The 142,756-nt window shown below is 43.9% G+C and overlaps 4 protein-coding genes across 19 annotated transcripts in view; 3 read left to right on the top strand and 1 right to left on the bottom strand.

Moving 5' to 3' along the window:
• The first annotated feature begins 27,186 nt into the window (after window positions 1-27,186).
• On the top strand, window positions 27,187-29,727 carry HSD17B10 (hydroxysteroid 17-beta dehydrogenase 10). Of its 2 annotated transcripts, XM_058714148.1 has the most exons (6): window positions 27,187-27,305; window positions 27,626-27,790; window positions 28,386-28,550; window positions 28,663-28,791; window positions 28,873-28,981; window positions 29,394-29,727. In XM_058714148.1, exons 1-6 carry the CDS (start codon window positions 27,279-27,281, stop codon window positions 29,582-29,584), a joined length of 786 nt encoding a protein of 261 aa, XP_058570131.1. In that variant the 5' UTR covers window positions 27,187-27,278; the 3' UTR covers window positions 29,585-29,727. The 2 variants fall into 2 exon arrangements, with proteins under 2 accessions (XP_058570131.1, XP_058570132.1); XM_058714149.1 differs by lacking the exon at window positions 27,626-27,790 and having other exon boundaries at window positions 27,264-27,305.
• A 141-nt stretch (window positions 29,728-29,868) lies between these two features.
• RIBC1 (RIB43A domain with coiled-coils 1) lies at window positions 29,869-44,801 on the bottom strand. 5 transcript variants are annotated; one of them, XM_058714143.1, is made up of 8 exons: window positions 44,703-44,789; window positions 43,123-43,228; window positions 36,959-37,072; window positions 35,541-35,622; window positions 34,993-35,337; window positions 31,040-31,158; window positions 30,197-30,591; window positions 29,869-30,095 (listed from the first exon to the last, which is right to left on the bottom strand). In XM_058714143.1, exons 2-8 carry the CDS (start codon window positions 43,132-43,134, stop codon window positions 30,014-30,016), a joined length of 1,149 nt encoding a protein of 382 aa, XP_058570126.1. In that variant the 5' UTR covers window positions 43,135-43,228; window positions 44,703-44,789; the 3' UTR covers window positions 29,869-30,013. The 5 variants fall into 5 exon arrangements, with proteins under 5 accessions (XP_058570126.1, XP_058570127.1, XP_058570130.1 ...); XM_058714144.1 differs by lacking the exon at window positions 43,123-43,228 and having other exon boundaries at window positions 44,703-44,801; XM_058714147.1 differs by lacking the exon at window positions 30,197-30,591.
• Window positions 44,802-45,015: 214 nt separating this feature from the next.
• Window positions 45,016-91,888, top strand: SMC1A (structural maintenance of chromosomes 1A). Of its 9 annotated transcripts, none has more exons than XR_009257251.1 (27): window positions 45,017-45,220; window positions 49,308-49,496; window positions 49,607-49,719; window positions 50,700-50,903; window positions 50,997-51,235; window positions 51,894-52,152; window positions 52,235-52,375; window positions 53,064-53,146; window positions 53,302-53,509; window positions 54,570-54,755; window positions 54,848-55,027; window positions 55,125-55,271; window positions 55,371-55,508; window positions 56,314-56,430; window positions 56,537-56,643; window positions 59,594-59,735; window positions 61,756-61,901; window positions 61,990-62,143; window positions 63,187-63,297; window positions 72,590-72,746; window positions 73,402-73,556; window positions 73,684-73,835; window positions 74,964-75,033; window positions 75,317-75,427; window positions 87,672-87,879; window positions 89,487-89,583; window positions 91,677-91,888. XR_009257251.1 is itself a non-coding variant. In XM_058714139.1 (25 exons), the coding sequence occupies exons 1-25, from the start codon at window positions 45,112-45,114 to the stop codon at window positions 87,352-87,354; spliced, it is 3,678 nt and encodes a 1,225-aa protein (XP_058570122.1). In that variant the 5' UTR covers window positions 45,018-45,111; the 3' UTR covers window positions 87,355-87,812. The 9 variants fall into 9 exon arrangements, 5 of the variants coding, with proteins under 5 accessions (XP_058570122.1, XP_058570121.1, XP_058570123.1 ...); XR_009257252.1 differs by having other exon boundaries at window positions 45,018-45,220; window positions 56,314-56,434; window positions 56,541-56,643; XM_058714139.1 differs by lacking the exons at window positions 89,487-89,583; window positions 91,677-91,888 and having other exon boundaries at window positions 45,018-45,220; window positions 56,314-56,434; window positions 56,541-56,643; window positions 87,295-87,812.
• Window positions 91,889-131,135: 39,247 nt separating this feature from the next.
• The window catches only part of IQSEC2 (IQ motif and Sec7 domain ArfGEF 2), a 77,473-nt gene continuing 65,852 nt past the window's right edge, over window positions 131,136-142,756 (top strand). For 2 of the 3 annotated variants that reach the window (XM_058712297.1, XM_058712296.1), the window contains exon 1: window positions 131,137-132,089. In XM_058712297.1, the coding sequence (XP_058568280.1) occupies window positions 131,383-132,089 (707 nt within the window). In that variant the 5' untranslated portion in view covers window positions 131,137-131,382. Of the gene's footprint in view, window positions 132,090-142,756 lie in introns of all 3 variants that reach the window. The other variant, XM_058712301.1, reaches the window with a different exon arrangement.

The raw sequence follows: 142,756 nt of genomic DNA, 5'->3' as shown, positions 1-142,756 counted from the left end.
TCAAATTTTCTATGATGTCTTTGTGGAGATGGTCCATGTAATGATGATCTTTGAGCTGATTTAAAGTTTCTTGTTCTAGGATCTGATGTTTGCATTCTTTCAGGGTTTTTGTATCCCAAGGTGTATAGCCTCAAATTTGTTTGGAATTCTGTGTCCATGGCATGAGATGTATAGGCTTTGGGGGTCTGTGCCCACCATATGTGGTTTATGAGTTTTTGGGGGGTCTGTGTTTCAGGGTGTGTAGTTTTCAAGGTACTTGGGACCTGGTGTGTGGTGCCTCTGAGCTCTCTGAGTATTTGTGTCTGGTGTGTGAGGTGTCTAAGGAGACTGGGGAAACCATTTCTAGGTTTTGGGCTCTCTGAGGTTTGGACAAGTTTGTGTCAGGGTTTGAGGTCTCAGAACTTTTAGGTGGTATGTATCTAATGTCTGAAGTATCTAAGTAGTTTGCAGATATGTTACAGAGGATGAGATCTGTGCTACTGTGGGGTCTGTGTCCTAGGTTGTGAAATCCCTGTACTTTTTTGTGGGGGGGGGGTTGGTATGTGTCCCAGGGTAGTGAAGTCTCTGGTCTTTTTGGAGATTTGTGTCCAGTCTGAGACATACTTGAGTTTTGGTAGTTCTGTCCATGGTGGGAGGTTTCTGAGATTTTCACATATCTGTGTTAGAATTTGAAGTCAGAACGATTTAGGGTGATGTTTCCATGGCAAGTTGTCTCTCATATGCCTAGGTATCTGTGCCATGTGTGTGAAGTCTCTAGGATATTTCAATGTCTGTTTCTTAGGGTGTGCTAATTATTATAGTTGGGGCACCAGAGAGAATGAGCTGAAATAACAGGAAGAATTTGTTTAAGAATGGGATGCATAAACTTAATATTATACTTGTTCCAGTTTGGGTGATGATGTCAAGGTTATTTCTGTGGATGTGAGTGGCTGCGGAGACCACTGTAGGAAAGGAGGTCAAGAAAGTGAAAGGCCAGGTCTGTATGTGAAGATGGAAGGGTCATTTAAAGAGAAATGAAATCACCAAGGTTCAAAGGAGAGGTGGTATTAGAGACAGTGATAGTAATCTAGGAGCTAAAATTCTAGAGAAATTAGCATTGGTAGATGACTTTGATACTCAGGACCCTCATAACACGTGCATTAAAACTGAGGGGTTTTGTGAGAGCTTATCCCCTAAGGTCAGGAACAAGACAAGGATGTCCATTCTCTTCACTTCTATTCAGCATAGTACTGGAAGTCCTAACCACAACAATCAAACAAGAATAAGGAATAAAACACATCCAAATTGTAAGGAAGAACTAAAACTTACACTATATGCAAATGACATGATACTATATAGAGAAAACCCTAAAGACTCCACCAAAAAAACTGCTAGAACTGATAAATGAATTCAGTAAAGTCACAGGATACAAAATCAATGCACAGATATCTGTTGCATTTCTTTTTTTTAATTTTTTTTACTTTATTTATGTTTTTTTTTAATATAATTCATTGCCAAGTTAACTAACATACATTGTATACAGTGTGCTCTTGGTTTCAGGGGTAGATTCCCATGATTCATCGCTTACACACAACACCCAGTGCTCATCCCAACAAGTGCCCTCCTCAGTGCCCATCACCCATTTTCCCCTCCCACCACCACCACCCCCCATTAACCCTCAGTTTGTTCTCTGTATTTAAGAGTCTCTTATGGGTTTCCCTCCCTCTCTGTTTGACACTATTTTTTCCCCTTCCCTTCCCCGCTGGTCTTCTTTTAAGTTTTTCAAGCTCCACAGATGAGTGAAAACATATGATACCTGTCTTTGACTGACTTATTTCACTTAGCATAATACCCTCCAGTTCTACCCACATTGTTGCAAATGACAGGATTTCATTCTTTCTCATTGCTGAGTAGTATTCCTTGTATATATAAACCACATCTTTATCCATTCATCAGTTGATGGACATTTGGGCTCTTTCCATGATTTGGTTATTGTTGAAAGCACTGCTAGAAACATTGGGATACATGTGCCCCTATGAATCAGCACTCCTGAATCCTTTGGATGAATTCTTCGTAATGCTGTTGCTGGGTCATAGGGTAGTTCTAGTTTTAATTTTTTGAGAAAACTCCACAGTGTTTTCCAGAGTGGCTGCACCAGTTTGCATTCCCACCAACAGTGCAAGAGGTTTCCCGTTTCTCCACTTCCTCACCAACATCTGTTGTTTCCTGAGTTGTTAATTCTATCCACTCTGACCAGAGTGAGGTGGTATTTCAGTGTGGTTTTGATTTGTATTTCCCTGATGATGAGTGATGTTGAACATCTTTTCATGTGTCTGTAAGCCATCTGGATGTCTTCTTTGGAAAAACATCTGTTCATATCTTCTGCCCATTTGTCACTGGATTATTTGTTTTTCAGGTGTTGAATTTGGCAAGTCCTTTATAAGTTTTGGATACTAACCCTTTATCCAATATGTCATTTGCAAATATCTTCTCCTATTCCATCGGTTGCTTGTTAGTTTTGTTGATTGTTTCCTTTGCAGTGCAGAAGCTTTTTATCTTTATGAGGTCCCAAGAGTTCATTCTTGCTTTTATTTCCTTTGCCTTCAGAGACGTGTTGAGTAAGAAGTTGCTGTGGCTGAGGTCAAAGAGGTTGTCGCCTGTTTTCTCCTCTAGAGTTTTGATGGTCTCCTGTCTCACATTTAGGTCTTTCATCCATTCTGAGTTTATTTTTGTATATGGTGTAAAAAAGTGGTCCAGTTCCATTCTTCTGCGTGTTGCTATCCAGTTCTTCCAGCACCATTTGCTGAAGAGACTGTCTTTTTTTTCCATTGGGTACTCTTTTCCTGCTTTGTCAAAGATTAGTTGGCTATACATTTGGGGTCCAATTCTGAGTTCTGTATCCTTTTCCATTGGTCTATGATCTGTTTTTGTGCCAGGTATCTGTTGTATTTCTACATATTAATAATGAAGCAGCAGAAAAAAAAATTAAGGAGCTCTTACATGGCTCAGTCAGTAGAGCATGTGACTCTTGATTTAAGGATTGTGAGTCTGAGCCTCATGTTGGGTGTAGAAATTGCTTTAAAATAAAAAATCACAGGATGCCTGGGTGGCTCAGTTGGTTGAGCGTCCAACTTCAACTCAGGTCATGATCTCGCTGTCCATGAGCTCAAGCCCCATGTTGGGCTCTGTGCTGACAACTTAGAGCCTGGAGCCTGTTTCAGATTCTGTGTCTCCCTCTCTCTCTGCCCTTCCCTCACTCATGCTCTGTCTCTCTCTGTGTGTCAAAAATAAATAGACATTAAAAAATTTTTTAAATAAAAAAAATCTTAAAAAGAGAAATTAAGAAAAAATCCCACTGGCAATTACACCAAAAATAATAAAACACTTCGGAATAAACTTAACCAAAGAGGTGAAAGACCTGTATTCTGAAAACTATAAAATGTTGATGAAGGAAACTGAAGGCAACACAAAGAAATGGAAAGACATTCCATGCCCATGGCTTGGAAGACCAAACATTGTTAAAATGCCCATACTATCCAAAGCAATCTACAGATTTAATGCAATCCCTATCAAAATACCAACAGCATTTTTTTTTTACAGAACCAAAACAAATAATCCTAAAATTTGTATGGAAACTCAAAAGACACCCCCCCCCAATAGCCAAAGCCATCTTGAAAAAGCAAAGCAAAGCTGGAGGCATCACGATTGCAGACTTCAAGTTATATACAAAGCTGTAGAAATCAAAACAGCATGGTACTGGCACAAAAACAGACACAAAGATCAATAGAACAGAATTGAAAACCCATAAATAAACCTACAATTATTTGGTCCATTAATCTTTGACACAGGAGGCAAGAATATGCAATGGGAAAAAGATGGTCTCTTCAATAAATGGTGTTGGGAAAACTGGGCAACTACATGCAAAAGAATGAAACTGGACCACTTTCTTACACCATACACAAAAATAAATTCAAAATGTGTTAAAGACCTAAACGGGAGACCTGAAATCATAAAAATCCTAGAGGAGAACACAGGCAGTAACCTCTTTGACATTGAGCATAGAAACTTCTTACTAGACATGTCTCCTGAGGCAAGGGAAATAAAAACAAAAATAAACTATTGTGATTACATCAAAATGAAAAACTTCTGCACAACAAAGGAAACAATCAACAAAATAAAAGACAACCTACTGAATGGGAGAAGATATTTGCAAATGACAAGTCCAATAAAGGGTTAGTATCCAAAAAATATGGAAAACTTATACAACTCAACACCAAAAAAACCCACAAACAATCCAACTAAGAAATGGGCACAGGACATGAACAGACGTTTCCCCAAAGAAGACATCCAGCTGGCCAACAGACATACGAAAAGATGCTCAACATCACTCATCATCAGGGAAATGCAAATCAAAACTACAAAGAGCTATCACCTCACAGCTGTCAGAATGGCTAAAATCAAAACCACAAGAAACAACAGGTATTGGCAAGGATGCAGAGAACAAGGAACCCCTATGCATTGTTGGTGGAAATGCAAACCCAAAGAATACAAAAACACTAATTCAAAGGGATACATGTACTTCTATGTTTATAGCAGCATTATTTACAATGGCCAAATATGGAAGCAGCCCCAGTGTCCATCGATAGATGAATGGATAAAGAAGTGGTATGCATATACAATGGAACATATTATTCAGCCATAAAAAAGAATGAAATCTTGCCATTTGCAATAACATGGATGGATCCAGAGGGTATAATACTAAGTGAAATAAGTCAGGAAGAAATACCACATGATTTCACTCATATGTGGAATTTAAGAAACAAAAGAGCAAAGGAAAAAAGAGAGAGAGAGAGAGAGAGAGAGAGAGAGAAACCAAGAAACAGACTCTTAACTATAGAGAACAAACTGCTGGTTACCAGAGGGGAGGTGAGAGGGGTTGGGTGAAATGAGTGATGAGGATTAATGAGTAACTTACCTTGATGATCGCTGAGTAACGTATAGAATTCTGGAATCACTATATTGTACACCTGAAACTAATATAACACTGTATGTTGACTATACTGGAATTAAAATTAAAAACTTAATAAAAAAAAAGAAAAAGAAAGGGGGGGTGATCTACTGGCTCACACAACTAGTGTATTGATCAGCCATTTCTGTGTAAATCTCAAAAAAAAAAATATTGATGACTGGGCCCCACCCCCAGACTATGTAAATCAGAATCTCTGGGGAAAGGGGTAGTGGAGCCCAGGCATGGATATTTTTAAAAAGTGCCCCAGATGTTTTGATCATTCCTATCAGACTACTGGTCCCCTTGCTGCACTAACATACATCAGGCTCATTCCTGCCTCCACACTTCCCCCTACCCCTGCTTGGGAAGCCTTCTTCTCCATCCCACATCCCTGCCTCTTGAGTTTCTACTCATTTCTAAGCCCTAATTTAGATGCTCTCTCCTTCATAAGGACCTTGCTGCTCTCCCCCCACACCCTTTGATAACTCCCTGATGCCTGCAGGGTAAAACTGGAACAGGCCCACCTTTCCAGCCTCATCACCTGCTTCTGTTCCACCACATATTTCTTCCCTGTGCTTCTCCCATACCAATTTGCCCTTCTGCAGCCGCACTTATGCCTGAGCCGTGCACATGCTCTTCCCAGCCCCCGGCCTCAACAGTGCCCTTAACTAACTCCTACTCATCCTTCAAGACTCAGCTCAGGCAGCACTCAAGTGAAGCCGACTCTGAGCCCCTCTGCCGGTCTCCCGAGACTCCTCTCTCTGCCCTCTATCCCCTAACACTTTTGATTTATCACTGGCATTCAGCACATTGTGTTGTCTTGTATTTGTCTGGGTTGCAGTTAGTCTGAACTTCTTGAGAGCAAGGATTGTAATGTTTCCATCTCTCTCACTTTCCTGCAGCACAAACCTTGCATAAAGGAAGTATTTAGAGAACGTTTGCTGAGTTTTATAACTCTGCGGGGGTCCACTGGTATTCATTGTGAAAATTGCTGCTCTCTCCTGCAAGTTAAAGCCTGGTAACCGAACACAGTAGTCTAAAACTAGTATGAACAGCACTGAGGAAACTGGATTATCACCTCTTTCATTTTAGTCCATTTCTGTCCTTAGAATCTAGGGCTAAGATCTCAATAATTTATCTACATTGCATTATCAAGCCAGGCTTTGAGGTGTAAGATCTTATTAATGTTAATAAGCAAGTCTTTGAGTACCACCCCCTCAATCAATTCACCGCCTGATAAATTGCTTTGCTTAGTCAATGGTTCGCAGCCTCGGCTATACATTCAAAACCAGCTGGGCAGCTTTTCATCAACCTACTGCTCAGGCCACCCTGCAGGCCAATTACATTAGAATTTCTGGGGGTGGGTCCCAGCCATCGGTGTCTTTTGAGGCTCCCAGCCGATCCCAAAGTGTAGCCAACTTTGAGAATCTCTGGTGCTCCCTCCGTTGGTTCTGCCCTTTTATTTTTTCCTCCCTTGTCTACCCTTCCTTCCTACCCTCATCTCCACACTCCTCTCCTCCCTCTCCCTCCCACTTTGCCTGCTCTCAGGTCGCTCATGCTTATCTTGATGACACAACTCACCTTATGTCCCAGATGTCAACTGAGTAGTGGAAACTGCACTGAGCTAGGAGTTAGTAAGCCTGGGCCTCTGCCCTGTTGTGGTCCTGGGGCAAGTCCCTTCACTCTCTGTATCTTCGTTTCTTCTTGGGTCAAATGGGGATCATAGCACTTGTTCTGCCTCCTTAGGAGGCCTATGTGAGAATCACTGGAAATAATGGACCCTAAAGTCCTTTGGGTGCTGAAGAGCACCATGTAAATATACAGAATTCTAGAGCTTCGCTTACCAACACAGGGGCCATATAGTGTTAACATCGCTTGCGCAAAATAAGACTATATCATGTTTACAAAATACTACAAAACATTTATGGATGCATTCATATAAAGTTGGAGAACAAACCATGCATGGTCATGATGAACTCCAAATTCAGGACAATGGTAACTGGGGGAGGAAATGGGATGCCCCTGAGGGAACAGCTGAGGGGGATTCAACTGCTTTGTTAATGCTCCCTTTTTAAAAAATCAAATCTGAAGGGGCGTCTGGGTGGCTCAGTCGGTTAAGCATCCGACTTCGGTTCAGGTCATGAACTTGTGGTTCATGAGTTAGAGCCCCACGTTGGGCTCTGTGCTGACAGCTCAGAGCCCAGAACCTGCTTCGGATTCTATGCCCCTCCCCTGCTCACGCTCTGTCTCTCTCTCTGTCTCTTTCATAAATAAATAAACATTAAAAAATAAAAAATAAATAAAAATAAAATAAAGCAAAATAAATAAAAGCAGTTCTTATCATCATCTCACCCTAGGTTCGTTCTATTGTCCACCTTAGTATAATGGCAGGAAAAGATAAATCTGGGACTTGACAGCCGCTTCAAATCCTTCACATAAGATAGAAATGTATAAATCAATAACTTCATAAATTTAGAAAAAATGGGTCTGTTTCCTCTACCTGATTTTGAAGACATCAAGTGAGGACATTTTTGTATGCACTGTACCAAGTAATGAATGCTCAGTTCTGCTGAAATAAACAAATGGAATGGGAAGGAGAGACCCAGAAAGAGCCTGAAGGGGGAGAGGAAAAGGGGATGCAGGAAGAGGGGGCAAGAGGGGTTCAGTCACCTGGATGAAGTCACGCTCAAGTATTAGTGAGTACCCCGATGTATCATACTCTCCTCGGTTCAGTCCTCACTGCAGTTTCTCCATGGAGGGGTTGAACACGCCCACTGCACTACCGCTATGGGCCCTGTAATAAGGTAATGTACATTCATTGTTCATGGCACTGGTTTTTGTTTTTTTTTTTCTTTTTAAGGCAGCGGCTAAGCCGTTTCAGCTTTTTCAGTAACCTCATAACTGGTCTGCTGCCCTGGCAACTACTAGCTCAGCGCCTGGCACACAAGCCACAGCTTGCCTGTCTAGCACCTTCATTCTGTTTGGACAAAGCTGCCCTTCTGGGAAGACAGCTCCTCCTGCTCACCGTGTGGCTGGCTTGTGGTTATTAGTAAAAGGAACCCCTCTCTCCTGCCCATGCAGCCCTGCACAGCTCGGTGACCGTAGGAAAGGTTAATTTTTAGATCCCTGTCGTCACTCCCTCAGCACAAGGTGTCCTGTATGGTAAATACTTGGGCGACCTCACTGGGTGGTCCTGCTGGCACCTAAGTACCAGTGATTTGCCCCTTGACTGTCCCCAAGTCCTCAGACTTTAATTGTCCAACTCTCCCCAGCTCTGCTCTCATTCACTGCTTTCACTGTGTGTTACCTGCACTCCAGTAATACTGGCCCTCACATCTGCCTCAAATCTTTTCACTTGCTCTTCCCTCCAGATTGCTTTCCTTCCTAGACCTTTGCATATCTGGGTTCTCAGTTATCAATACAGAAAATCCCGTCTCCAATATCATCACTACCTGAAAATCTTATGAATGTTTATTATTGGTTCCATCTCCCTTGAGAACTGTAAAAAGTCTCCACACAAACACTTCATTCAAACACCCCCACTCCGCCCACCCACCCACCTCCTGCACTAAAATATTTGATCAAACTTTGGCTTGGCTTCTAGAAGCCTAAGACTGCAAGCAGAGACGACCCAGTCCTCTTTTGAGTTTGTGTCTGAAAAAGCTCAGGACTGTTAAAAGATTTTATCATTTGTTCTAGCCAGCACTGGATGGTAATCCCATGACCTCCTTTTCTTAGAGCATTTACTAAAAAGGGCTTTCAACTGTGAATTGTTCCTGTCTTTTTGAGATGTATATGTATCTCCTACACTTCAGAAAGTTATTTCTTAAGCACCTGAGAGCCATTCCTTTAAAATGTAGGCATAAGAAATGCTAGGGCCTCTACCTCCCAGTCTCTGTGGGGGGAATAGCATCCTAAGTGCCAGCTAGCACACACAGCAGGCCTAATTTGTAATTTTTCACTTCCTTGACTCTACCTGAGCCCCTGCTCCCTCTTTCTCCCTCCTCCCTCCTCCTCCCTTTAAAATAGTCACTTCTGCACAAATTGGAACGGAGCTCAGCTCTTTTCCTTACTGACAGTAGTTACTGAATAAAATCTGTTTTCACTGCTTTAACTATGTCAGTTTTGTTTATCTTTGCCACCCTCCACCTTTGCCCTCCCTCAGAGACTAGAGGGCAGGGACCATGTCTGTTTTGGTCACAGGTGAATCCTTAGTGCCTGCAAGAACGCCCGGCACAACAAACATTTGCTAAGCGAACAAATAAATGTTTGTTAGAATGCACTTAGTAAAAAGGCCCCAAGGTTGGAAGATAGAACTAGATTTTAGTCTCATCATTTGTCTTGTTAACTAATCTGTTACCTGAGTCAAGTTGCTTCATCAACTTGGTCCAACTACTATCTGTATGACCTGGGCAAGATACGGAACCTCTTTCAGTTTCTTCAACTAGCAATTCCTTCCTTAGAAAGTTGTTGGGAAGATTGAAATAATGTGAGAGAAACACAATACTGTGAGAGTAGGTGCTCAGAAAACGAGTTCCAGTCTTGACCTTCTCCTGGGTTTCTCTTGTCTGGTCTCTTACCCAGACCAATATAATCTTGTGCTCCTAAGAGTGCAGACTCTGGAGCCAGACTGCAGGACTGTGAAGTCTTGCTTTGCTCCTTACTAGTTATGTGACTTTGCAAAGTACTTAACTTTCCAGGACTCACTTTCTTCATCTTAAGCCAGGAATGATTGTAATGCCTACCTCATAGGGTTGCTGTGAGGATTAATAGAGTAAATACACTCGCAACAGAGCCTGACCCATCACATATAAGCCTTAGATAGTATGACTGGGCCTTGGGATCCTCATTTATAAGAAGCATTAGGCCTTAAGGTCCCTGAAGCTTCTGCGACTTAGCACCTGCAGCTGGAGATGCCAATGGCTCCTACCCTTTTGGTACAGGGGTCTGAGGTCAGAGTCATTAATTTAGTCTCACACTGGGCTTATGAGCACCTCCTCAGGCTTCACTTCCGGATCAGTGGTCTGAAGTCACTCTTCTGGGAGCTGCCGGGCCGGTCTGGTGTCTTCCATCAGCGCAGTGCCTGATTTGGAAGTGGTTCTTCCCAGACCACAGAGGCTCCACCGCAGGTCTTCCAACCCTGCCCCGCCCTCACAGGACCCCCTTTTTGACTTAGAGTCGCCCAGAGTGTGGCCTCTGGGACTGACTGGAAGACTGGGGGTGGGGTACGGCGCGGTCACTGTCCAAATTTAGACTTTCTTCCAAAGAGGATGACCTGGGGGCGACTAGACGTCAGACTGAGTCCCTTCTAGGGCATGGAGTTGTAACGACGGGATCGAAAGATGTTTCCTCCAGGTCTAACACACCCACTCCTTTCTGTCCTCTGGTTTCCCGTCTCCCCCAGGGGGCTGCAAATTGTAGTCCGGGTGAAAAGAGCAATCCCAACTGTCCTTCTACCACTGAGGACTCTGCCCTGGCCTAAACCTCTCTTGGTGGCCGCACTTATCCTCTTCCTTCCACTGTGATCTGTCACTATCACACACAGCTTCGTCCTAATCCCCTAATAGCCACCCACTGTGGACCGGGCCGCGGTCCTCCCACTCATTCCCACCGCCAGCTCCACAGGAGACGACTGCAACTCCACGGGGAGCTTGATGAGAGCTGGACACGCATGCGCGAGTACAGCCCATGCCCTCCAGAAGGCCTGGTCGGTGCGGAGAGCGCTTGCGCGGAGGCGAGGTAGGCAAGATGCTGCAAATGCCTGGTGGCGTCAAGCTGGCCGGGTGCGTTTCCGAGACCCCTGCTGTGGTCCTTCCTCTCCCTGGGTCTCCCCTTCCCACACCAAGTCAGGACCGTAGGACAGCCCCGTATTGGAGTCCTAGTGTGAATCCTTCTGTTTAGCTAGCTGTCCCTCTAGTAGAGAAAATGAATAAGTGACAACCATAGTGAATCTAAGGTGACTTTGCTTAGAGAGGGTGCAGCCTGTACATCGCCACCCAGTCCTTGGTCCCAGAGCGGGCGTCTTTTCTTCTCCACCTGGAAGTCGCACAAATAAAAAAGGGATTTGCCGCCTGCCCGAGCCCCTTCACCAGACCTTTTGGGTTCCCTCAGACCCCCACCATTAGGACAGTCTCGCATGACGCAAGTGGACTAAGGTAGAGGGCATAGCACTAAGATTGATCATTACTACTCACTTACCGCTTTTTTGTGGCAGACATAGTATGCTCTCATAAAGGGAGTGAGTAGTCGTATTCCCACTTCACAAAGGAGGAAATTGAGGCTGGGAGACGAAGACGACTTGACCCATGTCCCACGAGTGCCCCTTCAGTGGGTGCATGGTCAAGACTTATTACAGACACTTCCTCAAAAGCCTCACACCCAGAATGGGCACTCCCACACCATGAGCCCCCAACTTCTGGGTGCTGCTGCCCCACCTGGGTTGATTCATCTCCCCCATAGTCATTTATTCTATTCCAAGTCTTTCCTAACTGGACCCCGGGTTCAGAGAGGAGGGGATTATCAGAATCTTTCCCTGGTCCACATGATGTGGAGGCTGGGGGAGTTGGAGAAACTAGGTAAACTCCCAGGCTGGAGAGCTAGGAGGCCTAGAGAGGGCCAAGCCCCCTGTGTCTGACTCTGACCATGAACAGGGTGGGGGTCTTCTGCTTTGCCTTCATTAGGAGGAGAGGTGGTGTTGATGTGGGAAACAAAGGCAAAAGAAAAAAATTAAATTTCCTTACTACCTACAGCCCATTGACAAGTCCCATTGACAGGCAGAGTGACCTTCCTCTGGGAGCTCAGCTGCCACAATGTTGACGCTTTGCTAAGGGCAAAAGGCAATCTTAGCTTAACATTATCCTGATGCCCCCAGGATCCTGTGAGTCTACTTTAACATATAGAAATTCCTTTGGAAACTTCCTTTATATCTAGCCCCACCCAAGATATATGTTAGCAATCATCCTCCAAGCTGATGGCCCACTGATATACAGCTGAGGGGGTCTCATGACTGAGAGTTTACTAAACACTAATAAATGACATTTTCCTAACAATAGCTAGCCCCCTCAGGGTCCTGGAAACCTTGTTTCCAAAATTCCTTGGAGGCTTGTGCTGTGCCTAACCTTCTCCCAACTTGAAAGTATATAATCAGTCACCCCTCACAGCCCTTGTGCAGCTCTTTCTGCCCAGGGGTCCTGTCCCCGTGCTTTAACAAAACCACCTTTTTTTTTTTTTTTTTTGCACCAAAGATGTCTCAAGAATTCTTTCTTGACTGTTTGCTCCCAAACCCAACATTTCCACATCAGTGTGGCATCCTGGAGGGAGAATAATGGTTCCATCCACATTGCCAGAGCCTCCCTCCTCTGGCTGCTGGCTCCTGCCCCCTGCCACCTGGCTGTACTCCTCCTCTGGTGCCAGGCGGCCCCTTGTTTCTAGCCTTTGTTCCTACCTGCTTGCTTTTCTGCCTTTCCTTCAGGCTGTCCACATCATCTTTCCTTCCTCCCCCATTTCCTCCCTTGCTCTGGTCCTCTTTGCCTTCCTCGACCTCCATATAGCCAGAATACCAGCTGTCTTCCTCCCATTCCTTTTCTCCCTCCAAAAAGAGCCCCAAACTGGTCCTATAATGAATGGCTTCTCTAAGCCTTCAGATGACTTCCAGGTTTCTAGCTTGTCCGTTGGGTGCATGTGTAAACCATGAGGTAATTCTTCCAAAGCTGTGAAGGGAAGGTGGATGGATATAAGTGGAACTGACACTGTGTGATGATCACAGCACTTATTAATTTTGTAAAAATTAATGAAAGAAAACCCCATTTAGAATGGAATTCGGAGGCTGCCAAGGGGAGCTCTCACCCCTAGTACTAGTTATCATTGAAGACCCAAAAAGAAGAAACTGACTTTGCAAGTCCATACTACCTTACTAACCCAGTGGAAGGTTTCTTCCTACTCTGCCAACAGCCCCGCCAATGAGAAGCCACTATACTTCCAACCCCCCAGTTTACTTCAATAGATTAAAAAGATTTTTTTTAATGTTTATTTTTGAGAGAGAAAGAGAGCGCAAGCAAGGTGAGGGGCAGAGAGAAAAGGAGACACAGGATCTGAAGCAGGCTCCAGGCTCTGAGCTGTCAGCTCAGAGTCCAACGTGGGGCTTGAACCCATGAACCGTGAGATCATGACCTGAGTTGAAGTCGGATGCTTAACCAACTGAGCCACCCAGGTGCCCCGCCAATAGATTTTTTTTAAGTTTATGTATTTATTGTAGAGAGAGAGCATGCTCTGGGAGGGGCAGAGAGAGAGAGAGAGAGAGGGAGAGAGAGAGAGAGGGAGAGAGAGAGAGAGAGAGAGAGAATCCCAAGCAGGCTCTGCACCGTCAGTGCAGAGCGCAACTCCATGGGGCTTGAACTCACAAACCATGAGCTCATGACCTGAGCCAAAAAGTCATAGGCTTAACTGACTGAGCCATCCAGGTGCCTCTACTCCAATAGACTTTTAATTTATAATAGCTCCTCCCAACTGTCCCCTGAACACACATACTTTTCCTCTATAAAAGAGAGTTCCTCTCCTTTGTTCTCTGGACTTGCCTATGGTTTTATCATACCTTGCTTGTCTTGAATTGTAATTCTCAGCTATTCCTGAATAAATCCATTTTTTTGCTGGTAAAGTAACAGTTTTATTTTTAAGTTTAACATTACTTGGTGGCCCAAAAGGGTATCCAGACAAGACCCCCCTCCCCCAAAACTCCAAGGCTGGTGAACAAACAGGTGTTTACATGCACAGGGCCCATTGGGCTCACTGCTTTCTTGCCGACTCTGGGGTTTTGAGAATAAGTTTTCTTCTGGTTTTTTTATGCTGAATGCTTTGTGTTTGAGCTCCCCAGAATTTATTCAGGATCTATTTTTATTTTTATTTTTATTTTTATTTTTTTTTTTTTTTCAACGTTTTTTATTTATTTTTGGGACAGAGAGAGACAGAGCATGAACGGGGGAGGGGCAGAGAGAGAGGGAGACACAGAATCGGAAACTGGCTCCAGGCTCCGAGCCATCAGCCCAGAGCCTGACGCGGGGCTCGAACTCACGGACCGCGAGATCGTGACCTGGCTGAAGTCGGACGCTTAACCGACTGCGCCACCCAGGCGCCCCAAGGATCTATTTTTAAAGCTTTGCTTGTTTGTTTTTTTTTAAAATCTCTTGACAGTACTCATTTGGCCTTTGGGCTGACTCCTTTTTGCAATCAGACCATTCCTGATAGAACTGTGCTGGCCTTCAGTCTGAATCCTGTTTGGAACCAGACTGTTCCTGTTGGAACTTGTGCCAGTTTGAATTGTGTAGGACTCTGAGCCAACTCCTTTTTGGGATGGGACCATTCTAGTTGAGCTGTTCTCATTAGAACTGTGCTGGCCTTTGGTCTGATTCCTCTGGAACCAGGCTGTACCTCTTGAAACTGTTCTGTTGAGGAATTTTCTCTTTGCTCTAGAGAAAAACCTGTAAGAAATGGGATTCCAGTCATCAAAATGCTTTGAGGGCACTCCTCTCTACTGGGACGCTGGCCAGTTTTATGTTTAAAAACTATGGTTCCTCCACATGCACAGTCATAAGTCAGTGGACTGACTTAACCAAAGAAATTTAAAGCTTTAATGGACATGATCTTGAACTTTTGATCTCCCCAAAGTTGTTTGCTCAAGATTAAATTAGAAAGCTGCAGCTCCTAAAAGTAAATACATACATACATACAAATTTTTAAAGGGTAAAAAAGGGAGAAAAGAAAAAAAAAGAAAATTAATGGAATGTCTATTTTATTTAAAAAATTTTTTTGAACATTTATTTTCAAGAGACAGAGAGAGACAGAGTGTGAGTGGGGGAGGGGCAGAGAGAGAGAGAGAGAGACACACACAGAATCAGAAGCAAGCTCCGGTCTCTGAGCTATCAGCCTAGAGCCTGATGCTGGGCTCGAACCCACCAACCATGAGATCATGACCTGAGCTGAAGTCAGATGTTTAACCTACTGAGCCACCCAGGCACCCCTGGAATGTCTATTTTAAATGGTACCTGAGGCTTCCAAATGTTTTCAGGATTCTAAGTGTGTCTCTTTGCAGAAACACTATTTCTAAATTAACTGAGGAAAACAATTGAAAGAAGCCAAAATGGCTTCTGAGGCCTCTTTTTTGCCTCCCCCATTTTCTTTGTCTGCAGACCCATGGTGGCCACCTTGTCCTCAGGCTCTGCGGTGGCTGGCTGGTGCCTTTGTCCTCTATTCTGTCTGCGGGGCTTAACTTTCCTCTGAATCTCTCCCCTCTCGCTCCTCTCTTGCTGCCGTTTCAAATTCTTCTGAGGATCCAAATAAACTTCAAATTATGTTGCCTGGATTAAGGCCAAATTATGAGTCATAATTAAAGAGTTTCCTAAAGTGACTGAGGACCCCCATAAGATTTCCAAATAATTTAACATAGTTATTCAAATTTACCAACCTGGTTTTTCAGATTTCTATCAATAATCCACATGCTTGTTGGCTAGGACCAGGCCAAGCATTGGATGAAACTAGCTAGAATGGATCATCCCAAAGGGGATTTAGAGAAACAAACCCCTAACTTTTGGCAAGATGCTAGAGCACTCACTGGAAATCTCCACCGAGCAATCACAGTAGCTTTTCCCAAGACTGCTGATTGGAGCAAAATTCAGGCCTGTACACAAAAGCTTGATGAGCCTGTTCATGACTATTCCAAATTGTTTTTTTAGAGTATTCTGGTCTTCCTTTAGATGTTGAATCCACTGGGTAGCATTTAACTCTATCTTTTTTTTTTTTTTTACATTTATTTATTTTTGAGAGAGAGACAGAGACAGAGAATGAACAGGGGAGGGACAGAGAGGGAGACACAGAATCCAAAGCAGGCTCCAGGCTCTGAGCTGTCAGCACAGAGCCTGATGCAGGGCTTGAATCCACAAACCACGAGATCACGACCTGAGCTGAAGTCAGACACTCAACCGACTGAGCCACCCAGGTGCCCCTAACTCTATGTTTACTAACAAGCTGAACTGGGATCTTTCTCTTTTAGTTAAAAGGACCAGGATGGGGGCGCCTGGGTGGCTCAGTCGGTTGAGCGTCTGGCTCTTGATTTCAGGTCAGGTCATGATCTCACAGTTCCTGAGATTGAGCCCCACTTCAGGCTCTGGGCTGACAGTGTGGAGCCTGCTTGGGATTCTCTCTCTCCTTCTCTGTCTCTCTGCTCCTCCCCAACACGTGCACATCCTTCCTCTCTCTCTCTCTCTCCCTCCCTCTCTCTCTCTCAAAAATAAATAAAGATTTAAAAATTTTTAAAAATTGGGGCATCTGGGTGGCTCAGTTGGTAAGCATCTGATTCTTGATTTCGGCTCAGGTCATGATCTCGCAATTCATGAGTTTGAGTCCCACATTGGGCTCTGTGCTGACAGTGCAGAGCCTGCTTGGAATTCTCTCCCTCTGCCCCTCCCAGCCTTTGCTTGTTTTCTCTCTCTCTCTCTCTGTCTCTCAAAATAAATAAATAAACTTAAAAAAATAAATAAAAATTAAAAAAAATTTAAAAGGACTAGGGTGGAATGGGAAACTGCCTACTCCAGATTTAGTTAAAATGACAAACCAGCTTGCTTGCATCCTAGGTGAGTCATCTAAAAGAAAGACTGCTTTGATTCTCAATTTTCAACTCTGGCAAATGAAATCCACTAAACAAAACCAAAAACTTTCAAGTTTCTGCTATTATTGCAAAGAGCCAAGGCATTAAAAAAAAGAGTTTTACAAATTTAAGTACTCCAGGCACCTTCAGCCCTCTAGTCAGTCTTTCTAATGTCCTCCTAATTCCCAGTGACTGGGACTCTGAGGAACTACAAGGGCTCATCCCAATCCTCCCTCTTAACTGGCCCAGAGAAACCATTCTTCAGATTGGGAATGAATCTCTGTCCTTATTGACACCAGAGCTATATTCTCGGTGCTTAACCCCCCTTCTATAAAGCAGTTCCTGCCTTGGAGTCCTAAAACAGTTCAAATAATGGAGATCTCTAATACACTTCAACAGGTTCCTGTCTCTGAACCTATTCCCTTTTGTCTAGGCTCTTGGAAAGCTACTCAACCTTTTTCTCTTTAGTTACGCTGCCCCTATTCATTTATTGGGTTGATATTTCTTAGAAAAGTATCATGCCAGAATTTCTCCCAAAGCAGGGAAATAATTCTAGAATTTGACAGAAGCAATAAAAATAGCCAACTCGGGGAATTAAATGACTGTTTTGACCTCTTTTATTTGTTCTGTCTCTTATGGCACTGTAGTTGAGCCCAGGGACACTGAGCATTTGTTCCTATTGGATCAGCTACCATTCTCTTTATTGTCAAAATTCTCAACTGCTGTTGACTGAATCCACACTGCACCTCCAATCAAGATTCAAATAGATCCCTCAAAAACTCTTCCCATAAATAATGCCCTATAAATAAAGGAGCCCTTCATGGCATCAAGCCCATAATAGAAGATTGCAAGGCTCAGGGCCTCATTATCCTGTGCACTAGTTCCTGTGACAGCCCTGTTTTACCTGTGAGAAAACCCAATGGCCAAGGATGGAGGTTTATTCATAACCTCTGAGCAATAAATAATACTGCTATTCCTTGGCACCCTGTTCTTCCTAACCCCCATGTGCTGCTAACATCCATCCCCACTGAAAGCAAATTTTCCACTGTAACTAATCTATGCAGTGCATTTTTAGTATTCCAGTTGACAAAGATAGCCAATATCTTTTTGCTTTCACTTGAGAAGAATGGCAATACACCCTGACAGTAATGTCCCAGGATTTCACAGAGAGTTCTTACTTTTCACAAGCCTTAAAAGCTCATTTGGATGATACAAAGTTTTCATCAGGCTTTACCTTGTTATAATACATAGATGATTTGCTTCTCTGCTCCCTTTCCCAAACCTCTTCACAGGAGACAGCATCCACCTGTTAAAACTTTTGGCTTTGGACCCTGCTGGAGCCACTTCTGTCAGCAACATGTGCAAGGTAATTTAGAGGTCTGTGGGGCCAGCCAGCCTGGGTCTGCTCACCTTCAAAGTCTATACATCACCTGAAAAGGACTCATCTCAAAAAACTTTTCCACGAAGGTTGAGCTTTCACTCTACTTCATTCCTGAGGCTCAGTCTAAATTTGTGGAGGAGCCAAGGACCCAACTTGAAGAAAATTTCTCACATCTCTGACATTATTGCAAGCCATATGCAAGTCAGTGTCAGGAAATATACTCCCAAACTAAGCCCAAGATGCACAGCTTGGTTCAGTAAGGGTTAGACAGCTTTGACTATCTCCAAAATGCACCTCCTGGATTTTTTCCCAAGACTTGGTGTTATTGGTTTTGCTGGCATTGTTGGACTTCCTTTGTATGTCCCAAATATTGCATGGGAGATACTTAAACTGAAAATTATTTATTGTTCATCTGAATTCAAATTTAATTACTGAGCACCCTGTATCTGATCTGGCAGCACTACTGTGAGAGGTATCACGTAATGCATTGCTGCTGGAAAGTACAGTGTTTTACACAGACTGAAGTCAGGCAGCAGGCAGCAGATTATGCAGAGCACTGAAAGTGAGCAGGAACCACTTAAAGGGTTTAAAGAAACGAGGACAACATAATAAAATTTGAGTTTTAGGAAGAGGCTTCTGCTGGCTTCTTGAAGGATCCTTTTAAGAGGGATAACTGGGATCTGACCAGTTGCAATAGTACAGACAAGAGATTTGGGGTGGTGATAATTGGAAGAGAGGAAAGAGGAGGTGCCAGATTCAAGAAATATGTAGGAGTTAAATCAACAGGATCTGGCAATTGATTTGAAGCAGTGAAGAGGCGGGGGCACCTGGATGGCCCAGTCAGTTAAGGGTCTGACTCTTGATCTCAGCTCAGGTTTGTTTGTTTGTTTGTTTGTTTGTTTTTGTCAGCTCAGGTCTTGATCTCACAGTCATGAGTTCAAGCCCCATGTTAGACTCTGCACTGGGTGTGAGGCCTACTTATAAGAAAAAAAGGAGTGAAGAGGGCATCGGTCCCAAGATCCAGCTTGAGTGTCTGGGAATATGGTATTACTACCAAGATAGAGAAGGTTTAAGGGGCAATGATTCAGTTTTGTTTATGCCATGTGTTGTAGGTGCCCAAGAGACATCTGGTGTAGGGGACTAGCATATGATTGGCTATCTCATTCTGAAGTTCAGTGGAGAAGGTGAGCTGGAGGTAGAGATTGGGAAGTCCTCAGTAGAGAGGCAGTATTGAAACTAAGAGATGGTTGAGCTCCCCAGAGACAAGGGGTGCAGAAGAAAAGGAACCCAGGAAGAAGACCAAGAAGGAACAGTCAGGGAAGTAGGAGGAACCAGGAGAGTTAGGTGTCACAGAAGCCAAGGGAGGGTTTCTAGGAGGAATAAGTGATCAAACATGTCAAATGCAGCCAGAAAGTTTTGATTATACAAAGGCTAAACAATGGAGGCACCTGGGTGGCTCAGTTGGTTAAGTGCCTGACTCTTGATTTCGGCTCACGTCATGATCTCATGGTTCATGGGATTGAGCTTCACTACCAGCGAGGAGCCTGCTTGAGATTTTCTCTCTCTCCCTCACTCTCTCTGCCCCTCCCCTGCTCACATGCGCTCTCTCTCTCTCTCAAAATAAATAAATAAACTTTAAAAAAGGCTAAACAATGGCCATTGATTTGAGTGATGGTAAAGTCATGATGAACTTAGGCTGGCATCACACAGATTCATTCAGACATCAGTGCTATTTATTCAAATGGTAAACACTCAGCCAGCATGAATCCTCAGCATGGTCTCAGATGCTGGCCACATTCCCATGTTGCACACATGCTTTCAGAATTTAAGCCATTCATTCAAATTGTGCCCCAACTTACTCAGGAGTTACAGGCACACATTTGGATGCTCCCCACGCTCATCATTTGGGGTCCTTTATATTTGTCAATGCTAGCTCAGAGCCAGCTGGAGCCAATGCAGCTCTGTCATTGCCGGGGTAATGGAAAGCACCTGAAAGGCTTAAACAGGTTATTTTGTGGTTTTTATCTCCCAGGAGTGAAGATTGTCTTTGTTTTTCTCTCATCTCCTGGTATGGCTAATACCCCCTGGGGATTGTAAGGTAATGCTGGATGTTGCTGGTTCTGGTGTCCCTGACATGCCCTTCCCTCACTTCTCAACCTCGTACAGCCAAACTCATGATTATCTGTTGTGTGCAAAAATCAAGTTTGCTCAGTTCCCTGTTTTCTAATGACCTTGAGACAGAGGTGTGAACAATAGAGAATGCTCAATGGCACAAATTCCTGAGCCCAGTGGGAAGGGCAAGCCCCAAACAGGACCTCTCTTCTCTGAGATCCAAGGAAAGGATAGTGTGGGTAGAGACAATGTTGGAGATGACAAGAGAGGAAATGTTCACTTAATGGCCTCCATTTGCTCCAAAAAGAGGAGTTCTTAATCCAGGGTCCACAGCCCCTTTGGAGACTATAGGGAGAACTCAAGCAGCCCATGGACTTGGATAGGGGGGAAATTGCATCTTTATTTTCACTATTACCAACACAAGTTAGCATGTCCTTCTAGGGGATGTGGATAACAAACTACAGTAGTATTAGCAGTACCCGTGGCTCTGTTACTAATAGAAATCAGATTTTCATAGCATATCAGGGTTGTTACAGATCTCTCAAAATAACATCACTATTTTGAAACCATGGTAGTCATAAGACCTGTTGATAGAGCTTGGGATTTAATGTATAAAGAAGCACATATATTACCACACTACAGATATATTTCTTATTATTTTGGTAATTGTATTTCTTTTGTAATCCTATTTATATCCTATCTAATACATTCATTATCTGAGAAGGGATTCCTTAGATTTCACCAGACTGCCAGAAGTTTTCACAGCATAAAAAACGCTAAGAGACACTGCTCTGAAGAGTAACAATAGCTAACATTTACATAGCTCTTGCTAAAGGCCGGGTACTGAGTACTTTTTTTTCTTATATAATAGTTCACTCATTTACTCCTAACAACCCTACAAGGTAGGTGCTTTGATTATACCCATTTTTTGATGTTTTTTAAATTTATTTTTGAGAGAGAGAGAGAGTGTGTGAGCAGAGGAAGGGCAGAGAGAATGGGAAGCAGAGGATATGAAGTGGGCTCCTCGCTTACAGCAGAGAGCCTGATGTGGGACTCGAACTCACAAACCATGAGATCATGACCTGAGCCGAAATCAAGAGTTGGACGCTTGACCGATTGGGCCACCCAGGCACCCCTGATTATACCCATTTTATGGAAGAGGAGACTGAGGCACAACAGTTAAGTAACTTGCTCAAGGTCATTCAGCTATTAAGGATGGAATTGAGATTCAAACCCAGGCCTTCTGGCTTCAGAGTCTGTGCTGAAAAGTCAAGAAGTTGAATTAGTAGAATGCCAAGGGGCAAATGGGTTGAGGGTGCCAGCAAGACTGTTTAAAGAGAGAAGAGGAGGGGTGCCTGGGTGACTCAGTTAAGCGTCTGTGTTCGGCACAGGTCATGATCTCAAGGTTAGTGGGTTTGAGCCCACATCAGGCTCTGCTGACAGCTTGGAGTCTGGAGCCTGCTTCAGATTCTCTGTCTCCCTCTCTCTCTGCCCTGACCTGCTTATGCTCTCTGTTTTTCTCTAAAAAATGAAGAACCATTTTAAAAAATTTTTAAAAAGAGGAGGAATGAGTGAGGGTCTACGCTGGCCAGAAGAAAAGTAGGAAGAGGCTACTAGGCTGGAAGGAAATGGGGAGGCCCACAGAATAACAGGGTTCAAGGAGATAAAAGAAGTGGTGGAAGGAGAGTCAACATGACCGGGAGAACATGGTCAGAGTGAGAGATGGTGGTGTGTAGATGCTGGGGAAGTGGGAGAGTCATTCCAGGGCTTGGCAAGGTTAATAATGTGACCTAGGCAGAAGTGGTTAAAGTCAAGAGGTGAAGGTCCTTGCAGTTGAGCAGACGAAGGAATCATGAAACTGGGCCCCCAAATTCTCCCAAGATTGATTGATTGATTGACCAACTGATTCATTCATTCATTCATTCATTCATTTTTATCGTGTGTCTAGTACATGCCGGCAGTTTTCTTGGGATTGGGTAGCCAAGAAGTGAACCAGCAGGACAAAATCCTGCGGCCATGGGGCTTACCTTCCAGCAGGGAGAGAACCACACCACACACACACACACACACACATGCGCGCACACACACACACATGCGTGCGCACGCACACACACACACACACACTCTCATACATAAATTAGACAAAGCTCAGGGCACCTGGGTGGTTCAGTTGGTTAAGTGGCTAACTTTGGCTTAGGTCATGATCTCGCAGTTCGTGGGTTCGAGCCCCACGTCAGGCTCTGTGCTGACAGCTCAGAGCCTGGAGCCTGCTTTGGATTCTGGGTCTCCCTCTCTCTCTGCCTCTTCCCAACTCATGCTCTCTCTGTCTCTCCCTCTCAAAATTAAATAAACATTTAAAAATTTTTGAAAATTAGACAAGGCTCAAGTGCCTTTAGGCACAATTCCATAACCCCAAAAGTTCTGAAAAGCACAAGGTTTTTTTTCATACTTTGGAGCTCAAACCCATCAGGTGACAAAACCTGACCTGAAGTAATATGAAGCTATCTATAGTCTTGATTCACACTTAGTGTTCTTGTTCATACTTTTCACTCTAGAAATATTAAATTTTAATTATGTGATGCCCTAGACCTTTCTCAGTAGTTATATAGAATAGACTATATGCAGTATACAGAATTATGTTATATAAAATATGTCTTATTTTCTAAAATTGAAAAAATATGAATTCCAAAACACATCTGGTCCCAAGATTAGAAAAAAGATTACAGACCTGTAAGGGCTATGCAGATAATTCAAATATGCAATGTGTTGGTTCACAAAATGGTCCCTGTACGAAAAGGGCATGGAGAGACCAAAGAAAGAGGCAAACCACTCCAGATTGGTAGATGGCAGATTTAATAAGCAAGGGAACTTACATACAAGGCTTGTCTTAGCTGAAAGACAAGTAGATATCTGCATCCACCCACCAGAATCTTAAAAATGTATAGAGAGGCTTTAACTAGGTTCAACCATGTATTCAGTGTAGATAGTCTCAACAATACCTTATTCTCTCAAGGCTATGTCCCTGAAATGGCTTCAGCCATGGGAACATTGGGCAGAGTATACATTCCAAAGACAAGGGAAGGGGTGAAAAGATACCCATTGCCTGGCTCCAACTCTCAGGTCAACCAGTGGTCACATCCTCAATGACTTTCTCTTCTCCAACACGATGGGATAGTAACTAGGTGTCCACAGCTTGAATGATCAGGGGGAGGAGGTGACATTTAAGCTTAGTTCTACATGATGAAAAAAGAAGAAGAAAAAGGCAGTCATGCAAATTTCACGGAGAGAGAATTCCAGACAGAGGGAACAGCTAATGCAAAGATGAACACAAAGAGGCCACTGTGGCTGGAGCATATTGGACCCCGTGAAGAGTGCTATAAATTGCTGGGCGGACTTCATGTAGTCATCTGGTACTAAATCCTTTGATGAATATGGTGTAGTGTCCATGAGTGTGGTGATTGTCAACAACTAGGAGGCCTAGAGGGAAGTCTTCCTGGGTGGGAAAGCATGTGGGGAGATACTTTAGGTAGAGGAAACAAAGCCAAATGGGATTGAAAATGTAGACTAGGATTTATGGCCTGAAGACCTTGGTTTGGGGAGAAGTATGAAAGGAAGTCAGATTAGGTAGATTAGGTGGTTTCAAGATTTGAATTGGGATGCTGGTTGAAAGATGTTCTAGGATGACCAAAGACCTGGTCTAAAATGACAGTGTCTGGGCCACCTGGGTGGCTCAGTCAGTTAGGCATCCGACATCGGCTCAGGTCATGATCTTGCGGTTCGTGGGTTTGAGCCCTGCGTCAGGCTCTGTGTTGACAGCTCAGAGCCTGGAGCCTGCTTCGGATTCTGCGTCTCCCTCTCTGCCCCTCCCCCGCTTGCACTCTGTCTCTGTCTGCCTCTCAAAAATAAATAAATGTAATAAAAAAAATTTTTAATGGCAGTGTCTGGTTGAGTTCCAGTCAGCAATGTGTGATCTGGGCTTTTGGATTTAAAATAGGTTTGACACAGCTAGAGGACAGTAGCCAAGGCTGAACTGATGAAAGATGTTTTTGCTTCTGTTTATGCCTCTCAGAGTTTCTGCTTTTCAACAACTGTCTCAGAATGTCTGTCTCCCAGCTTCCCTGTCTCTTATTTTTCTTTTAATTTAAATTCAAGTTAGTTAACATACAGTATAGTCTTGGCTTCAGGAGTAGATCCCAGTGATTCACCTCTTACATATGACACCCAGTGCTTATCCCAACAAGTGCCCTCCTTAATGCCCATCACCCATTTAACCCATCCCTCCCCCACCTCCCCTACAAGCAGCTCTCAGTTTTTTCTCTGTATTTAAGAGTCTCTTATGGTTTTCCTCTCTCTGTGTTTTTATCCTATTTTTCCTTCCCTTCCCCTATGTTCATCTGTTGGGTTTCTCAAATTCCATATATGAGTGAAATCATATGACATGTCTTTCTCTGACTGACTTATTTCGCTTAGCATAATACCCTCTAGTTAGTTCCATCCATGTTGTAGCAAATGGCGAGATTTCATTTTTTTTCATCACCGAGTAGAATTCCATTGTATATATATATACACATCATATCTTCTTTATCCATTCATCAGTTGATGGACATTTGGACTCCTTCCATGACTTGGCTATTATTGATAGTGCTGCTATAAACATTGGGGTGCATGGGCTCCTTTGAATCAGCACTTTTGTATCCTTTGGATAAATACTGAATAGTGCAGTTCTTGGGTCATAGGGTGGTTCTATATTTAATTTTTTGAGGAACCTCCATACTGTTTTCCAGAGTGGTTGCACCATTTTGCATTCCCATCAACAGGGCAAAAGTGTTCCCCTTTCTCTGTATCCTCACCAACACCTATTGTTTCTTGAATTGTTAATTTCAGCCATTCTGACAGGTGTGATTTTGTGGTTTTGATTTGTATTCCCCTGATGATGAATGATGCTGAGTGTAGAGAGACAGGGCCTAAAGGTGCGGTGATGAGAGAATTACAAAGCAGGGGGCTAAGACTCTCCAGGAGCCAAAGAATCGCTCACTTGGCTCAAGCCTCTTTTATTTTTGCAAATTGTATGTGCAAGCACATACAACATAGTATTTGGCATCTTGACAGGTCATGCACCTGCAGTGTATTGCATACTGGGTCATGAGTACATCTGGCACCAGACAAAACATTCTTATCCCTAGGCCTGGTGCCTGTATGATGTCCTTCTGGAGAGAACGTGCAGTCCCGGTGGCTTTCCATCCTGGGAATGAAACTGCTTTCAGTTCCTTGCTGCTCTGTCCCTTTCCTTCAGGACATTCTTATGGTGCCTCTGGCTTCTTGTTCTCCAACAGTTGAGCATCTTTTCATGTGTCTGTAAGTTATCTGGATGTCTTTGTAGAAGTGTCTATTCATGTCTTCTGCCCATTTCTTTACCAGATTATTTGTTGGTAGGGTGTTGAATTTGGTAAGTTCTTTATAGATTTTGGATATTAACCCTTTATCAGATATGTCATTTAAAAATATCTTCTCTCATTCTGTCAGTTGCCTTTAGTTTTGTTGATTGTTTCCTTTGCTGTGCAGAAGCTTTTTATCTTGATGAGGTCCCAGTAGTTCATTTTGCTTTTATTTCCCTTGCCTCTGGAGACATGTCTAATAAGAAGTTGCTGTGGCCAAGGTCGAAGAGATTTCTGCCTGTTTTCTCCTGTAAGATTTTGATGGTTTCCTGTCTCACATTTGGGTCTTTCAACCACTTTGAATTTGTTTTTGTGTATGGTGTAAGAAAGTGGTCCAGTTTCATTCTTCTGCATTTCGCTGTCCAGTTTTCCCAGCATCATTTGCCAAAGAGACTGTCTTTTTTCCATTAGATATTCTTTCCTGCTTTGTTGAAGATTAGTTGGCCATATATCTGTGGGTCCATTTATGGATTCTCTGTTCTATTCCATTAATCTTTGTGTCTGTTTTTTTGTGCCAATACCATACTGTCTTGATGATTACAGCTTTGTAATCTTAAAGTCCAGAATTGGGATGCCTCCAGCTTTGGTTTTCTTTTTTCAACATTACTTCGGCTATTTGGGATCTCTTATGGTTCCATACAAATTTTAGGATTGTTTGTTCTAGCTCTGTGAAGAATGCTGGTGTTATTTTGATAGGGATTGCATTGAATGTGTAGATCGCTTTGGGTAGTATCAACATTTTAACAATATTTGTTCTTCCGATCCATGAGCATGGAATGTTTTTCCATTTCATTGTGTCTTCTTCGATTTCTTTCATAAGTTTTCTATAGTTTTCAGCATACATATCTTTTACCTCTTTGGTTAGGTTTATTTTTAGGTATCTTATGGGTTCTGGTGCAGTTGTAAATGGGATTGATTCCTTGATATCTCTTTCTAATGCTTCATTATTATTGTATACAAATACACTCGATTTCTGTACATTGATTTTTATATCCTGCGACTTTGCTGAATTCGTGTATCAGTTCTAGCAGTTTTTTGGTGGAGTCTTTCAGGTTTTCCATGTAGAGTATCATGTCATCTACGAAAAGTGAGTTTGACTTCCCTCTCTTAGTGGCTCTTTACATCCATATCTTTGTGATCCAATCTGGCATCTCTGTTCTTCTCAGTCTCTTAACATATTTCTCTCTGGTGGTTCTCAGAATCTACATCTTTGCATATCCATGTTTATGTCTCAGAACTTTGTTCTCTGTCCCTTTGTCTGTGTCTGTACTGTAATTATCTTTCCCGAACTGAACTGTGTCCTTCTGGAAGGCATGAACCTTTTAATATTCCTTTGGGTATCCCCAGTGACCCGCACAGAGCCTGGCATATGAGAAACTCTCATATGTGTATGCTTGAATGAAGGCTTTTTCTGAGTAAGCAATACTCTCAATCTCCTGTCCGCCTACTCCCCGCGGAGCTGGCCGCCTGCTCAAAGACTAGCTAGGGAGTAAGTAGTGCGGCAGGTGTGATGGTATTGTGCTGCTGCTATTGGGTTCTTTATCTAGGTGGAAAAACTCCGGAGGCACCTGGCCTTGGCTTCGCGCTGTGCGCAGGGACAAAAACAGCCGACACCACGCCCCGGAGTCTTGCGCATTGGCCCGTCCCTTCGCCGGCCCCGCCCCATCCCTCCGCCTCGGCCAATCAGGGTCTGCCTCATGGCCAGGCTCGTGGAGAGGCCAGGGCAAGATGGCTGCGGCATGTCGGACTGTGAAGGTAGTGGTGCGTTCGCTCCTGCTGGCTGTCCCGCTGCGCCAGCTGGGACCGCGCGGTCGTGGAACTAGGGGGTAGAGATTGGTGCTGGGAGAAAGGGTCACCCTTATCTAGGCCTGGTAATGCGGCAGTTGGGCTTGGGAGGTGAAGGTCAACTCTCCGCTGCATGTGTGTGGGCTGTCTGGGGATGAGACACCACCAAAAGGTCCCATCAGTAAGGAGAGGAAACACACCTGGGTTACACCGCAGGCGTGACCAGGAGTCTCCCTTGCAGGAGTGGGGGTGGTCTGCACAGCATAGCCATTTGACCATATCCTTCACAGGGCCTAGTTGCTCTAATAACCGGAGGAGCCTCTGGTCTGGGTCTGGCCACGGCGGAGCGACTGGTGGGGCAAGGGGCCGCTGCTGTGCTTCTGGACCTGCCTAACTCCGATGGGGAGGTCCAAGCCAAGAAGTTAGGGAAGAGTTGCGTCTTTGCCCCAGCTGACGTAAGTGTGTACATGAGGTCACTGAAATAGGCCTGGGAACTGGTGGGGTCCCCTTCCATAAGGGTGCTATCGATGTGGACAGTGGACCCATCTCCTTGCCCCTTTTGGCCTAAGCTCTCTGTCAAGCACTGTGGGAGCATTTGCAATAAGGAATGTACAAAGCCCGGATCCACGGCAGTGGGGATGGAGATTGGACATATCAGAATCTCCTGGAGTTGGTATGTACAGTTTGAAAATGCGTATTGTGCTCTGTAGTTTTATATTTACAAAGTTGAAAAACTTTTAGTGAAACTACAGAAAGTGAAGCTAGTTATCTTCATATCACTAATTCTCAAAGCTGCTCTGATCCACAGAAATCTCCAGGGGTATGTGAATTTATCAAAAGAGGGTATAGATTTGAAAAATGTTTTGAACACTGCTCTATACTACCTAACATTTTCACCTTTGTCCCACTCTTGAGTTTTCTTTTGGCCTCTCCCTTGATTACAGAATCCTGTTGTCACTCAAAGACTGGACCTGCTCCCTCCTCCTCCAGGTTTAGTGGTGAGTGTGTGTGCTGGGAGATGTTTACTTTTCTCCACTTCTCCCTTTGAAGGTGACCTCAGAGAAGGACGTGCAAGCAGCCCTGACTCTAGCAAGAGAAAAGTTTGGCCGTGTGGATGTGGCAGTCAACTGTGCAGGCATTGCAGTGGCTATGAAGACATACAACTTAAAGAAGAATCAGGCCCATACTTTGGAGGACTTCCAGCGAGTTCTTAATGTAAGGCCTTGGAGGTTCTCCAGGGGTACAAGTAAGAGATATTTGACTGTGGGTGCCCCCACAGCTTTTAGGGGACAAAAGGTCCTACACCATGTTTCTACTGGTCTTCCAGGTGAATCTCATGGGCACCTTCAATGTGATCCGCCTGGTGGCTGGTGAGATGGGCCAGAATGAACCAGATCAGGGAGGCCAACGCGGGGTCATCATCAACACTGCCAGCGTGGCTGCCTTTGAGGGCCAGGTGTGTGGGCAGGGACAAGGCTTGTGTGTCCTTGGTGACTTGTTAGGGCTCTTCCACCTATGACCTCTACTCCTTCTCCAGGTTGGACAAGCTGCATACTCTGCTTCCAAGGGGGGCATAGTGGGCATGACACTGCCCATTGCTCGGGATCTGGCTCCCATGGGCATCCGAGTGATGACCATTGCTCCAGGTAGATATATTCCCTCCCTGCCACACCTGGGATTGGGTAGGATTCATGGGCAGTTGAGAGGGGAAAGTGTCTACCAGCTAAGCAGCAATAGTCTTCCATTTCTGGGCATGATAAGTACATAGTTGGGGCTAAGGTGAGGAGGGAATGAGTAAATATGAAAGGAAGGGCAAAGGCGCCTGGGTGCTCAGTTGGTTAAGCATTCGACTTTTGATTTTGGCTCAGGTTGGTGAGATCGAGCCCCGCATTAGACTCTGTGCTGACAGCACAGAACCTGCTTAGGATTCTCTCTCTCTCTCTTCTTCTCTCTTTCCCCCTCCCCAACTTGAGCATGTGCTCTCTGTCTCTCTCTCAAATAAATAAACATTGAAAAAAAAAGGAAGGGTAGGACTCTGACTCTGACTGTCTTGTCTAGGCCTATTTGGTACCCCACTGCTGACCAGCCTCCCAGAAAAAGTGCGCAACTTCTTGGGCAGCCAGGTGCCCTTCCCCAGCCGCCTGGGTGAGCCTGCTGAGTATGCTCATCTGGTACAAGCCATCATTGAAAACCCATTCATCAACGGAGAGGTCATCCGGCTAGATGGGGCCATCCGCATGCAGCCTTGAAAGGAGAGAGCACAGAAAACACCTGTTCTTCTGCCCCTCCTTCCCCTGGAGTACTGTACTGCAGCTTGAGAGGGGGTCCAGTAGCCATCTTGTAACTGCCCAGCAGTCACACTCTGTGCCTAATAAAGCCTCTGTTTCTCACAGGGAGTGGGTAACGCTGTGTGCTGGGTAAACTGGCATGGGGAAGAAGGGTGAATTAGTGACAGGGTCAGATCCTCCAAGCCCAGGGGTGGGTGGGAAAGGCAGTACCTCATACCTTTTGTGTCCTGTTACAACACATGGCCTTGATTTTAGTGAATAACTTTATTAACTAGGGTCAAAGGTAGGGATATTGGGGGGATGGATTGGTGGAGGAGGCCTTCAGCATTTTCATCTCTGACTCCAAGCTTTTGTGAGCTTGATGAGGGAGAAGAGATGACCATCCTGAGCTCAGCGGCTGCTGGTATTGAACTGCAGGTGATATTGGGCTGTAGGTTGATTGGTGTAGATTATCGAATTCAGATAATTCTGCCTGTGAAGGAAGTGCAGAGGCCTCAGCTGATGAGCTTCCCTCTCTCCCTGACCCTTCCCATCCCTCCTTTGGCATTCATGTTGCCACCCCCTAGAACTCACTGAGCTTTTTGCTCCGTAGCCAGCTGCTGATTGAAGGAGCCCAGCCCCCTTTGAAATACAGCACAGAGTTCCCTCTCTTGCTCTTCTAGCTGCAGTGCTGCCTGGGCCAAGCTCAAGGTCTGACTTTCCCTTTTGGCATCCAGTGCTCGTTCAGCCCGGCGCTGTGCCTCCTTTTCATGGTGTTGCACCTTTTGGGCTTTCTTGATGGCAGCACACTGCTCTGGAGTCATGCCCTTCCAACAGTGGGGTGGGACCCGGTGGGGAGCCACAGGGTTTTGGGTAGTCTGGGGGTTCTCAGTCAGTAGGTTACTCGTGACCTGTTTCTGGATCTCCTTGAGGTTAGCCTGCTGTTCATGGCGTTGCTCATGGCGCTGCCGCCGAGCCATCTCAGCTGCCTGGTGGGGCCCCAAAATATGAGCATTTGGGTACCCAACATCGGGGAACCCTCAGTCACAGGGGAGGGGAAGACATGACCCTACTCTCCTCTATCTCTGGGAGAAAAGGAACAGATACTGCCTGACCTTTGACCTAATATGGGCGGGGGGGGGGGGGGCGGCGGCGGTGGGATGACAGGGAACTTCCGTGTTCTCTGGAAACCTTTAGACTGAGAGGCTGGGGAAGGGAGGGTGGTGTTCCATTTTCAGGTCATCCTGAGTCTGGATGTGGGGAAGAGCATCTTCTGCCCTAAGAGGGCCCTTAGGTGAAAGGGGACATCCTCAGCTAGATGAGAGGGCTGGTGTTGATTCAAGAAAGTTTATGTGGGCAAAGATACGGCTAAGGTTCTCCAGGACTTTGTTCAAGGGGTTTGGGAGAGCCCAGTACACTGAATGGCTCAGGCCGTACCTGGGCTTTGTTGGCGTTGGCCATGGCAGTCATCATGGCCACGCGACAGGACTCCTCCAGCTTGGCCAGCTGGGCGGCCCGTGTATCCATGGCTAGGCGCAGCTGGTCATCGAGCAGATCTACACAGATAAATATGGCCAGGGCACTATACTGGTCTGCCCCATTGCTGGTTCACTCATTCAGCTATTTGTTCAACAAGCTCGGTGGATATGTGTATATGTATGTTTGGGAGGGGAATGTCCTAATTGTAGGGATGTGGAGGAGTTACTCTTTGGGGCTAGGGATAGTCAAAATAGCAGCAACGAAGGATTTCTCAAGTGCCTACTTGAAAGATACAGGGAGATGGATCAAACATAGATCATCATACCGCATTTTGATAAGGGCAATGATAGAAATGTATACAGGGCATCATGAGAGCTTTGGGTGGTGGGTGAGAGGAAGGCTTCCAGGAGGAGGTGATCTTTGAAATGTGCATTGCATATAGAAAGAGCAAAGGACATTCCAGGCCGTGTTTTAGTCCAGTCACACCAGCCTCATTGCTGTTTCTAGAACATGCCAGGCACTACTGCCCCAGGGATTTGCAATAGATGTTACTCTTGGCTCATGTTCTGCTGCTCACCCCAGGTCTTTGCTCAAATATTGCCACCTCAGTGAGGCCTTCCCTGTCTCTCCTACCTAAAATTGCAACCTTCCTGTCCCCAACATTTATCCCCCTTCCCCGATTTATTCTCCCTACCATTTGCCACCATTCAATATACTCTACATTTAACTTATTTTGTTTATTGCCTATCTCTCTCCTCACTAGGAAGTAACCTTTGTGAGGGCAGAGATTTTGTCTGTTTTATTCACTACCATGCCCAGCACCTAGATCAGAGCCTGGCACATAGTAGGTGCTCAATAAATATTTGTCAAATGAATGAAGGAAACCAAGAAAAAGTATGTTCTCTATCTTAAACTTAAACACACAAATAGTGTGCTCTTGCTGGAGCATAAAATGCAAGTGGCTAGAGAGCTTTGCAGGGGCCAGACTAAGAGCCAAAAACTTGCCCTGAAGGTAGTGGGGAACATGGAAGGATTTTAAGCAAGGGGTTGGGGCGGGGGACACAGTTAGCTGTGTATTTTAGAAAGCTCCTTCCAGGCTGGTATAGAATATAGTCAGGCTGGTGGGAGACAATAGAGGTAGAGAAGCCATCTTGGAGGGCTCAAGCCAGGCCAAATATATAGGAGGCTACATTAGCAGTACACGATTGATTGCATGAGAGAGTAAGGGAGGGGAAAGATTTGGATGCTTCCCAGGGTCCTGGCTTGGATGACTGGACATATGGTGTGGCCACCACTGGAAATAAAAGAGAATGAAGAGCAGACTAGGGAATTCTGTTTAGGAAGCTAAGTTGAAGGTGGTCAACAGGCATCTGCAGATCTGATTCTGCAGGTAGAGAGTCCACAGCACAGAGGTGGTGACATGGTAGCTCAAACCAGAATGAGGGCCGAGGGCACCTGAGGTAAGTATGCAGGGTAGGGAAAGTAGTGTGCCAGAGACCAAGCCTCAACAAGGAAGGAGTAAAGGAAGAGGAGCTCACAAAAGGCAGATACTGAAGAAATGGTCAGAGACCTAAGAGCAGAATGTACTATTACAGAAGCCAAGGAAAAGAGCCTCAAGAAGCATGTGATTAGAATCAAGTGTAGCAAGAAAGGTCCAAAGAGGAAAGACTAAACAGAACCTCTTGTACTTAATAACACAAACACATTGGGGATTTAGCAAGAGCAGGGTCAGTGCATTTGTGTGGGGGAGAAAGGAGATCTTGGGGTTGAGGTGTGACTGGAAAGGAAGAAAAAACAGCAAGCAGAAGCAGATTTTTCAAAAAGTACGGCTGTAAAGAACAACAGCTAGCTCACAACATCTAGAGGAATCACAGGGTGGAGGGAGGCTTTTTTAAGATGGGTTAGACATAAGCATGTTTACAGCAGGCACAGGAGGGACCAGTGAAAGGGGAAATGTTGAAAACACAGTGCAGGGGATATCTGAGAGACCACAGCCTGGGGGCAGGTAGAGGGAGGCACTGGGATAATGGGGTCCAGAACATAGGCTTAAGGCTTGGCTTTGAAGAGGCACAGGGACACAGACTTCAGATGCTGGAGGATGGCAAGGGTGGAGTGGGGAGGATGGATAGAGGTACATGGTTTCATTTCACTCTTCACAACAACCCAGAGAGGAAAGGATCAGCACCATTTTTCAGGTGAGGACACTAAGGTCCAGAGGTGAAGCAAAATGCCCAAGGTTGCACAGCAAGTAGTCGGTCAGGATTTGAATCCAAGTCTCTCAAGGAATCAGCCCATGCTCCTTCCATTACACTGTGTGGACTCTCCCTTGGTATTCTGCTGTCCCTGTTGCCTAGCTCTGCCTTCTCATACACTTGCCTGCTGCCACAGGGTAGCTGGGCCCCATGGCACCACTGCAGCACTCTGACAAAAATCACCAAATACTCCCAATTTCCAAATACAGTAGACAGGTTTCTGTTCCTATCTGAACTTCTCCAGGGCCTTTGACATTATTGATGACTCCCTCTCTGAAACTCCTCCCTTGACCTCTGAGTCCCTACTTCTCATGGCAACTGAGAGAAGGCAAGCATGGTGTCATGGTCAAGACATGGTTGGGCTCTGGAGCCAGCTTGCCCAAGTTTACTTCCTGCGTCCATCACCATTAGCTGTATGACTTTGGGCAAGTTATTTAACATCTCTGTTCTTCAGTTTCCTCCACTGAAAATGGGGATAATACTAGGACTTGCCTCGTGGACTGGTCGTCAGGATTACCTGAGTTAATATATGGTAGCAAACTTAGAGTGGTATACAGTAAGTGCTCAATACAGGTTAGCTCTTTTTATTATTTGATGTATCTTTTACCCTACCTCCCTGATCCCTTTGTTATGGGCTCCTTCATTCACTCAAGATACATTTACTGAGCATCTACCATGTACCAGGTAGTGTAGTGTGTAAGTCACTGGGGTTGTAGTGGTTAATAAGACAGCTCTGACCTTTGTCCTCACAGAGTGTACCATTTGCTCACCCTTTCCCAGGCCCCATTCAGGCTTAGCATCCTGCTCATCTGCACAGCTTTCCCCACCTTGGACCTCCAGATCTCTCCCTGCACCCCAGGCTGGCTGGCTATATGCCACCTCAGAATCATATAGCTACATGGCTGCCTGTTGGCCACCTCCTCTTGGCTGCAAAGCATTCTAGCTAATCTCCTTGCCTCTAGTCTTTCCCTCTAACCTAGTCTCCACAATGGCTGGCAAAATTTTACGGCTAAAATACAAATCACGTGACTCCAATGCACAAAACCCTCCCATGGCTCCTACCTCACTCAGTAAAAGCCAAAGTCCCCACCATGCCCCATAAGGCCCTCTGGATCTGGACCCTTCCATCTCTCTGAACTTGTTTTCTATCACATTTCCCCTCAATGGGTCTACTTCAGCTACTCTGGCCCCACTGCCATTCTTCAAACATTCCAGACACCCTCTCTCCTGCCTCGGGGCCTTTGTACTATTTCTTCTACCTGGACAGCTCTTCCCTCAGATGTTTGCATTTCTCACTTCCTCATCTTCAGATCTGTATTCAAACATTACCTCAGTGAGGTTTTCCTTACTTAAAATTGCAACTGTGCACCCCTCTCCCAAAGTCCTCATATCCCCCTTTTGTGCTTTATTTTTCTCCCTAGCAACTATCTTAACCACATTATAGAGTTGACCCTTGAACAACGCAGGGCTTAGGTGCACCAATGCCCCCCACAGTCAAAAATCCACATATAACTTTTGACTCCCCCAAAACTTAACTACTAATAGCCTACTGCTGCTGTTGACCTTACCAATAACATAACGTTGATGAACACATGTTTTGTATGTTATATGTTATATATTGTATCCCTACAATAAAGCTGGAGAGCTCCGGCTGCCTACCTGAATACTTCTTATCAACCCTGACTTGTTGTCGCTCCTTCAGCTGCTTCTCCAGGCTTTGCCTGAACTGCTCCTGCTGCATTTTCAGGCATGTGGCCTTCTCCAGGTCCTCCCTTGCAAAGTACTGCAGGCTGGATGGACCATAGCAGGATTCGCTGTCCCTGAGATAGGCTGGATACTCCATCCACTGTCGGCTAGGATCCCAAAAGTCAATTTCCTGCTTGTTCTTGACCTGCTGCTTTTGCTCTCGAAATTCCTGGACTTTCTTGGCCAGCCGACGTGTCCGTTCTGCCTCTTCCTTCTCTAGCATCTGGGCTACCATATCATACTGCTTCTGGTAAGTAGCTGGGAGTGGTGGGAAGGAACATGGAAAAGCCCCAAGGCAGAGACAGAGCCTGCTCAGCATGGCCTCTGCTCCCAAGGCCCATCGGGTTTGTCACACCACACCCCAGGCCTCAGGCCCCACCCCAAGGCAGTACGGCCCTACCTCAGCCCACTCAAGCCCTTATACTAGCCTTCTTGGCTTGCCCTTTGCCTTGAGTTTTTACCATAAGCTGCCTCCTTGCTCTGCTCTGTTGCCTCTCGAAGCTTTCGCTCTTCCACCTGGCTGTCGAGGGCTTTGGCATCCACCTGATCCCAAGAAAAGAGGTAGATCAGGGTAGGGGAACAGCAGCGGGCCTTGGATGCTCTAACACAAACTGCTGAGAATTTACCTGCTTCAGAATCCTCCAATAGACTCCCAATACCTACTGGATAATATTCTATTATCTGAGCATGGCTTGTAAGCCCCTCAGTGGTCTAGCTTCTGCCTCCTTCTCCAGCCTTATCTCAGTACCTTTTTCACCCACCCCACCCTCAAGATCTCTGTGCTTATGTTTCCCTGTACATCTTAGGTTGTTCTGAACAAATAGCCTTTGCTCCAGCCGCTCCCTCCACTTGGAACTCTTTCTTCCTCTTTTTACCCAAACTCCTATTCATCCTTCAAGATCAGCCCAGGCTTCACCTTCCTAATTCCTTAGGCATTCCTTACTACCATAGAATCTAGGACCCATTGTCCACATTATATTGAAGTTTGCCTCTCTTGATGATCTCCTCCACCAGACTGTGAGCCCATTTGGGGTGGAGATCGGGCCTTAGTCAGTTTTGTACCCTTCTGCCCAACCCAGCGCTTGGCACGGAGCAGACCCTGAGGAAAAGCTTGCCAACTGGATCTCAATCACACCACACATCTCTCAGCCAACTACTTACTTATGTCAGGCACTATACCTCTGGTTTCCAGAGCCATCACCATATGTTAATATTCACTTTCACACTTCCTTTATTTAGCTTCATTTTACCAAGGAGCCTGGAGCTCAGAGAAGATAGGCGACTCATTTAAAGCCATGCATCTAGTAAACAGCAGACCTGGCCTTGAGCATAGGTATAAGGTCTTTTCCAGAATACCATGCTGCATCCCCCCATCTATCCACCTACTTAGCAATTTATTTTTTCTTAAACTGTCAATATTTTCTCTTTATTTTGATTATAATTCATTTAGAACATTTCAAGATAGTACAAAAGGGAATATAGTTTAGTGAAGAGTAAGTCCCTCCCATCTCTCTCAGCCCAGTTAACAGTTTCTTACGTGGCCTTCCAGACAGCATTTAGGCATATACAATACCAAATATTCTTTAGACTTCTTTTGGCTCCATGTTGCCTGTCTCTCCAGAACCAGGCCACTCAGCCCAGAGCTGACTGGAGGAGAGTCAGCTGTCACTGGCTCCTCTTCCCCCAGTCTCTTCCCCTGTACCCCCAGCCCTCTTCCTTCCCACACCTGGGAGGGGATGCCTTCTCTCCATTCTCCTTCCTTTCCAACCCGAGGGCCTGCTCAAATCAAGGAGGGCTGTAACAGACACTGCTACGTTCCGCTCCGGCTGCAGGAGTGATGTTACTCCTGGTCCCAAGAAAGTCCCCATTTCCCACTCACCCCCATGACCCGGGTCCGCACATTGACGAATCGGCTCTGTCGCTGTTTTTCTTGATTTTTTCTAGCCTCAATGGCTGCCACCTCCTTCGGATCTGGCAGGTTTATCTTATTCATCTGGAGCAAGGGTGGGGTGGAATGGCTAATCAGTGCTAACCATCGCCCTTGACTACACCCCTACCCCCCATTCCTTTCTCCCTACAGTGTCTGACCACTTATTGATTCCTACTGATTTTACCTACTGGTATACTTCATATATGTGTCCTACATCTCTGTTGTCACCACCCTAACTCATGCCTCACAATTGGGTGCCAGACAATATTCCCAGGAGCCTCAGTGGTCTCCCTTGCTCCAGTGTTACCCTCTCTACTTCTCTGTCTCCGCTAGTTACCAGAGCGACCTTTCTGAAAGCAAATATGACCATTGCACCTCAGCTTAAATCCTTTAAAAGCCAAGGGAAACCAAAGCAAAAATGAACTATTGGGACCTCATCAAATTAAAAAGCTTCTGCACAGCAAAGGAAACAATCAGCAAAACGAAAAGGCAACCAAAAGAATGGGAGAAGATATTTGCAAACTACATATCAGATAAAGGGTTAGTATCCAAAATTTATAGAGAACTTACCAAACTCAACATCCAAAACACAAATAATCCAATGAAGAAATGGGCAAAAGACATGAATAGACACTTCTCCAAAGAAGACATCCAGATAGCTAACCGACACATGAAAAAATGCTCAACATCACTCATCATCTGGGAAATACAAATCAAAATCACACTGAGATACCACCTCATGGCCGTCAGACAGGGTAACATTAACTCAGGCAACAACAGATGTTGGTGAGGATGCACTGCTGGTGGGAATGCAAACTGGTGCAGCCACTCTGGAAAACAATATGGAGGTTCCTCAAAAAATTAAAAATAGAACTACCCTACGACCCAGCAATTGCACTACTAGGTATTTATCTAAGGGATGCAGGTATGCTGTTTTGAAGGGACACATGCACCCCAATGTTTATAGCAGCACTATCAACAATATCCAAAGTATGGAAAGAGCTCAAATGTCCATCGATGGATGAATGAATAAAGGAGATGTGGTATACATATACAATGGAGTATTACTCAGCAATCAGAAAGAATGAAATATTGCCATTTGCAACTACATGGATGGAGCTAGAGGGTATTATACTAAGTGAAATTAGTCAGAGAAAGACAAATATCATATGACTTCACTCATATGAGGACTTTAAGATACAAAACATGAACATAAGGGAAGGGAAGCAAAAATAACATAAAAACAGGGAGGGGGACAAAACATAAGAGACTCTTAAATATAGAGAACATAGGGTTGCTGGAGGGGTTGTGGGAGGGGGAATGGGCTAAATGGGTAAGGGGCTTAAGGAATCTACTCTTGAAATCTTTGTTGTACCATGTGCCAACTAACTTGGATGTAAATTATAAAAAATAAATGATAGAAAGTAAAAAAAAACCCAAAAACCTTTAAAAGCAATAGAGTGCCTGGCTGACTCAGTCAGTGGAACATGTGAATCTTGATCTCAGGGTTGTAAGTTCAAGCCTCATGTTGGGTGTAGAGATCACTCAAAAATAAAAGATCTTAAAAAACAACAACTTTAAAAGCAGCTTTAAAGCAAATGGCTCCCCAGTGTTTACAAGATAAAATGTAACCCTCTTCGCCAGATTTATAAGTCTTCATGATCTGACCCCTGCTCACCTTTCCAATTCTCAAACTCATTTACAAGTCTCCTCTATTTGTATTATGCTCTATTCAGTTTTCCCTATTTCAGTAAATGGCACCACTTTTTCCTCTTTATTTGCTACTTATTCTCTAGTCAAGTGACAGGCTAGAAGGCTTAAATTCACCTGTGTTCTTTCATATTTTGGGAAGCTCACTTTTGGCATTGTGAGCTGGCCAAAACCACAGCCAAATACACTTTTGCAAACATGAATCTGATCATGTCTCTCACCTGCTTACAATCCAATGGCTTCCCACTGCACTTAGCATCAGATCCAAATGCCTAACCACGAGTTTCAAGATCCGGCTCCTGCACACCTCTCCAATTCATCCCACGTCACAGCCTCCCTCACTTACAGTCTTCCAGGCACACTGGCCTCCTATCAAGTCCTCCAACGCAACAACCATTCCCACCTCAAGGCCTTTGTACATGGTGTTTCTTTGTTTAGAATACCATTCCTCAACTCCTCCTAGAGCTAGTTCTGGTCTTTTTTTTTTTTTTTTAAACATTTTGTGGTTGAAACATTTGACACATACAGGAGAATATATATATAACCCATTTACAAGTTAGGAGGCATGACAAAAGAGACCCATGAACCAACACCCCAACTTAAGAAATAGAACATGATTAGGGCACCTGGGTAGCTCAGTCGGTTAAGTGTCCAACTTCAGCCTAGGTCATGATCTCGCCGTTCCCAAGTTCGAGCCCCGCATTGGGCTCTGTGCTGATAGCTCAGAGCCTGGAGCCAGTTTCAGATCCTGTGTCTCCCTCTCTCTGCCCCTTCCCCACTCACACTCTGTCTCTCTCAAAAATAAACATTAAAAAGTTAAAAAAAAAAAAGAAATAGAACATGATCAATACTATTGAAGTATCTTATGTCTCTTCTCCCTCATCCTTGCCCTAAGAGGTAACTACTGTGCAAATGTTGACATTCACTTACTAATGGGCATTAATATACTGTGTGTGTATACGACTCCCTGGACAATATTTTGAAATATTCTCATTTAAGAACTTTATAACGTATCAGGCAGTGTGCATTCTTCATCTTCCTGTGTTCACTCACGTTCATTCTATCATTTGACAAATCTTTGGGGAGTGCCTACTGTCAAGACACTCCTGTAAGCATTTGGGAGACATCAAGGAACAAAACTGACAAGAATCTGAGTCTTTGTGGAGGTTGCTTTTGGGGGGGCACAGACAATCAACAGCACATTAAATAGTTTGTAAGATGATAAGTCCTCTGGGAAAAAATATAGAGCAGAATAAAGGGAACTGGAAGTGCCAAGGAAATGGGGAGTGTTACAATTTTAAATGTTGAAGCCAGGGGAGGCATAATTGAACAGGTAATATTTGAGCAAATACTTGAAGGTGAGGGAGTCACCTATGCTGATATCTAGGAGAAGAGCACTTAGGCAGAGGGAACAAGTGCAAAGCCCTTAAGGAGGATGCAAAAGGCACACATTCAGGGGAACAGCAGGGAGGCAAGTGGGTGGAGGAGACGTAGGTAGGAAATGCTATTAGATAATGTGGGGTGTGTGCAGAGCCTGTAGGACTTTGCAGAACATTGTTAAACGCTGTGGCTTTTACTCTTAGAGAAATGGGCAGCCATTGGAGGATTTTGAGCAGTGGGAATGATGTGTTCAGCCTCTGCTTTTTAAAGGTTCACTTCTGGATGTTGTGTGAACACACTAAGGGGACCAGAGGCAAGGCTAGAAGCAGGGAGGCCAGACAGAAGGCTATTGCAGCCATCCAGGCAAAAGATGATGGTGAATCACATCAGGTCAGGAGCAGCAAGGATAGTGAGAAGTGGTCAGATTCTGAATATATGCATGTATTTTAAAAGTGTTTTTATTTATTTTTGAGAGAGAGAAAGAGAAGGAATATGAGTGGGGGAAGGGCAGAGACAGAGGGGGACAGAGGACCCAAGTGGACTCTGTGCTGACAGCAGCAAGCCCAATGTGGGGCTTGAACTCACAAGCTGTGAGATCATGACCTGAGTCGAAGTCAGATGTTCAACTGACTGAGCCACCCAGGCACCCCAGATTCTAGATAGATTTTGAAGGCAGAGCCAACAGGACTTCTGATAGATTAGATGTGCAGTATGAGAGCAGTATCAAGAATGATTTCAAGGATTTGAGCTAAGGCAATCAGAGGGATAGAGTTATCAACTGAATAGTCTGTGTGGGAGAACAGTGGAATGGGGAGGAGGATCAAGAGATCATGTTTGGAAGTGTTGAGTTTGAGAAGTCTATTAGATATCCATTGATAGTGTACAGATGGTATGGTGGATTTCATTATTGTTCTAAAAGATCTGGTGCTTCTCCCTACAGAAGGCTTATACATCTCATTGCCCTCAAGGTTAGCCATGTGATTGGCTTTGCCCTTTGCAATGGGAGAATTGGCGTGTGTTATTTCCAAATAGAACTAAGAGCTATTATGTGATTGCCACATTTTCCTCTTCAGTCTCTGCTAGGAGTCTGGCAATGTCCCGGGTAAGAGCTGCTCCTTCAGCATTGGTCCTGGAATGATGACACAGAGCAGAGATGTAGCCAACTCAAATCAGACAAGATGCATGAGTGAGAAATCCTTGTTATTTTAAGCTGCTGAGATTTTGGGGTTGTTTGTAACCTCAGCAAAAGTTAGCATATCCTAATACAAAGGAATTTCATGTTTATTTACTTTTAAGAGAGAGAGAGAGTGAACAGGGAGGGGCATAGAGAGGGGGACAGAGAATCCAAAGTGGGCTTTATGCTGAGAGTAGAGAGCACAATGTGGGGCTTGAACTCACGAACGCACGAACTGGGAGATCATGACCTGAGCTGAGCCACCCAGGCACCCCAGGAATTTAAAGCTATGAGGCTATAAGAGATCTTACTCTAGGGCAGTAAGTTTAGATGCCCCAGGGGAGATGGGGAGTGGAGGAGTCAGCACTTGAGGCTGAGGAGGAGTGTCTGGTGAGGTGGGAGGAAAACTAGAAGTGTGGTATCTGAGAAGACTTCAGGAAAGAGTGAGCAACTGATGTTATGTTAAGATGAAGACTGAGAACTGACAGGTTTAATAACACGAGGATTGTTGATGACCTTAACAAAAACATTTTTGGTGGGGTTGTGGGAATGAAGACCTGACTGAAGTGAGTTTAGGAGAGACTAGGACTCTGCAGCACAAACAACCCAGTTTATTTATTTTTAATTGCAAAAGAAAAAAAAGGAGGAGGAATCTGTAGATTAAAAGAAACCTATATACAGGTGGAAAAATTTCTCTAGCATATACCTCAGAGTGCAAGGGCTGATCATAGGGCATAAATGTATTTAACTTTACAAGTTGTTTTCCAAGGAGACTGTACCAATTTACGCTTTCACTATAGTGTATAAAAACTCTAGTCACCCCACATCCTCAGGAATACTTGGTATTGCAGACTTTTTAATTTTTGCCAATTTGTTAACATAAAATTATAATTATCAATTTTTATTGATATTATCATTATTGCTAACGAGGTTGCACATCTTTTCATGTATTTTGGCCATTTTTGAATACTCCTCTGTGAAGTGCTCACTTTTGTTCATTTAAAAAAAAATCAAGTTGCTTGTCCTTTTCTTATTAATTTTAGGAGTTATGTATTCTACACACTAATCATTTATTAGCCTAAATGTGACAAACACCTCCAATCTGTGGCTTGTTTTTTCACTTTATTATTTTTTATTATTTTATTTTTTTCATTTTAGAGAGAGAGAGAGAGCACAAGCAGGAGGGAGGGGCAGAGGGAGAGAGAGAGAGACAGAGAATCTTAAGCAGGCTCCACACTCAGTGCAGATCCCAACGTGGTGGGCTCAAACCCACACCCCTGGGATCATGATCTGAGCTAAAATCAAAAGTTGGATGTTCAACTGATTGAGCCACCCAGGCGCCCCAGATTTTTTAAAATAATATTTATTTTTAGGGGCAGCTGGATGGCTTAGTTGGTTAAGTGTCTGACTTTGGCTCAGGTCATGATCTCACAGTTTGTGAATTAGAGCCCCATGTCAGGCTCTGTGCAGACAGCTCAGGACAGCCTGGAGCCTGCTTTGGATTCTGTGTCCTCCTCTCTCTCTGCCCTCCCCTGCTCACGCTCTCTCTCAAAAATAAATAAACATTAAAAAACTAATAATATTTATTTTTTAAAAAGCTCTATGCCCAATGTGTGGCCTGAACTCATGACCCAGAGATCAAGAGTCACATGCTCTGCTAACAGAGTCAGCCAGGTTGCTCCCTCACTTTACTATTATTTTATGGTAACAATTGATACGTACAAAGGAATCTGGTTAACATACATGTAAGTTATGAAGCACAACAACAAAATGAATACCTGTGGATCCCCTGCAGAAGCCAGAAAATAAAACATAATCAATACCCCAGAAGCTTTCTGTGTGCACTTACCCATTTTTTCATTTTCTTTATGTTGTAATTTGGATGAATTTAAATGTAGTCCAATTCACAAATCTTTTCCTTTAAACTTAGAAGTTTTCATCATTCAAGAAATCCTCTGAGGTCATAAAGATATCCTGTTATATGTTCTAAAATGTCTAGAATTTTGCCTTTCTCATTTAAGTTTTTAATCCATTTGGAATTGCACTTTATATATGGTGTGAGAGGTAGGGATCCAATTAGATTTTTTTCCAAGTTCCATCTCATCTTTTTAAAATGGAACATTAGTTCCTGTCAATTATATGAGATTGCTGTCCTTTGGTCATTCTGTCCCCTCAGCCTGATTGTGATTGTTTCTCCCAGTTGAATTCATTTACGATTACTCTACTAGATTCCATAAACCAAGCTTTCTCACTTTCCTGGACTTGTCCTAGAACTTTTAGACTCTTCCCAGCCTCCAGACATCATTTTTAAAATGGTTTCAGGAATGGCTATGGCAACAACCAGACCTTTTCCATGTCTAAGCCTAAGCACCAACCCCAGCCTATTCATTCCATCTGTCACCACAATGTAAGGTCATTAAACGGGAAGATTTGGTAGATATTTTAAGCTTCTTGGACTGCTAAGGCCATGACCTTGTTTTTTTTTGTTTGTTTGTTTTGTTTTTTGAGAGAGAGAGTGTGTGAGTGGGGGAGGGAGAGAGAGAGAGGGAGAGAGAGAGAATCCCAAGTAGGCTCCACATGCCAGGCTCGATCCCACCAATCGTGAGATCATGACTCCAGCCAAAATCAAAAGTCACACGCTTAACCCACTGAGCCACTTCGTTGTCCCAGCCATGATCTTGTAATGAGCAAGTATAAGGTGATAGGGGGATGAAAGTATGAAGAAGGATAGAAAATATGGGGAACGGAGGGGGAGGGAGAAAGGGAAAGGGGAAGAAAGGCAACCTATTACTAATAGGAATGGAGGACAGAGAGCAAGAGAAGGAAAAGGAGGAAAGCGAGGGAGGGGGCAGAGGAGGATGGAGAGGAGGAAATGGGATGGGGATGAAGCATGAAGAGAGATAGATAAAATGGGGGGAAAGGAAGAGAATAGAGATGGAGAGCACTGGCTCAGGAACCCTGACTCCAGGGAGTTCACATAAAATACTTTTCTTAGCAAGGAGTGTCAATTTTGAAGCTCCCAGGTTGGATCTGTGTTCAAGTAGCCAATAAGTGGCTCGGGTCCAAGACTATTCTTGGGTTACAGCATCAGTCTCTGAATTCTGCTTGGAAGAACAGGTGGGAGGCGGGAGACAGAGGCAGTACCTGTGGCCGTAGCTTTCCTTAGCCCATAGCCTGCCGCTCCAGAGTACCCTCGTCTCCCTTCACACTCCCTCCCCCTCCCATCCCAACCCATTCCTACCCTTATTCCTAGTGGAACTTCCAACTCTACTTCACCATCAGCATGGTCTGAGTTCACCTAACACCGAATCATCCCACTGGCCCCTCCTTCCCATACAGCCCTCGCTCCTCGAGGTCCTTCCAATTCCCGACCCTGTTCTTGTTTGAGCCTTCCAGCCGGCCAGGCTAAAGCCACTGCCAAGCTCCCACCTTCCTCTTGCCCTGGAGGGCATAACCCTGCTGTGACTTCTGGTCTCAGTAAGCTTGGGCTCTGGTCCTGCCTGCTTCCTCGGATCCTAAAAGCCGCAGAGTCCTGCGTAACCGCCTCCTCTGCGGTTTGGTAGGCTGTGTCAGTGGTTGGCGTTGCCACGCCACAAGAAAGGGGGGCGGGACCCAAACGTCCGTGGTAAGCTCGCGCCCTGGCAACGGATCAACAAAACTTCCACACCACGCCCCTGGTTCCGCTTGCACCGGAAGCCGGAAATCCCGTTAGGCCTGGACTTATTCTCGCGAGGTTTGTCTTCCGCCCGGCCTGCACTGCGGTGTTTCCCGCGCGGGCTACCCCAGTTCCCGGGCGTACGGCGCGGCCTTTTGTACAGCTGCCGGCGCCGCCGCTGTCATGGGTTTCCTGAAACTGATTGAGATCGAGAACTTTAAGTCGTACAAGGGTCGGCAGATTATCGGACCGTTTCAGAGGTTCACCGCCATCATTGGACCCAATGGCTCTGGTGAGATAAACCTGGCTGCGGCCCTCCGCACGTCCCAGCCTGGACCCCCTATCCGGCAGCAGAGTAGTCCAACCCAGCCCGTGTGACCTGAAATGTCGGGAACCCTCACAGGTTCCTCTCCCTCCTGAGCGGGCTCAACTCGAACCCGCTTTGCCCGCTCGAGTGCTCTAACTCAAACCTCTTCCCCAGGTGTCACTTGCCCGCTCTCTGTGCGGCCCCCTCCCCGGAGCAAGTGGTACGGGCCGATCTGTACGTTACCCCGCCCACTGCCCCCTCCCGCCAAAAGTGGCGCGCCCGGAGCCGACTGCCAGCGGCGGGACGTGCAGTCCTCCGCCGGACCTGCTGCTTCCGGCTACTTCCCCTTGCCTTGTTTGAACCCTCCGGAGGGTGTGGGACCGCTGGTAGCCCTCCCTTGGCCCCCGGTCTCCAGCGGTACACTTCTGCCTCAGCCCAGCGCCCCCTCCCGCTTCGCTCTGGTATGCTCCAATTCGTCCTTTTTTTTACTCTCCTCTGGAGGCGGCAGTTTTGAATTTCTGATCCCGCGCTCGCCTCTCCAGCTGGAGTGCTTGGGGTCTCCACCCTCCACCCCCATCTCAGAGATGGGGGTGCCTCGGAATCCCCCCTTTAATTTACCACTGAAGCCGTTAAAAGAACTCTTCCGCTCGCCAAATTTATTGAATGTTTACTGTTTTGTAAGGAGTTATTCGAGGTGCTGTGGAAACAGTGAAGAATAGAGTAAGCCTTACTCTCGGGACTTGCATTCCAGAGGGGAAAGACAATAATAAAGAAGGAGAAAATAAGACTATTCGGCTGTGATACATGCTATGCAGGAAATTAGGTTGATGGGATACAGTGACTTGGGTGGTGTCTTTGGAAAGAGTGGTCAGTAAATACTGTATTGTGTATTTGAAAGTTGCTGAGGGAATAGATCTTAAAAGTTCTCATCACAAGAAAAAAAATCGTTTATGTGAGGTGATGGATGTTAACTAACTAAACTTATTGTGGTAATCATTTCTCGATATAGACAGCTATGGAATCATGTTGTACACCTGAAACTAACACAATGCTATATGTCAGTTATATCTCAACAAAACTGGGGAGTGGCAAAGAGTGGCTAGGTAACACCTTTATTTCATATCTTAACTCCTCATTTCTAAATGATACACCATGGATTCCTTCCATCTACCCCCATAGGCAGTCTGTTTGGAATCCCACTGTGTTCCTCCACCCCAGAGATGTTCTAGCTAAATCATTTCCTAGTATGAGGGGCTTTCCCTGCAGACGTAGCTCAAATTTGTGACCTTCCCTGGGGTTTTGCTTGTGTTTGGTGCTCTTTGTAGAGCAGGGTTTCTCAACAGTGGCATTGTTGACATTTCTAGCAAGATAATTCTTTGCTGTGAGGTAGGTCCTGTGCATTGTAGGATGTTTAGCAGCATCCTTGCCTTTTTCCCACTAGATGATAGCACCCCTACCCTCCAGATGTGACAACCAAAAATGTTTCCAGATATTGTCTGTGTCCCCCTGAGAGGTGGGGCAGATCACTCCCTGCCTTCCCCATCCTCACTTGAGGACCACTGGCTTAGAGGACTAATGCTTGGGGTTTCACTCCAGTTTCTTAGGATTTTGGAGTGGTGGCCCCTGTGGAAAGAGCCAGGATGCACCTCTTGGCATTCACTCCCCTCAGCGTGGGTAGATTTGTATACCCAGCTGTTCCCAAAAGACCCCCTTGGTCTGGACCCTGTCCCCTCCCCCAATTCTTCAATACCCACCTCCACAACCCATTCCTTGGCAGAGAAGAAGAGTGAATTGCGTTTCTTCTGTGGCACACAGTAGACACTTGGCACATGTTAATGTTTACTTCTGTCTTGTATTTATGGTATATGTTTTTGTGTTTTCATTACTGGTTTATGAGTGCCCCAAAGAAGACATTCCTTAAAACGTTTTATCAGTGTTCAGCTCATAATGCATGTTATAAAAATGTTTACAATATCGAATGATTGCTAATAGGGAAGGCTTTGATTGTGAGACGTTCTAACCATCTCTGGAGAGCATGGGAGAAGCCTAAAGGTTGGAAGTGGGTGCCTAAAAGTCTGACTCCTGGTCAGCATGGTGTGCTAGTCCTGCTCTGATAAGGGAGACAGAGCTGAGTTCAGACCTGTGTTAAGATAGGAGTGCCATTTGTTGACAACCAGTGTGTGTCAGGTACTTTATTTATTGGGACCTTTTACATTTAAATTCTCAAAATGACCCTATCAGGGAGGCACCATTATCTTTGTTTCATAGGTGGAAGAGTGAGGCACAAACAGTTGTGATCACTTGCACACTAATTGATTCTCAGAGCCAGGGTCAGAAATTGTGCCTGTCATACTTCAAAGCCTTGTGCTCCTGCCACTCCCAACAGAGAACTGTGTGCTAAGCATTATTTTAGAGGCTTTACCTATCAGTTGTGGTTTTTTAGATTTTCGAAGTGAGGGAATGGAAGGTCAGCTAAGAATTGGTGAAACTAAGAACCTGGTCTGTTGGACTAGAACCCGAGCTCTTAATCACGGTGTTGTACTGCTTTGGAAGGAACTGGGCTGTTATTTTTATACCTGAGTAGAAAGGTGTGGGAAATCAGGTCTTCCGTTCAAGGTCATATAACATGCTGGGGTATAATCCTGAGGTAGCATTTATAGAGATTAAAGTGTTCTCCCACCCCCCCACCCCCAGTCTAAGTTGAAAAAAAATTTTTTTCCTGAGTCTAAAATGAAGAAAGTAACAATTGTGACTCCACTATTGAAAAGATAACCACTCTTAATGTTAAAAAAATCTTAATTATTTGAATAGCTGATATATGCACACAGTATAAAATTTAAAAAATCCCAAAGGATAGACAGTAAAAAGATACCCTTCCCTGACCTGTTAACCTATTTTCCTTCTGGGAAGTGACCACTGGTTACACTCTTCACATTTTCATGTATTTTTTTTCTATGCCTTTGCCTCTCCCCAAGTTTTTATTATGAAAATATTCAAACCTACTTGTGTGTTTTGCTTAATCATTGGAAAGTAAGCTGTGGACTTCATGACATTTCACCTCTAGGGATTCAGCATTCGACTCCTAAAATCATCATTCTCTTGTGTCACCAGTAGACTGTGATCACACCTGGGAAAATTAATTTCCTTGTTGTCATCAGTTATCTAGTTCATATTCAAGCTTCCCTAATTGTTCCCCAGAATGTCGTTTTGGTTTTGGCTTTGGCTTTGGCTTTGGCTTTGGTTTTGGTTTTGGTTTTGGTTTTGGTTTTAAAGGGAAACTCGAATCCAATCAAAGTTCGTGCACTGCCTTTGCTTATTTCTCAGTAATCGCTTGTGTTCTGGAGTGGTTCTCCACATGTTTCTTTTTAGACATTCACTTTTTGAAAAAATCAGGCCAGTTGTCTTGGAGAGTATTCCACATTCTGTGTTTGTCTTAAGGTTTCTTCATAGTGTCACTTACTATGTTCCTCTAACTATTATATTTCCTGTAAACTGGAAGGTAGGTCTAAAGGCTTGTTCAGATTCAGGTTAAATATTTTGGCAAGATACTTCATAGATGATGCTGTATGCGTCATATTGTATCACAATAGGAATATGACTTTTAAAAAATATAGTAAAATACACATAGCAAAATTTGTCATCTTAACGATTTTTTAAGTGTACAGTTCAGCCATGTTAAGTATCTTCACATTGTACAACTGATCTCCTGAACTTTTTCATCTTGCAAAATTGAAAGTGTACACAGGAAATAGCAACTCCCCATTATCACCTTCCCTTAGCTCTTTTTTTTTTTTTTAACTTTTAAACTTGGTTGAGATCAAACTATATTTTTTGTTATAGTTATATTATCTGCTTATTTCTTCTATTATGGGCATTTCACCGTGTCGTTAATGGTTGTAGAACAATCCATTATGTGAATATGCTGTTTCCTTAGATGGGATTCTAGTCTTTAACTGCTGTAGGTAATAGCTGCAAAGGGACTGTTTTTCTCAGCCCTTGAACCAGGGCTCCGGTGGGGGCAGAGCAGTGTTCCCTGACTTCCCCTCCTCTGCTTTGTCCCCTACTCCCTTAGGTAAGTCAAATCTCATGGATGCGATCAGCTTTGTATTGGGTGAGAAAACCAGCAACCTGCGAGTAAAGACCCTGAGGGACCTGATCCATGGAGCTCCTGTGGGCAAGCCAGCTGCCAATCGGGCCTTTGTCAGCATGGTCTACTCTGAGGAGGGTGCTGAGGACCGCACCTTTGCCCGTGTCATTGTTGGTGGGTGAGGCTGGCCAGAAGGCTCCCCTTGGGTCCCGGGAGGTGACTAGACTAGTTGACTGGGATAGGTGGATGTCTGACCTTCAGCTAACTCATGCACTGTCTTGTAGGGGGTTCTTCTGAGTACAAGATCAACAACAAAGTGGTTCAGCTACATGAGTACAGTGAGGAATTAGAGAAGTTGGGCATTCTCATCAAAGCTCGTAACTTCCTCGTCTTCCAGGTGAGCATTTTTAACAATTATTGGCTGTCTGCTCTTTGCTGATCCTTGTCCCATCCTCACTGGGCCTGCTTCATCTTGAGCTTCATCTCTCCCCTGGATTAATGTAGCAGCTTCTTCACTGGGCTTACAAGACTCCAGTCTGTCCCCTTCCAGTTCATCCCTTAGGCTAGGTTCATCTTACAAAGACACAAATCTTTTTCTTTCCTTTTCCTCCTTAAAGCATTTCAGTGATTGCTCATTGTCTTATGATGGTGGTTCTCAAATTATCATCTCTGGATCAGCATCAACTTGGGGACATGCTAGAAATGCACCTTCTCTGGTCCCATCCCAGATCTATAGACATAGAGACTATGGGATGGGGCCCAGCACTGAGTGTTTTACCAAGCTCTCCAGGTTATTATGCATGCTAAATCATTGCTTTAGCATAAACTCCAAACTCCTGGCATTCAGGAAACATCATCCTTTGGTTCTTGCCCACCTTACTAGCCCCTCACCTGTCAGTATTTTTCCCTTCCAACCCTGCATTCCAGCTCAGTTAAACTTTATAGTTCCCCAAATTCACTTGCTTTCTTTGGCCTGCAGGCCTTTGCATATTAATTGTCCTTTACATGAAATGACCTTCTCTCTTAACTTTCTTGGTTAGTTCTTCCCCATCTTTCAAACTCAACTTAGATGTCACCTTTGGGAAGCTTTCCTGGATAGACACTCCTACCAGTCTCCTACCCCCAAGCTTCACTTAGTGCTTTTTCTGTGTTGCTTCTGTCACTGCACATAACACATGGTGTTGTCTTTGCTTTTGTCTCTTTTGCTCTGTGTGCACCTCAAGAGGCAGGGAACGTATCCTCAAGGCCCAGTGTGAAATGTGGCACCTAGTGCGGGGAGAGGGTCAGAGACCTTTTTCTGAATAACTGAGTAGAAATGGGTAGAAGGAACTGGGTTGGATAGGCTCTAAATGGGGAGAGTGTTTTGATCTTTACTAGGGTGCTGTGGAATCTATTGCCATGAAGAATCCCAAAGAGAGGACAGCTCTGTTTGAAGAGATAAGTCGCTCTGGGGAGCTGGCCCAGGAGTATGACAAGCGAAAGAAGGAAATGGTGAAGGCTGAAGAGGACACACAGTTTAATTACCATCGCAAAAAAAACATTGCGGCCGAACGCAAGGAAGCCAAACAGGAGAAAGAAGAGGTAGGTGGCTAGGCTACCTCTGGGCTCTAAGGGGCCAGGGTCGAGCCAGTGCCTTACTGATGCACACCTGCCTCCGTGCTCCTGTTTGCGCAGGCTGACCGCTACCAGCGCCTGAAGGATGAGGTGGTGCGAGCTCAGGTGCAGCTGCAGCTCTTTAAGCTTTATCACAATGAAGTGGAGATTGAGAAGCTCAATAAGGAACTGGCCTCTAAGAACAAGGAGATCGAGAAGGACAAGAAGCGTATGGACAAGGTAGAGGATGAGCTGAAGGAGAAGAAGAAGGAGCTGGGCAAAATGATGCGGGAGCAGCAGCAGATTGAGAAGGAGATCAAGTAAGAGGCAGGCCTGGGCCTGCAACCTATGGGAAACCAAGAGGCTGTGCTGTTTCCTAGGGCTCCTCTGAGCCTAGAGTCCGGTGCTCGTCCTAGTTTGTCTTCCTCTTGACTTGCTTTGGCCAGAACCAAACACATTTCTTGACTTGCATTTTAGACAAAGCATTTGAGTACTCAGACTCTGGGTAGATGGCTACTCATGAAAGAGAGAACTTGAAAGGGGTGGGGACCTTGCCAAGTGAGAGGAAGCAATGGGAGGCCTGGCTACTAGAGTGGCTGAGAATGCCTTCCTGGAAGAGGAAAACTGGCGCTAGAAGTTTAAAGGACATGAAAAAGTTAGATCAGATGGGGGACAACTCCATGAACATAGGGCATTCTTGGGAGCTGTTACTGAGGGTCCTGGCCTGGCTAGGGCTGAGGCAGGAGTGGCAGCTTTACCTTACGGAGTGGCCGGAATGCCAGGCTGAAGCCATCAGTTCCAGGGAGTAGTCAGACTGCCCCTTTTCTGAGGATCTGTGGGGCATCAGGCCCTCGTTCTTTAAGCAATTCCCTGAGACTGGCTGGGACATCAGGCCCCCCCTTTGGGTAAAAAGCCTGGGAACCCTCCCTTCTGCCACAGTGCTAACTGATTTACCCACCACCCCCCCTCCGGCAAAAGGGAGAAGGACTCAGAGCTGAACCAGAAGCGGCCTCAGTACATCAAAGCCAAGGAGAATACCTCCCACAAAATCAAGAAGCTGGAAGCAGCCAAGAAGTCCCTACAGAATGCTCAGAAGCATTACAAGAAGCGTAAAGGTGACATGGATGAGCTGGAAAAGGAGATGCTGTCAGTAGAGAAAGCTCGGCAGGAGTTTGAGGAACGGATGGAAGAGGAGAGTCAGAGTCAGGGCAGAGACTTAACCTTGGAGGAGAATCAGGTAAGCTCTGGGAGGTTGGGGGTGGGGTGGGGGATTGCTGTGCTTCTACAGAGACTGATTTGGTTACCTGTTCCTAATACAGGTGAAGAAATACCACCGGTTGAAAGAAGAAGCCAGCAAGAGAGCGGCTACATTGGCCCAGGAGCTGGAGAAGTTCAATCGAGATCAGAAAGCCGACCAGGACCGGCTGGATCTGGAAGAGCGGAAGAAAGTAGAGACAGAGGTGGGCATGTGTTACAAGATTAGGGATGATGGTCCAGAGAAAAAAGAAGTGATGAAAGTCTTTTTTTTTTTTTCTTTTTAATGTTTATTTTTGAGAGGGAGAGAGCATGAGCAGGGGAGGGGGCACAGAGAGAGGGGAACAGAGGATCCAAAGCAGGCTCTGTGCTGACAGCAGAGAACCTGATGCGGGGCTCAAACCCACGAACCTCAAGATCATGACCTGAGCCGAAGTCAGACACTTAACTGACTGAGTTACCCAGGTGCCCCTTAACAGTAATGACAATAGCTAACAACTAGTAAGCATTTACTGTTTGCTAGGCACTATATTTTACATGTATTTGCTCATTTAATTCCTCATTTTCCAAATGAGGAAACTATAGTGCAGAGGTGAAGTAATTTGCCTCAGGTCACATCATTATGAAGTGGCAGAACCAGGATATGTTCTACCCAGGCTAGGTAGAACGTCATGAGAAGGTCTCAGGGCTCTGGGAGGGGCATCAATTAGCAGAGCCACACTGAACACTGTTGTGTGTCTGCTTTTTAGTAGGTCTCCCCCATTAGTGACAGACTGTCCTGGACTGTTGGGCTTTTTGATCAGTGGGCACATAGCAGGTATAAGCCAGGGCCCCATGGTCTTAGAGTTAACTTGCTCAGCCCCTGGTGATGGTGTATATTTGTCTTTCTTCCAGGCCAAGATCAAGCAAAAGCTGCGGGAGATTGAAGAGAATCAGAAACGGATTGAGAAACTAGAGGAATACATTACCACTAGCAAGTATGTGGCTCTGCAGCCTTTCCTCTTATTTCCAGGGCTGTTGTTGTGAACCCTATCTGTCCTGCCCCTCCTCAGGCAGGATCCCCAGAGTCCCTTTCAGCCAGGAATATTTTCTCACTAGCCAGGGTAACCCCTTGTGATCCCTCACTTTGTAGGCAGTCCCTAGAGGAGCAGAAGAAGTTAGAGGGGGAGCTGACAGAGGAGGTGGAGATGGCTAAACGGCGTATTGATGAGATCAATAAGGAGCTGAACCAGGTGATGGAGCAGCTAGGTGATGCCCGTATTGACCGCCAGGAGAGCAGCCGCCAACAGCGAAAGGCAGAGATTATGGAAAGCATCAAGCGCTTGTACCCTGGCTCTGTGGTAAGAATGGAAAGGGAACTCCTTTCCTGAGCACCTACTCTCCCACTGGCTGTCAGCGGCCCTGTGAAGACAAGATTGCTGATCCCTTTTTTACAGCTGGGGGAACAGGCTCAGAGAGATGAAATGACTTAACCCAAAACAGCACAGTTTAAAAGAATTGTAATCCAAACCCAACTTATGTCTGACTTGGAACCTCCTGTTCTTTCTATCACACCAGTTGCAACTTCTTGAAGGTTTTGTCTTGCTGCTTCCACTCCTCTGTGGGATGCTGGGAAACTGGAGAGGCCTTTGGAAGTGGGAGGAGCCACAGGATATGATTTAGTCTCATAGGAAGTAACTCTGCAGGCTTTGATATGAGCTCACATGGCCTGTACCAAGTGGTTTATTTGCTTGTAGGGATATCCTAGGCTTTATCAGAGCTCTTGGCCTCTTGAACCAAATCTTGAGTTCCCTGAGTATTCTCTCTCTATTGCTATCCATCCCTGGGTTCAACTTAATTTGGTCCCATAGATATTTCCTGATCTGTCCTCTAAACACTTCTGGGGGAGTTTATAAGGATCTCTATTGCTATAATTCCATCCCTGGGTTTAACTTAATTTGGTTCCATAGATATTTCCTGATCTGTCCTCTAGACACTCCTGAGGAGTTTATAAGGATGATTTAGGCTCATTTCCTGCCCTTGAAGATCTTACCCATTATCTGATAGTTCTTAGGGAACCATGATTAGCTTAGGGGGCATGGGGGACATGAACTAGAAAAAGATTTATTTTGCTGGGTGCTTGTGAGAATTTGAGGTAATGTATGTAAGGGGTATCTGACATAGTGCCTGGGGCAGTAGTGGTCTGTGAAATGATAAAACTGAGGTTTAGAAAGATGATTTTGGATTCAGGCATGACTGGAGTGATTGTTGCTTTGGGGACAGAGTAGGCTTTTCCTCCATAGCATGGAAGCTACGTTCCTCATGCAGGTTTTGGTCTGCCACTTCTGAACTGGGAATTGGGGTTCCTGAGTCAGTCCCCAAAAGCCTCATGCTTCAGTTTTCTCTTCTGACTTTCCTCAGTATGGACGCCTCATTGACCTCTGTCAGCCCACACAAAAGAAGTACCAGATTGCCGTGACCAAGGTTTTGGGCAAGAACATGGATGCCATTATCGTGGACTCTGAGAAGACAGGCCGGGACTGTATTCAGTATATCAAGGAACAGCGTGGGGAGCCTGAGACCTTCTTGCCTCTTGACTACCTGGAGGTGAGGTTGGTGGGGATGGGGTAAGGGCAGTGTGAGAGGGCCCCTTCTCCTAGCCCTCCATGTTCTCCCACTTACTGAGCTTCTTCCCATAGGTGAAACCTACAGATGAGAAGCTTCGGGAACTGAAGGGGGCCAAGCTGGTGATTGACGTAATTCGCTATGAGCCACCCCACATCAAAAAGGCCCTGCAATATGCTTGTGGCAATGCCCTTGTGTGTGACAATGTGGAGGATGCCCGCCGCATTGCCTTTGGCGGCCACCAGCGTCACAAGGTATGGATTCCCTTGTGCACATTGGAGCTGGACAGGCTTAGTATTGGAGACTCTTCATCTTCTCTCCCTCCTTCTCTCTTTTCCCTACTGTGTGTAGACGGTGGCACTGGATGGGACCCTGTTCCAGAAGTCAGGGGTGATCTCTGGTGGAGCCAGTGACTTGAAAGCCAAGGCTCGGCGCTGGGATGAGAAAGCGGTAGATAAGTTGAAAGAGAAGAAGGAGCGGTTGACAGAGGAGCTGAAAGTAAGTCATGGGCATTACTGTCCCCAGGGTTTGGAGTCCTAAGCCCCGGCTGGCCACTCCTGTTCTTATCACCTAGCTGTTCTGTCATGTCCACTTCAGGAGCAGATGAAGGCAAAGCGGAAAGAGGCAGAGCTACGTCAGGTGCAGTCTCAGGCCCATGGACTACAGATGCGGCTCAAGTACTCGCAGAGTGACCTGGAACAGACTAAGACAAGACATCTAGCCCTGAATCTGCAGGTGGGGCTTAGTCTTCAGCCCTGTCCTCCAAAGGCCACCCTCACATTCCTGGTCAGAGTTTCTCTGAGAGTGGAAATGTATCCCATTTCCCTCTCTCCTCCCAGCCTGCTTCAGGGAACCAAGCATAGCAGTCCGGGCTTCAGGTCTCGTCTTTATGGTGGGAGGCAGCTTACTTAATGTGTCGTCATCAGTTTTTCATCTATTTGTAAAATGGGAGTTAGAATACCACCTGCTTTATAGCCTTCTTGCAAAGATTGAATGATTACATGCCTGTAAAGTACTTAGACTGATTCCTTGTGCCCGGTAAGTGCTCAGTAAATGTTAGATGCTATTATTAGCATTATTCGTTCAACAAATATCTGAGCTGCTTCTGAAAGTAAATTGAAAGTGAACGCTGGCATTTCAGTCCCTCTCGATGGGGGTGCTCTTCTAGGTATATTAATGTGTTTGATCATAGGGTGCTTCCCAAGACCACCTGGAGGCATTATTTAAAGTGTAGTATGAATATCCCTTTACCTTCTTCTAAAATCAAAAAGTCTGAATTCCAAGGGTTATAGATGAGGAAATGTGGACCTGAAACTGATGATGTTTACCATGTGGATTAAAGCTAGCCGAATAGAGCCCGGGGAGGAAGCTGTGTGATGGTTCAAGTGGGAGATGATGGAACCTTGACTGGGGAATTGTGAGCCATGTTCTCTCAGCATGTGGAGAGCTAACCCTTCTTTTGCAGGGGCCGGTGAGCTCAGGGTGGCTCCGTTCCTCCAAAGAGCCTGGTCTCTTTTTCCCTCAACCCTGTTTCCTGCAGGAAAAGTCCAAGCTGGAGAGTGAGCTAGCCAACTTTGGGCCTCGCATTAATGATATCAAGAGGATCATCCAGAGCCGAGAGAGGGAAATGAAAGACTTGAAGGAGAAGATGAACCAGGTTGGTAAGGGATGAACCATGCCAGTGTGTGCAGTGGGGTGGGACTGGGACTGGCAGCAGCACTCTGATCCAGAGGGCCTTTGCTGTCCCTCGCTTCTCCCCTCAGGTAGAGGATGAGGTGTTTGAAGAGTTTTGTCGCGAGATTGGTGTGCGCAACATCCGAGAGTTTGAGGAAGAGAAGGTGAAGCGGCAGAACGAAATTGCCAAGAAGCGGTAAGTGGAAGTGTGGGGTACAAGAATACACACTGGGGTGCCCTTGAGCCCCTAGCCTGATATCCTGGGAAGTCACATGCCATCATAAGACAAGGAGCAGCTCTTAGAACGATGGGTGTAGTAGGTCGGCTTTAAAGAACAGGAGCATCAGGGAGGCAGTGTGGCATGGTCTCATGCTTAAGAGTGCCAGCTTTAAATGTGATTTACCTGGGTTAGAATCCTAGCTCCATAACTCATTATCTTGGGCAGTGACTTGACCTCTCTGAGGCCCAGTTTCCTTATCTGTAAAGTGGGATAATAAGGATGCCTGTCTCATGGCATTTAGGCAGATCAAATGAACTCGTCCTTGTAAAGTATTTAGGATAATACTTAGCACCTACCAAGAGTAGTAGATGCTAGCTTTTATTATTGTCATTATCCTGATGGGCATTGCAGAGGGGTGGGGATGGAATGAAGTTGGAAGAATAGTAAGAACAACACAACAGTTCCTCTTCTCTTCCCCCTCTTTACTATATTTGTTAATTTAATAGACTTTTCTTGAGTCCCTATGTTGTACGAAGTTGTCCTGTGCTAGGTATTGGTGGGGAGATTGGGGTGACACAGACGAACGTGACAATCTTTAAAAGAGGTTGCCTCCTGGACCCTGGGTCTCAGTCTGCAGTTTATGTAGCTCATGGCCCATATAGTAAATATTCATTGCTCTCCTACCCATAAGCCAGGCTCAAGGGATATAGAATTGAATCAGAGACTGTCCTTGTCCTCAGGGGGTTGTGGAAGTGGGGGAGACAAACAAGTAGATCAACAATTTCAGAATAGTGTCATTGATGCTGTACTTGAGGTACATAGAAAATACAGAGGAAATGTTCAAAGAACTGCAAATCAAGAAGAAAGATAAAAACGAGAGACCCAATAGAGAAATGGACAGAGAGTGCAGTTAGCATTTCATGGAAAAAGAAGCACAAATGGCTGATAACTACAGATTGATGTTCAGTCTTGTTTCTAATCAGAGAAATGCAAATTAAAACAGTCTTAGCAGTATTTGGTGAAAATAAGTCTGCATAAGCTCTATGACTTAGCAAAGCCACTTCTGGGTATATAGCTCAGAGAGAGTGTTGCCACAGGGCAACAAAGAGACACATTTGGGGTTGTGTCTTGGCATAATTTGTAGTAGTTGGATGTTGGTGGCCATGTAAATGGCCATCACTTGGAGGAAAATACAAGTCGAATGTGATGAATATATAGACTATGCAATACTGTGTAGCAGTTCAAAGCAAGAACTAGATTTACAGGCTGTAACATAGATACATTTAAAATTGTATTTGTGTACATTTAAAAACAAGTATATTTTACAAGGGTATGTATTTTTAAGGCTATATACGTATGTATGTATGTACGTATGTATGTCACTTTGGAGTGTGTGCTCCCTGTAGGGAGAGTAATGGGAGTGGAAATCAGGTATTGAGCCAAAGGAGACCATGGTCTTGCACAGACAGTGAACATAAGCGTGTTATGAACTGTGGGATATAATTAACTGCACCAAAAAGGGAGGAAACCCAGAAACATGTAATAAAAGCGGAGAACTGTCAGGAAACTGTCAGGAAAGCTTTTCCAGAACAAGAAGCGATGAACTGGATGCCTGTAGAGTGAGTAGGACTTGGCCAGCTGGGCAGCAGACAGAAGGGAGTTCCAGGCAGTGAGAACAGCATGCTCGGAGGTGTGAGAGAGTGTGCCTTGTACTGGAAACTAAGTAGTTTTGAATGTCTGGAGCATAAAAATGGGGTCAGGAGGAAGGCGGGGGTGGTGGACAGGTCAGCAGGGGCCAGATTGCAGAGGGCTTTATGAGTCATGCTTGGGAGATTGGACTTAAAATTGCATAGCTCAAAATTATAGAGTTAATTACATTCCATTTGCATTATAGTGACTAATAGGGTTAAGCTGCTAGCATGACATCTGGCAGCATCTGTCACACCATATTGCGGGGGTGGGGAGGCAGTTGGAAATTAGCCCTGTCTGGCCTGCTAGTATCTGGATGCTGGTTACATACTCTTTGAGTTTCTGAAGAGATGGGGAGCAGGGCAATAGCAGAAATCTAGTGTTTTCTCTATGTTTTGTTTTTACTACCTAAGCTCTGCTCCTTGAAGGTTGTGGGATGGGGGAGGGTGGGTGGGCTCATTGGAAAGAGTCAAAGCCCATGAGCAAGTATGAGCTGAATGCAAACAGTATACTGTCAATAATGATGGTAACTAAAATTTATTAAGTATTTAACTGTGTGTCTGGTATGCTTCTAAGGACTGGATGCATATTAACTTGTTAAAAAATTCTCCCAATAACTATGAGGTAAGCACTACTGTTATTTCCATCTTATAGATGAGGAAACAGAAGCATAGAATGTATAATTACCTTGGCCAAGATTACACTACTAGTGAATGGCAGAGTTTGGATACCAGACCTCTTATTCTGCCACATTACATTGCGATGGTGCCATAGGAGAAACAGCCTGGGTTTTGGTGTTAGACCTGGATTCCTGTGTGACCTTGGGCAAGGTCTTTTACCTCTTGGCCCGTGTTCCCTCATTTGTAAAATTAGGATAATCATGCTTACTTGTGGAGCTATTAATTAGAGGATTAGAGGTAATTTTGTAAAGTACACAGAAACTTAATAAGTAGGAATTATCATGGCTGGTGGGTTCAGGTGGACCTTTTTGTGCCTCCTAGGAACTTGGGAGGGTTCTGGAATCTTCCAATGTATAAAGGGGGAGTAGTGGAGTTTGGCCTGATCTCCCCTGCCTTGTGCCATATCCACAAGGCAAGGCTGAGGAGCTTAGTTCTCCAGCGTCAGTTGGAGTTGGAATAGTTTTATGTGGATATGGAGGGATGAGCTGAGTGGTGACTGAAATCTAGTAGTACCTGAGTCCCTGCATCCTGGGCCTAGTTCTCTTTTCTCCCCACAGTTTGGAGTTTGAGAATCAGAAGACTCGCTTGGGCATCCAGTTGGATTTTGAAAAGAACCAACTGAAAGAGGACCAGGATAAAGTGCACATGTGGGAGCAGACAGTGAAAAAGGATGAAAATGAGATAGAAAAGCTCAAGAAGGTAAGGAAGGAGAGCATGAAAAGACATACTAAAAACTGGGAGGAAAAATTGGAAGAGATATGACAGAAGGATAATATCCATTATTTATAAAGCCCTGTTGAAATAAGAAAACACCAAGACCTAAATAGGAAAAATGAAATGAGTAAGAGGCACAAACAGTTTAAGAAGGCTCAAATATCCCATAAACACATACACATAATTTAGCCTTATTAGAAATCAAAGAGATGCAAATTAAAGCAACAATCAGAGGTAATTTGTTTCCTATCACATCCAAGATTAAAAAAAATGATTAACACTGGCCACGGTGCCCAAGACCAGCATTCTTTTATGCCATATGGCACCATCCATCAAGATTCTTCAGAATGTATTTATCCCCTCTTACTCAGTAATACCTGAGGAAATCCAGAATGCTGGCACAGCTTTGTGCACGGAGGTTGATGTTTATTACAAACATTTATAGTTCTATATTGGAAACTCTCCAATGTCCTCTGGGAATTAGGAGTTTAGTAAATTACACTACATTCATATATGTGTGTAGTTAAATGGTCTTCAAATTTTAGTAATATACAGAACCCGTTTAAAGACCTAAGATCTTTAGTGTTGGCTTAAAAAAATCCTTACTGTTAAATATATACAAACATCCATACTTAGAGCACTTAACCAGAAAGCCAGGATAAACTTACAAATTAATTTTTATAATTAACCACATTAATTCAGTGCAACAGATGATGGTGTTTTGCTGAAACTGAGTCCCTTTTCACAGTGCGCCTGTGCTGCTGACTGCCACGGCTCAGTTTGAGTCAAGCATGCCTGTGTCACTGGGTATTGTCTAACAACTCCCTTTTCCCACATTCTTTCTCTTTAAATTCCTGTCAAACCTTTGTTCTTCTCACAGCATCCCGTCCTGAGGTGATTTGATCCTCTTCACTTGGTTTAAACCATTTGACTTTTATGTCTGCCTGTGTTTGGTGGTGGTGGTGGTGGTGGTGGTGGTGGTGGTGGTGGTGGTGGTGGTGTGTGTGTGTGTTTTCATTAAACCCAGATAATTAAAGTAGTTCTCTTTGGTGTCACCAGAATCTTAAATGCAAATGAAGATCAGGCAGGCATACACGGACATCTAGATGATCCAGAGTCATGTTTCTATGACTTTTTATTTTGAAATCATTTGAAAATGAGTATTACAAAGAACTCCCCCCTACCTGTCACCAAGATTCATCAGTCACTGACATGCCATATTTGTTTCTGCATTGTCTGTGTATGCATATTGTTTTTATGAGCCATTTGGGAGGAAGTTGCAGATATGTCTCCTTTATGTGACTTTAAGATCAAAATGAAAACCAAACATTCTTCCTTTAAGAAATCTGATCTATTAAGTAAGACTCCGATCCCTTGACTGACCATGCTCAATGCCACTCCCTTTCCTCTTCCTGGGGCTAATCCCATGTAGTGTGTATTCTTCCAGAGCTTGTAGGCATTTACTTAAATACTTGTATATTCATATAGGTACACTCATAGAAAATATGCAGTATTGTTTGTGTGGGTTTTTAAAAAATTGATGTTATATTGCTCATGATGGCAATTTTGATGTGGAAAAGATGCTTAAATATAATACTAAGTCAGAATATAGAGTTTTAATTCTAATCTAGTCTCAAGTCTGTAGGGCTATCTAGAAGTGATATGAGGAGGAAATAGACTAAGATGTTAACTGGTTATCTGTGGCTGGTGGGATTACGAGTGACTTTTTCTCCTCCTACTTGATACTGTTTCAGTACTTCAACTTTTCTACATCAAGCAACTTGTATTATGGGTTATGTAGGGGAGGGCAACCAAATTTGAAAAAAGATAAAAAGAAGCCCAGAGGGTGATGGTGGTATGTGAAAGTAGAGCTTACTGAAGAGAGGTTCTGACACACCCAGAGGCTCCTTCTGCCTGGTGGAAAGGGTGGGGGCAAGGGGAGAAGATCCCAAGGTGAGATGAGGAAAACCTTCACTTCTTGTCCTGTTCCCCCTGCTGGGACCAGGAGGAGCAAAGACACATGAAGATCATAGATGAGACCATGGCCCAGCTACAAGACCTGAAGAATCAGCACCTGGCCAAGAAGTCGGAGGTGAATGATAAGAATCATGAGATGGAGGAGATTCGTAAGAAACTGGGGGGCGCCAACAAGTGAGTGGGTTCAGGCCTGGGGTGGGGGAACTAGGTAGAGCAGGCAGCCTGCTGGATTTGGATCTCACCTCTCCCTGGACCTTCTTAGGGAAATGACCCACTTACAGAAGGAGGTAACAGCCATTGAGACCAAGCTTGAACAGAAACGCAGTGACCGCCACAACCTGCTACAGGCCTGCAAGATGCAGGACATCAAGTTGCCACTGTCTAAAGGCACTATGGACGACATTAGTCAGGAAGAGGTGTGTGTCATGGCTGGTGGTGGGAGTGGGCAATGAATAACATTGACCAGAGATGGGGGGTGAGAGTGACCAGGGAGAGAGAGAAAAGGATGGTGGGTGGAGGTGGTGGGGAACATAAGGAAGGATGAAGGGGAGATGAGGCAGGGTGAGGCTGTGAAGGCAGGTGAAGTGAAAGGCAATAGCCTTGGTGTGAGAGGGAAGTTGAATTGAGGGGTAGTGCTGTCAGTGGGTGGTGAGGGAGCGAGGCCAGGAGAAGATGAAATCATTCTGTATGTAACCTTAGGGACTTGAGGAAAAAGTTAGCTCCTGCAGGTGATGACTATTGGGAAGAGTGCAAGTTGAGGGACATTAGCCAAGAGCAAAGGAAGACAGAAGCTGAGGGACCTGAGAAATGATGGCCTAGCTGCAGTGAAAGAGGTTGGCCAGGAGAGGGTTGGGTAAGGGACATCAGCAATGCAGAGGTGACATAGGAAAGGGATGGACACTAGCCAGTAGAGGAGCCAAGGCATTTTATGTCCTGGAATTGACAATTGGTAGCAAGGGGTGGGAACATTAACTGAGAGGAGGTTTGCATATATCTGTCTTAGACCTGGGCACGGATCTCAGGCCCACATGTCTTTCCCTCCCTCCTCCCAAATAGCATTTCAATTTAATTCAGCAAAATATTTTGAACACCAGAAATGTGCCAGGCGCCATGGTAATGGGTGACATAATTACTCCTAATCCAAAACATAATCCTGCCAGGCAGGCGTTGTCCCGTGTTACAGTTGAGGGTTTGTGTGTTTAAATCAGGATTCAGGTGTCAGGATCTGACAGCATGACTTGCCCAGGATCCCACCGTTAGTGGTAGAGCCCAAATTTGAACTCAGGTCTCTGTGCCTTCAGAGCTGGTGTCCTTCTGCCACAGGTGCTCTCTAACAAGGTGCTTCTCAAAGACTTTGAAGGCTGCATAGGAGCGCCCTCCCCTCCCTCCCCCCGCACCCTCTAGAGGGGCATTCTCATGGCCAGTGTGCTCCATTGGACTCTCCCTCTCACCATTGCAGGGTAGCTCCCAGGGGGAGGATTCAGTGAGTGGTTCTCAGCGAACTTCCAGTATCTATGCACGAGAGGCCCTCATCGAGATTGACTACGGTGACCTGTGTGAGGATCTGAAGGTGAGGATCAGCCACAGGGGTGGGGACATCTTCCTAGCTGTTCAGAGGGAAGAGAGTCAGCCCACCTGGGGGCCCCATGGAGACCATGGCTGGAAAGAGGGGTAAGCTGGCAAAGGAGGGAGAGAGTTGTGACTTAGGGTCTCCCCCAGCTATGCACACACAGACACAGGCACATCTTCCACCACCACCCCCAGTTGTCCTCATCCCTGCCTGCTGCCAGTCTTCCCCTTCCACGCATATACATGTCTCAGCCCAGATGCACACACAGAGAACATGCTCCTTTACAGTGAAAGATGGGCCTTGGGTGTTCCTCAGTACTCTGTCCCAGGCACTCTTCCTTCTCACTTGGCATCTCTCATCCTGGGTATCTCTTTTACTCCCCTGGCTTCAGCTGCCATGTATGCTGTGCTCCACAGGTACCTCAAACCCCAGCCTTCCTCCCCAAGTCTTCCCCTTCTCAGTGCCAGCCACAGGTTTGAACCAGAAATCTGAGCCTCATTCTTGACTGCCTCTCTCATTTTGCATACTCATTGAATTACCAAGCCCTATCCATTCTACCTCCTTAGATATCTAGTGAATTCTACTTTTTTCTGTTTCTGTGGTCTTTCTAGTACAGGCCATTTCACCTCTCTCGTGGACTACTGTAGGAGCCTCCTAAACAGGTCCTGATGCTTTCCAATCCATCATTATAGCCAGGGGTACTTGATTTTTTAAAGAAACCTTTATTGCGGAAAACTTCAAATATACACAGAAGTAGAGAGAAGAATATAATGAACCCCAGGTACCCATCACCCAGCTTCAGCAATTAGCAACATGTGGTCAGTCTTGTTTTTTATACCCTTCCCTCCCCATTGGCATATTTTAAATAAAATTCCAGATAATATTCATGATTACCTCAATATACATCTCTAGAAAGAAGGACATTTTAAAAGACGTACCATAGTGTCCTACCAAAAAAATTTTAAGAGTAGCTGCAATGTCATCTAATATTCAGTAAATCTTTAGATTTGCACAAATATCCCATAAATACCTTTTTTAAAAACACAGTTTGTGTGTTTTTAAGTTTATTTTATCTTGAGAGAGAGTGCACATGCGCACACACAAGCAGGGGAGAGGCAGAGAGAGAATCCTCAGTTGGTGCACACTGTTAGCGCAGAGCCTGATGCAGGGCTTGAAGTCAGGAACTGAGATCAGGACCTGAGCTGAGATCAAGAGTCGGATGCTTAGCCAACTAAGCCACTCAGGTGCCCCACAGTTTGTGTATTTAAATCAGGATTCAAGTGAGGTTCATAATGTTAAAAGTGGTCTCTTCTAGTCTGTAACATTTTCTTATCCCTTTTTATTTTTTTCTACCTGTATATGGAAGAAACTAGGTTATTGGCCCTGTACAATTTTCTACATTTCGAATTTGGCTGCTTATGTCCTATAATGTTATTTAACGTGTTCTCCCATCCCCTGTACTTCCTGTAAACTGGTACTTAAATCTGGGGTTTGATTGGATTCAGTTCATTTTTTATTTTTGGCAGGAATATATCATAGGTGGTGCTGTCTGCTTGTGAACTTTCTTTTGCATCACATCAGTTGACATTGAATGTCATTTCTCTCTATCTTTGTAATAAGTTTGAGCAGGAGTCAACGTTACCTGTGAATATTCTTGTCAGCAACTCAAATAAGGATCTGATTAAGCCTTATATACACCGATTACATGAAACACCGGTGCCAGAGCAACATGTTAAATAAAAACACAGGGATGCAGTTAGCTAAATCCAGGCTGTGAGAAACTCTATAGACCTGGTGTCTTCCGTAGAGAAATGAGAAGAAAAAGGGAAAATTTTTATTGGCTACAAGAGACAAATCAACCAGTTGGAACATGTGGCACTCCCTTAAATCCATTACGAAGAGAGGAAGGGGAATTTATAGACGAGACATAAGAGACAAATCAGCCAGTTGCAGTGTGTGTACCTTATTTGAAACCTGCTTTGAAAACCCTGTAAAAAAAATTTTTTTTTAATAAAACAATCAGGACAATTTGAACACTGACCGGATAATTTATGATGTTCAGAAATTGCTATTAATATTTTTAGGTGAGATGATAGTATTGTGGCTTTTTTAAATGTCCTTATCTTTTATAGCAGTGGTTCTCAATGGTGCATGGATTTTGCCTCCCAGGGGACATTTGGTAATGTCTGGAGATAGTTGTGACACCCACTTGTCATAATTGGTTGTTGACAGTATTGAGTAGGTAGATACAAGGGATGCTGCTAAACATCTTAACAGTGCACAAAGGACAGCCCTTACAACAGTGAATCATCTGGTCCAAAGTGTCAGTAGTGCTGAGATTCAGAACCATTTTAGAGACACATACTGCAGTATTTATGGATGAAATGGTATGCTTGAGATTTGCTTTAAAATAATTGAGGGACACCTGGGTGGCTCACCTGGCTCACCTTGGTTGAGCGTCTGACTTCGGCTCAGGTCACGATCTTGCTGTCCATGAGTTCAGGCCCCGCGTCGAGCTATGTGCTGACAGCTCGGAGCGTGGAGCCTGTTTCAGATTCTGTGTCTCCTTCTCTCTTTGCCCTTTCCCCACTCATGCTCTGTCTCTCTCTCTCTGTCAAAAATAAACATTAAAAAAAATTAAAAATAATTGAAGATAGAAAGGAATTAAGGTGGCAGAATACTGGCCCTGAGTTGATAATTATAGCTGGATAATAGGTACACGGGGGTGCTTTGTATTATTCTCTGCATTTTTGTGTATGTTGAAAATTTACATAATATAAAGAGAAAAATAATTGGAGGGTGTGGAGGAGGTGATCACCAGGTTCAGGTGTTGTTAGCCCATCAGTTTTTATAAAATTCCCTGTCAGTCTTTCACAAGTTGGTTTTAGCAGCTCTTAATCATCATTGCCTAGCCCTATTAAGAGTTGGAAAGTGGTAATTTCCTGATTCTTCCATTCCTCCTCCATTTATTTATTGGAATTCTAAAAAGAAGTTTCTCATATCAACTATTTAGTTCCCTTGAAATACAGCCAATACAGAAAGGGTAGGATAAATGCTTCATTCTTTTATTTACGAGCTTTCAGAAAGAAGTGGTTGCCCTTGTAACCTTTAAAGGTGACCAGTGACTTTTTTAATTTGTATTTATTATAAACTGTTTAAAGGTATTTTGATGTTTATCTGTTGGAGCCATTTTTCTTCTTTATGTTCATATTGTCCCATCTTTGTCCAGCAGGAACCACTTCAAGTTGATTTTTGCTCTTATGTTTAGATTTTTATTATGGGAAGTTTTCACAGGCAAAAGCAAAATAGCACAGTGCCGTCTCATGTAGACATTGCCAGTTTCAACAGTTATCAGCTCATGGCCAGACTTGTTTTCTGTGCACCTCATACACTTCATCCTCTCTCCCTACCCCTGGCTTCTTTAAAAATACAGTCAATCCCAAGGCGCCTGGGTGTCAGTCGGTTTAGCATTTGACTCTTGATGTTGGCTCAGGTCATGATCCCAGGGTTGTGGGATCAAGGCTCAAGTCCACTCTGTGCTGAGAATGGAGACTGCTTAAGATATTCTCTCTCTCTCCTTTTCCCTCCCTCTCCTCCTGCTCCCTTCCCTCCCTCAGCCCCTCTCCTCCACTTGCACTCTTTCTGTCTCTAAAAAAAAATACAGTCAACCCTTGAATAATACGGATTTTAACTGTGCAGGTCCACTTATACACAGATTTTTCTTCAATAAATACGTACTGTACATGTGTTTTTTAATGATTTTCTTAGTAACATTTTCTTTTCCTTAGCTTACTTTAAAAATACATGTTAATTGGGGCACCTGGGTGACTCAGTTGGTTAAGCATCTGACTTCAGCTCAGGTCATGATCTCGCGGTTCGTGAGTTCAAGCCCCACATCAGCTCTGTGCTGGCAGCTCAGAATCTGGAGCCTGCTTCAGATTCTGTGTCTCCCTCTCTCTCTGCCCCTCCCCTGCTCATGGTCTGTCTCTCTCTGTCTCTCAATAATAAATAAACATTAAAAAAAATTTTTTTTTTAAATAAAAATACACATTAATCACTGTTTATGTTATCTGTAATGCTTCCGGTCAACAGTAGGCTATTAGTAATTAAGTTTTGGGGGAGTCACAAGTTATATGTAAATGGATTTTTGGCTGTGCGGGGTGGGGGGGTTTATGCCCCAACCCCCTTGTGTTCAAGGGTCAACTGCAAATTTTAGACATCATGTCATGTCGTTTGTAAATATTTCAGAATGTATCTCTAAATGATAATTTTTATCTTTATTTAATGTTTTAAAATGTAATTTGTTGTCAAGCTGGCTAACATAGAGTGTACTCTTGGTTTTGAGGGTGGATTTCCATGATTCATTGCTTATGTACAATACCTAGTGCTCATCCCAACAGGTGCCCTCCTCAATGCCCATCACCCATTTTTTCCCTCTCCCCTGCCCCCCCATCAACTCTCAGTTTGTTTTCTGTACTTAAGTGTCTAAAAGAGATCATTTTCAGATCTTTAGAAATATTTAGAATTGTTACACCAAAAACCCAATAATTCCTTAATATTGGAATTCTATATTATAAAATAATTTCTTAATATCAGTATTAGTATTCACGTTTCCCTGATTGTCAAGTACACACACAGTTTGCTTGCTTGAACTGGGAGTCAAATAAGATGATAGATATAGATAGATAGATAGATAGATAGATAGATAGATAGATAATTCATATAGTGATTGGTTGATATGTCTCTTAAGTCTCAATCTACAGGAGTGCCCCCTTGTCCATGCCTTTGCTTTCTGTGGTTTCAGTTACCCGCGGTCAACCGCGGTCTAGAAGCAGATGATCCTCCTTCTGACCTATTGTCAGAAGGTCAGTAGTAGCCTAGTGCTGTATCACAGTGCCTACATCATCCACTTCATTTCATCACGTAGTCATTTTATCATCTCCTGTCATCACAAGAAGGGTGAGTTACAGTACAATAAGATAGTTTGAGAGAGAAGACCATTCATGTAACTTTTATTATAGTATATTTTTATAATTGTTCTATTTTATTCTATTAATCTTACTGTGCCTAATTTATAAATTAAAGTATCAAGGGTATGTATGTATGAGGAAAAACATGGTATGTCGGGGTTGGCACTGTCCATGGTTTTAGGCATCCACTGGGGGTCTTAGAATGTACCCATGGGGATAAGGGGGACTACTATATAAATGCCCCTCTATCAGTTTTTATTTTTCTTTGCAGTATTTTTTGTTGTTGAAGAAATTGGCTTATTTCTCCTGAATGATTTTCTACATGCTGTACCTTTTTGATTGTGTACTATGATTTTTTAATGCTCCCCAGAACAACAAAAAAAAAAAAAAAAAAAAAAAAGTTCTGGTATCCCCTGTAGTTCCTGAAAGTGGGTAGTTAGACATAGATCAGTGCTGTTCAGTAGACATATAATATGACCCACATGTGGCATTTTTTAAAAAGTAAAATTAATTTTACTACTGTATTTTGTTCAACCCAGTATATCTTAAAGAGTTATTTCAGTGTGTAAACAATATAAAATTATTGATGAGATATTTGATAATCTCTTTGTACTAAGTCTTCAACATACAGTATCTATTTATGTTTCCAGCACATCTCAATTTGAATGCTAAATTTTCCTTGGATATACTTGATCTGTATTTTGCTATCTTAAACTTTACAATTGAAAAAGGAGAACCACATAACCAGGTTTTTTCCAAATATACTTAAAAGTTTTCTAGTAACTAAGTTGAATATTGGTTTTTACATCCATCAACATCCATTAAAATCGGTCATATGTGACTTATGGCTACCGTACTGGACAGCTCTGATCTAGGGGTGTGATTAGATTCAAGTTTGGGGGGTTTGTTTTGGTCAAGTTTGGGGGTTATGACTGGTCATAAGTGGCGTTGTTAACTTTAATCAGGAGGTTGGTAATGTCTGATTGTGATTCTTTTTGTGTGGTTTGCAGCCATGGTGGTTATTGTCCAGATTCATTAATTTGTCTGTGGTTGCAAAATGGTAACCTTCTTACTCTGTCATTCTTCTTTGTTAGCTGGAATACTGTAAAGAGAGATTTCCTCTTATCAATTACTTGGTTACTCTGAGGTATACAGTTTATATTAAAAAGGCAGGGTATGTAGGCTTGAATCTTTTATTACTAGTTTATAAAATAATGAATTTGTTCTTTGGCATTCTCAAGATTTGTTCACTGAGTTTTCAGGTATATCATTATGAACTCAAGGATTTAAACAGATGTGTTGCACTGTTGTGGTTGTTATCCTTCTTGTTGATCAAGTTGTTGCATCTTTGGCCAGTGAGAACTGGTTCAAGTTGGCTTCTGAATCATTTTGACACAACTGTTACAGACTTTTGTCTTCCTTGCTTTCTGGTATGTCCAGGTTCATCCTTTACATTTCCCCAGATCTATAATTAGCCATTTCTCTCTGAGAAGCCTTGACTTCTTGCAGTGAGAAATGGTATTTAGCAACCACCAACTGAGCACTGGAGTGCTCATGACTGCTGGGTTGCTGAGTGCTTCTAGAACGTTTCAGTAGACTGGGCTACAGGATGCATTTTTTATTTTGAAGGAAAAATGTTACCATGAGTTCACATTGATACTTCAGTTGAAATTGTAATTTTCACAGTTTAACATCATTGGTTTTATGTTTGAGTTCCCTCAGTTATTCTTGCTAAAAATCTTGGTTCCTAGCAACACTAACATAATAATGTATTTTTTATCCTATTCTCTATATATGTAATAGTTTGAAAATATCAATGAGATATTCTTAGTAATAATTTGATTATTGAATGCTATTGAAGATTTCCTTGAAGTCCTCTTTGCTGTTAAGCTAATGACTCGTTGAACATGTACGGCATGTTCCTGTATTTTAAAGTGATTCGAAAGAATCCTCTGAGTGTTTAATCAGCTTAATATATAGTTGTGGTTCTTTGTTTAGTTTTCCATTTTTAAGGGGTTGCTCATTTTTGCATTTTGATTTTTTTTTCCAATTTTACTTTGAAAATTTTCAAATCCACAAAAAAATCGAAAGAATAGTACAATGAATGTTCACATGTCTTTCACCTTACACTCCCCAATGAATAATTTTCCGGTTTTTTTCCCTCTCTCATCTTGCTTGATTCCCTCCCTCTGCACTACATGCATTTTGTTTTTTGCTGAACCATTTGAAGGAAGTTGCAGACTTCAACTCTAAATACTTCAGCTAATAACAAGGGATTCTCCATAACCACAATTCCATATTACATTTAAGAAAATTAATGTCATATCTAATATCCTGCCCACTTTTAAATTTCCTTAGTTATTCAAAAAAAGTTTGTTTTTAATAATTGTTTTAAACTGTGATCCAATCAAGATTCACGTATTGCTTTTGGTTGATCTCTTTTTTTAGTTTCTTTTAATGTGTACCATTCCCACATCATTGATCTTTTGAAGTCTATGTGTTGTCTTGAATGGATATGTTATGGATATGTTTGTTTCCTTTCATTGTTGCTAACCTTGTTCTACCTACCCTTATTGTTTCCTATAAATTGGAAGTTTGATCTAGTCTGGAGGCTTGATGGATTTGGGTTAAGTAATTTTTTGGCCAGAACCTTTCATTGGTGATGCTGTGTACTCTGTATTGCATCATGCCAGGAGGCATGTAACGTGAGGATGTCCTACTATTCATGATGTTAAGCGTGGTCCTCAGTTAAGGTATCAATTGCCACATTTCTTACTGTTGTCAGTAGTAACTAGTCATCTTTAAGGTGATTGTTTGGTATATTGTGAATGTCTTGTTCCCAACAATTTTTTTACCTGGTGGTTTTCACATTTTGATCGAATTTTCTTTTATAATTCTATAAAATCTTCATATGGTTCTAAAACCAAAAGTATAACATAAGGTACATGAAAATAAGTTTAACTTTCTTTCCTGTCCCCTTCATCTCCCTTCCTTTATATGTAACCATTTTAATTAGTTTTTAGATTATCCTTTTTTTGTTGTATTTTAAAAATACAAATATATCTGTAAATATGCAAAGATACTCCCATTCCTTCTCTTAGATATAAAAAAAAAAGCATTCTATTGTGTACCTTTCATAGTTCACTTATATCCAGGAGACCACTTCATAGCAGTGTAGAGAGATCTTTAGAAGGGTTTTTCTAAAATGTGTATATTTGTGCATCCATTTGTGTATATTCATGTCCTTCCTGTGCTTGAAGCCATTCAGTGGTACCTCACCTCCCTTGGGATAAAGTCCAAACCTCTTACAAGGCTTAAAAAGCCCTTTATCTTCGGGCTTCTGCACATGTCTCCAGCCTTACTTCATCCCCCAGCATGCGTATGTGCACGCGTGCACACACACACGCACACAGTGTATAATTATTGCCATATTGAATTGCCCCCCCCACCTTTTTTTGGCTTTTGAAATTTATTAAAATTGGTTACTTTTTTAATTGGTTTGACTTCCCTGAATGAACCACAAGCAGACCCCTGGTTTTGCATGTGATGCTCCTGTCTGCATAGGCTGTTCCTTCTCTCTGTCCTCACCATTCATCCTGTAGGCCTGAGCTTAAACATATTTCTGGAAGCCTTCCGTAGCCCGAGTCTGAGTTAGTTGCCCTTCTTATGTGCTGACCCAACACCATCTGTTTATCATTGTTTTGGTATTCATTGTACAGTGTTCTGATTGTTTACTTATATGCCTTCCTCTGTTAGTCCATGAGTTCTGTGAGCACAGGAGCCCTGGCTCACAGGATATGAGAGCCCCAGTGCCGCCTGGCATTTAGAAGGCATTTAGTAAATATTTATTGACTGAAAGTGGCAGAAAGGCACAAGCGCAGACATGCATTGCAGTACCATAAGACCTAAAACTTAAATGGAATTTGCTCAGATGTGGTGATCTGAGCAGAAAACGTGAGTTGCCTTATTCATTGTGGAGCCGTAGGTGGAGTCCAGACCAGCCTGTGTGGGAGCCTCTAGGTCACCCTGGGATGGTACTGGCTCATGGCCTGGGCTGAGAGCCAGAGAGGGGCACCACCAGCTGCTCTTCCTGAGAGACGGAGAGGTTGGCAGGGCCTGGGGGAAGGGCTAGAGATGAGAAAGTGGCGTCAGCCTGTAATTTCCAGGGTGGTAGGAATGGTTCCTGTGAGGAGGACCTGGTGGAAGGAGCTGAGCTAGGGAAGAAGAGCTTCTACATGGGAGCAAGTGCTCAGGCCCCCACTTGGTGGAGCATCTCTTATGGAGATGGCCCTTCTTGATGTTTCTGGGCCTGGGGTTTACAGGATGCCCAGGCCGAGGAGGAGATCAAACAGGAGATGAATACACTGCAGCAGAAGCTCAATGAGCAGCAGAGTGTACTCCAGCGTATCGCTGCCCCTAACATGAAAGCCATGGAAAAGCTGGAAAGTGTCCGAGACAAGTTCCAGGAGACCTCAGATGGTAAGATTTTTCCCTTTTACTTGGGTCTAAGGTGAAGGCAGAAGGCCAGAATTACAGCAAGGGCCTGTTACATATCACAGCAGCTCCCCTTTTTACGTGCTTTCTTACTTGAAATTCCCAAGAGCCCTAAACAGTAGGGGTTAATTACCACACTTGTTTTATAGAGTATAAAACTGCTGAGGTTCAGAGGCGGTGAATGACCCACCCAAAGTCACATAGCCCCTACCTACTACAGCATATCTGGCCTTGGTTTCCTGGACCTGTCTTTCCCATCCACCCTCATCCACTCAGCATGCCTTCACTGGCCCCTGCATGTATTCAGTCCTACCACCAGGCTTTTGCTTACATGGTTGCTGGCTAACAAGCCCTTTCTATGCAAATCTAGCTTGACCGTCACCTACCTGAGCCCAGGGAAGAATTCATATTTTTGTGGCTCCAAGCCCATGTTTCTTCGTTTATACTATGTGTCTGGCCCACTGGTGATGGATGGGTGGTTGTGGGATCATTTTCCTGGGACCCTCCCCAGACATTCCTCTCCCTTTGGGATGTCCCTGCTCTGCGGATTGTCATTTGCAGGTCATTCTTGCCAGGGTATGGTCCTCAGCCTTGGCAGAGCCTGGGCACTGAGGAGTCACCTGTCTTTCCCTTGTGGCAGAATTTGAGGCAGCCCGAAAGCGAGCCAAGAAAGCCAAGCAGGCATTCGAACAGATCAAGAAGGAGCGCTTTGACCGCTTCAATGCTTGTTTTGAATCCGTGGCCACCAACATTGATGAGATCTACAAGGCCCTATCCCGCAACAGCAGTGCCCAGGTAGGCTGGAGCCCCTTACCCGGCTAGCCCCTACCATCCTGTTGCCCTTCCCTTTAGGCATCCTGTCCCCATCCTCATTTAGATGCAGACCCAGACCCAGATTCTGATCCATCTGCCTTCTCCCTAGGCATTCCTGGGCCCTGAGAACCCTGAGGAGCCCTACTTGGATGGCATCAACTACAATTGTGTGGCTCCTGGCAAACGCTTCCGGCCAATGGACAACTTGTCAGGGGGGGAGAAAACAGTGGCAGCTCTGGCCTTGCTCTTTGCCATCCACAGGTAAGGCTGCTCCTCCCAGGGCAGTTGGCGGAGAGACTGAATTGAGGCCACCAGAGGCTCTGGGGCCCAAGGATATGCAGAGATCTGCAGAGGTGAAGATGTTCTGGTGGAATCTGGATTGCATCCCTATTTCCCTACCTACTACAGCATATCTGGCCTTGGTTTCCTGGACCTGTCTTTCCCATCCACCCTCATCCACTCAGCATGCCCTCACTGGCCCCTGCATGTATTCAGTCCTACCACCAGGCTTTTGCTTACATGGTTGCTGGCTAACAAGCCCTTTCTATGCAAATCTAGCTTGACTGTCACCTACCACACCTTCACATCTCATTTTCCTCCTCCTGTTCCTCTAGGAAGCCTGCTTTGCCCACTATGGCATACCCTGATCTCCCCCTCCTGAATGCCAATAGTACTTGAGTCTGACCCCCACAACTTAGTACTTGATTGTACAGCGTCATTCAGCGAGCATTTCTTGAAGGCTGCTCTGTACCAGACTCTGTTGGGGGATTAGGAACACAGATGAGTCAGACATGGTCTCTGTCCTTGAGGAGCTCATGATCTAGTGAAAGCCAGATGTGTAAACAGCAAGCTAAGTGTCGTAACTGGGTGAGCGTGTGTGCTGTGGATGCACAGAGGAGGGATACCAACCCAGTCTGGGGGAGGGTCTGGGTGGTCAGGGAAGGCTTTTGAGGGCAGGTAACACTTGAGCAGGAAATGCAAAGGATGAGTAGAAGATAGCCAAGAGACCAGGAGGCATTCTAGGCAGAGGGTGCAGCACGTGCAGAGAGGCAGGGAGACAGCAGCGTGTGCAGGTGAGTGGGGAGGACCTTCAGGTAGCTTGGACAGTGTGGCCAGAGCCTAGGACCGCTTTATCTCCCCAGCAAGTCTGGAAGCTCTGGAGAGAACCATGTCCTCTCCTGGTTCTGTAGGTTCCTGGAGCACAGGGTTGGATGCAGAGGAGGGCTCAGTTGGTATACTGGCCTTTGGGGGCTCAGGCAACATTATGACCTGGGGTTTTTAGTCTCTGAAGAAGTGGAGGGGGATGCTGGCCTGTGTGATGGGCCCTGGGGCTTTCCCGCCCCACCCCTGCCCCCATCAGTGTCAGCTCACTTACTGGTTCCCTCCCAGCTACAAGCCAGCCCCCTTCTTCGTCCTGGATGAGATCGATGCTGCCTTGGATAACACCAACATTGGCAAGGTGGGTGCAAGGAAAGTGGGGCCCGGGAGGGAGGCCCCTAGCTTGGGGCTGGGTTTCAGGGAGCAACTCCTGAGTGTGCTCTAGCCGTTCCTGCTGCCTGCTCTCTGTGCCTGGGAGGCTGGGCCCAGGGTCATTCATGCCGTGCTAGTCAGTGGCCTCTCAGCCTCTTTTCCCCCAACCCTTCACCCCTTACCCCACCCCCTCTGCCTCTGGTTCTGACTGGAAAACACAAGGGAGTGTTAGGGCTTCAGCCCTGCTAAGTGCCCGGCGGCCCCTCCCACAGGTGGCAAATTACATCAAGGAGCAGTCGACTTGCAACTTCCAGGCCATCGTCATCTCTCTCAAGGAGGAGTTCTACACCAAGGCTGAGAGCCTCATTGGAGTCTACCCCGAGGTAGGGCGGGCCTGGCTCAGGAGCCAGCCCCACTCCCTGCCTGACTCCCCAGGGCAGGAAGGGAAGGCTGCAGTGGAGGGCCATGGGGGCGGGGGAGCATAGGGACTCAGGTCCTGAACAACCATCTGGGCTTGTTGGAGCCCTGCCCTTGAGGCTTAGCCAGCCCAGCTGGGCAGGGCCATTGCGTCTGGGGACAGGTGGAACGGCCAGGCAGAGACAGCCAGACAGCAGAGAAAAGGAGGAGAATGCAGAGGTAGGCAGGGAGAGAAGGCACATGGGACCGAGCACATCCTCTCACACCCAGAGAGAACCATTGCTTGGGCTTTGGGCAGGTATGTAGGGAGGAGGGTTTGAGGCCCCCAGTCCTGGGGCGCTAGACCCCCTCCCTCCCTTAATTCTCTCCTTACAATTTCATTTTTCTTTTTCTCCCTCCTCCTTCAGCAAGGGGACTGTGTGATCAGCAAAGTCCTGACCTTCGACCTCACCAAGTACCCAGATGCCAACCCCAACCCCAATGAGCAGTAGCAGTAGTTCTGCCCTTCTGCCCTGTCTGGATCCCTAAGCTGCCCCTCTCCCAATCTCTCGATACTTGGCTCCCAACCTTCCCCTACCTCCTGTCCCTGTTTGGTATAGTCATGGGATTTAGGCACTGCTGTCAAGCATGAAGAGGAACAGAGGTGATGTTAGGTCTGGAGCAAAAATTCCTGAGCTACAGGGAGCATCCTGGCCTTTGGAAGGAGGTGCTGAGCTGAACTGAGCCGAACAGGGCCATCTGTCCATTCTTTCTTCCCTCCCCCCGCCTTCCCCTCCCCAGGCCCCCCTCCTATCACCCATAACCATAGGTCCCTTGGGCCTCTTGCATCTTGCTTGTGTGTGGGTATGTATGTGTGTATATATGCGTCTGCGTGTGTGCATGTGGGTGTGTTAGCACAATAATAAAGATATCGGAGATTCATTTTAGAAGGAGCCTAGGCTGAACTTGATTCTAAGAGAGCTTAGTATGACAGCACCCCAGAGCTGGGCAAAGGTATTCAGGACCTCATAGGAATCAGTCATGTGAAACTGCCCTCATTTCACTGATTCGTGTGTTCATTCATTTGTGTGTTTATCAGACGTATATCGAGCACTCTATTTGTCAGGCTCTATTCTAGAAATACAGAGCTGAATCAGACATGATCTCTACCCTCCTACTGAGGAGATGCAGTAGGTTCATGATTTCCCATGGTCAGCTGAATTCTATGTATATGTACTTTGAGAAGAGGATGATCACCTCCAGGCTTCCTGGAGAAGGTCACATTTGAGCTGAACCTTGACAAATTGGTAGGATTTGCTTGGGCACTAGGAGCAGAGCCTGGGCTCTGGGGACAGACAGTTGTGGGTTCTCGTCCTTTTTTTAAGTCACTAATCTGATGTTGAGCAAGTCATTTGACCTTTCTGTGCCTCAGTTTCCTCATCTGTAAAATGGGGCTAACAATATTACCTACCTCATAGGATTTAATGATGTCAAGCTCCTCACTGGGGGCCTTATCCCTGCTTGGAGCCCACTAGGTGCCGACCCCTCAGAATTCAAGCCTTCTCATACCTAGACCCCTGTGGGCTCTGATCCCAATTGTTGGGGACAGAAAGAGCCTCCAAATCTGGAAGATACTGGATGCCTAGCTTTTTGAGAAAGCTCCAGGGCACCAGTGGGGTTTATCTGGTAAGTGAAGGGCCTAAGGAAGCCTATAGCTTCAATCGTGTGGTAACCAGGTGCCTGGGCCCCAACCTGGGTTGTGAGGAAGTCGGGGAGAGGTAGCCTGGGCCACATCCCAGCCGAATGTGTGTGAAGTTCCTTTTGGGAACTAACTGTGTCAGCTGTAGGGACCGTGCAGAGGCAGCAGAGCCTGCTGCCATGAGGTCAGCCTTTGCTCGTTCATGTACACTGTCAGACCATCACCTTGTTCTGATTGTATACTGCATTTTTGTTTTTTAAAAGTTAAGTCAGTTCTGATTACTCAAGTAATGCATGAATCCATTCTCTAAGACATTAGATTTATAAATAAAGGTAGCCTCATTTGATTACCATTCCCCCTCCCCCTCTAAACTGCTATCGTGTGTGTTGTACATCCATCTAGACTGTTTTTAAGACTTTTACGTATATAATTCATTGAAAATACTGTTGTGTATTTAATACAAATGGCATATTGAGTCGTTCTACAATTTGCTTTCTTCAATTTAAGATGTTTTGAGATCTATGCATGTTTTTACAAAATGTAGATTCAATTCATCCTTTGTAATGGCTATATAGACTGCCATTATAGGACTCTATCACATCTTCCCATTTCTTTTGTGATAGATAGTTAAGACTGTTTTCTCTTTTTGCTATTACGGAATACTACACAGGAACAACACGTGTGTGTGTGTGCGCGTGTGTGTATGAGTTTACCTAGGGTTGCTTCCTAGGTTGAACTGCAGAGTCATAGGCTATTTATATTTTTGTTTTAAATAGATACTTCCAAATTGCCCTCCTGTACTATTTACTCAATATTTTCCTGAGGTTGTCTTAGGTATAATGTTGTTACCTACTTCAGTTTCATCCTAGGTAGTGATATCCGTGAAACCACGGGTTTGATATGCTAATTATGTATTTTTCTAATACATATTAAAAGGCATAACTCAAATTTGTCTGTGTTCAACCAAAGAAGTCACATACCACCAGTGGTACGTGTGCTATAGTTTGGGAAATGCTGGCATATCTGAAAGAGCACAGTCTGGGAGTCACCCTGGTTCAAATCCTAGCTGTAGAAACTTCAGCTCGTTACTTCGCCTCCCTGAATCTCAGTTTCCTTGCATAGGAAAGGAGGTCATATGTGCCTACTTTGCAGCAGTGTAGGCAAGATGAAGTGAAATACATTTGAAGCAATTTGGCTGGCACTTAGATTATCACAGGCCTTTCAAGGTAGCAGTTACTATTCTCCTCACTTTACAGTTGAGGATACTGAGGCCCAGGAAGATTAATGACCAAGCTACCAGATAACAGTAAGGGTTTGAACTCAGGCCCTCCGCTTCAGTCTTGTGCTTTCTCCGCTGCGAGGATGGTTATCAACCTTGGCTGTGCACCAGAATCACTTGTGAAGCTTTTTCTTTTTCCTTTTTAAAAATCAAAGCAATATATACACTGATTAGAAGGTGAAATAGTACAGAAGGGCTTATAATAAAAAGCAGCTGTTCCCTGCTGCACCTCCACGTCCAAAAGGATGTGGAGCTCCTTGCTCTGGTCCCGCCTCTGAAAGTCTAATTCAGTAGGTGTGGATAATAATCTGGATAATAATCCTTACCTCACAGGGTGGAAAGGATTAGATGACATGCCTTGGGCTGAAGCCCTGGCCCACAGGAACATAAATGTGACAAAGGACTTAGGTCCTGGGGATCAGAGAGGTGAGAGGCCTTGTCCTAGAGCCCAGTGGTTCGTTGGCAGAGCCTAGACTTAACCAGGAGGATCGCTGTGCTTGCCCAGTGCTTTGCCCACTGTGCCACACTGCCTCCTATCATCACAGGGCAACATGTGCTGAGTGAAGGCTGTACTCAGATGAGAGCCAACACCACAGTGTTGCCAAGAGTAGGCTATGTCCAAATAGAATCTCTAGGGCTAGTTGGATGGCACTAGGCTGACTCCCTTATACTCTGGACCCAGTAGCCTTGGTCTAGGGAGTTTAAGAAAACTCCATGGCAGTGTTTACCTTTAACTGGGCACTTCACTCTAGGAATCTCGTGTTGTGTGCCAGGGACACAAACAGGAGTTCAATCTTTACCCCGCCTTTGAGGAGCTCACTAGTTGGAGGCAATTCATAGAACAGCCTTTAACCATACAGTGTGATAGCACTCTTGACGGGAGCATTGAAAACTGAGGAGTATCTAGCTTAAATGTAAAGGTTCCGGGAAGGCATCCTCTAGTCTAGGAGGTGACACCTGAGCTGAGTCTCGAGAGACTGGTAGGAACCATCCAGTTGAAGTAGAGGGAATTTCCAGGTTGTGGAGACAGTATGCACAAAGACCTGAAGGCAAGAAATGGCAAAACAGTTCCAAACTCCTGAAACAAGTTTTACTGAGGTGGGGAAGAGCAGCAGGAAGTGAAGCTGGAGAAGTATTCGAGAGCCAGAGATTTGAAGAGGGGAGTAAGAGCCTGGCGACAGAGTTCAGATTTACTTTCTTGGGACAGTGTGGTTCCCAAACTGGCTGTGTACCAGAGACGCATGGAGCATCCCAGGCCCCAGCCTCTAAACATTCAATTTCTGTAATGGATGGGGCCTCAGGATCTTGAGCGCTTAGAAAAGTCAGCATGTGAGTGTAGGGTACAGCCAGGTTTGGGAACTAGCTGTAGGCAGTGTGGGAGCCACGGAATGGTTTTAGGAGACTGTGTCAGATGAGAACTTAATAAACCTTTTTCTGGTCAGCCAGTATGGAAATGGTTTAGGTCAGAGTGCATGCTGTATGCTGCCAGACCTGTGGTTTCCCTGTTGCTCAACTACTCACTGTATTGGCTTGTTTGTCTCTGAATAAGCTAAAAGCACCACAAGGATGGGCCTGGGGTTATCTTGCTACTGGTATATCCCCAGCAAAAAGCACAGTGCCTAACCCAAAACAGGCACCCAATAAATAGTTTTTGAGTGAGTGAGTGCGTGAATGAATGCACTTGTGAGGGAGAGAATGGAGACAGGGAGATCAGTTAGGAAACTACTGAGAAGACTAGGAGGACTACTCAAGGGCAACAGCAGTGAGAATGGGTTGGAGGCAACAAAAGTGAGCTGTAAAGGGAAGGTGATGAGCTGGACTTCATGACTGATTATTGGATGTGGAGAGTGACTGAGAGGATAAATGAATGTCCATCAGTAGCCCACATTCCTACCCTATCCCAGTCATTTTCCTCTTTCCTCATCCATCTAAGTCAGAATCTCCTTCCAGCCTCAGCAACTGGAACTCCTCCCCTAAGTTAGTTAAACATTCTGTGTGCTGTGTGGTCCCCCCCCCCCCCAGCCTCCCAGCCATTGATTCATTCATCCAGTTCAATAAATCTTGGCTAAGCACCTCCTGTATGCAGTGAGGCTCTTCCAAGCCAGGACTCTGACTCCCTCTTTCCTACCTCAAGAGATGTTTTTGAGGGCTTCCCCAGGTAAGACTCCCATCCCTTAGACCGTAACCTAAAGTGAGATGCCTAGATGTCAGACCTGTAAGGGAACTTACAGACTTTGTCCAACTCCCTCCTGAGGCCCTGGGAGGGGAAGGAGCTTGCCCAAGGCCCCATTACTAGAAAGTGTCAGAGCCAGAACTGGAACCTAAGTTCCTTTTCCACATCACTCCTAGAGCCTTGATCTCTCCCATCACAGATCAGGACAAGCAGAGGTGGCCAGGGAGAAGGCGGGACTTAGGTTGGCCTTGAAGGTCAGTGTACTGGACAGGCCAAACAAGAAGCTTGCCAATTACACTGCCCCCTTCTGGAAACCCTCAGCAAACCTGCCATGCCCACAGTCCCTTCTAAGGGGTTTCTTAAGCATGAGTTGCCATGCTCTGTACCATGTGACCTCACAATCCTGGCCACAGATGTTTAGTTTGGGATAGTATCTGACTTGAGGATAGCCAATCTCTAGGTCGCAGCCTATGAGGTGGACTGATGTAAGAACTCCACCTCGTAGGGATGGCCTGCATTAAATAGCCTCCAGGGAGGCTAGATGTGAGGCATTCAGAAGTGAACAATTAATTAGAATTTAGTGAGACAGAAGTGGTGGTGGATGAGGGGTGCCAGAAGCGAAACAGCAAAAGCAAGGAGAAAGCTGCAGGGACCATAGATGTTTATTATCGTGAGAACATGGGGCCGCAAGGTAGCAGAAGCCATGAAGCAGCAAGACAACAATGGGCCAAAAGGACAAAGAAGCCATGAAGCAATAGGAGCCACAATGTAGCAGGAGCCACGAGGAACAGAAACCATGAGGCAGAACCCTGAATCTGAGATCCATGAAGCAGCAGAAGGTTCAAACGGACAAGATCCACGAGGTAGCAGAAGTGATGAGACTGTAAGAGCCACAAGGTAGCCAGGCAGCAGGAATCGAAGAGGCTGCAGGATTTATAAGGCAAACAGAAGCTACAACACAGAAGAAGCCCTGCATTCATTAGAACTGAAGCCCCAGAAGCCAGGAAGCTGTGGGAGCCAGGAGGCCCAGAAGCTGTGAGGCCCCCAAAGGCCAAGGGCTAGAGAGGAGGGGAGCAGAGGGAAAAGAAAGAAAGAAAGATAAAAGGTAGTCAGTAGCAGTAGGAGGAATATAAATACAGCCAGAAAGAAGTTGAGTCACCATTTTGGGAAGCACTAGAGAAGGGAGCAACAGATGCCTGCAGCTGAGGGGGTGATGAGATAAGACAGGCTCTAGAGCTGCTTTGGATCATGAACCATTTTCGAGTTTCTGTTCCTCCATGAGGCTGCCTGTGTAGCTGTTCTTGTCTTCCTTATTTCCCTGTGAATGCTTCAATAAATCTCCATCACTAACCTGAGTGTGTGTGTTCTTGTAATCTGAAAGAAGTGAACATTGTGGTGTGCACTGTAGATGGGTGGAGAGCAGGGCACGAGGGCCTTCCCCAAGTGGGTTTGAAACAAGACACCGGTGGGAATTCACTCTGTCGCATAACCTCACTGGCACAGGCACTTCTCATTCATTTACTTATTGGCTTCTTTTTCTCGTTCATCCACTCATCATTCCTTTGTTCGCCTATTCATGCATAACTCATTCATTCACTTATTCACCCAGGCTTCAGTATAAGCATTCACTCATTTGTTTGCTCATTTGTTCTTTCCTGGATCCACTCAGTCATCACTTGCACCCATGTGGCCAGCAGGCATACACTGAGTTCTTGCATCATGTCAGGCCCTGTGCTAGGTTCTGAGGATAAGCTATACTCCCTCAATTCTAGGAATTTGCAGTTTAATCAGGGACTTAGATGAATAAGCAAGCACCAAAAGTGAGAGATTATGTAGCAGAAGTCTAGATGAGGCAGGGAGAGAATATAGGACCATTCCTATGTGGGGTGGGGCAGGATGGAGGGAGTACTCAGGAAAGCTTTTATAGAGAAGGGGGCACTTGAACGGAATCTTGAAGGAAGAGTTGGTGTTTACCATGTAGAAAGGGGATATGGAACATTCCAAGCAGAGGAGCTGCCTAAGCAAAGTTATATGAAAAGTTTGGAAATGCATGAATTTTGGGGAGAGTGGGCATTGTCCCATGCAGTAGAAGATGTGGAAGCCAGGCATTTGAGCTCACCTTTGACCCTATTGGCAGTGGGAGGCTGTGGAAGGGTTTGAAGCAGGAGAGTAAGTCAGATGGGTATTTTAGGAAGATCACTCTGGTAACTGGCGTGAAAGATGGTTGTAGGCATGAAACACTGACCCAAGCAATATACTTGAAAGAACATGTAAGTGTCATAATTAGAGGCATGAATGAAGACTCGAGAGTCCCTGAGGAGAGAGGAAAAGGGTTCTCCCAGGGGACTAAGGAAGACTTTTTGGAGGAGGAATTTGAGCTGAGCCTTGTAAAATAGGATTCCAACTGGTGGAGATGAGTGAGGGCTTTTCAGGCCTGGGAGACGTGAAAACAAGCAAGGAGGTGGGTGTAAATATGGCAACTTCAGGCTAACAAATATCCCAGTTTGGCTGCAGCAGAGCTGTATCTAAGGGAGAGGCAGGAAGGGAGACTGTCAAAGTTTTTTTGTATTCTGCCATTAGGTCTGCAGTGACAAGGGAATTTGGAGGGAGGGCATAAGTGGTGGACAGGAGTGTCCTTTTTCTGTGTTTTTCAAAATTAATTTTAACGCGTTCATCTTAAAATAGAAGTAATGTGTGCATATTTAGAAGACAAGTCAATAAACTTAAATCAGTACAAAAGGACACTGAAAAGTGAGAGTCTACAGCCCCACTCCCACTCGACCACTTTTAGTTATTAGCAGCCACTTCTAGTTATTTCTTCTGATTGTTACCTCCATATCTAAATGTTATGTGAGCTATGTGAACATTTGTCTCTCATCAATTTCAGACATTAACCCATTGCTGTCCTGCTATGTATTATAAATGAGGATTTAGATCACTTACACCAAGTTCAACTCTCGTCTTCTCTGCTTCTAATAGAATTGAGTTTCTGTACAAGATACTTTTCAGAATTTAAGTAGCACCTTTCTTTCCTTGTCTGTGAATTAGAGACAATATTTCTTGACCAGAACTTTGTTAGATGAGAATATCTTTTCTTTTTTTTTCCCCTTCTCCACTGTCAACCTCCCCAACTTCTGCCATCTGGTCTTTTATTGTCAAAGTTGATAACACTGAATTCTGTAATCACGATTTAAGTTTTTTTGTATGTGTGTTGCCAATAGTTTGATAGTTTGATTTGAAAAGTTGAAGAGCAATAAGCGATTATATTAATGTGACTGTAAATATTGTTCATTGAGGAAGCCATTTAATGTACTTTTTAATTTTTCCTTGTAGTTTTTCATTTCTCCCTCACATTTCTAATACTCTTTATCTTTCACTATTTTATCATGTATTCCATATTTTTTGTTCTCAAAATCTCTCTTACATTAAGTATTCCATCAAGCCTACTTTTTTCTTTTTCTTTTTTTTTTTTTTTTTAATCTTCTTCTAAGAGAACTTCTTCCTGGAACCCTCTATACTCTTTCTCAGATCTGGACTAGTTGCTCTCTAGGCCTGATGCATGGCTGTCATTTCAAGACCTTCCTTCACTGCTTTCCTTGGTTAAATCCACCATTTGCTGACTCCCAGGGGTTTTTTTGTTTGTTTGTTTTCCATTGTTTTGATGGAGCACATCCTCAAGTAACTTTCTCAGAAAAGTTTGTAGAGTTAGACCTCCTGAGTCTTTGCATGTCTGAAAATAGCTTTATTCCATCCTTATACTTGGCTATAGAGTTTGAGGTTCAACATCATTTTCCCACAGAACTTTGAAGGCATTACTCCACTTCCTTCTAGCATCCAATTTTGATGATAAAAAGTCTGATATCAGTCTGAATCTCATTGCTTTATAGTAACTTTCCCCATATCTTTTTTTTTTTTTCTTTCTCCTTCAAGGATCTCAATGACACAAATGTTAGATCTCTTGTTACAGTTTCACAGGTGCCTAAGGTTCTGTTCACTTTTTTTTCCAGTCTTTTCTGTTTTTCAGATTGGGTAATTTCTATTCTGTATCCAAGTTCACTGATTCTTTACCATGTTCTCTCCATTTTGATGTTAGCCGATCCATTGAGGTTTTTGTTTTGGTTATTGTATTTTTCACTTATAAAATTTCCATTTGGTTTTCTTTTTATCTTCTGTTTCTTTACTGACAGTTTCTATTCATTTGTTTTAATTGCATTTTTATGATGGCTCCTTAAAAACCCTTGTCAGATCATTTTTAATATATCAGTGTTGGAGTCTATCAAGTATCTTTTCTCATTTAAGTTGAGATTTTCTTGGTACTTGGTATGATGAATAATTTTATGTTGAAACCTGGGCATTCTTTTTCACCTTCCCTCTTCAGACACTGTTCCAGCAGTGAGAGAGGGGACAGTGCCTCATTACTACCAGGTGGGTGTGGAAGTCTAGGATCCCCTCCTGCTGGCAAGCCAGAAGGAGGGTATTCTCATTACTCTTTGGGTGAGGATATGGGAGTTCCAGCTCCCTACTCAACCTTCTCTGAGAGCACCCCAGCAGGAAGGGGAAGGGGTGACTTCTCAGCCAGTAAGGGTACAAGTCTAAGCTCCCCACTTGGCATTTGCACAGTTTTTTCTGTGGTATTTGGCTGGAGTGAAGTGGTTATTATCTAACTGCCACCTTCTCCAGCACCAAGTCTGGAGTGTGCGAGTAAAAAAGCAAACCGAAGGAACTCACCACCATGTCACTTCTCTGCTGCCAAGGTCTCCAGCCTGTTTGCCTTCTTCTCTTCACCTTTCTGAGTCTTATTATGTTTATATCCAGTGCCCCAGGATTTTAGCTGTACTTGGGGAGAAGAATAGGGAAAAGTACTTCATCTACCTCCTCCCACCCCAAACTTTAAATAGTACTTTAAAAAAATTATATTCTTGGTGTTTTGAGATTTTATAATTATGTGTTTAGGTTTGGGTATTTGTCATTCATTGTGCTGGTCACTGGTTAGGTCCCTTCATTGTGAAGTTCTTTAGGAAATTCTTTTATTTATTTAATATGTTCCTCTCTTCCATTTTCTTTGTTCTCTCCTGGAACAACTCCTGAATTGATCTTTTGTAGTTTTCAATCTGGTCTCTCCCTCAATCTCATTTTCCCTCCCTCCCTAGCTCTCCCCCTCTCTTACTTTTGTTTTCGTTTACTTTTTGGGAGATTTAACTTTATCTTCCAACTCTTCTATTGAATTTCTTTTCATTTTGGCAATTACATTTTAAACTCTCCAAACATCCATTCGTGTTCCTTTTCCTTTCTTACAGCATCCTATTTTTGCTTAATGGATGTACTAGTATCTTGAATCTCTCTGGGTATAATAGAGGTATTTTCTATTATTTTCCTTTCAAAAAATATGTTTCCTTTGGGATTAGTTTTACCCTGTTTGCTTATTTTGGTCTCTTTTAATTTGCAGTCATTTCTCAAATGCCTGGTAATCCATGGTTGTAGCATTTAATCCATTTAAGAATGTAGCAACAAATATCTGATTGGGAGCTCTGTGTATGGGGGGACAGTGCTAGGTGACCGATGGCTTTCCTTTAGGATGATTGGAAGAGAACTGACTGCTATGCTGCAGAATCCTCGAATGCTAGAATGTGAAGATCTTTTCTCTGAGGTTGTTCAGTTTTCTTAGTTAAGAACCCTCTGGGTTTTGCCTAATGGGTAGACACCTGGGTGCTGTGAATTGTACATAAGGGGGTGGGTTAACTGTTCGATATACAGGCTTCCAATTAATCTCCCTGTTTTCAACCCAACATCTCACTCACACTTTACATCATGCCTGACATTGTTAAGACCCAAGACTCCAGGCTTCTGCAGAGAAAGATCAACTCCTTCCTCGGTGGCATCATCTCCATGCATACTCCAGGCTTTGGCTTCCTCCACCATGCTCCATCAGTTGCCATTCCTCCATTACTTTCTATCTTCCAGAAATGTGTTGAAATCTCTCTTTTGCTGATGGACCTGCTCTCATTATCTTCCTCATTGTGTTTTTATACCTTTTTTAAAAATTCCTTTACTATCATTTTAGCAAGGTCTCAGGTGGGAGTGGAGATAAACACATGGTAAGTCTGCCATCTTGACCTGGAAATCTACTAGTCTACTTACAACTGTTTGTTTTTAATTTTTCTGGTAATTATCTTAATATCTCTAAATAATATATACAGGTTTTTTCGATTTATCACTTTCAGGCATTATCTGTTGACTTCCTGCTATTTAAATCAGCCAACTACCCTCCTCCCATGCCCCCAATATAGTTCTATTGTTAATTATATATTCTCTATTCCTTACCTTCGTACCTTTAAATAATAGACTTATGCTGCTTTCAGTCTCTCAGCTTCTGTCATTTATACTTTTACTTTTATGTTAATGAGATTAATAACATTTACATTCTGCTCTATAACCATAATTAAGTCATCCATACTTAGCTGACAGGTCACTCTAAAAGTTTAAAGTCAATAAAGTGTTTATGTTATTATAATTATGTAAATGTTGTTCCCTGAAGCTCCAATTAGTGTACTAGGATTACATTTCTTTTCTTATGCAGTTTTTTTTTCCTGGAGTTTCTAATTGCCTTTCTTTTTTCCTTGCATTGTCTGACTTTATCTCCTTCTTAAATTGTTCCAAATTCTCAAGGAAAGTATAAAATCATTTGAATCCCCTTTTTTCCCAGATACCTTCCTCCTGGGAGCCCTCCGTCTTCCTGCTCCAATTTGGACTGATTGCTCTGTAGGCCTGCAGCGCAACTGTCATCCTGGGACGTCCCTTCATTACTCTTCTGGGCTGGACCCAATCTTTCCTGGACCCCATATCTTCCTCTTTCTTAGTTTACTCCTTTGTAGTGGACTTTGTGGTTGTTTTCCAATATCCATTCCTCTCCTCCCCCATTGTATAACAACTATACAATTTTGAGTGGGATTGAACCCACTGCCAGCTCTAGGTATAGGCCTTTATTGGTAGAAACCAATCTGAGTAATCATGCCCCATTCCCACAGTGATGATTGGTTCAGAGATGATCCAGTCACACTGAAGTTTAGGACTTCTGTTCAGTTTTTGAGGGAAGAGGTGGCCTGTCTTCCCTTGGATATGAACAAAGAAGCATGTAGCCTGGTTGCTGCTGTTGGCCATCTTGTGAACATGCAGAAGGCGTACCTGAGGATGGAGCTGACAAATGGAGGAGGCAAAAGAAGCACAGAGAAATGGAACCATATTGCTGATCATACCGTGCCTAAAGTCTGCCCTGCCTACAGACTTATCAGTTAAGTGACTCAATAAATTACATTTATTATTTAAGCCAGCTTGAGTTGAGTTTTATATTGCTTGCACCTGAAAGCATTCAAACTTACACTTTCTGTGGTCTTCCTTTAGAGAAGGAATGAGTACATTTTTGGTTATATAAGGTACTAAGAGGGAAGCATTTTTGTAAGTATAGGAAGAAGGGTACATATGGATGTTGGACAACCAAAAGAGTGAACTCTAGTGGCTGCCTAGCATCTAAATCCTCATTCTGTTTGGGAGATTACTCCCCTCCTGTGAGTCTTGGTGGGAGGCAGGGCTTCACTTCCTACCATGGAAACTGAAGGAGGTCAGAAACTTCCTTTCCCTGTCCACCAGGCAGCAAGGGCTGAATACTCTGTTCATGGCCTTGAATCTAGGGCCAAAAGTACAGGGGAGAGGGGAATATGCAAAATTAACAGATGGATGATAGATTAGGGGAATATATTTGCAAGGTGTAAAACTGGCAAAAGATTAGTAACTAAAAAAAGAAGATAGTAAACCCAATAGGAAAATGGGCAAAAGATAGGAAGAGTAACAAACAGAGAATCTTGAATTTACACAAGGGGAAACTTGAATATATTAAGACATTTTCAACTCTGCTAATAATTAGAAAAATGAGAATTAAGATAGAAATTGCTACAAGAATGGCAACATGTAGAAAGTCAGGTATTGTCAGATGCTGATGAGGATGTGAGGAGAAAAGGAAAATCGTGGGTGGGAGCATAAATGGAAACAGGTATTCCAGAGACTAATTTGGCAATACTTCCCGGAGTTCAGTAGGTGTAGACTGTACAACATAGCAACTGCACTCCTGAATATATATTCCAGAGAAATAGATACCTGGGAAATTCTTCTCCAGGTCCTTAAGGAAATACAGTTGAGGTTATTTGTTCTAGCATTGTTTGTGGTGGTGAAGAATTGGGATCAATCCAGGTGTCCATCACCATGGGACCAGATAAGCAAACTGTGGTATATTTATAGGATGCAAAATATAAAGCAATCAAAAGAAATGAGCTAAATTCACTAGAGTCGCACAGATAGATCTCCAAAGGCTAGTGTGGACTGAAAAGGTGAATGAGATTTACAGCATAACACCATTTATGTAACTGTAAAACAACACTATTTTCATGGATATGCATATACCAAAATAAACATATGGAAGATGGGTTGGAAGTGTATATACATGAAATACACTTGAGTAGCACACTGAGGTGGGCAGTAGAATGGGAGTGGGAATGGAAATTGAAAGGGAAAAGAGATAATACAATGAAATAAAGCAAAAGAGGGGCCTTGGATAAACTGAGAAAAACAATACCATGGACTGAAGAGCATGAGTAACAACACAATGCCAAAGTTGACCACAAATCAATGAGAACGAACAGGAGGATGGCCAGAGTTTATGTGTGGTGGCATGTGGTGGCAGGACAACATCCCAGGGCTCCAGCTGTGGGGATAAGCAGGACCAGTAGCAGCATTCTCACCTGGCTGTTCCCACAGTGTGGCTTTAGCTGTGGCTTCTCCTGCCCGCGTCCCCAGATTTCTGTGAAATACCTGATAACCTTGTAATAAATCCCTTTTCTGCTTAAGTTAACTAGAATCAGTTTCTGTTACCGGCATCCAAGAATCCTGACTGAGACACCATGCATTTTGGTGGAGAACATCCTCAAGTAACTTCTTAAGAAAGGTAAAATTTGGGGTCTTTGCATATCTGAAAATGTGGCATTATTTTACCTTCATATCTGGATGATAGCTTGGCTTTAGAATTCTATGATCAAAATATTTTTTCTTCTGAATGTTGAAGGTATTGCATTTCGTGTGTAGTGTTGCTGATTAGATGTCGGGTGCTAATATGATTCTCATTCCTTTCTTGGCGACCTGTTTTCCGCACTTCAGGAAGCTTACTTTTTTTTTCCCTCCCTTCTTGTGTTTTGAAATATGTCAGTGATGAGCACAGGAGTGTGTTCTTTCCTGTCTGTTTTGCTGGGCATCTGGTGGCTGGGCTCTTTCAATCTGAAGACTCGTGTTCCTCTCCTCTGAGAAATGACTGTTTTATTTCTTTGTTAATTTTCTCTCCTGTATTTTTTCTGTTCTCTCATTCTAGACCTCATATCAGTTGGGTGTTGGATCTTCTGGATGATCATCTTAGTCTTTTCATTTTATGTCATATTTTCCATGTCTTTGTTTTTTTACTCTGCAGTCTGGGACATTTTCTTGAATTTATCTTCTAGCCTACTTTTTTATTTTGGCAGTCATTTTAAATTTCTGAGCGCTCTTTCTTATTCTCCAAAGGTGCCTTTTTTCATAGCATCCTTTTCTTTAATGGATGCAATATCTTCTGTGAGTGTGTGCTTAATAGAGCTTTACTGGAGTCTTGGGGATAACAGATGATAATTACCAAGCCAGGAAGGAAAATTATAAATGGATGATCAGATATTACCTCTCTGAGAGAATACCACCCATGCCCCTCTGAATGAGGCTACATACTGGCTGTCCTTCTCCTTAGCCCCCAACACTGATACCATGTGTGGGCAAGATGATCATCCAACAACCAGATAGTTTTTGGCCGTATGCTCCCTACCAGAAGTTCAGATCTCTAGCTCTCACCGTGACATCAGAGAGACAAGGTCACTGTTCTGTTCACCACTCCCAGGCCAACATGAGGCAATTGTAATAGTCAGCAGCACATTATGTAGGGTGGATTGTTCTTTAACATTAAATAATATATATAGTGGAAACGACAATCCAGTCTAGTTCCTTTTTACAGTCTTTCCTTCAACAGGAGTCAACAGCAATCCAAGCCTGCAGATCTCTTGGTGTAGTCCAAACTGAGCATCTTCTGTGAACAAAATATGCACACACATCTCTCAGGAGCAAGTAATTTTCAGGGCCAGTCCAGTCCAAACCCATGTTTGAGATAAAAAATGAACTCAGTGGAAGCATAATGCTGTTAAAGTACACTCAAATTATGTCACTGCTCAGAACATTAACATTTTAATTAGAGTGGATTACATTTGCTGAATGCTTACTCTGTACCTGGCACTTGAATTACCTTCATTTCATGAAGAGGGAAATTGAGGTTCCCAGGTGTCACTTGCCAGGGTCACAGAGCTAATAAATGGCAGACAGGAAATTGTACCAGGACTGTCTAACTGCAGTCAACCTCTGTAACTGCTGCACAGTGCTGTACTGGTTTCCACCAGCCATGTTACCGCTGATGGTGATAGCACAATTTTCTCTAAGATCGGGGGTGGATTCCTGAGATACCTTAGTCGAAGTAGCAAGTTTGTTCTGCTAAGTTTGCTTCCAAGGTGAATTGATGTCCTTTCCTCTGGAGACAGAAAACTGCTGCCAGCTTCTATTTTTTTTCCTAATGTTTTCCTTTCACAGAAACCATAACACTTCTAAATTTCAATTTTTCATCAAAGTAACACTTGCATATACTTAAAAAAAAATACAGTGGTGCTAAAGAGCTCATAAGAAAACCCAGCAATATCTGGGTTTTCTCCCACTGCAAGTCCCACTTCGTAGAGGCAACTGCATTAAACGATTTTTACCAGCCTTTGGCTGTTTCTTCTGGCATTTACCACTCCCAACCCGCTTCTCCTTTGTCATCTCCCAGTCAGAGGCTGAAGAGCCAGACTTTCTTAACCTCCCTTGCAGCTGGAGATGGTTATGTGTCCCAGTTATGGCCATGAGAAGTTTGCTGGGGAGAGGGGGCTTCTGAAGAGGCTTTTGCTGACACTGTCCCTTTCCTTCTTCTCTCTACCTTGACTACAGTCGTGCTGCCTGGAGCTGTGACAGCAATCTTGTGACTGTGAGGAGATGAGCATGAGGATGAAGATACAGCACATGAAGGAAGAAACAGAGCCTGGCTCCCCGATGGCATCACTGCGCAGCTGAACCCGTGCCACACTTATGTTAATAATAAACTAACTTCCCGAAAAATAAATAAATAAATGAATGAGTAAAGCCATAAGTGTTTAAGCTGCTGTCAGTTTGGTTTTGTGTTACTTTGTAACTGAAAGGATTTTTAACTGCAGCACTACCAGGCTCCTATACAACATGTTTATGCTACTATTTTTTTTATTGGAGTATAGTTGACATACAATATGATATTGCTACTATTTCTTAGCAATTTGAGACATTATCTCTCGACAACTCATTATAGTAGGAGAGGATTTTATCCCCCTCCACACACACATCCCTATATCCCCTCCCTTCACTCTTTACAATATGTTTACATATTTTTAAAAATTTTTAAAGTTTATTTTGAGGGAGAGAGCACGAGCAGGGGAAGGGCAGAGACAGAATCCCAAGTAGGCTCCGCCCAGTCAGCACAGAGCCAACATGGGGCTTGAACTCACAAACTGCCAGATCATGACCTGAGCAGAAACCAAGAGTCAGATGCTTAATCGACTGAGCTACCCAGGTGCCCTGGCCAGTATGTTTATATCCCAATTTCTAGTAAATAAGTAGTTGCTAAAGAGCCAAGAAATGTACTATAATTACCTGGATTTATTTTCCTGTGTGTGTGTGTGTGTGTGTGTGTGTGTGTGTGTGTGTGTGTTCCTGAACTTCATAATTGCTTGGTAATTTTTTTTTTTTTTTTTTTTTGCTTGAGATAGGCACACCCTTAGTTCTTCCCGTTGGCTTCATCAGTCCGCTCATAAACCAATTAGCGTGTTTTTCACAAATGTTCAAACCTGTCACCCATTGATTTAAGAAGGAACCAATGAACCTGGGTGGTTCAGTCGGTTAAGCATTCCACTTAGGCTCAGGTCATGATCTCATGGTTCGTGAGCTGGAGCCCCACGTCAGGCTCTGTGCCAACAGCTCAGAGCCTGGAGCCTGCTTCGGATTCTGTGTCTCCTCTCCGCTAGTTCATTACTCCTCTCCCGCTCACGCTGTGTGTGTTTCTCTCAAAAACATTGAAAAAGAAGAAACCAATGAAAAGTTGGTTGGAAGCCTGTGTAAGAGGCAGAGATTGGTCAAGTCCACTACTAAACTTTCCCTTAAGGTGACAGATGTGCCCCACACATTCTACTGGAGGACTCCTAAGCCCAGAAAGCGGAGGTTCTGCACTGGGACTGTTTGATTTCTTTAGGAAACCCTCTGTACTTCAAGTGCAGATGTTTCGCTTTTGATTTCTACCAACAAACATGGGGAAGGGCAGAGGGAGGGTGGGGGAGGCAACTGTTCCAACACATACTTTCAATTCTTCTCTCAGGGGCTCTTCATTTCCTGCCTACCATCAGGATAGCTCTTTTGTGCCAGAGTCTCACCGGGATTTTGCAGGATAGACCAGGGCTCTCCTTTGCAGGTCCCCCTTCCACATGTGGGCTGTGCCTCTACCCTTCCCTGTCCTGCTTTCTCAGGTACCACACTTCAAGTCCCTTTCTGCTTGCCAGAAAGTTGGTGAAATCTCACTCCCATTGATGGGGCCTCCTCCAGCTTTTTTTGGAGACGTGGGTTATACATGATCCCTTTCCTCTTATTTCATAGGGTCTCAGGAATTAGAGGAGGCAGATGTATTCCACCTTCTGAATGGAAGTGAGAATGTGAATTTTTAGCTGCCCCAGATTATTTAGATATGCCCCCAAGTGTGTAGACCAACATTTGTGAACCACTAGCAATGCAAAAAGCCTGGGTTTGGAAATCTGATGAATTTGAGTTTGAATTCTGACTCTCTGACCTCCTTACTCAAGTCACATCCATGGGCTTCAATTTTCTCCCCTACAAAATGGGAATAATAATGTCTATCTGAAAGAGTTCTGGGAAGATTTTCTTGGCTACTGTGTGTAAAGCATCCAACATAGCCCTCAACAGACAGAAGCTGTTCAAAATAAGAGTGATCACTCCTTAATGGGAGCAAGTGATTGGAAAGATTTGAGTCAGGTTTTAGGAGAGCCTCAGACAGCAGGATGTATTCTTGTGACACTGAGGAGTCACTTGAACCTGAAGAATATGTCAGATTGTTCCCTCAGTCTGGTGTGGGGAGGAAGAAAGAAGCCCTTGGACCAGCAGCTCTTGGGTTAAAATCTTCGTCTGCATCTGAGTTATTTGTAACTCGTTGTCATGGCAACAAGTTTGGCAAGCGAGCCAGTGCTGCAAGCTCCTGACAGTAGGAAGGGGAGGGCAGTGGGAGAAGATGGAAGATTTGGAAGGGGGTCGTCTGTGACCAGCGCCTCAATTTCCTCTGATTTGTCTGAAAGATTCTGCTGGAGATGAGGGTGAGCGTCCTCCAGGGAGAATCATTGGACATTGGAGAGTCTCCTTCTCAATCTCCTGATATTCCAGATGTGAAAATAGGCCCAGAGAGGTCCAGCGGTTGGCTCAATGCCACACAGTAAGTCAGGGATGGAAATAGGACCAGACTTTTTAAAAAGAAGACTCAGGGTCATAGAACTGAGGCATAAAAAACATGGAGAGGGCCTTTGGAAACATTTCATCCACGTTTCCACCAACACACCCATGCTTTTATTGTTGTTGTTCATATGGAAGTCCTGGGACCCAGAGTGGGTGAGAACTGACTCATGGTCACACAGCAACTCAGGTGCTGATCTGAGAGGAGAACTCAGAGGCCACAGGCCTCCCAGGCCTGGGTACTACCTGGGGGAGGTGGCTGTCTTGGGTTCATGATTCAGAGAGGCTCTTCACTGCTGACTGCCAAGACACAGCCTCCCAGGGTAAGATTCATTTGACTGCCTTGGCCTCTGACCCCTTCAAATCCAAGATACATGTGTTCAGGTCACAGTTTCCCTTCCCACACACCTTCTGCAAGTGTGTATTTCCCACTGCCACTGGCAATGCTGTTGCACAAATGGCAGCCCAGCCCCACCCCACCCCACCCTGAACCAAATCCACCTGCCACATGTCTCCCTGTCCTAATCACCCACAGGGCTAGGCACTTCCTGGACATTTTTTTATGTGATTAATTCCTCACAATTATCATTCTCTGCCTAAGTTAGCAGGAAGAATTCTAGCCATATTTCTTTTTTCTTTTTCTCTTTTAAGTAGGCTCCACACCCAATGTGGGGCTTGAACTCATGACCCTGAGACTGAGTTGCATGCTCTACTGACTGAGCAAGCAAGGCACTCTCAGCAGGTGGAAATCTAAAGAACTAGAGGAAGATAAAATGGCCCAAGGCCACACGGTGAGTGTGGCCTGAATCCCTCCTCATCCAAAAAGGTGTTTCTGCCCCTTCTATCCCACAGAGTTCCTCCCGCCATTATCTTTGCCTTAATCACCCCCTTGGCACTTGAACAGTATGTTTGCCCTTTGTCCTCTGCCTTACATGCAGCCTGAACCCCCCTGCTCTCATCAGAGCCAATCCTTCACCAAGTCCAGCTGATTCTCCTTTCTGTCTCTCAAGTCCACCTTTTCTCATCCTTTGCCACTGCCTTGCTTCAGGCTCAACATCCCTCATATGTGTGACCCCAAATCTATTCCCTGGCTCCCTGCTTCCAGACTGGCCATCTCCAACCTACAATTTTGCATACAAGCAGTGAGAGAGCAGTGATGCAGAAGCCAACACGTGGCTTTCTTCCTTTACACCCCCTCCACTAGCATTAAAGTTCTAGCTCCTTGTTTGGCAACTAAGGCCATCCACAGTTCTGCCCCCACCAGGCCTCTCCAGCCTCATCTCTTGCCACATTTGGCCTCACATGCTGTGTTCTGATTACTAAACTAACTACAAGTGGTTACTACAATGTACCAAGCCCTCTCTTGTCTAGATGTCTTTCCGTGTAAGGCCTTTACACTGAATTCCCAAACCTGATGAGCTCATGTAAAGTGTGACTTCATCCAAACAGCCTACCTTGATTCTCAAGTGGGAATGGATCCTTTTCTCTGGGCTCCCACAGCCTCCAGAGCTCTCCACTGTCGCCCCCCGTGTGAAATTGATGTCTAGTGCTCTCTCTCCTAGCAGATCAGAAGTTCCCTGAAGGCAGGGACTCCAGCAAAGCTCAGCCCCTGGCTGGTCCCCAGAGGAAAGGTCAGAGAATATTCATTGTGTGCATTCAGGTGCACGAAATGTTGGATGAGGAATGGAAATTGGGTTCAGCCCTGTGGTTGCACACTCTTGCCTTAAAGGGCCAGCAAGATGTCACTAGTTCCTGGCAGGTTCCTCTTGGCACCAGGACGTGGTTTCTCTGAGAGGGGGTGTGGAGTGGGTCAGCTGTTGCAGGGTGAGGCCAGCCAACCAAGTCCTGAGCCTGAAGGTGAGTCATGTTGAAAGAGAAGGGATGTGAGAGGCGAGATAGAAAGTGAGGGCAGCCACTGAGGTAGATGCTATTATTTTCCCTCCTCCTTATAGGTAAGGAAACTGAGGCACGAGGAGTCTTAGGTGACTTGCCAAAGCCACACAGCTAAATATGATCATGCTGGGACTCCAACTCTGATCAACTCTAAGTCATTATTCACTTGTCCCCATCTCTCCCAGGATTCACTTTGGACAACAGGTTTGTAGTAGTGAATGGTGGAGTGGAGACTCCAGCCTGGGTCATAGGGAAACAATTGTCAAGGCAGAAAAGAAAGAAGAAATCATATCCTGAACACCTACAGTGACCTTAAGCTGTGGGGACACCAAAGGGGGATGGGGTGGAAGATGGAGCTTGAACATTTATTCTTCTATTACCTACTTGGGTCTCTCTGTACATAACTTCTTAACACTTAATGCAGCCCCTTTTATGTGGAAATTATTAATATCACGATTCACCTCTGAAAACCTGAGGCCTCTAGAGAAGAAATGACTTACATAAGTTTAGTCACCTAATAAGCAGCAAGGGCAGGACTTGCGTAGATGTGTCAGGCTCCACAATGAAAGGGGACAGCAAGGCTCTGAAGAAAATTAAATCATGGCTTTGCAAGGGCCTGGGACAAGAATGGCCACTTTGAGAGTGGCCCAGAGTACAGGAGGGACTGGTGAGGGCTATGCTTTGAAGAGGAAGTATGGAGTTTGGCTCTGGAGGGCCCAGAGCTAGAATGCCAGGCCCAGACTGGGCACTTTCTTTTAAAAATAATAATAATAACAAATAGGGGCTCCTGGGTGGCTCAGTTGGTTAAGCATCCAACTCTTGGTTTTGGCTCGGGTCATGAGCTCACAGTTCGTGAATTCTAGCCCCACATTGGGCTGTACGCTGGCAGTGAGGAATCTGCTTGGGATTCTCTCTCTCTGCCCCTCCCCTGCTCGTGCAGTCTCTCTCTCCAAAGAAATAAGCAAACTTAAAAAACATATATATTATATATAATATATAAGATTATATCACATATAAATATATCTCTATACATATTATAATATATAATTAATGTAATAATATATATAATTATATAGAGAATATATATTTATATATAATATGTATTTGTATATCTATATATATACATAAGTCAACATTCTCATACATAAGTAAACATTCTCTATAGAGAACATGTATAATATATATCTATATATTATATATTTATATAACAAAATATATTTATGTTTTATATATACTGAAGAGAGAAAATTTTCTGATGCTAAAAGTAAAACTCACTAAATACATTTAAATGTTTGTTCTGGGGGGGAACAGGAGTGAGAGTGGGTGTGGGAATTCTAGAGAATAAATAAATAAAATGAACAAAGAAAGGAATCAAGAGGAGCCAAGAAAGAGCCAACGATGATAATATGCCTGATCTGAGGCCATGAGTAACCTCTCCCTCTACCCAGAAGATAGATCCCAAACAAAACAAACGTCCCTCCCTCCAAAAGTAATACAGGTTCATTGGTGAAAATTTGGGGGAGAAAAACATCCTACTGCCCAAGCACAACCAATGTTAGCATCTTGGTGTATTTAGGCTTTACTCTAGTCCTTAAAAAATACATTTGGGATCACGCTGTATATTCAATTATATACTGCCATTTTCACATAAACATTTCCCACTAAAATTATTTAAATTTTTAATATATTTATTTAGTTTTTGAGAGAAAGGGAGACAGAGCACGAGTGGCAGAGGGGCAGAGAGAGAGGAAGACACAGAATCCGAAGCAGGCTCCAGGCTCTGAGCTGTCACCACAGAGCCCGACGTGGGGCTCGAACTCATGGACCACAAGATCATGACCTGAGCCAAAATTGGACACTCAATTAACTGAGCCACCCAGGTGCCTCTCCCATTAAAATTATTTGTAAACATATTTAAATGGTACAAAATGTCCTATTGAGTGAATATACTTATGGAATTTCTTTCTGCGTGGGTTTTGGCATTCCTTTTATTACTTTTCTTTCTTTCTTTAGAATTGTTTCGCCGGGTTTTAGGTTTGATTTCCGCTTGTGTCTTATTTTGGGAGATAGAATAAAGAGAGATTGTTGTTTGAGAAGAGTTGGGAAAAGCAGGGTAGGCTTGTTGGAAGCAATTGTATTTGAGGGAAACTTTCTTAGAGTGTGTTAAACATGCACAGGATAAAATCTTGAAATGATACAACAAGGTATTCAGTGAAAAATATGTCTCTTTTTCACCCCTCACCCTTGGTTCTCTAGCCTTCTACTGAGTAATCCACTGGTAGCATTTCTTCGTGTGTCCTTTGTGTGTGGATTTTCTAAGCCTATACAAGTGTGTGTGTGTAGCTATGTTTTTATTTTTGAAAACATTAAACAGCTTTATTGAGACTTAACTCACTTACTATACAATTCACTCATTTAGAGTGTGTAATTCAATGGCTTTTATTGTATTCACAGAGTTGTACAATCATCACCACAATAAATTTTAGAATATTTTCATTACCGGGGCGCCTGGGTGGCTCAGTCGGTTAAGCGGCCGACTTCGGCTCAGGTCATGATCTCACGGTCCATGAGTTCGAGCCCCACGTCGGGCTCTGTGCTGACAGCTCAGAGCCTGGAGCCTGCTTCGGATTCTGTGTCTCCCTCTCTCTGACCCTCCCCCGTTCATGCTTTGTCTCTCTCTGTCTCAAAAATAAATAAACGTTAAAAAAATTTAAAAAAGAATATTTTCATTACCCAAAAAAGAAACACCGAACTTTTTTTCTGTCACCCCAAAGCCCCCATCTCCCCATCCCTAGACAACCACCAATGTCCTTTCTGTCTCTATAGATCTGCCTATTCTGAACATTTCATATAAATTGAATCATATACTATGCAGTCTTCTCTGGATGACTTCTTTCACTTAGCATGTTTTTAAGGTTCAGCCATGTTGTAGTAGGTATCAATACTTTATTCCTTATATACTTTATTTTTAATTTTTAAAAATTTTATTCTTTTAAGTAAACTCTACCCCCAATGTGGCGCTTGAACGCACAACCCTGACATCAAGAGTTGCACACTCCACCAACTGAGTCAGCCAGGTGCCCCTAAACTTTATTTTTTTTTTTTTGAGCAGCTTTAGGTTTAAACAAAAACTGGGTGGAAAATATAGAGTTCTCATATACTCCCTTTCCAAAACCCCAATTTCCCCAATTATTAACGCTGTGCATCAGTGTGGTGAATTTATTACAATTGATAAACCAATAATGATACATTATTATTTTTCTTTTTTCAGCTTTATTGAGATATACTCGACTGATACATTAACTAAAGTCCATAGTTTACATCAGGGTTCACTCTATGTGTTGTACATTCTATGGGTTTTGACAAGTGTATAATGACATGTATCCACCATAACAGTATCATACAGAGTAGTTTCACTACCTAAAAATCCTCTCTCTGCCTATTCATCCCTTCCTCCCTCCCCTAATCTCTGGTAACCACTGATCTTTTCACTATCCCATGGTTTTGCTTTTTTCAGAATGTCACATAGTTGGAATCATACCATGTGTGTAGTCTTTTCACATTAGCTTCCTTCACTTTGTAATATGCTTTTAAGGTTCCTCCGTGTCTTTTCATGGCTTGATAGCTCACTTCTTTTTATTGCTGAATAGTATTTCATTGTCTGGATGTACCACAGCTTATTCATTCACATAATGAAGGACATTTTGGTTGCTTACAAGTTTTGGCAAATGTACATAAAGGTGCTATAAATGTTCATGCGCAGGTTTTTGTGTGGAGTTTTTAGCTCATTTGGGTAAATACCAAGGAGCATGATTTTTGGATTGTATGGTAAGAATATACAAGAAACTGCCAAACTGTCTTCCAAAATGGCTGTACCAGGGTGCCTGGGTGGCTCAGTCAGTTAAGCATCCGACTCTTGATTTCAGCTCAGGTCATGATCTCATGGTCTGTGAGTTCGAACCCCAGGTTGGGCTCTGTGCTGACAGCGTGGAGCCTGCTTCAATTCTCTGTCTCCCTTCCTCTCTGCCCCTCACCTGCTTGTGCTCTCCCTCTCAAAAATAAATAAACATTAAAAACATTAAAAAACAAAAACAAAATGACTGTAACCATTTTGTTTTCCCACCAGCAATGAATGAGAGTTCTTATTGTTCCACCTCTTCGTTAGTGTTTGGTGTTGTCAGTGTTTGGGATTTTAGCCATTCTCATAAGTACGCAGTGGTATGTCATTGTTGTTTTAACTTGCGTTTTTCTAATGACATAGATGTTGGACATCTTTTCATATGCTTATTTGCCATCTGTGTATCTTCTTTGGTGAGGTATCTGTTCAAGCCTTTTGCCCATTTTTAAATTGGACTGCTTGTTTTCTTATTTTTGAGTTTTAAGAGTTCTTTGTATAGTCTGGATATCAATCTTTTATCAGATATGTGTTTTGCAGATATTCTTACCCATTCTGTGGCTTTTCTTTTCGTTTTCTTAACTGTGTCTTCTACCAGTACTGAAGCCCAATTTATTGATTTTTTTTTCTTTCCTGGATTGTGTTTTTGGTGTTACAGTTAGTCATTACCAAACTCCAGTTCACCTAGATTCCTGAAAGAATTTTCAGAAATCTTTTCAGGAATTTTATAGTTTTGTATTTTACACTTATGTCTGTCATCCATTTTGAGTTAATTTTTGTGAAGGGTGTAAGATCTGTGTCTAGATTAATGTTTTTTTACTTGTGGATGTACAGTTGTTTCAGCACCATTTGTTCAAAAGACTCTCCGTTCTCCATTAAGTTCCCTTTGTTCCTTTGTTAAAATATCGGTTTACTATTTGTGTGGATCAATTTCTGAAGTCTCTATTCTGTTCCACTAATCTATTTGTCCATTCTTTTACCTATATCATACCACCTCGATTACTGTAACTGATAGTAAATCTCAAAGTCTGGTAGTGACAGTCCTCAGACTTCATTTTTCTCCTCCAATATTGAGTTGACTACTCTGAGTCTTTTGCATTTACAGATAAATTTTAGAGTCAGTTTGTCTATATCCACAAAGTAACTTGATGGGGTTTTTATTGGGACTGCACTGAATCTATAGATCAAGTTGGGAAGAACTGACATCTTGACAATATTGAATCTTCCTATCTATGTACATGGAATATTTCTCCATTTATCTTCTTTGATTTATCAGAATTTTATAGTTTTCTTTCTATAGATCTTATACATGTTTTGTTAGAGTTATACCTATGTGTTTCATTGTTTTGGTACTAATGCAAGTGGTATTGTGTTTTTAAATTTAAAATCCCAATTGTTCATCACTAGTATACAGGCAAGCAATTGACTTGTGTATGTTAACCTTGTATCCTGCAATCTTGCTATAATTGTTTAATAGTTCCAATAGTTTTTTAGTTGATTATTTGGGATTTTCTACATAGACAATTATGTCTTCTGTGAACAAAGTCCAGTTTTATTTCTTTCTTCCAAATCTGCATACATTTTATTTCCTTTTCTTGTGTTATTGCATTAGCTAGGTCTTCCAGTACAATACTGAATAGGAGTGATAAGAGCAGACATCCTTGCCCTGTTCCTGATCTTAGTGGGGAAGCATCTAGTTTCTTACCATTAGGTATGATACTAGCTCTAGGTTTTTTGTGGATGTTCTTTAACTGTGTTTTTTAATTAGGAAATTTTCTCTTGAATTTTTATTTAGACAATTTTGGATTTACAGAAAAGTTCCAAGAATAGTACAAAGAACTGCTATATACTCTTCACCCAGATTCCTCAAATGTTAACATTTTACATTTGTTTATCCTACTGTATTTTTCCCTCTGTCTCATGGATATATTTCTATATTTCTTATACATATATTTCTTTTTTTCTCCTGAACTAATTGATAGTCAGTTGCAGACATGGTACCTCTTTACCCATAAATACTTCAATGTGTTTTTTTTTTTACATTTACTTATTTTTGAGAAACAGAGTGAGACAAAGCGTGAGCGGGGGAGGGGCAGAGAGAGAAGGAGACACAGAATCTGAAGCAGTCTCCAGGCTCTGAGCAAGCGGTCAGCACAGAGCCTGACGCGGCGCTTGAACCCACGAACTGTGAGATCATGACCTGAGCCAAAGTCGAACGCTCAACTGACTGAGCCACCCAGGCCCCCGCAATGTGTTTTTCTTAAAGCAAAGAATTATCTTACATAAACACAGAGCAATTATCAGTCAGGAAATTCACATTGGTACAATACTATTATAAATGTAATTTACAGAACTTATTTAGAATGGACCAGTTTCCTCAATAATGTCCTTTATAGCAAAAGAAACTCTTAATCATGTGCAGTCATCATTCTCTTTAGTCCCCTTTGATAGGCAAGAGTTCTTAAGTCTTCCTTTGTGTCTTCTGACACTGACATTTTTGAAGAGTGCAGTCTAATTATTTTTACTGTCCCTTAATTTGGGTTTGTCTTATGTTTCCTCATGATGAAATTCATGTTACACATTTTGGTAGGAATATCACAGAAGTGATGCTGTGTCCTTTTCTGTGCATCATATCAGAAGGCACATAATGACTATTTGTGTTTCTCCATTGTAAAGTTACTGTTTTTCCCTTTGTAATTAATGAGTATTTTGTGGAGAGCTACACTGAGATTATGTAAATATCCTGTTCTCCTCAAACTTGCACCCACAAGTTTTCGTGTTCACTGATGATTCTCAAGGTTGTTAAATGGTGATTTTCAAATGCCTTCATTCTTTTACATGGATTAGTTGGCTCTTCACTATAAGAGAGAGTTTTCCCTTCTTCTACATGTATTTGTATGTTTCCATCTTTCTTTGAGCACTTCCTTGTTTTCTGACATCACAAGATGCCCAAGGGCCGTCTTGTACTTTCCCTTCCCCAGCCTTAGAATCAGCCATTTTTTTTCAAGAATCCTAGTTCTTTTTTGTTGAGAATGGCATTAGGAAGCAAACTTTGGGCACTAGGTATTATAGCTATACTTTTAGAATTTTGATTTTGTATTTGAGGGAAAAGAAAGCTGAAGCCACAACACTGACAACCAAATGCTCTTTTCTGGGACTGTAGGAAGATGGACAATGTCTGCCTATAGAAGTTGTTGGATATTGGTGTCTTTTGAAAGCACATTGTACCTTGGGTTGTGGTACCACAGAGATTCATGGGAAGGAGCAAAACCAAAGATGAGTAGCAATGAGAGTGGCCTGGAAAAGTTGAAAGAATAATACCTAATAGCTTCCATTTAGTGAGATCTTACTGTGTACCAGACAGTGGGTTAGGAACTTTACAAACATTATCTCTGTTCTCCTATAATAATTCTGGAAGGTGTGGTGAGGTTGACTGACTGGCTGGTAATAACTGAGCCATGATAAGAACCCAGAGAAGGAGGAAGATGGTAGGAGAGGCCATCAAAGAGAAAAGGCAGCATATTTCCATGCTTTTGAGAAGGCAATATGGTATAATAGGCTAGGAATTTGAAGATTGAGACTCTAGTCTTAGCTCTGCCACCCACTCTGAGATCTGAGGTGACCATGTACCGTCTTTGAACCTTAGTTTCATTGCTTGGCTACTCACAGGGTTGTTATGAGAAAAATTAAATGATGGCTCCAAAGTAGACTTGTAAACCCTGAAGTGTTATACAAATGTAAATGGTTATTATTTACCTGACCTAATGAGCCTGGATTCTCTTCTTCCACCAAAGACCACAATTCTCTTGGAAATGCAATTGATCAAAGTTACAGGAGAACCCTAAAGACCTATATCCCTTCTTATCTGCATGTTCCAGGAGACTTCTAGGACATTCCCTTGGCAAATTTTGATTCCTGGTATTCACACCCCTGTGTAATCCCCTCTCCTTGAGTGTGGGATGACATAGGGACTTACTTCTAGCTGATAGAATGTGGCAAAGGTGATGGAATGCCGCTTAGGGATTTGGCCTCATAAGACTATGACTTCCATCTTGCTCATGGACTCTCTCGCTTGCTAGCTTTCATGAAGCAAGTTGCTGTGTTGGGGAGGTCCATGTGCCAAGGAAGTGAAAGCCAGCATCCAGCCAGCAGAGGACCTGGACCCAGTTAAGCCCACAGAAACGATGAAGTGAATAAATGTTTTTTAAGCCACAAAATTTGTAGTTATCTGTTATTCAGCAATAGATAACTAATATAGTAACCATCATTTATATAAGCTCCTCTAATCATCTATTTTCTCCCATATTTCATACAACTCTGTGCTTTTCCTTCCTTGAGCCAAACTTGAACTGCCTCTCTTCCTCCAAAACCTTTCTACTATACCCTCTGGAAACTTCATTCTATAGTTAGCAAGGTCCCCGTAGGTTAAGAAATATGTGAATAAACAGAGAGACATATCTGTATCTGATTCCTGCATGAACATACTCAATATTTGTAAAGATGTGAATTCCCCTCAAATTATTTATAAATCTAATGCAACAAAATCATTTTAATTCACATTAAAGTTCTAAATCATATAGTTTTAGAACAATAAACATCCAGAAATAACCAGGAAAATTCTGGAAAATAAGAGTAATGTGTACCAGTCTTACCACTTATTGAAGCACATTGTAAGGCTATAGCAATTAAAACACAGTGGTATGGCTTCAAAACTGACAACTCACTCAATGGAACACAATAGAAAGTTCAGGAAAAAGTCATTTGGTCTATGGAGAATTTAGTATATTGAAAGGTAATATTTTAATTCATTGATGAAAAGGTAGATTATGCAATAAATGGGTTTTTTGATAATTAACTTGTGGTTTAGAAAAAATAAAGTTGGATATCTAGCTCATTTCTTACACCAAAATAAGTTCCAGATGCATAAAATATATGAATGTTCAGGGCACCTGGGTGGCTCAGTTGGTTAAGTGTCTGACTCTTTTTTTTGCCAGTTAATAGAGGGTTATTGTCATTAGCAACCAAGGAAATATAAACTGTAGAATAAAATGTCTTAACCAATCTGATTGGCAAAAATTAAAATAATGGATAACATCAACTCTTAGTGAATATTCAGAGATAAGGATACTGTTCTACTCTATTGGTGGGCCTGCACAATGGCCAAGCAGTTTTGGAAATCAAAGAGGCATTTATGTATCAAATTTTAAAATTCACATGTACTTTGACCAAATATAAATGTCTGATTCTTGATGTCGGCTCAGGTCATGATCTCACAGTTGGTGGGATGGAGCCCCACATCCATCTCTGCACTGACAGCGCAGAGCCTGCTTGAGATTCTCTCTCTCTCTCTCTCTCTCTCTCTCTCTCACTATCCCTTCCCCACTCGCACTCTCTCTCTCTCAAAATAAACATTTAAATATATATATTAAAATTATATGAGTAATTATACTGTATATATATATATATATATATATTTGTTCAACACCTCCCCATACTTTATTCATAATCACACAAAAAGACTGAAAACAACCCAAATGCCCATTAACAAGTAAATGGATAAACAAAATGTGGTACAGCCATACAATGGAATATTAGTCAACACTAAAAAGTAATGAGCTAAAATGGACCTTGACATGGAGAGATTATCCTGGATTATTTGGGTAAGATCAATGTAATCACAAGGGAGAGAAGAGAGTCACAGTCAAAGAAGATGTGACATCAGACACAGAGATCAGAGAGAGATTTGAAGATGCTACAGTGCTGGCTTTGAAGATGAAGAAGGGGCTATGAGCCAAGGAATACAAGTGTACTGTAAAGGCTGGAAAAAGCAAGGAAATAATTCTTCCTTAGTCTCCAGAAAAAAGAGTCTTTGATTTTAGTTCCAGAAGGTTCATTTCAGACTAATGATCTCCAGAACTGCAAGATAATAAATATGCATTGTTTTAAGCCAATGTGTTTGTGGTAATTTGTTACAGCAGCAATAGGAAGTCTAATACATATAGTTTAAAAAAACTATATAAATAGGTGTATACTGATATGCAGTGCTCACCCTTGTCCCCATCCACCTGTTTTCCCTTGAACACTATAGATAACCATTTTTATTAACTTCTTGTTCATTCATCCAATGTTTCTTTATGCCAGTATGAGCAAATGTGAATATTTATTCCTATTCCCTCCTTTCTTACACAAAGGGTAACATGCTATATACACTTTTCTGTCTTTCACTTTTTTCCTCAAGAAACAACATAAAGATTGACAAATTTAACTGTATACAAATGTAAATTCCAATTTAGTGAGTGACACTATACATAAAGTCAAAGGACAAACTTGGAAAAACATTTGTATATAATCCAGAGTAAAAATAAAAAGCTGATTGTCTACTGATCGGAAATTACTCAAGTAAATTACATTGCATTCACATAATAGAATACTATGCAGTCATTCAAAAACATGTAAAGGCAAGGAAGAAATTAGAATTGGGTGGTGGTCAAAAAGAACTTTAGCCTTACCTGAATGCTTAAAAAATTTCTAAAGGGTCATCTACTCCTCTATTACTTGTGTAATTAAAAATCATTAAAAATAAAAACAGGTGAGAAACAACAAGAAAGTATAGATCTATGTAACTCGGAACAATGTCAAATATATAGTGTTAAGTGAAGAAGGCACTTGCAAAATAGTAACTATAGTATGATCCTATTTTTGATAAAACACTACTATTGGCTTTGAAAAATATAATAAGACTATATAACAAACTTAATAGTTATCTCAGAGGTGTGAGATTCTGAGGTACTTTTGGCTTTCTACATTAAATGTTTATGTAATGTTCAACTTTTAAAACATGTATCACTTTCATAACCAGAAAAAATGAATATATATATTCTGACAACCTATATCCTTTACTAGTCATGGTTCTTGATTGTAAATAAATAATGCAGTGTATCACTGATGACTTTGGCTAACTGCAGCAGAAAATGAAATTACTGGAAGATGTGGCCAAGTCATTTACTGTTTGCTGGATATCCATGTGCTTCTCTACATTTCCCAGTCCTCTCAGAGTTAGATGAGGCCAAGTGAGGAGTTCTGGCCAATAGGCTGTGCATTTAAAAACTGATGCTCAATCCTGTTCTTTGTTCTGCTATGGCAACCATGGAGGCCACAGGTGCTAGATGAGACAGCCACAAGATGCCAGCCTGTATCCCTGAGTTACCACTTGGAAAGGAACTGTCTCGAAAAGCCACTGAACTTGCTGTAGATTTTGCATGAGAAAAAAGTAAACTTGTATGTGTTGTTGAGATTTTGGGTTCATTTATTATCAAAACGTAAGCCATCCTATCCTAACAGAAAATGGTGTCAGGTATTTCATGCGGTCTACGAGAGGCCTGGAGAACCAGATAGGGTCAGGTGGCATGACATGACACAGCAAAGATTTTGCTGCAGGAATGGTCTGAGAGGATGATACTGTTGCCTCCATTGTCAGCTAACACTTGCCACTACATCTGGACCCCACTGTTCCTTGATACTATTGCTGTACTATTAGATTTTTGACTTTACATTAGCTGGTTGAAAAATCACTAACTGACTCTGCACACCTTTGCATCACTCCCTCAACATTCAAGGTTCCAAGCAGGATCATGTGATTTGCCATCCTGAGGTTACCTGCCCATGCACTAGTTATCAGGGGATGGGGAGAAAAAATATGTGCCCCCCTTCCCTGGTTTCAGTAACGCTTGATAAGGCCCTGCTTCCAAACCTATCTTGTGATGTCTCCCAAATAGGAAGAGTGTTTGAATGCTAAGCAGCCAAAATATCTATGTTCACTCTAGTCTTCAATCCATCACTGACCAGTCTTTCACTTCCTGACTTAACTGAAACTTGCCTCTCCCCACTGGAAAGTGAAAATCTGCCCAGTCTGCCATTCTCTAGCCAATAATATCCTCAACCATATGCCTTATTGTCCTTCCATCACAGCCCCAACCCCAGATGAATACAACTCTCCATCTTCGCTATCTCAATCCTATGCTCATATAATACAATTGCTTAGACAGGAGCCAATAAAAATTCATGGTCCCTAAACTGTACTGCACCCTAGGAATCTTGTTTCCCTGCTCTCTTCTCCAAGTCTCCATGGCAGCTTTGCCAAATTCCCATTTCCTTAGCCCTCCTACACTTTCCTCTGTCTTCCTCCTCGCTTCACCTCCTACTGAACTTAAACTAGAAGATCCCACCCAGGCAGCAATGCTCTCAACCTTTTGCCACAAACTATCTGCAAACTCATGAGCATCCCCACCTGATCAATCCTTGCCGTTTCCCTTCTGTCATAGTGAAGAGATGCCCTTTTTCATGCTGACTAATCTTTCTGCTGGTGTTCTGTGCCCCATGCCCAAATATTTCCTCAGGAACTTTGACCCATCCATTTTCTCTCTCCCTCTCTGCTGACTCAGACTTTAAACATGTTTCAGTCTTTTGCATCTTAAAAAAAACATTGCCTTATTTATAATAGCATCAAAAATAATAAAATACTTAGGAATAAATTTAACCAAGGATATATGAGACTTATACACTGAAAACTGCAAAACATTACAGAAGGAAATGAAATAAGAACTAAGACATCCCATTTTCATGGATTGGAAGATTTAACATTGTTAAGATGACAATGCTACCCAAGCCATCTACTGAATGAATGCAATCCCTATCAAAATCCCTATGATCCTAATATAGTATTGTATGCCAACTATACTTCAAAAATAATCCCAATGATCTTTTTTCTGGAAATTGAAAACTTAAGCCTATTATTTACATGGAGTTGCAAGGGACTCCACATAGCCAAAAACGATTTTGGAAGAAGAAAACAAAGTTGTAAGATTCATACTTCCCAGTTTTAAAACTTACTACAGAGCTACAGTAATCAAAACAGTGTGGTACTGGCATAAGGATAGACATATAGATCAATGGAATAGAACTTGGAGTCCAAAATAAGCCAAAACATCTTCGGTCAATTGATTTTCAACAAAGATGCCAAGACCATTCAATGGGGGAAAGAATAGTCTCTTCAGCAATGATACAGGGATAAGTGGTAGCCACATGCAAAAGAATGAAGTTGAACCCTTTACCTCATGCCATATAGAAAAATTAAGTCAAAATGGATCAAACACTTAAATGTAAGGGCCTAAGCAATAAAACTTTTAAAAGAAAACTAGGGGTAAATCTTCATGACCTTGGGTTTGGCAATAGATTCTTATATATGACACCAAAAACACAAACAACAAAAGAATACAGATACATTGGTCTTCATCAAAGTTAAAAAGAAAAAATTTTTGTGCATAAAGGGCCACCATCGAGAAGTGAAAAAAATAGCCTATAGAATAAGGGGAAAACATTTGCCAATCATATCTCTGATATGGGACTTGTATCTAGAATTCCTATAACTCAATAACAAAAAGACAAACAACCCATTGAAAAATGGGCGAAGGACTCACATAGAAATTTCTCCAAGGAAAATATATAAATGACCATGAAGCACATGAAAAAATGCTCAATATTTTTAATCATCAGGGAAATGCAAACAAGTGAGATACCACTTCACATACACTAGGATGGCCATAACTTAAAAGAAGGAAAAGAAGTGTTGGCAAGGATATGAAAAAAATAGGAGCCTTTGTATATTGCTGATAGGAATGTAATGTGGTATAACAACTGTGGAAATCAGCTTGGCATTTTCCCAAAAGATAAACATAGAATTGCCATATGACTCAGCAATTCTGCTCTTAGGTATATACTCAAAAAGAATTGAAAATGGGCATTCAAACAAATGTTTGTTTATAATACTACTATTCACAATAAGCAAAAGGAATAAACAACCTAAATGTTCATCAACTGATGAATGGATAAGCAAAATAGTGGTATGGCTATATTATGAAATATTATTCATCCATAAAAAAGAGTGAAGTACTGATACATGCTACAACATGGATGAATCTTGGAAACATGCTAAGTGAAAGCAGCCATACATAATAGGCCACATATTATATAATTCCACTTACATGAAAATGTCCAGAAAAGGTAAATTCATATAGGCAGAAAGCAGATTGTTCATTTCCAGGGGCTGGGCACAGAAGAGGGATGGGGAATGACTGGTTAATTGGTACAGGGTTTCATTTGGGTATGATGAAAATGTTTTGTAACTAGATAAAAGTGATGATTGCACAACATTATGTATTTACTAAATGCCAGTGAATTGTACACTTTAAAATAGCTACTTTTATGTTTTGTGAACTTTACCTCAGTTTAAAAACTCATTGCTGGGGCACCGGTGGCTCAGTTGGCTAAGAGCCTGACTCTTGATTTCAGCTCAGATCTTGATCTCAGGATCGTGAGTTCAAGCCTCACATTTGGCTTCATGATGGGTGTGAAGTCTTCTTAAAAAAAAATTATCGTCTCCATTTCTTCAAATGTTAAACATAAATTTACCATATAACCCAGAAATTTCACTGTTAGATATCTACCTAAGATAAATTAAAACATGTCTGCATAAAAAGGTGTACTTGGGTGTTTATAGCAGCATTCTTCATAATAGCTAAAAGATAGAAACAGTCCAAATGTTCACCAACTGCTGAATGCATAAACAAAATGTGATATATCCATACTATTTGTCAATAAAAAGCAACAGAGATAGATACGTACTATACCATACATGAACCTCAAAAAAATTTTGTTCAATGAAAGAAGCCAGACATACAAAAGCCACATATTATGAGCCCATTTATATGAAATTTCCAAAAATTGCAAATCTATAGAGACATAAAGTAGATTATTGGTTGCCTGGGGCTAGGGGTGGGGGTTGAGAGTGACTACAAGTGGGCATGAGGGCTCTTTCTGGGGAGGCAGAAATGTTCTAAAAGTGGATTGTGGCGATAGTTGTACAACACTGTAACAATGTTACAACTAATTAAACTGTACACTTAAAGCAGGTGAATTTTATGCTACTTAAATATATCTCAACAAAGCTGTTTGTTTCTAAGAACAGCAACACAGAACATGCCATCCAACAGCAGCAGAATTCACATTCTTCTTGAGTGCACATGGAACATTTTACTGGATACATCATGTGTTAGACCACAAAACAAGTCTTAAACTTCAGAAGATTGAAATTATATCAAGGATCTTTTCCAACTACAATGGTATGAAACTAAAAATCAACTACAAGGACGAAACTGGAAAATTCACAAGTTTATAGCAGCACTCTCAACAATAGCCAAATTATGGAAAGAGCCTAAATGTCCATCAACTGATGAATGGATAAAGAAATTGTGGTTTATATACACAATGGAGTACTACGTGGCAGTGAGAAAGAATGAAATATGGCCCTTTGTAGCAACATGGATGGAACTGGAGAGTGTGATGCTAAGTGAAATAAGCCATACAGAGAAAGATACCATATGTTTTCACTCTTATGTGGAGCCTGAGAAACTTAACAGAAACCCATGGGGGAGGGGTAGGAAAAAAAATAAAAAAGAGGTTAGAGTGGGAGAGAGCCAAAGCATAAGAGACTGTTAAAAACTGAGAACAAACTGAGGGTTGATGGGGGGTGGGAGGGAGGGCAGGGTGGGTGATGGGTATTGAGGAGGGCACCTTTTGGGATGAGCACTGGGTGTTGTATGGAAAGCAATTTGACAATAAATTTCATATATTGAAAAAAAAATTAAATTAACATGTCTAAAAAAAAAAAAATAAATAAATAAATTTTAAAAATAAAAAAATAAAATAAATAAAAAGGTAAACAATATAGACAAACCTTTACCTAGACTTACGAGAGAGAGAGAGAGAACCCAAATAAATGAAATTAGAAATGAAGGAGGAGTCATTACAACTGATACCACGTACCACACAAATACAAAGAATCATGAGACTGTGAACAATTGTATGCCAACAAATTGGACAACCTAAAAAATGGATAAGTTCCTAGAAACATACAACTTATCAAGACTGAATCATGAAGAAATAGAAAATCTGAACAGACCAATTATCAGTAGACATTAAATTAGCAAGCAAAAACCTCAAAGAAAAGCTCAGGATCAGAGGGCTTCACAGGTGAAGTCTACCAAATATTTATAGAGGAATAACACCAGTTCTTTTCAAACTGTTCTAAAAAATAGAAGAGGAAGAAGCACTTCCAATCTCATTTTATGAGGCCAGCATTACCCCAATACCAAAACCAGATAAGAACACTACAAGAAAATTACAGGCTAATGTCCTGTGTTTTAACACATTAAAAGAATCATGCACAAGGGGCACCTGGGTGGCTCAGTTGGGCGTCTGACTTCAGCTCGGGTCATGATCTCACAGTTTGTGGGTTTAAGCCCTGTGTCAGGCTCTGTGCTGACAGCTCAGGGTCTGGAGCCTGTTTCAGATTCTGTGTCCCCCACTTGCTCTCTGCCCCTCCCCCGCTCATGCTCTGTCTCTCTCTCTCTCAAAAATAAATAAACATAAAACAATTTTTTTAAATAATCATACACGCGATTAAGTGGAATATATTCTAGGGATGCAAGGATGGTTCAATATTCACAAACCAATCAATGTGATACACCACATTAACAAATTGAAGGATAAAAATCGTATGATCTTCCTAATGGATGCAGAAAAAGCACTTGGCAGAATTCAATATCCATTCATAAATAAAAACCCACAATAAACTGGGTATAGAGGGAACATACTTCAACATAATAAAGGCCATATATGACAGACAAGCTTACAGCTAACACCACACTCAATGGTGAGAAGTTGAAAGTTTTTCCTCTAAGATCAGGAACAAAGACAAGATGCCTATTTTCAGTGCTATTATTCAACATAGTACTGCAAATCCTAGCCAGAGAAATTAGGTAAGAAAAAGAAATAAAAGGTGTCCATATAATAAAGGAAGCAGTGAAACTGCCTTTATTTGCAGATGATATAATATTGCATATATAAAACCCTAAAGACTCCACAAAAAGAAACTATCAGAATGAATCAATGAACTCAGTAAATTTGCAGAGTACAAAATCAATATTTAAAAATAAGTTGCATTTCTATACACTAATAATGGGCTGTTAGATAAATTAAAGGGGTGCCTGGGTGGCTCAGTCGGTTGAGCGACCGACTTCAGCTCAGGTCATGCTCTCACAGTTTGTGGGTTCGAGCCCCGTGTCGGGCTCTGTGCTGACAGCTTGGAGCCTGGAGCCTGCTTTAGATTCTGTGTCTCCCTCTCTCTCTGCCCCTCCCCCACTCATGTTCCATCCCTCTCTGTCTCAGAAATAAATAAACATTAAAAAAATTAGAAAGATAAATTAAGAAAACAATCCCATTTACAATTGCATCAAAAGGAATAAAATACCTAGGAATAAATTTAACCAAGGAGATGAAAGATCTGTACACTGAAAACTATAATACATTGATGAAAGAATTTGAAGAAGACAGAAGACACAAATAACTGGAAAGATATTCCATGCTTACGGATTGGAAGAATTAATATTATTAAAATGTACATACTACCCAAAACAATCTACAGATTCAATGAAATCCTTAAAATTCCAATGGAATTTTTTCATAGAAATAGAACAAGCAATACAGAAATTTGTTGGAACCATGAAAGATCCCGAATAGCCAAAGCAATCTTGATAAACAACAAAGCTGGAAGCATCATATTTCCTCATTGTGAACTACATTACAAAACTATAGTAATCTAAGCAATATGCTGTCAGATCCTAAAAGTTCTCATCACAAGGAAAAAAAACTTTTTGTAACTATATGAGGTGATGGATGTTAGCTATTCTAGTTAACGTATGTGAACTAAACTTAATCATTTTGCAGTATATGTATGTCAAGTCATTATTCTGTACACTTTAAACTTATACAGTATTGTATATCAATTCTATCTCAATAAAACTGGAAAAAAGTAGTATAGTATTGGCATGAAAACAGACACATTGATCAGTGGAAAGAATAGAGAGCCCAGAAATAAATCCATGCATATATGGCCAATTAATTTATGACAAAGGAGCCAAGAATACACATGGGAAAAGGATAATCCCTTCAGTAAATGGTATTGGGAAAAATGGACAGACACATTCAAAATAATGAATTGGACCCCTATCTTACAACATACCCCAAAATCAACTGAAAATGAATTAAAGGCTTGGATATTAAGACCTGAAATTATAGAAGAAAGCATAAGGGGCAAGCTAGTTGACAATGGTCTTGGCAATGATTTTTTGGATTTGACACCAAAAGCAAAGGTAACAAAAGCAAAAATAAACAAGTGTAACCTCATCAAACTAAGAAGCTTCTGCACAGCAAAGGAAAGTCATTATGCTGTATACCTTTTCCAAATGAAAAGGGCGGAATGGGAGAAAATATTTGCAAATAATATATCTGATAATGGTTAATATTCACAATATATAAAGAGCTCATATAATTCAATAGCAAAAACCCAAACAATAAGATTAAAAATGAACAGAGAAATCGAATGAACATTTTTCCAAAGACATACAAATGGCCAACAGGCACATGAAAGTGTTCAACGTCACTGATTATCAAGGAAATGCACATCAAAATCACAATAAGATATCACTTCACACCTCTTAGAATGGCTATCATAAAAAAGACAAAAGTGTTGGCAAAGACATGGAGAAAAGGGAATTCTTGCACACTGTTGGTGGGAATGCAAATTGGTGCAGCCACTGTGGAAAACAGTATGGAGGTTTCTCAAAATTAAAACTTGGGGGCTCCCAGGTGGCTCAGTCCATTAAACGTTCAACTCTTGATTTTGGTTCAGGTCATGATCTCACAGTTTTGTGGGTTTGAGCCCTACATTGGGCTCTGGGATTCTCTCTCTCCCTCTCTCTCTGCCCCTCCCCCACTTCTGAGTGCATGCATGCTCTCCCTCCCTCCCTCTCTCTCTCTCTCTCTCTCAAAATAAATAAACGTAAAAAAATTAAAACTTGAACTACCATATGATCCGGCAATTCCACTTCCAGGTATATATCCATAGGAACTAAGAACAGAGCTTCAAAGAGATACTTGCACTCGCATGTTCATTACAGCATCATTCACAATAGCCAACATATGGAACGAACCTAAAAGTCCATCAAAGGATGAATGGATAAAGAACGTGTGATATATATCCACATATTATATATTCATATAGATATTCAGACTATTATTTAGCTATGCAAAAGAAGGAAATCCTGTTATTTGTGACAACATGGATGGACCTTGAGGGCATTATGCTAAGTTAAATAAGCCAGACAGAGAAGAATATTGCATGGTATCATGCAATGTGTGGAATCTAAAAGAAAATAATCAAACCCAAAGAAACAGACAGTAGAAAAGTGGTTGCCAAGGGCTGGGGAGTGGGGATAATGGGGAGAGTTTGGTAAAAGGGTAAAAACATTTAGCTATAAGATGAATAATTCTGAGGAGCTAATGTATAACATAGTGTCTAGGGTTGACAATGCTGTTTTGTGTAATTGAAATTAGCTAAGAAAGTAGAACTTAAAAGTCCTCACCAAAAATAATAAATTAAATAAATTAAATTAAATTAAATTAGCAACAACAATGCCTCAGTGCATTACTCTCTAGCTTCTACCCTATTTCTCTGCTCTCTGCCATAGGCAAACAGCTTAAGAATGTTGTCTGCACTTGCTGTCCATATACTTCCTCACCTCCTGTTCACTTTTTTCTTTTTTAGTCTTTTTTTTCCCTGCAGTCACATCTTAATTCATTGCATTTTGCATTCCACTCCTTCCTTCTTTTTTTCCCCACTCCTTCTTTCTTAACCCATTGTAATTTGCCATCCACCCCCATCACTCCCTGTTCTCTGCAAGACTACTAGTGACCTTGTTGCTAAATCTAATGGATGTTTTTCAGACTTTGTTTCATGTAATATTTGGCATGTTGACCCTTCCCTCCATTTGGAGGATTATTTGCCCTTGATTTATGCGACACCACACTCTCCTTGTTCTATTCTTTATTCTTTGGCCACGACTTCTTGGTCCTTTTTGTAGGCCCCTCTCCCTCTATCCTTTCCTCAAATATTGGTGTCTGATAGAGTTATGTCCAAGGCCCTTTTCTTTTCCTACTCTGTACAGTCACAGTAGGTGATCTCATCCATTCCTATGGCCTTAACCATCCACATACTGATTGCTCCCAACTCTATAGCTCCTGCCTACATTTCTTTCCTGAACTCCAGATCCATATATCCAACTGCTTCCTGAATATCTCCCCTTGGATATCCCACAGCCACTTAAAATTGAATTCAGCATTTTCCCTTTGAAACCATTCTTCTTTGGGTGTTCTCTGTCTCAGTGAATCATTCCATCATTTACCCAGCAACCTCAGCCATAAATCCAGGCTTCTTCTTTGACTCACTCCCTTAGCTACCATATGCAATCCATTTACTAATAGTGTTGGTTTTCACCTCCTAAGTATTCTCTTATTCAGAGATTCTACACAGAGGTTCATGGACCCTAGAGGGTTTTAGAAAATCCATGAACATGCTGAATTGCAGGCAAAGTTTGGTACAATTATGTGCATTAGCATTTTTTCTGAGAGAGTGTGCAGACCATAGCTTTCATCACATTTTCAAGCAGGTTTGTGACTTGACAGAAAGTTAAGCACATTGCTCTAACTCCGCCTATTTCTCTTCATCCACCCCTCCACTCTGACCAGATGTAGTCACTACAGAGGATCATTTCTGTATTACAGTCTCTTTGCTCTCTTAGGGCTGCAAATAGGGAGGGGATTTTGCTGAGGAAATGGGCTGAGGCTAGCAGTGCTGAACGCACCCTATTCCTAGGGGCTCCTGTGTGCTATTGTGGCCTGCTCCTCTCCCCACTTTCTGCCAACAGATCATTTATTCATTTCCTTTTCTCCTCTCCCGGTCTCTCTTTCTTCATCTTCTCCAAAACTCTTTTCCTCATTCTCCTTCCCTTCGTCTTTCCCTTTTCCAGCTCCTCCCTCATGCTTCACTAACACATAATTATAGGGTAACCGGATCTTTGACACACATAGCTTGAAGCCTCTTAAAACCAAGACTAGAGGCAGCTTCACCCTGTTCATTGGCTCCCACTTGCAGAGAGCTGCCAGTAACCCCTCCAAAGAGGAAAGGGGAGTGGGAAGCCTGAGCTTGGAGGTGTGGGATCTGTAAGTAGGGAGACACCAGCCACAAGTATAGTTGTAGTGTGTTAGGAGAAATATGTGGGGCAGGCCAAGGAATCATAGACCTTACAAATCTTTATTAAAACTTAAGTTTGGAAGGATTTTTTTAAATGATCTAACCCAATTTTCCTCTCATCTCATACAGATGGTCCTTCTTGATTCTCTTCTTTTCTTCATCCTGTACATCCATCAACAAGTTTGGGGGCTCTATTTTAAAATATATTTCATTTTGTTCCATTGATCTATGTGTCTATTCTTTCTTTTAATACCACTGCCTTATATACTGTAACTTTATAGTACTGTAGCTATCTTGAAATCGGTAGTATGAATTCTACTTTGTTCTTCAGTATCATTTTGGTTGTGCTAGGCCGTTGGCTTTTCCATATAAACTTTAGAATCACTTTGTTTATAGCTACAAAATAGTTTGGCTGCATTTTAACTGAAATTATGTTAAATTTATAGATCAAGTTGGGAAGAACTGACATTTTTAACAACACTGAGTCTTCCTATCCATGAACATGGAATATCTCTCCATTTATTTAGATCTTTGGTTTCTTTTACTTGTGTTTTGTAGTTTTTCACATTAAGATCCTGTGCAATATTTTGTTATATTTACACCTAAGTATTTCATTGCTTTGCAGCTGCTGGAAGTAGTACTATTTTCTTAAAAGTTCAAATTCTACTTTTTCATTGCTGGTATAATAAGAAAGTAATCGATTTTTGCATATTGAAGTTGTATCTGCAACCTTGCTATGTATGTCCTCATTAGTTCCAGAAGGTTGTGTGTATGGGTGTGGGTGTATGAATGTGTGTAGATTGCTCGGGATTTTCTACAATCCTATAAATTTTGATAAATTATATTTTCATTTTCATTTAACTCAAAATATTTTAAAATTTCTCTTGAGACTTCTTCTTTGACCCATGCGTTATTTAGAAATGCATTGTTTAATTTCGAAACATTTGGGGATTTTCCAGCTATTTTCTGTTATTGATTTATAATTTAATTCCATTGTGGTCTGAGAGCATACTTTGTATTATTTCTTTTTTTATGTTTATTTATTTATTTTGGGGGGGGCAGAAAGAGAGGGAGACAGGCTCCCAAGTAGGCTTTGCACTGTCAGCTTGGGAGACCAACGTGGGGTTCAATCTTAGGAACTCAGGATCATGACCTGAGCTGAAATCAAGAGGTGGATGCTTAACTGACTGAGCCACCCAGGCGCCCCACTTTGTATGGTTTCTATTCTTTTAAATTTGCTAAAATGTGTTTTATGGACCAGAACATGGTCTATCTTGGTGAGTGTTCACTGCAGTCTAGAGAAGAATGTGCACTCTGCTGTTGGATGGAGTAGTCTATAAATGCCAATGAGATCAAGTTGATTAATAATGATGTTCAGGTAAAAACATATCCCAAATATGTCTACTTAACTTGCTTCACCATCACTATCATAGCCCAAACTATCATGGTCTCTCACCTGGACCTCCTAACTGGTTTCATAATCAGCCTCCTAATTTGTCTACCTGTTTCCAGTTTCGCCTTCACCATAATCCATTCTCCTCACCTCACACAGAATGATCATAGATCATATCACTCCCAGCTCAAAGTTTCCATTAGCTTTTCACTGAACTGACAATAAATCTAAACACTTTCAGGGTGCCCGTGTGGCTCAGTTGGTTAAGCGTGTGACTTCAGCTCAGGTCATGATCTCACAGTTGGTGAGTTCTAGCCCCACATTGGGCTCTGTGCTGACAGTGCAGAGACTGCTTGGGATTCTCTCTCTCTGCCCCTCTCTCTGCCTCCCTCTCTGCTCTTCTCCCATTTGTGCTCACTCTCTCTTTCTTGCTCTCTCTCTCTCTCTCGAAATGAATATATAAACTTGAAAAAATTCTAAACGCTTTCACATGGCTGGCATGATCCTACACAGTCTTTCTTTAATTAATTTATTTTTTTTTACTTCAAGGATAATTAACATACAGTGTTATATTAGTTTCAAGTGTACAATATAGTGATTCAACAATTGTATACATTACTCAGTTCTCATCAAGATAAGTGTTCTCTTCATCTTTACCATTTCACCATCTCTCTATTCACCTCTCCTCTGGCAACCACCAGTTCATTCTCTGTATTTAAGGGTCTGGTTTTTTGTCTGTCTCTATTTTCCCTTGTTTGTTTTGTTTCTTAAATTTCATATATGAATGAAATCATATGGTATTTGTCTTTCTCTGGATGACTTATTTCACTTAGCATTATACCCTCTAGATCCATCCATGTTGTTGCAAATGGCAAGATTTCATTCTTTTTTATGACAAATACACCCTACACGGTCTTGCTCCAGAACTTCTTTCCTGCCTCATCTAGTACCAGTCTCCCTGGTCTCTCTAGTGAGACTTCTTCCTGAAGTCCCTTGAATATACCAAACTCATCCCCACCTTAGGGCCTTTACCTTTGTGTTTCACCCTGCCTGGGATGCCATGCCTCTGGACCTTCATGAAATGACTGCCTTCTTATCATTCAATATTGCCTTCACTGTCACCTCCTTGGAGACACCTTCTCTGACTCTCTAATCTTGTTCCCCATCCCTACCCAGTCACACTGCCTTTGTACAGTTTTTTCCATTTGTTTTCAAAGCACTTTTACTTTTTGAAATGATATTGTTCTTGTATTTGTTGCTTGTTTGTATCTATCATCTTTTCTCTAAAATGTGAGCACCAGGAGAGCTTGGGCCCTCTTCACTACTGAGTTGTCTACATCTGGAGCAGACCCTGGTACCTAAATATTTATTAAATGTCTGAAACTTCCTCCTGAACATTTCCAGTGACTTGGAGCTGACTACTTTGTATATGTGCTGCCGAAGCGAGCACTGGAGCTGACTACTTTGATCTATGAGGCAGCCAATGCCTCTGTGGGTGGTTTTGTATGTTAGAAACTTCATATTTCTCTTGAGCTAAATACTGCATTCTTGACCACATAAACAGATTAGAAAATAAAAAAACCATGACCATTATAAAAGATGCTGAGGAAGACTTTGATAAAATTTAACACCTGTTAGTGAGAAAAAAATATTTTAGCATACTAGGAGTAAGAGGGAACTTCCTTAACCTGATAAAAAGCATTCTCCAAAATCCTACAGCAAACATATATAATGGTGAAACATTGAAAAACTTCCCTTTAAGATGAATAACAAAACAGGGATGCCCATTATTGTCCCTTTTGTTCAGCATTGAACTGGAGATCCTGAACAGTAAGACAAGGAAAAAAAATAACAGGAGTAAGGAATTGGAAGGAAGAAACAAAACTGTCATTTAAATCTACTTTCTCATATCTTTCACCCACTCATCCTCCTTCTGCTTTCTGGAGGCCCACAAACCAAAGCTGTCCCCTCTTCTGCCTGAGAGCCCAGGTCTTCTTCCCTCTCTGGGCCTCAGTCACCTCAGCTGAAAAGTGAAGGGTTAGACAAAGTTATCCAAAAAACTTCTTGTTGTTCCATCTTTCCATGATTTAGGAGTCCATATCCTCTCTCCTATAGGCTAAACATCTCTATTTTCCTTACAGTTTCTAATAGTGATTTCCAGAGCCCTCCTTTCCTATCAGCACACTTTATTTTGTTGTTTTTTAAAAAAAAATGTATGATGCCCAGAACTGGGCAAAAGGTGAAGAAAGGATAGTGCACAAAAAGGTTGGAATAGAGGGACTTAGACTAAAAACAGAGCCTAAAAATGAAATGGTAGAGAGAGGCAGCAGGGAAAATGGGCAGGGGACAGCATCTGAGGGAGAAGTTGCCTGGTGGGACAGAGCTCCTTGACTTCTCTCCCTGGGATGGGAGGATGGTCCCCTGCATGGTTTGGGGGACAGTGATGGGAACTGAGTTTGTAGTTGGCCACAAGCATTTGGTGGCCCCGTCAGTCCTTCCTTCCACCTTTTCTATCCCTAGGCTATAAGACCCTCCTTCTCATAGCTGAGATTGGGGGAGGGGTATTGACAAAAGTCAGCTCAGGATGGGAAGGGAGGCTGCACTGAGCCAGGTCCCTGTCCAGGAGGCAGAAGCAGCCATCACAGTGGGAGGGAGCAGCAAGCCAACAGCTGAGTGAGACAAGGCCTGGGTTATTTTTTTTCCAGTTTGTTGGCATGTGGGTGGATTTTTCTCCTTTTTTCTTCTCTCCTGCTCTCTGCCGTTTCCACAGAGATGTGGGAGTTTGCAAATTTGTCTCCGTGGAAGAGAGAGGCAAGAGCTGATCTGGGGGGTCCTTGTCAGGGACCAGGAGAGCACCAAAGGACGCTGCAGTTCTGGTAGCAAGAAACAAGGACCTATTTCCCTGATGATATCACTGGAGCAAGGAAGGCTCTCACTCTCTTTTCCTCTTAAGGATGCAGGGATTCATTCTCACCTCTGCTCGGCTCTTGACTCTCAAATCCATCCCACCTGGTAATTGCAAAATCCTGTTTCTTTCCTTGCTCTGCAGTGCCAAATGCCTTTTCCTTAGGGCCCTGAACAAACTATAGGCACACCTGAGATTCATGCCCAGCAGCTGCTCTCCTCCCCAGTACCTCTGGGGGGTTGGGGGTGTGAGGCCAAGGAACTTTCCTTTTTTTTTTCCAGTTATATATTTAAAGCATTAAAAAACAATACAGTACTTATAGCACATGCTAAGTGTCAGATGAGTGTTTCAGGGAAAGCCTTCTGAAATGATTGAGAGGTGGTTTAGGAAAGGCTTCCTGGAGGATATGGGACCTAGACAAACTAACAAAGCAGGCAAAGGCATGCCAGGCAGTGGCAGGGAGTCTGGACATGTACCTGCTGATCCCACTTCTGCTATAAATTTGTAATGTGATGTTGAACAAGGAATTTACTTCTCTTGGGCTTTCTTTTCTCATCTGGAAATCAAGCTGGATATTTAAGGCTCTACAGATCTCTGGAACCTGAATCCTGATTCCTGGCCTTGGGGGTTTTGAACCATCTAATGAGATCATGTGTATGCACAGTGCATCGAACACCATCAAGGAGTAGGATGACCAACTGTTTATCTGGGACTCAGACGTTCCCTGGGAAGTGGAACTTGGGTGGTGAAACAGTCCCCCGGGCAAACTGGGATGGTCAGTTTCCCTAACAAGGACCACATCCACTACTTGTTATTATCATGATCATGATCATGATCTTTATCATCATTATTACCACTAGAGGGCAACACTCTCTTACGCCTGGGAGTAGGTCTTCCCCCACCCAATAGGTGCAGAACTGCCCCCTCATTCCAGGACCAGCCAATCCTGTGGATCTTTCTCCTATAGAGAACATCACTGAGCAACAGAGAGATCTGTGGATTTTGAATCCCAGGGGCGTCCTTTTGGTCTTACCAACCCCATGTGGTCAGATTTTGCCAATTGTGCCTGGTACTCAGATGCCTAGTCTGTCCCACTGTGGCAGAACTACCCTGCTTCTCTGGGTAATGGGGAAAAAGATGCTACACACAGCTTTGGTTTGTCAGAACACAAGAGACACTTTCTTTTCTTTCTTCCTCCCTTCTTTCCTCTTTCTTTCTTTCTTTCCTTCTTTCTATCTCTACACCTAATGTGAGGGCTTGAACTCACAACCTCAAGATCAAGAGTCCCATACTCTACTAACTGAGCCAGCCAGGCACCCCCAACAGGCACCTTCTCAAGGCTATGCTGTTGGCCCCCTGCTTTGATTATCTGGCAGTGTACATATTCTACAATGCCAGATCCGTTGATGCAAGAGCTGGCTTCCTCCCTCCTATGGAATTGATTTCTGTATTACCTTCTATCCCTTATCATGTTGAATTGTAGTTTTAATTGATCTATCTGTATACTCCATTAGATTGTTGATTCATGTATTCAACAAACACGGATTGCTTATTGCTTACTTACCATGTCCCAGGCTTTTTGCCAGACTAGTGGTACAGTGGGGAGCAAAACAGACGGAGTATCTGCCCCTTGTAGAGCTAACAGTCTACTGAAGGAGGCAGGGGGAAAGCAAACAAAGAACCGCACAAATCAATATGTAATTACATACTTGCTAAGTTCAAGGAAGGAAAACGACTCCCTGAAAACGTGTATCAGAGGGATCTGCCTCATCTGGGAGTGAGAGACGGTGCTGCTGAGTAACTGACATTTGAACTAAGATCTGAAGGCTGAATAGGCGGTAAGTAGGCAAAGGCAGCAAAAAGAGCTTTTCCATGCCAAAAGAACAGCAGGTGTGCAGGGCCCAAGAGGGGAAGAGCCCAGCTCTCAGGAGGAACTATTTGCTCCTTGAGGGCACAGCCTGCCTCTTGTTCATCTCTTGCTATAGCTCCAGGCTTGGCACACGGATATGCCAAATCAATGTCTGTTGAATTGGATAAAATTTTTGTCATGGAAAGCATCGTGGGCTGGGGGTGAGGGTGTCAAAAGACCTAGCTTCTGCTTCCAGCTGTTCTGGGCAATTCAGTTCAATTTTCTAAAGATTTCTTGTGCATTCACTATGTGCAAGGACTTGCGGCCAGGTCCAGTTGGGGGATTAAAAGGTAAACAAAAAAAGGTCTCTGCCCTTCAGCAGCGCATGGTCGGTGAAGTGGCTGACAGGTAGACAGGCCCCTTCCACTCTCTGGGCCTCTTTCTCTCCAGTTCTAAAATGAGGGGTTGGGATTATATCACCTCTAAGTCTCCTTCCAGCTCTAACAGTCTTGATGTGCTCTTTCCTGAATAACAGCAGTGGGAGCAATGGAGCTGATGTTTTCATTTCTCCTGCCGCATAGGAGTCACATGGAATAGGACTGGGGAAATGCAGCCTGGGATTCTGTTTCTGGACCACTCTCCCCTTTGCAAGCATCTCAGAAGCAGTTAGGGTTTGCTGCTTTTAACTAGAATGTTCTAGCATTTGATGAACTTCAGTTTCTTTCTTTCCTGTCTCCTTTCCCCACTTGGCCCCCCTCTCTCCTGTCTTCTTTTCTACACCTAGAGCTGCATTTTGCATCTATTAGGACTGGAAAGGGCCTTTAAAATCATCTTATCCAACCCCTCCATCCAATGTTTCCATTCCCTCTGCAACAGACCCTCAGAATTAGGTTGTCCAGCCACTATCTGAAGACCTCCAGCAATGAACTCACCATTTTTACTAAGCTTTGCCTGTAAGAGGTTTGTTTTCTCAGGGAATTTGTCTCTCTGTAATTTTCACCCATTACTTCTGGTTGTGCCCTTTGGAGCTAAGCATAATAATTTCACCACATTGCCCTCTTGACAGTCTGCTGGATATTTGAAGCCAGTAATCATGTCTTCATAAGCCTGCTCTCTTCTAGGCCAAATATCATCTGTTCCTTCAAATATTCTTCGCTAGTTCAAATCCCCTTTGCATCTGTAAATATAGTTTAGTTTATGTAAGATTTATATCCCGCCTACTTTAAAGAGGATATTAGGAGGCTCATCAGTTACAACATGAAAGAAAGACAATTAGGGATAAAAATGTGGAAGAAAACAGACCAGAGACCATGTAAAGGAAGCACGAATAGATGTTGCCAGGTACCTAAAATGAACTGGATTATAATTGGACTCTGAATTTGGCTCAAAGTTTTATGGCAGCTAGGACAAATTTGGAAACACATTGGGTTATGTGGTTTTATGTTCTGACAGGATCAAGCTTACAAATCATCTTCAGAGAGAAAATTTTTCCTGAAACAAAACACCAGACTAGCCTATTCGGAGTGCCTTCTGTTAGACTGTTCAGGACTGACAGGTACTTTGGATAAATCTTGCCCCTTCCCCCAATAGGGGAAAGAGGGCTGGAAGGATGATTAACTAATTAGCTAAATGCTGTCTCAGTTTCAAGCACCGATATCTCTTTAGGGAACCCCACAGAGATGAGAGACTTCCTTTTCCTTTCCTTTTTCATTCTCCTATGCTCCTTGAAGATGGTCACTTTCCTACCATTCTGCTCTTTAAAGTCTGCAATGTTAAGACTCTTTGGGACACCAGACCTCAGGAAGTAGCCCAAGTAAGGAATTGCAGCCTAGCGATCGCACAGCAAAAATGTGCAAATCATTTCTCTTGGGTCCTCAGTGTTCTCATGTGAAAAATGAATTAATCTCTTTGGTCACTTCAACTCTGATGTTGTGGACTGTAAACTTTTTTAAAGTTATTTTTTAACATTTATTTATTTTTGAGAGAGAGAGAGAGAATGGGGGAAGGGCAGAGAGAGAAGGAGACAAAGGATCTGAAGCAGGCTCTGCACTGTGAGCACAGAGCCCGATGCGGTACTCGAACTCATGAACTGTGAGATCATGACCTGAGCTGAAATCAAGAGTTGGATGCTTAACCAACTGAGACACCCAGGTGCCCCTGGACTGTAAACTCTTTGATGGAAAAACCAATTATTTGATGGAAAAACCAATGATTGTTTTTTTTTTTTTAATTTTGATTTTCCTGTTTCATGTCTGGCAGCTAACCAGTATAACAGAATATCTGTTTATGGACAGAGCTGTGAGAACCCAATAGGAAAAACCAATTTGAACAGATGCCACCTTTGCATCTGAAGAAAATATTTTCTGGCTTTCATTATCATGACGAGTTCTTGTTGACTGGCTACTGGCAGTGGTGAGATGTGGTTTTCAGGGTTCTTTCCTGCTCAAGCTCCATATTCCTTGGCAAAGCCAGCTCTAGGGTAAGGGGAATTGGAACAATCACACCAGGGGTTGAGGCTTCTTGGAAATGACTCTGGGAGCCAGCAGGCAAGGGGAAAAAAGGGTAGTACCACAGTCTCTGCTAAACAACAATGAACCAACACAAAACTCACCTTGTAGTGTGTATTCTTTGGTACATATAATATCGATGTGGACCCCCTCCCTGCCTACCATGTTGCTCTCGCTCAAAAATATTCCATGACTTTTCATTGCCTATAAGAAAAGGTACAGATGCTTCAGCTTGGCAATGGAGACTTCTCCAAGCTAAATCAAGCCATGTCTCCCCACTACCTCCTATCCCTTACAACACACACACACACACACACACACACACACACACACACACACACACACACCTGCTCATGCACGCATCTCTTGTGCTCTCTTCAACCAAACTGTGTGTGGTTCCCTAAATACACACTGTTTTACTGACTGCTCATTTTCTCCCACCACACGTGGTTCCCTTCAACAGGTATTTCTCCGCTCTACCACTTTCACCTGTTGAAATCCTAAGCTCAGTTCAAACAACTTCATATTCATAAAGACCTCCCAGCACCCCAGTCCTGGTGCCTCCACTCTGGCACTTTACACATTGTCTTGTTGGTCCTGTTTGTGACTTAGGGTCATAGCTCTCTGACTAGATGGGGAGCTCTCTGAGGCATAGGCTATGTCTGATTCACCCAGGGCTCTCTGTCATCCTTTCCTGTGTTGTCTTTCTCCAGAGCATCTATCATCATCTGTGTTAGTCTCCTGGGGCTGCCGTAACAAACTACCACAAACTGGGTGACTTAAAACAATGGAAATTTAATCTCTCACAGTTCCGAGGGCTAGAAGTTAGAAATCAAGGTGTTGCCAGGGCCATGCTCTCTCTGAAGTCTCTAAGGAAGAATCCCTCCTTGTTTCTTCCCACCTTCTTGTGATTGCTGGCAATCCTTGGCATTCCTTGGCTTGTAGACTCCAATCTCTACCTCTTTCTTCACAGGTCATTCTCCTTGTGTGTGTGTGTGTGTGTGTGTGTGTGTGTGTGTGTGGGTGTGTCTATGTCCAAATTTCCCTTTTCTTATAAGGACACCAGTCATTGGATTAGGACACACACTAAAAGAGTATGACCTCGCCTTAACTTGATTACATCTGCAAAGACCTTTATTTCCAAATAAGATCGCAGTCGCAAGGTGGACCTCAAGTTTCAAGGGGATACTATTCAATCTAGTAAACTATCCAACCTGCTTTCTATATTTTGTGTTTATTGTCTGTCTAACCCGTCAGAATGTCAGCTCCATGAGGTTAGGGATTGTTGTCTACTTTGTTCACTGCTATATCCTCAGCGTCTAGAATAGTGCTTGACACGTGGCAGACATGCAATAAGTATTTTGTGAACCTTTGTACCCATTTTCCCTATACCCCACAGGGAATCTGAATGGGAGAAGCAAGGATAAAGATGATAATGCAGGTATTACCTATTACATAATAAATATTCTGTAAGTGATCACTGGATACATAGAAGTATTTGATGCATGTATTAATTTAACACTTATGGGTACCTTTTTTATATAAAGTACTGAGGAAAGGTACAAAGAAGCGAGATGGAAACATCTGAGCATCCAGACTATGCCTCTGGGCAAGTCAATTCAACCTCTGGGTTTCCCTACCTGTAACATGGGACTAATAGCACTGCCTACCTCATTGGATTGTCATGAGGAGTAAGTGAGCTCATACATGTAAAATGCCTAGCACAGTGCCTGGCACATGGTAAGCTCCATAGATGTGTTAGTTATTATTACTGTAGTTGCTGTTATGTGCTATACTCTGTGCAAGGTATTTGGGTTTTTTTTTTAAACCAGCTTTATTGAGATAAAATTCACATATCATAAAATTCTCCCTTTAAAAATGTACAGTTCAGTGATTTTTAATTAACAGAGCTGTGCAACCATCACCACAATCTAATTTTAGAATGTTTTCATTCTCCCTCTAAAAAAACCCCATACCTGTTATCAGTCACTCCTCTTTCCCCAGCACATGCCTGGCAACCACCACTGTGCTTTTTGTCTCCATGAATTTGCCTATTCTGGAATTTTATATAAGTGAAATCATAATATGTGGCCTTTTGTGTCTCATGGAGTATAACACAGCATAATGTTTTTAAGGTTCATCCATGTTTTAGCATGGATCAGTAATTTATTCCTTTTTATGGCTGAATAATACTCCATTGTGTGGATACACCATATTTTGTTTGCCCATTCATCATTAGATGAACATTTGTTTCTATGTTTTGACTATTATGAATAATGCTGCTATGAATATTCATGTGGAAGTTTTTGTGTGGACATATGTTTTCATTTCTCTTGGGTATACACCTAGGAGTAGGATTCCTAGGACATATGGTAACTCTATGTTTAACATTTGAGGAAACTTTCAAACTGTTTTCCAAAGTGACCACACCATTTTACATCCCAACCAGCAGTGAATGAAGGTTCCAATTTCTCCACATGCTCACCAATACTTCTGTCTGTCCTTTTTATTTTACCTGCCATAATGGGTGTGAAGTGATGTGTGTGTGTGTGTGTGTGTGTGTGTGTGTGTGTGTGTGTGTAAAGAAGCTGATGTCTATTTTTCGACAACTTTATTTCCATTTTTTGTTTAAGAGCCTGTGGAAGAACAGTTTAAGGCCACCACTAGTTGTTCCTATCCATTCAGTGGGAGCTTCGGACCAGTCTTCAGCAGTGGGCTGAGCACTCCAGTCTTCGATAGGGAACTACTGGAAAGGCACTGAGGGCATATGCACACCTTCAGACCAGTCTGTGATCTTGAGTTGAGTAACAGTAAACCCAGGAGCTGGAGCGGTAAATTCACCTTGAAATTCCTCCTTAGACAGCCTTTTCAGCAGTGGCCTGCTCTTCCTTTTCAATGTCTTCGGGATCTCTGCTAAACAGAGATCAGGTATGATCTCCCATGGATACTCATGGGAGATGATGCCACGTGTGCACACAAAGTACTTCCTGGTCCAGCAATCACCACAGCAGACCCACTAAGGTGCTCCCTTGTTGTTGCATGGGATTGCAATGTCCACAGGGCACAGAGAAGAGTCTGTGTTACACAGAGCAATGGTAGGCAGGTTAACCTAAGACACCTCTGTGACAGGCTGGTGGTCAGCCTGGGACCAGTAGTCATGGCTCCCGGGAGGCTGCCTTGATCTGTTTAGTGAAGCTTCCAGGAATGAAGTGGCCAGCAATAGGAGTGGCCCCAGTGGCAGCAGAAAACTTTAGCACAGCTTGCTGGTCAGTATTCCGATATCAGCTGGGTTTTCAATGGCAACAATGGTAAAAGCCACCAGCAGAAGCTTCTCCTAGGTTCTCTTCAGATTTAAGATGTGGATGCCTTCACTTTTCCGTTTGTACATGTACTGTTCCACTTGGAAGTCAAGATTGGAAGTCAAGGTTGGTGCCACCTAAGAGGGTTCCTGCTGCAAAGAATTTAAGGACAGCCCCCTCCTTCATCTGCAGGACCCCAAGGGCTCTGGAAATCATGAAAGTTTCCCTTTAGGTTATGACAGGAATCCAGAACAACACCTTGTGGGTAGCACAGAAAGCTCATTGTGTTTTTTTTTTTCTCATTGTGGTTTTTGATCTGCATTTTGCTGGTGGTTAATGATGTTGAGCATCTTTTCATGAGCTTACGGTCATTTGTACATCTTCTTTGGAGAAATGTCTCTTCGAATTCTTTGCCCATTCAAAACAAAATTGGGTTGTTTTGTTGTTGTTGGGCTGTAACAACAGTGGAGAGGGGGCTGGGGTTCTTTGCATATTATGAATACAAAACTCTTATCAGATATATCATTTGCAAATATATTCTCCTATTCCCCGGGGTTGTGTTTTCTGTGCCAAACGTTTTTACTTGCTTTTTTCCAAGACCACTCCTGTGAGGCAGGTGGTATTGATAGGGAAATGGAAGTTCAGAGAGGAGAAGGTGGAATTTAGATCCAGTTTTGTCTGACTGTAAAACGTATGCTTTTTCCTCTATCTCAACTGCTCACAAAGATGAATGAAGACATGTTTCTGGCTTTAGGGAGCTCAACCTGGCAGAGGACATAAAACAAGAACACAAACTGACATGCTATAACAAGAACACAAACCAATGCGCTATAAAGTAGGGTTCCACTTGTTCCACAAGTGCCATGAGAGAAGTGTAGAGAAGTGCAATGGGAGGTCCAGAGGAGAGAGAGCAAGCACTTCTGGCTAGAGAAATCAAGGTTGGCTTGAGGAAGGGGGCATTTAAGTCTTGAAGGATGGGTACAGTTTCATTGGATGAAGATGATGGACAGAATGGAGAAGAGCATCTCCAAAGGAGATGGAAAGTGAGGGTGGAAAGTGAGAGTTGAATGAATGAATGAAGCTTTGATCCTAAGATTGGCTGCAATGGGCAGTCCCAGAGCTTTTGGGATGGGATCCTGGGACTTCCTTGGTTGGAGGACCCAGAGACTGGCTAACCTTTGGTATCCTGGGGTTGACTGGGTTAGGGGATCTGGGTGCTGGCTTGGATGGAGAGTTTAGGAACTGGCTGGAGTGGGGGATGACTGTGATGTTGTGTGTGGGGATAGGGGAGTGATGTTCCAGGGGCTGCCTGGGAAGGGGGAACTGTATGTGGACTGCCTGGGCTGGAGGGACACGGGGCTGGGTGGGATGGAGGAATGGTCAGGGTACTGGCTAGAATGAGAGATCCAGGGACTACCCGGGATGTGGGCGGGAGGAAGGTCGCCTGAGATAGGAGGCCCAGGTGTTGGATGGGATGGGGAATCTGACACTTGGGACTGGCAGACCCAGGAAATGGGGAATCCGTGGTATGCTCGGACCTGGAGGCTGCCTGCGATGGGGGTTCCTGGGAGGTCTTAGATGAGGATCTTGGGCCAAGAGGACCCGAGGGATATTGGAACGGACTGGGATGGAGGGCTTCGTCAGGCTGAAGACCTTGGTTAGGTGAAGACCCTGGGACCGGTGGAAGGGAGAACTCTCCGGCAGCCTGCGATGGGGCTGGCCCCGACCTGGCGCGGGTGTCTCGGGTCGGGTCCGGCTTCGGGCGCGGGTGGCGGCGGCAGGTGGGGCGCGCGGGGGCGGGCCGGGCGCGCGGGGTGGGGGCAGGGGCGGGGGGCGGGCCAGCGGCCGGGGCGGTCCCGCGCGGCCGCGCTGCGCAGTGACTCCGCAGCGGGCGGAGCGCCGTGGGCCGCGTCCTCCTGAGCTGTGGTGGTGGCGGCGGCGGCGGCGGCGGCGGCGGCGGCGGCGGCGGCAGCGGTAGCCTCAGCTCCTGCTCCCCGTGCCGCCGGCCCCAGCGCTGTCTCCCGGGCCCCCCCGGGCCCCCGGGCCCTCGAGCCCGGTGCGCGCCCTCGCGTCCCGCCGGCCCCCTCCCCCGGCTGGGCCCGGGGGAGGGTGGCGCCGTGAGCGAGCGGGGACCGGGCTCTCCTGCCCCTTCCCCTGCCCCTGGGCCGCCAGGATGGAGGCGGGGTCGGGGCCCCCGGGCGGTCCGGGATCCGAGAGCCCCAACCGGGCGGTGGAGTACCTGCTGGAGCTGAACAACATCATTGAGAGCCAGCAGCAGCTGCTGGAGACCCAGCGGCGGCGCATTGAAGAACTGGAGGGCCAGCTGGACCAGCTCACCCAGGAGAACCGCGACCTGAGGGAGGAGAGCCAGCTGCACCGCGGGGAGCTGCTCCGGGACCCCCACGGCGCGCGGGATAGCCCCGGCCGCGAAAGCCAGTACCAGAACCTGCGCGAGACCCAGTTCCACCACCGCGAGCTGCGGGAGAGCCAGTTCCACCAGGCGGCCCGGGACGTGGGCTACCCGAACCGGGACGGCGCCTACCAGAACCGGGAGGCAGTGTATCGGGACAAGGAGCGGGACGCCGCCTATCCGCTCCAGGACACTACCGGCTACCCAGCCCGCGAGCGCGACGTGGCCCAGTGCCACCTGCACCACGAGAACCCAGCCCTGGGTCGCGAGCGTGGCGGGCGGGAGACCGTGCCAGCGCACCCGGGCCGTGAGAAGGAAGCCGGCTATTCAGCTGCGGTGGGCGTGGGGCCCCGGCCACCGCGGGAGCGGGGCCAGCTGAGCCGTGGCGCATCCAGGAGCTCCAGCCCCGGGGCCGGTGGCGGCCACAGCACCAGTACCAGCACCAGCCCGGCCACAACCCTCCAGAGAAAGTAAGGAACGTGTGTTTGTACCCCTCTCCCCACTACCCCCTTCACCCCGGTTCTTCCCCTCCAGTTCCCTCTCCAACTTGTCCGGCTGATAAAGTAAGAAGCTAGTGCCTGATACCATGTCCTCCTCTCCCGTCCCAGACTGTCAGAGAAGCTGGGTCCTGCTCAAGCAGCCGACACCCCTTCTCTGGCCACCCCAGCCTGGCTTGGCCAGATGAGTGCAGGTGTCTCTTCTTTCTCAAAACCGTGGCCAGTGAGGGCCTCCAACAGTCATCACCCCTCCACTTCTTCACCCCCTAGCTGTACCCTTGCCAGAGGATGGCTTTTCATTTATTTCTTTATTTTGGATGTGCTGCTTGGGATTTTTATTATCTGTGACTTTGTCACCTCAGAGCCCCAAGGGAAAGAAAGCCCCCGTCTCCCCCCCACCCCACTTTGGGTCTCCTCTGCAGGTCCTGAGTGTAGGCCTGATCTTGTCTCCTCTGGTGGCCTCAGCTCCATCCTTTCCCAGAGAGGCAGGTGGGGACTAGAATGGCTGCTGGAGGCTGAGATATCCCTCTGAGGGGAACCGCAGCACATCCTGGCCAGGGGAGCAAAGATGGGGGAGCAAAGATGGAGGCTAGGCCCTTGGCTAGTTCCTCAAAGAGCACCCCCTCTCCACCCTCAAGAAAAACACCGCCCAATTAAAGAGCTCCCAGGAAGGGAAGCCTACAGATCTTCTCTCTTGTTGGATCAGTGCCAGTTTCTTTGCTGGTGTCTGTATGTCTGCCTATTTGGGACACCTTGGGTTGGTGGGACATGGGCTGGGTCCACTTCTTCCATGCAGATACTACTGTGAGCTGGTCAGGATAAATGTCAAGCTAAGAGAGTCAAGGGCATGCAGGCTCACAGGGCTGCCCTAAAGGCCCCCTGATTTCTCTTTTGCTGTGTTGGAAAGAACAGCACTGAACTGGGAGTTAGGACACCTGGGTTCCCCTTCCAGCTGTGCTGCAGATTGACTTTGTGACCTTGACTGACTCCCTTCCTCTCTCAGGCCATCAGTCCCCCCCATATCTTGTCTTCCTTGAATGCTCTTTAAGGCCCCCCAGCTTAGATTTGATGGTTCTGTGACTAATCCAGCCACACTACAGAGCAAGTCTGAAGTCTTCTAGCGAATGGACAGCCTTCCCCCTCCTCTCACTGCTCAGCTGGTCCTACCATGTGCCACAACCAGTGGAGTGTCTCTTGGAGGCTGGGCTGGGGGTGGGGAAGCCTTCTGCCTCAGGAAATCTGCTGGGAGACAGCTCTCTGCAACTCCCCCGTGGTGAGGCAGCAGGCTGGGGTGCTGGGTTGAGATGGCTGGGCCCCAGGAGCAGCAGCTGCAGCTTGAGGCCTCGGCTGGGCTCCACTGCAGTGCACCCTCAGCTGAGTTTCGGTGTGGACTGCCTCAGAGTAGTCCCGGGGCCAGGGAGATGGGTTCTCCTGTCCAGGCGTGGTTGCTGGGAGCCTATTCCCAGTGGACTGATTGTGTGCAACTTGGGGCCCCACCCTGGAGGAAGGGTCCAGATCAACCAAGCAGAGCTGTTTCAGGAGAGGGCTACGGTGGGTGGGAGCAGGAGACTGGAGCCTGCTGTGGTCCTTGAGCCTGACTGTGGAAGACTTTTCTGGAGTGGTCAGGCCTGTGACAGAGGAAACAGGCTCATTATATGTGGCTCCAGAGAGCAGATCCAGGAGCGGTGGGAAATTTGGGGGTAAATCAGGGAGAACTTTCCAACCTGGCTGCCTGGTGATGCAGAGGACTGTCAAGAGGTGGGGGTGGGAGCTGGGTGGACTTGTCCGGCAGAGGCCCAGTGGGTGTCAGGAAGAGCTGGAAAAAGCACCATTCCTGAATTGGGTGCAAAGCCCAGTGAAGTGACCTGGGTCTTCCCCGATACCAGGATTTCATTACCCTCAGATTCTCCATCCTGCAGACGTGGATCTCTTGGCTGGCTGGAAGCCCATTTGCTCTTGAGCTCTGTGCTTCTGCCATCCGCACAGGCCTGCCTCTCAGTCTGTCCCTCTTTTGTGCACCCTCCAGGCTGTTTGTCGGATTTCTTTGCCTCACATTTCCCACTGGATTAATAAGGGGGTTTAGATAGTGCTTTGAATTTCTCCTAGCCACATATTAAATATTTGCACATCAGTTATTGCCTCTTTTGGGCCTCACCACAGGCCCTGGTGAGCATTAGCAACTCCATTTGAGAGATGGGGAAACTGAGGCCCCAAGATGAAAGGCTTTTGCCCAAGGTTACGCTGCTAGTTCCTAATGGAGCTGGGACTAGAACCCACATCCACCTGTGTCTGAGACCTGTCATTTTTCCACTAGAGCTTTCCAACCCACATGAGTCTCCTGGCTTCAGGACCTGGCCAGGTCCCAAACTTGGAGAGGCCAGGCAAGCCTTAGGTATCTATAGGATTGGAGCAGGAGGAGCTGACTCTGGGATGAGTGGTGGAGTCAAGGGGCAGGGGTGTGGGGGAGAAGGCTGTGTCTCCCTCCTTTCTACTCTCCCTCCCAGCCAAGCATCCGGAGGGCTTGTTCATGCAGTAACCATTGCTGCCACCACAGCTGCTGAAGAGACTCCCTTGCCAGGCCTGTTCTGGGTTTGTAAGGAGTGGGTGAGAAGGCTGCTGCTGGAAGCCAGGGCAGGCAAGGTGGGAGTTTAGCGGCAGAGGCTGCAGCACTGGGGGTGGATCGGTAGAGCGGGTACAGGCTAGGCGTTCCTGGTCCCCAGGCTCCCTCTGGTGGAGGAAGAGGGGAGAGACGGGCCTGGGCCCCAGTTGCCTCTTGTTGAGGGAGGGCCCCTTGTGCCTAGGGACTTATTTAGTCCTCCCAACGACCCTGTGCGTCAGGCACCACAGTCCACATTTTACAGCCGAAGAAACCGAGGGGCTCAGAGAAGTGAAGCGACACACCAGAGGTCACAGTGGCCCTAAGACAGACTCTTCATCCTGTGAACTTTCCCTCTAGTGCGGTTGCTAGCGGCTGTCATGTCCACCCCCACCCATGTCATACCCCCAGGATTCCAACATCCTCCCGCACTGTCTCTTCTGGACGGGTTCCCGGATGCCAGTATGCCTTCTGCTGTGCTCTGGGTGTGGCCTTCTTAGTGCAGCAGAGCACGAGATGAGGCTCAACCTCCTTCTGGCCCCTGGTCTTCTGTATGTGAGGGCTTTGCTTGTTTGTTTGTTTGTTTGTTTGTTTGTTTGTTTGTTTGTAGCTGCTGGTCTCCACCAGTGTTCAGGTCTTTTTTCCCTGGAATTGTTCCCCTCAACCCCCAGATGATTAGAGAAGAGCTCTGCTTTCGTTGTTGATCTTGACCTGGCCCCCCTTGCAGTTCTGGCGCCTGGAATGATTTACGGGTGTGCTGGGGGCCACTGTTGAGTTGCTCCACACTGAAGAGAGCGGTATTTCCCACGCTTTGTGCATGGGCCCAGCTCTGGCTCTGCCGTAGGCAGTGGTGGGCTGAAGCTGGTTTGGTGGTAACTCTCCACCCTCCGCTCCCCCCCCCCACACCCTCACCCACCCTGCAAGCTGGTCCACATTGGGGGGCAGCAACCAGAATGCCTGGCCTGGTGTTCTTGACAGCCAGGGCAATGCATGGTCTGCTGCTTGGCTGCTGGGCTGTGTCAGTGTTCTCCCTGCAGGGGCTGAGGGCACTGGGGAGGAGAGGGGGGAGAGAGTGAGCCCAAGGGAGGGGCCCCGGGGGAGTCTGTCTCCTTTGGGCTCTCAGGTACTTTTCCCGGGGGGGGGGATTTCTCCTTCTTCCCAGGAGGGTAAACCATCTATTTTTCCCCCCACTGTGTTGAGAGCATTATACTTGTGTGGGAGGAAATGATAATGTTGAGTTGAATGAGAATTAGAGGAGTCTTGCTTCTCCGTCTAGATCTGGGGCAAGAATGGGGTTGTTGTCATCCACAAACATTTCTTGGCTGCGTGCACAGAGCAGGAGGGGCCACCAGGCTGAGCAAACACCACGCTCTCTGCGCTTGAGGAGCCCCCTCCTCCTTGCCGGAGCTGCAGGGCTCCAGGCTCAGCCCACCATCATGACAGTGGTCTGGACAAAACAAGTGGCAAGAGTGGTGAGTGTGGAAGTTCTCAGAGGAAGGATCAGGGTAGGCCAGGCCACTGGTTGGGGACCCTGCTCAAGGGCTTCAAAGAGAGTGGGTGTCTCCTGGGGTCCAGTGGGGGCCTAGGTGGGAGGAAGACTGGACTGAGGCTTACCCTCTGCTACTCTTTCATCTCACCCACCCCTGCCTACTGTGGCCTCTGAATTTGCTGAGAGCATAGTAAAGGCCTGGAGCACGGAGAAGAGGCCACACATGTGCTGAGTGAGTCTCAGCCTTCTGTGTGCCAGGCACCACCCTATGTGGCTTTATGTAATAATAGCTAACATTTTTTTTTTACTGCATTTACTGTGTGCCAAGCACTATTTGTTCTGAGTGCTTTCCATGTATTAATTCATTCAATCTCCACATGAATCTTTTGATGTAGATATTGTTATTAAATCCATTTTACAGATGAGGCAACTGAGGCCCGGGAAGGTTGGTTAACTTACCCAAGGTCACTCAATGAATAAGCAGGAGAATTGAGAAGGAGCTAGAAGGAGCACAGGTGGCCAGGCTCCAGAGTCCATCTGCAGCATTGTTACCCACCATGCAGTACTACTGCCTCTTATCTCATTTGCAGAGTCCCTGCCAGGTGGGTGTTAGTATTATCTTCATTTTTCAGACAGGGAAACAAGGATCAGAGAGGTGCAGTGACCTGCTTGAGGTTACACAACTGCATGGGGCCCAGAACTGTCGGGCTTGAGACTGTGGTACACCACTGCCTCCAGCAGGCAAGGTGTAAAGACGTTAGAGACACTCCAGGCATGGCTCTGGGCTTCCCCCAGCAGAGCTCCCAAGACCACTGCTCCAGTCAGGGTCCGTCTTCTGACTGCCTCCTGGAGTTTTGCCATAGTCTTCTCTAACAGATGCCTCTCCTGCTCTTGTTCCATCAAGCCTCTGACGAGATGCAGCCTGGCCAAGCTTTCTGCAGGGCTCCAGTGGTTCCACTCTGTCTTTGGCCTGCAGGAGAATGTTCAGACTCCTCCATCTGCCGTGCATAGTCCTCTTAGCATCGGCACCTGACTTCCCTTTCTCCCCTCATCTTTTGACAGTCCCCTTCTCACAGACCGTGCCCCAGCCAGAAGGGCCTGTGCACCCCAGTGTTAGCCCACTCAGCCTTCTGATAGCCTCGGGGTCTTTGCTGATGCTGGTTCCTTCTCCTGGGCTGCTCCATATAGTTCCCACGCTGAGCTGAGCTGTCATCTCTCCTGTGTCTATCTGCTGGTCTACCCCTGACCCTTGAAATGAGTACTTTCTCTCTTTTTAAGTTTCTTTTCTTTCCTTTATTTTTTTGAGAAATAGAGAGCAAGCAGGGGAGGGGCAGAGAGAGGGAGACAGAATCCCAGGCAGGCTCCATGCCATCAGCATGGAGCCTGATGTGGGGCTCGAACCCACAAACCATGAGGTCATAACCTGAGCCATAGTCAACGGTCGGTGGCTTAACCAACTGAGCCACCCAGGCGCCCCTCTCTCTTTTTGTATCATTATGGTTATTTGTTTACATCTTGTATCCTCTCTACTAGATCGAGAGCCCCTACAGATTGACATTTAAGTGACATGTATCAAGAGCATGTTGTGTTGGTCCCTATGGTAGGTGCTCTGGGCATGAGTGACAGAGCCAGCAGCTTGGAAACACACAGCACAGCACGTAGTAGCCACTCAGTAAATGTTGAATAAACAAATGAATGTCAGATTAAGCCTTGGTGCACTAATGGCTAGAGGTGCCTAAGTTTTTCTTCATTCTAGAGCCCCCCATAGAGAGATGCCTCCTCATCCAGCCTAGAGACATTAAGATAAGCTTTCTGGAGGAGGTCTTGCCTAAATGAGTCACAGAAAGTGAATAGGAGTTAGCTGCAATAAGAAGAGGAACTTCCTGTTATACATAATGAGTTGAATAAACTTATTTATCTCTGACACTTCCCCAAATCCAACTGAAATATGAGTAAAGAAACAAAAAAGGTAGGGGCACCTGGGTGGTTCAGTCAGTTGAACATCCAACTTCAGCTCAGGTCATGATCTCATGGTTCGTGAGTTCAAGCCCCCATCAGGCCTGCTGCTGTCAGGAGTTGCATGCTGTCCCAGGAGTTGTTTGGCCTCTACTTTGGGCTTTTCACACTTACCAGCCTTCCAGTTTGTGGGATACCAGGGTAGCAGAATCAGAGGAAACTTTGGAGACATTTAGGCCTGTCTATTCATCATTACCTCTCCCTCCCATGCTATGGCCATATCATACCGTGGTCTTGACCCTCAGTGCAAGATCTTCTGTTCTGAAAGGAGCAAAGAGACATGCGTAGGACTCGTGTGCAGCCTGCCCAGTTTAGTGGAAAGCTACTTATTTATCCAACAAGTCTCTGTTGGGGCTCAGACCCTGGGCAGGGTGTGGTGTCTCAATGTCAGAATAAGACATGGCCCCTTTGGCTCACTCCCTGGCTGTATTCCCTGGCAGAATGATAAACACGGGTCATGGGGGAGAACGATAAATAAATGACTTATTTCCACTTTTGGTAACTCATTTAGGGCAAGGTAATTTGCTAGTTACTCTAACTTTCTCATGGAAGTTATTTGATCTCTCTCCAGGCATCCATGTTGAAAGCATTTACGTAGGGAAGCCTGTTATCAAGCACTTAAGAGCTGAAGCTCTTTGGGGCCTCTGTATTCACGGAAAGCTCAGTGCCATGGAAGGGGGACTCTCTGTGACTCTAGGCAAGTCACTTAACTTTCAGAGCCTCGGTTTTCTCAAGTTGCAAATGGGGATAAAACTATATTTTCTGATATATAAGATTCAGATTCATGTTGCACCCCACCTCCCCAATGTATCAAAAATTTTCCTGTCTACCTAACACAGTAGTCAAGGAAGGTTCTGGTCAGGATGGAAAGCTGAGAGACAAGGATGGAAAATAGTCTGTGGGGTTGCCCTGCCCCCTAGAGGTGGAGTGTAGCAAACCAGACAAGTCAGCCAAGATCCACACAGCACATCCTTTTCAAAACAAAGATAACAAGCCAGAGCTACGTGGGCTGATCAGGATGATTCCTCTAACATTTTGAGAAGGAAAGTTTGTTTTTAATTTATCACAATTTAATCACAGTTATCACCTGATATGTGCCACTTCTCCAGTATCAATGCCTGTCTTTTTAGCTATGTGATTTTTATACCCTTTTAAAGGGATAATATGACTGTATATCTGGGCCTTGTGATTTCCTACTGGAATCCAGGATGCTGTATTTGCCTTAATAAAACCAATTATTTTTCTCTATATAACCACTTTAGAATTATTGTCATCATATCTGTGATTAAAAGTACCTACATGTTCCTTCCCTAAAATTCCCTTGTAAAACTGGGAGGCACTTGTACATCTGATATGCTGGCCAGTTCATAAATAACCCATATTCTCAAGATTGTTGTAAAAATTGAGTAAGATGACATATGTGAAGTACTCAGCACATAGTGTATGTTTAGTTGGTGATAGGCATTGTTGTTATTACTTTTAAAAGTTTTTTAATGTTTATTTTTGAGAGTGAGCACAAGTGGGGGAGGGGCAGAGAGAGAGAGAGAGAGAGAGAGAGAGAGGGAGAGGGAGACACAGAATCCGAAGCAGGCTCCAGGCTCTGAGCTGTCAGCACAGAGCCTGACACAGGGCTCAAACTCATGAACCGTGAGATCATGACCTGAGCCAAAGTCAGAAGCTTAACCGACTGAGCCACCCAGGTGCCCTGAGGCATTGTTATTATTAATAATTTTGCAAAACTCTGTGCTGGGGAGGAGCCGGAGGGACAGGCCATGTGGGAGCTCACCCCACTTCTGAAAGAGAGGTCAGTCCAGTGAATATTGTGTGCCTAGGACATGCCATTCCTTGTACTGCTGCAGGCAGGGAGTTCTGTGATTAATGTTATACAGTTCCTGGCTTCAGGGCATTCACAGTTGGGCAGAGAAGATGAATGTGATGCGGTTTCCTGTGTGCTGTGCCGGGGGGGGCGGGGGCACAGGGCTCTGCGGGTGCCCAAAGGAGGGACATCTACCTAGACTGTCGGGGAGAGCTTCCTGGAGGAGGTGTTGCCTGAGCTGAGGCCTGGAGGATGAGTAGGAGTTAGCAAGGTGAAGCAGGACAGTGTGTGGCTTGGCAGAAATGGAAAACAAAAGGGAGACTAAGGCAGAGGGGCCAGCATGAGTGAATGAACAAAGGCATGGAACCAGCAGGGTGTGTTGGGGGGCGGAGCACTTTTATTAGGTCAGTACAAACTAAAGCACAAACTGAGGCAGGGAAGGTCTGGAGAAGAGTCTGAAGAGTCAGCCATCCCAGATTAGGAGGACAGTTGACTAGCAGGATAAGGAGCTTTATTATGTTGGGAATTGGGAGCCAAGATCGGGTTTTAGGTTGGGGCAAGAGGTCCTTATTGTAGAGAATGGGGAGATGTGTTGAGAGGCATGTTTTGGAGAGATCCGACTAGTGGATAGTTTGGAAGACAGATTGGAGGGCACCCAGTGAGAAGGCGAGTGTGACAGTCTAGATGAGAGATGATAAGGCCTGAGCTGGGGTAGTGGGGAGTAGAGATACTCTGTTGGAGGAGAGTGACAAGACATTGACAAGTGCTGTGACAGAGGGGCATGCAGCCTACTGTGGGGACACAGAGGAGCGGCAGCCATTCATGATGAGCAGGATTTTAATAATACCAGCATAAAAGCCAAGAAACTTCAAACTAGAAGGGTCCTTAAAAATCATCCAGCTCAAGCTGTTCATTTTACAGATGAGAAGACTGAGGCCCAGAGAGAAAGGGCTTGTATGAGGCTGCTCAGTGTATGAGCAGAACAGCTCTGACTAGAAAAGTCACTCTAGGGGCGCCTGGGTGGCTCAGTTGGTTAAGTGTCTGACTTTGGCTCAGGTTGTGATATTGTGGTTCATGGGTTCAAGCCCCATGTTGGGCTCTGTACTGACAGAGCCTGGAGTCTGCTTCGGATTCTGTGTCTCCCTCTCTCTCTGCCCCTCCCCTGCTGATGCTCTGTCTCTCTCTCAAAAATAAATAAGCATTAAAAAATGTTTTTTAAAAGAAAAGTCACTCTACTGTTAATGCCAGTGTTTAAAGTACTGTTCCTTAGATGTGCTATTTTATGCCTTAAAAGCCTGTGAAGATTATAGGGATCATTATCTTTGGGTCCTGCTGATGAGAAAACTGGAGCTCGAGGAGGCTTGGAGACTTGCTGGGGAGGAAGTCGTGAAGAGGAGGGATCACCTAAATAAAGGATCTCTTGCTTTGATGGCAGACAGACCCTCTGCTCTGTCTAGTTCAGCCCTTCAGAAATCAGATTTCCTAGATTCATAGCTGGGGAGTAGACCCAGATTTCACTTTCTCCACCCAGGCCCACCGTTTTTTCTGCTGCTTTTTACCCTAGGAGTCCCCATTTAATGTAACTGAGGCAGCTCACAGGCAGTTTTTGGCCTGAGAGCTAGGCCTGTCATCCCCCCTTTTTCTATTTTTGTGGAAGAGGGCGGGCTTGTGTCTGTCATCACTTGTGTGCCCATCGCCTTGGGCAGAGTGTCTCCAGCCTGGATGCCTTTGTTATGAGTCCTCATGGTATGATACACAAAGAAGGAGCTTTGGAGACAGACAGACCTAACTTTGTTTTTGTTTTGTTGTGTTCTGAGTATAGTGACACACAATGTTACATTAGTTTCAGGTGTACAATATAGTGACTTTGCAAGTTTATACATTATGATATGCTCACCACAAGCATAGCTACAGTCAGAAAAACCTAAGTTTGAATCTAGGCTGTGCCCCAACCCACTGGATGACCTCAGCTATGTCATTTACCTTCTCGTCTTTGGTTTCCTCATCTGGAAAATGGGATGACAATGCCCATCTCTCAGGATTAACCAAGAACGTTTGAATGGCATTCCCTGATACTTGTAGGTTCTTAATAGTCATTTGCAGGGGAAGAAAATCAATGAAATAACCCAAGATTGTGCCATAGCGCATACCTCATTTCATAATTATGGTATTACCTGAAATTCTTTAGTTTTTATGGGAAATAACTCATCCAAATATCTGAATAGTTCATCCTGAATAAGACAACTTAAAGTTTAAAAAACAAAACCAAACCAAACCAGTCATCTCCTTCTCCTGCTTGGAATCTCCCATAGACAATGATTTGAAGAATTCAGTGCTCGGCAAAGATTTGCTTCCCCTGAAAACGGGTGTATTTCCTCCTTCCTAATATGAGGTTGTCATGGCTCATTGTATCTCGCTTTCTTCCTCAGCTACCAGTTAATTTGAAGTACAGCTTTAGCATCTCTGTTGATCTCTTTTTCTGAGCTCTCGTTTTCTAGTTCAATTTTTATTCTTTCTTTATCTGTGTTATTGGAGTAAGCCACCTCAAATCCTTTGTGACTCAGGCAGGTATAAATAACTAACAGGTGTAAATAGTTGAATGAATGGAGGGCTGGAGAGGCTGGACAGGCAATGGTGAGGCTTGAAGGAGACCAGAGGGTGGTGCAGGCTGGGGCAGCTGAGAAGGCATCTGCATAGATGACTGTGGTGCCATGAGGAGTTGA

This window comes from Neofelis nebulosa, chromosome X (genome assembly GCF_028018385.1).
Source record: "Neofelis nebulosa isolate mNeoNeb1 chromosome X, mNeoNeb1.pri, whole genome shotgun sequence".
Lineage (NCBI taxonomy): Eukaryota > Metazoa > Chordata > Mammalia > Carnivora > Felidae > Neofelis > Neofelis nebulosa.
This window is presented reverse-complemented; position numbering and strand designations above follow the sequence as displayed.

What these genes read in the sequence shown, in the direction of transcription:
- SMC1A (XM_058714138.1), top strand. Translation starts at nt 45,112, where the DNA reads ATGGGTTTCCTGAAACTGATTGAGATCGAGAACTTTAAGTCGTACAAG. An exon ending in GGAAGAAAGTAGAGACAGAG is followed by an intron (nt 52,376 to 53,063) that starts GTGGGCATGTGT and finishes TCTTTCTTCCAG; the next exon opens with GCCAAGATCAAGCAAAAGCT. An exon ending in AAACTGGGGGGCGCCAACAA is followed by an intron (nt 61,902 to 61,989) that starts GTGAGTGGGTTC and finishes GGACCTTCTTAG; the next exon opens with GGAAATGACCCACTTACAGA.
- RIBC1 (XM_058714143.1), bottom strand. An exon ending in GGTTGATAAGAAGTATTCAG is followed by an intron (nt 31,159 to 34,992) that starts GTAGGCAGCCGG and finishes TTATCTGTGTAG; the next exon opens with ATCTGCTCGATGACCAGCTG. An exon ending in CCAACGCCAACAAAGCCCAG is followed by an intron (nt 30,592 to 31,039) that starts GTACGGCCTGAG and finishes GGGCCCCACCAG; the next exon opens with GCAGCTGAGATGGCTCGGCG.
- HSD17B10 (XM_058714148.1), top strand. Translation starts at nt 27,279, where the DNA reads ATGGCTGCGGCATGTCGGACTGTGAAG. An exon ending in GCGTCTTTGCCCCAGCTGAC is followed by an intron (nt 27,791 to 28,385) that starts GTAAGTGTGTAC and finishes CTCCCTTTGAAG; the next exon opens with GTGACCTCAGAGAAGGACGT. An exon ending in ACTTCCAGCGAGTTCTTAAT is followed by an intron (nt 28,551 to 28,662) that starts GTAAGGCCTTGG and finishes CTGGTCTTCCAG; the next exon opens with GTGAATCTCATGGGCACCTT.